This window comes from Macaca nemestrina, chromosome 14 (genome assembly GCF_043159975.1).
Source record: "Macaca nemestrina isolate mMacNem1 chromosome 14, mMacNem.hap1, whole genome shotgun sequence".
Taxonomy (NCBI): domain Eukaryota; kingdom Metazoa; phylum Chordata; class Mammalia; order Primates; family Cercopithecidae; genus Macaca; species Macaca nemestrina.
Window position 1 is genome coordinate 111,066,387 of NC_092138.1, and position 141,946 is coordinate 111,208,332.

The following is a 141,946-nucleotide window of genomic DNA, read 5'->3' on the forward strand; positions in this document are numbered from 1 at the left end:
GAGACAATGATTTCATTTTATCTTTAAACCAGAATAAAACAATACATGGTAGCTCTCTCTTTGAATAAATGAAGAAGGGGTAGTGTTAATACTATCTATTACAACTTCCAAAGATATTGTTCGTTCCTATTGTTGTATGATAAATCACTCCCAAAACTTAATGGGAAACAACCACTTTATTATGGGTCAGGAATTTGGACAGGGACAACTTCTCTCTGCGCCATCACTGCTGACGCCTCAGCTGGGAAGACTTAAAGGCTAGGGGGACCCAACTGCTGGGCATTAGAATCATCTGGAAGCCCGTCACTCATATGGCTGGCAGCTGAGTATGACTGTTGGTTGAGACCTCGACTGAGCTGTCAACATGAACCTCTATGATTGGCTTCTCTGTATGTCTCTCTACGTGTGCTGTTTCGGCTTCCTAACAATATGGCAACTGGGTTTTAAGAGTAAATACCCGGCCGGGCGCGGTGGCTCAAGCCTGTAATCCCAGCACTTTGGGAGGCCGAGACGGGCGGATCACGAGGCCAGGAGATCGAGAGACGATCCCGGCTAACACGGTGAAACCCCGTCTCTACTAAAAAATACAAAAAAACTAGCCGGGCGAGGTGGCGGGCGCCTGTAGTCCCAGCTACTCGGGAGGCTGAGGCAGGAGAATGGCGTAAACCCGGGAGGCGGAGCTTGCAGTGAGCTGAGATCCGGCCACTGCACTCCAGCCTGGGTGACAGAGCAAGACTCCGTCTCAAAAAAAAAAAAAAAAAAAAAAAAAGTAAATACCCTAAAAGAGCAAGGAAAAAGTGCATGGTATATTTGTGATTCTGCTTCAGAAATCATTTAAAAAAAAAAAAAAAACTGGATCTTTCTATGTTGCTCAGGGTGGTCTCAAACTCCTGGGTTCAAACAATCATCCACCTCACCCCCACCCGCACCCCCACGTGGGCCTCCTAGAAAACCAGGATTACAGGTATGGGCCACCACGCCTGGGGCCATCACTTTCACCATACTCTGTTGGTCAAGGCTGTCACACAGATCTGCCTAGATTCAAATCCAAGTGGTACCAGTCCCCTGTCACCACTCAATGGGAGGAGTCTTGGGGTCACATTCTAAGATAAGCAATGTGGGATGCGCAATATTGTCGTGGACATCTTTCCAAAATATAATGTCACACGTCAAGTATCTCTAAGAAAGATAAAGAGGAAAATTAAACAATGTCAGGTACAACAGAAATCTCAGTCAACAGGGTATGAACTGAGTAATTCTAAACTTTCTCTTTTCATTTCCACCTCAAAATAAGCACATGGGCAGCTTTCAAAAGAAAAGCCTACACTATTAGTCTGTCTTCAAAAGCCTGTTAGAATCATGTGTGACATTAATTTCTGATTACTACCAAAAACTGAATGTCCATCAGTAGCCATTTATTTATTTTTTCCACTTATGACTTGGTACATCAGTTCTACTTCTAAGTCTATCAGAACTTCCAGCTCCACTTATTATGCTGTTATAACAATTTGCAAACCAATCAACTCTTTTTTTTTTTTTTTTTTTTTTTTTTTTGAGGCGGAGTCTCGCTCTGTCGCCCAGGCTGGAGTGCTGTGGCCGGATCTCAGCTCACTGCAAGCTCCGCCTCCCGGGTTCCCGCCATTCTCCTGCCTCAGCCTCCCGAGTAGCTGGGACTACAGGCGCCCGCCACCTCGCCCGGCTAGTTTTTTGTATTTTTTAGTAGAGACGGGGTTTCACCGTGTTAGCCAGGATGGTCTCGATCTCCTGACCTCGTGATCCGCCCGTCTCGGCCTCCCAAAGTGCTGGGATTACAGGCTTGAGCCACCGCGCCCGGCCCGTAAATAGCCTATTTTTAAGGATAAGTTAAAATAAACTTTTTTTTTTTGAGACAGAGTCTTGCTCAGTTGCCCAGGCTGGAATGCGGTGGTGCAATCTCAGCTCACTGCAAGCTCCGCCTCCCGGGTTCACGTCATTCTCCGGCCTCAGCCTCCTGAGTAGCTGGGACTACAGGCACCCGCCACTACGACCGGCTAATTTTTTTGTATTTTTAGTAGAGACAGGGTTTTACCATGTTAGCCAGGATGGTCTCAATCTCCTGACCTTGTGATCCACCCGTCTCGGCCTCCCAAAGTGCTGGGATTACAGGCGTGAGCCACTGCGCCCGGCCTATAAACTTTTTTTTTTTTCTTCAGACAAGGTCTTGCTCTGTCACCCAGGCTGGAGTGCAGTGGCGCAAACACAGCTCACTGCAGCCTCGAACTCCTGGCCTAAAGTGATCCTCCCATCTCAGCTTCCCAAGTAGCTGGGACTACAGGCATGCACCACTATACCCTGGTAATTTTTTAATTTTTAGTAGAGATGGGATCTCAATATGTTACCCAGGCTGCTCTTGAACTCCTGAGCTCAAGCTATCCTCCCACCTTGGCCTCCCAAAATGCTGGGATTATAGGTATGCGCCATCGTGCCTGGCCGATAAGTAAAATGTAAATTTAAAAAGTCAGTCATGGTGAAGAATATATTTTACATACACATATACACTTAGGAAATCTAAATGTCCTTGCCCAAACACTTCCAGAAATTTCCATATATGTTCCAATGCAAATACTTCTAAACCTCTTCATTATCTCTGCCAAGAAGAAATCAATCCCAAACTAAGCTGATAGGCAGAATAATTCATTAGATGTTTCAAGCAGCAAATATCCAGCTTTTTAGGTGGGGAAATAATGTGACTTCAGTGGAACTTTTTTAAAAAAGTGGTAATAATAGCCAAAGAAAACTATTTCCCCCTAGGAAAAAACTTAAATCTTAAGGAAGCCGAAGTATACTGCTAAAAATTAGTATGATTAGTGTTTTGGAGTGGATTTTATTTTTCTTCAAGGAGGAAAAAAACATGTGATTGATATGACCTCTTGAAATCCAGATTTCCTGTCCAAAGCAATGCTTTCTAGGCATTTTCCAAATATTAGGTTTATTTTGTTGTTAACATGTATACCAAATTTCAAATCAGAGGGCTAGGACCGAAAATAGCTCATTTTTCATGAATCCTGCTTACAGCAAGAGTTCTACAATTTGTTCCCAAGGACCAGAGTTTTTTTCATTAACCCTCCCCATGATTATAATAATTTCTATTTACCTATCACCTTTCATCCAACAACCTCAAAGTACTTTATGAACAATTTCTCATCTTTATGCCTTCTTGTCAAGAGAAAGGCAAGCATCATACCATGCTTTATAGATTGGGAAAGCGAAGAACAGAGATGCAAGGACTTGCCGGATACTGATAAATATTAGATTAGGCAAGCAATGCAACCCAGGCTGAGTCCTCCAGCACTTCCTCACTCAACTGGGAGCACCCACACCGTTTGTCTCCAGAGCCTGTCTGGTCTTTAAATGGATTTCAGGAACCCATTCTCAATTTTGGCTGTGCAAATAGAAGTACAAGGGGAATAGATTCCTTTACAGGTCCCAAGTTTTCTTCTGCTATAGATAATAGAGAAAGTATTTCGTTTCTTGTTTCTGAAGACTCAAAACTTTGAAACCCTGAATGTGGGCCAGGCATGTAGTCCCAGCACTTTGGGAGGCTGAGGCGGGCGATCACTTGAGGTCAAGAGTTCAAGTCCAGCCTGGGCAAAACAGGAAGACCCCCGCCTCTACAAAAAAACTTTTTAAAAAAAGTTACCCAGGCTGGGCCAGGCATGGTGGCTCACGCCTGTAATCCCAGCACTTTGGGAGGCCGAGGTGGGCGGATCACAAGGTCAGGAGATCGAGACCAGCCTGGCTAACACAGTGAAACCCCATCTCTACTAAAAAAAAAAAAAAAAAAATTAGCTGGGCATGGTGGCGGGCACCTGTAGTCTCAGCTACTCGGGAGACTGAGGCAGAAGAATGGCATAAACCTGGGAGGTGGAGCTTGCAGTGAGCAGAGATTGTGCCACTGCACTCCAGCCTGGGTGACAGAGTAAGATTCTGTCTCAAAAAAAAAAAAAAAAAAAAAAAAGGCTGGCTGTGGTGGCTCACGCCTATAATTCCAGCACTTTGGGAGGCCAAGGCAGGTGGATCAAGAGGTCAGGAGATCGAGACCATCCTGGCTAACACTGTGAAACCCCGTCTCTACTAAAAATACAAAAAATTAGCCGGGCAAATGCCTGTAGTCCCAGCTACTTAAGAGGTTGAAACAAGAATCGCTTGAACCCAGGAAGTGGAGATTGCAGTAAGCCGAGATCACACCACTGCACTCCAGCCTGGGTGACAGAGCGAGACTCCATCTCAAAAAAAAAAAATGTTAGCCAGGCGTGGTAGCGTACACCTGCGGTCCCAGCTAATTAGGAGGCTGAGGCGAAAGGCTCATTTGGGCCCGGGAGGTTGAGGTTGCAGTGAGCCATGTTTGTGCCACTGCACTCCAGCCTGGTCAACAGAGTGAGACTCTGTATTCCTCCTTGTTCTTTCTCAATTTCATTAAAAATAGTTTTCACCAAGACATATTTCTGTTAGGCAAATTCAGAAACTTGATACTATTCCCACTAATTAATATCCACACAAATTAATTTCTTTAAATTAGAAAAGAGAAACAATAACTGGCTTTGAAAGAATGAGGAGATTACTAGACATCCATGAAGCATCTGCTTGAATACAAGCTTCATTCATGACTGTTTCTGCTGGCTCTGCAGCATTTAGTGCTGTGAGTCATTGATTCTCAGTGATTCTCAATATGAATAACATCAAATGTTTTATAAAGCAAAATCTACAGCAGTGATGGGGAAATACGAGTGAATGATGGGGATAAAGGGAACCGTGCACTACTAACACAGAAGATCCAGTTCTTGGCCAAGTGCGGTGGCTCATGCCTGTAATCCCAGCTCTTCGAGAGGCCAAGGTGGGAGGATCACTTGAGCCCGGGAGTTCAAGGCCAGCCTGGACAACATAGACCCCGTCTCTACAAAAAAATGCAAAAATTAGCAGTGTGGTGATGTGCGCCTATAATCCCAGGTACTTGGGAGGCTGAGGCAGGAGCATCACTTGAACCCGAGAGGCAGAGGTTGCAGTGAGCCGAGATCATGCCACTGCACTCCAGCCTGGACAACATGGAGAAGTGCCGAAAAATGACACGCTGCAAGGACTGTGGCTAGCATGCAGCCTCCTTTAGGGTCCACCTCATCTTTTGAGTTGTGGGCATCTCTTCTTATAGCACCCCAGCCAATGACTGAGCAAGCTGGCAGCCAAGACCACCCTCTTCTTGGGACGACCTCTGGCCAATGATAAAGGAAGGCAGAGGTACAGAGGCCTAGCCATTTCTGCCAGAGGATCCTTGTGTCTGCTCTGGAGCTCCCCATTGGCCTGGTGGGGACTCTGGCAGGTCTGCACCGTGATCTGACGGCTTCCACTCTTTTCCCTTCACGGATGTTACTCCCCAATAAAACTGCACTCCTGACTCCATCTAAGCATCTTCTTCCAGATATTGGCACAAATGGTACTTACCTTAGTGGATTCTTGTAGCAAATAAACAAGATGATGGATGTAAACACTTTGCCCAGCACCTGGGACATGGCAGGCACTCAATAAATGGCAGTGATGATAACAATCATTCAAGAGTTTAAGATAATAGGGAGGCCAGGCACGGTGGCTCATACTTGTAATCCCAGCACTTTGGGAGGCCACCGTGGGCTCTGTAGCATTTAGTGGTGTGAGTTGTTAATCACCTGAGGTCAGGAGTTCAAGACCACCCTGACCAACATGGAGAAACCCTGTTTCTACTAAAAATACAAAATTAGCCGGGCATGGTGGCGCATGCCTGTAATCCCAGCTACTTGGGAGGCTAAGGCAGGAGAATCGCTTGAACCCGGGAGGCAGAGGTTGCGGTGAGCCGAGATCATGCCATTGCACTTCACCCTGGGCAACAAGAGTGAAACTCCATCTCAAAAAAAAAAAAAGACAATAGGGGATGGCACACGTGAAAATATTACAATAACTACAGAGTTCATAATAAGTTATTCCCATTTTGGCACCACAGAGAAAGTAGACAAGTACAAATGGAAACTGTGGCTGCTATTAGGTGTTGATGTAGGAATTAATTCTTACTAAAAACCTAATTCCAATCACTAGAACTGTATGCTCTAATTTAAAAAATCATATTGTTTATATGATGTTATAGTTTACATGTGAAAGTTATTATGGCTTTTGCAACAAGAAAATGGAAGTTCCGGCCGGGCGCGGTGGCTCAAGCCTGTAATCCCAGCACTTTGGGAGGCCGAGACGGGCGGATCACGAGGTCAGGAGATCGAGACCATCCTGGCTAACATGGTGAAACCCCGTCTCTACTAAAAAATACAAAAAACTAGCCAGGCAAGGTGGCGGGCGCCTGTAGTCCCAGCTACTCAGGAGGCTGAGGCAGGAGAATGGCGTGAACCCGGGAGGCGGAGCTTGCAGTGAGCCGAGATCGCGCCACTGCACTCCAGCCTGGGTGACAGAGCCAGACTCCGTCTCAAAAAAAAAAAAAAAAAAAAAGAAAATGGAAGTTCCATCTACCTTTCTTTGTTGGTGGGGGTGGTGGTTTGAATCTATTTCTAGTATTAAACAATTGAGGTTGTTAAGCTTTCCATAAGTTTAACATGGAATTTTACAAATAGGGTGAGGTTTGAGTTAAAAGTTGGTCTGAAGTGGAAGATCACGATAAACTGGTATTAAAAACTTACAGCCGGGAGCGGTGGCTCACGCCTGTAATTCCAACACTTTGGGAGGCCGAGACGGGTGGATCATCCAAGGTCAGGAGTTGGAGAACCAGCCTGGCCAACATGGCGAAACCCCATCTCTACTAAAAACAAAAAATTTGCTGGGCGTGGTGGCACACGCCTGTAATCCCAGCTACTCGGGAGTCTGAGGCAGGAGAATCGCTTGAACCTGGGAGGTGGAGGTTGCAGTGAGCTGAGATGGTGCCATTGCACTCCCGTCTGGGCGACAAGAGCAAAACTCCATCTCAAAAAACAAACAAAGAAACAAAAAAACTTACATACCCCCAAATTACTCTCTAATATAAATACACACATTTGGCCTCTTATCATTTAAAAAAAAAGTTTTTTAACTAAACACATTACTAGGCTCAAGCTAGTATGAGTGTACAAGTAAAACAGGAAACAAATATTCCTTTATAAACACCAATTCCAGAAGACTTCACACCCACATTCTAAAATCAATTAGATTAATTTCCCAGGGCATTCATGTATTCTTAGTAGCTTTCAATTTTTAAGTGTCAAAATAAAGCCTTATTTTTAAATGTGGGTGGTGTTGATGAAACAAGTATGAGTAATACTTGCAGGAAACATAATATTAGCTTTAGGTGGTTAGTGGGTGATACTTGAATGGTCCTTCAAAGAAGTACTTTCCATGTCTCACCAATGTAAAGCATGAATTGTAATGTGTTCACATAGTAAGTACAGACACTTATAAAACTCTTTTACATGCTTAAAGTACAGTTTTGCCTACCAAAATGGCAACTTACACAAATTTTCAGGATTCTGTCTAATGTACAAAGTGAAGGCAACAAACTGATGTCTCAATATCAACTGCAAATTCTCTCCAGGCCTCCCACGGTTTGTTTTCTTTTAATATCTACTAAACAGAAAAGACATGTGCAAAGTTTGTTCTCATGGAGAAGTAAGGATGGCAAAACTAAGTTGATTTTGTTTCTTTTCTGAAGCAGTTCTGCCCTACCCACCATGGTTCGGGGAGTATTATCGCCCCTGTTGGTCTTGCCACGTTTATCCCAAACAGAAATCTCTGAAGGGTTAAGAAAAAGGAGCAGTAGAGGCCAGGCATGGTGGCTCCACCTGTAATCCCAGCACTTTGGAAGGCAGAGGCAGGCAGATCACGTGAGGTTAGGAGTTTGAGACCAGCCTGGTCAACATGGTGAAACCCCATCTCTACTACGAAAAATACACAAACTGGCAGGGCATGGTGGTGGGGGCCTGCAGCTACTCGGGAGGCTGAGGCATGAGAATCACTTGAACCTGGGAGGCAGAGGTTGCAGTGAGCCAAGATGGCACCACTGCATGCCAGCCTGGGAGACAGAGCAAAACTCCATCTCAAAAAAGAAAAAAGAGCAGTAGAAGAGCTAGGGACTATTGTTAATACGGTTCTCCAATGTAGCATTCAAGGGCAGTAAGAAGAGGTAATACTTCTCCAATACCTGGAACTGTTAATAATTAGTTACTTTAACTACTTTTCTAAGATTAAAAAAAAACTAGTTTAAAATTTCGACACACTAGGAAAAAAAAATTCAACACACCATAAAGTGTTCTTACATAAACATACGTACACATATCATGCCTAAGTAGAATGAACAACAGAGAAGGGATAATTTTTCAAACCCTACTTTAAAGGCAAAACGGTCCCTAGACTGTGTGTATTTGCGGGGAGAAAGGATATGGAAAATCTCTGTACCTTCTCAATTGTGCTATGGACCGTAACTGCTCTAAAAAATAGAATCTAGGCCGGGCGCGGTGGCTCAAGCCTGTAATCCCAGCACTTTGGGAGGCCGAGACGGGTGGATCACGAGGTCAGGAGATCGAGACCATCCCGGCTAACACGGTGAAACCCCGTCTCTACTAAAAAACACAAAAAACTAGCCGGGCGAGGTGGCGGGCGCCTGTAGTCCCAGCTACTCGGGAGGCTGAGGCAGGAGAATGGCGTAAACCTGGGAGGCGGAGCTTGCAGTGAGCTGAGATCCGGCCACTGCACTCCAGCCCGGGCGGCAGAGACTCCGTCTCAAAAAAAAAAAAAAAAAAAATAGAGTCTATTTTCCAAAAAGATACCTAAAATTATATATATTTTTTAAACTGCCAAAGTGCAGAAAGGTGTTATAATTATCTTCCCATTATCTTTAAAAAGCAAATGTTAAAACAAAAGGAAAAAAAGGGATTTATTCATTTATCCAATAAATATTTATTGAACTTCTACACGGAGTCAAGCATTGTTCCCACTACAGTCGGTAGACAATCCTCACACGGCTGCCTCTTGAAAGTGCAAATCCATGATCAGGGTCAACATATCCAACAGTCGAATGTACATTATATGCCTGGCATGGTTCTAAAAATCACAGGTAAAAAAAAAATTACATACAATCAACACAGGTGTTTTTTTTTTTTTTTTTTTTTTTTTTGAGACAGTCTTGCTCTGTTGCCCAGGAGGTAGTGCAATGGCGCCATCTTGGCTCACTGCAACCTCCACCTCCCAGGTTCAAAGGATTCTCTGCCTCAGCCTCCCGAGTAGCTGAGATTACCGGCGTGGACCACCATGCCCGGCTAATTTTTGTATTTTTAGTAGAGATGGGGTTTCCCCATCTTGGTCAGGCTGGTCTCAAACTCCTGACCTCGTGATCTGCCCGCCTCAGCCTCCCAAAATGCTGGGATTACAGGCGTGAGCCACCACGCCCAGCCCACAGGTGGCTTCTTACTATGCTAACCAATATGCATTATTCAGGTTTCTCTGTTCTCTTTCTTGTACATACTTCATTTCTCATTAGCACCAGAGCAAATAAATAAAGATGACAGAGAGGACACTAGAAGGCAGCAAAACCAGGTTCTGTCACTGAATAATTTGTTAGCTGCAAACAGAATAATTACGAGGAAGGCTTAACTTTCCAATGGATTTATTCATACTTCACACTAATGAGCAAGCTAATAAAAAGCTGAACTAACACTTCAGTAACCTGTCACTTCCCTCAGTAAGCAGGCAAGGAAAAAAAAACAACATTCAAATGTAAGCAACTCTTGCTTTGCCATTTCTCCAACAACCAGCCACAACTTCCACAAGTCAGTGAACATATTTACCTTACTAACACTGCCTTTTTAACAAGTCTTGAGTAAATGTATTTTGGTTGATTTTACATAAAAACATACTTTTTCTTTTGACTCTGATGTTACAGGCTAGAGGTAAAACCTACTTTCTATGCTTCCACGTAGATATCTTTCAATATATATAACGTGACTCACAACAGATTCAGGCTGGTGTCTTGCGCACACCGTAGTTGTTAAATAAAAATTTTGAAAATTGATTAAAAGGCAACGTTATGAAGAGCTGTACACTATTTTATTATAACCTAATCACTTCAAAATGGCCATTTAAGCCTGGGTGAGGTAGCTCATGCCTATAATCTGAGCACTTTGGGAGGCTGACGTGGGTGGATCACTTGAGGTCAGGAGTTCGAGGCCAGCCTGGCCAAAATGGTGAAACCCCATCTCTACAAAAAAACCAAAAACTTAGCCAGGTGTGGTAACGCACACCTGTAGTCCTAGCTACGCGGGAAGCTAAGGCAAGGGAATTGCTAGAACCTGGGAGATGGAAGCTGCAGTGAGCCGAGATCATGACATTGCACTCCAGCCTGGGCAACAAGACCAAAGCTTTATCTCAAAAAAAAAAAAAAAAAAAAAAAGAAAGTTTATTTCTATGAAGGAGTTGAAGAAAAAGTAAAAAAGAAAGAGGAAGAGAAAGGTTTTACTCCCTCTACAAAGCAGGATGTGGCTTAGAGTAGGCCTTCAGTGTAAAATGCACATTAGAAACCTGTAGTTTCTAAAAGCCTATATTGACTTTAACCTGAAGTCCTAAAATGTATGTAAAATCTGATAGTATTTGTGAAGGTCCCTGAGAGCTGCAACCACCTGTTACAAATAACTCATGGCCACCCAAACCATAGCTCTTTCTCCATCTAGAAGAATAATTCTGCCAAGTTCGGCTTGAGCGCACCATCATTATCTCATTATACATGTGCATGATTCCAAAGCCACCATTCAAGGAAAACCCTTAATCACTGCCCTCCGCTCGGCTACCCAGTGTACCACACATCACCAAGTCTCTGACCGCCGGAGAAACGGGGTTTACTTTTCGTAATCCTTCATTATTCTAGTTTTTTTAAATCTCAAAAGCTACTAAGCCTTATACATCTTTGCATTTCACCTGAAAACTTAGATTTTGCATTTCTCTTAGTAGCACAATCATGTGTTCATTCCTTTCCCTATATTAAACTGTAAGCTACTCAAAGGCAAATGCTAGTACTCATAAGAATGTCTTTTTTAAGGTCAGGTGTGGTGGCTCATGCCCGTAATCCCAGCACTTTGGGAGGCTGAGGCAGACGGATTACCTGAGGTCAGGAATTTGAGACCAGCCTGGCCAACATGGCGAAACCCTGTCTCTACTAAACACACAAAAAATTAGCTGGGCATGGAGGCAGGTGCCTATAATCCCAGCTACTCGGGAGGCTGAGGCAGGAGAATCATATGAACCTGGGAGGCAGAGGCTGCAGTGAGCCGAGATCACGCCACTGCATGCCAGCCTGGGCAGGCAACAGAGCAAGACTCCGTCTCAGGTAAAAAAAAAAAAAAGAAGTTTTTAAAAACGTCTTTTTAAAAACTCCTCATTGCCATACACTTGCATATATAGAACTGTTAACTCATTCATTCTACCTCATAAAATTATCAAGTGAAAAAATTACAGATAGTTCATATCCTTCTCCTTTAAAAATATTTTCCAATTATTTTTATTGTAGAAAATGTCAAACATATATACTAGAAAGAATAATGTAATGAACACTTCTGTACTCAGCATCTGGCTTCAATAATGGCCAATTCTGTCTCACTATCTCTGATCCACTAACACCACAAATTATTGTGAAGCAAATCTAACATTTCATATCATTTATTTGTATATATTCCAGTTCCCATTTATTTTCTTTTTTATTTTTTTTTTAAGAGAAGACATCTCCAGATATTCCCCAAGCTGTTCTTGAACTCCTGGGCCCAAAAGATCCTCCCAACTCGGCCTCCCAAGGTGCTGGGATTACAAGCCTGAGCCACTGTGCCCGGCCTCTCTCATTTATTTTCAACCACTCCTAACCCTGCCTTCCTTCCCACTCCTCCACCCTCAAAAATAAATGTACGGAATAATGCAGGCAATTGCTGCTGTTTTAGCAGTTTTGCTCATAGCCACTCCCTCTCTTTGGAATTATATTCTATCCCATTTACCAACATCACTGAACTGTCCACCAAGGTATTGTGTTCGGTCCTTATTTCACTCAGAAATATATTGTACCTTTTCCCTCCATAATTCCATCTGCTGTTTGAACAAGTGAAAAAAAAATTGTGCCACAATTTCTACTGTCTTGATAAAGATTTCTTCTGATTTGCTTCCCCACCCCAGATAAGCTAAAGAGAGTGGAAGGATTAGAAGAGGAAAGAAACTTCAATACAGCACTCAAAGTGGTAAATTTTGCCTAAACTGGTGTGTGCAAATATTTTAAACGATTTTATTTTCAAAATGGATACTTGTAAACATCAGTGGAAATTTTGTCATAAATCCCTTTTAGGCAGAAGATGTTTATAAAATGAATTATCTTAATGTAAGGGAGCTATTGCCCTCAGGATTTTGGTAATAACAACCGTAGCTGCTTCTGTACCTAACAGATGGTTATGTAAAAACAATTAAAGCAAAACAAAACAAAACAAAAAACAAGGGAGGATGCGCTCTGTTTCTGCAATTGCTCTAATCTTGTTTTATTTTGACAAGAGATTTCTCGGCCTCATCTCAGATAGCAACACCACCCTACACTTTCTCCTCCACACCCTTTGCAAATAGAATTCCAAAAGGTAGTTGCAGGCACTTCAGAGTTCATCCTGGGAAATGGCTCATCTTGAGGGCATTTCAGTGCAGTAACTGAGATTTCGTCTACTCCTTCCCCGGCCGCCGCGCTGCCCATCCCCTGCCCAGTGATTTCCCCAGGAATCCGCGGACGGCAGGGAAAGAGCTCCATCCACAGCCGGCCACTCGCCTTCCTGGGGACGGCCCTCAGCCCCGAGGGCTGCCCGTTTACCGTGCGCACCCCCCGGCCAAGCATCCCCGCCAGGCGTCCCTCACCGTCAACTTTCCCCACTGGAAACTCTTCTCCGAGCAACCGTTAAAGATTGACCCCGCGAAAGCCTCTTCCTGAGGGAGATCACGTAAGATGTCTCCCCAACTCCCACTTTCTCCTCCAGACCAGACGTCGCAGTGCCCACATCCACTCAGGATTGAGCTACCCCGAAAGAACAAGCGCGCCTGGTGCCGCCACGGGCCAGAAGTCCTCGCCTCCAGAGCGAAGACCGCACTGTAGCCCCGGCACCCCAAAACCCGACCCCCGGCGCTCGCCCCGGCCGCCCCGCCCCCGGGGAAGCGCCGGATCCGCCAGCGCCTCCACCGAGCCAGGACAAAACTCGCAGCCGGGGCGCCCAGAGACCCAACGCAGCGCCGCGCAGCCGGGGCCTCCACGCCCCCACGCCCGGTCCCGGCCCCCCCACCGGGCATCCGCGGCTCGCCCCGGGGGATTAGGGCTTGGCCCGACACACACCGCCCGCCCCGGGGCGCAGGGGACAGGGAGGCCCGCCTGTGCCGTTCCTCAGGCCGCTGGGAACCCGCACTAACTCCCCTCGCCTCCGAAGGACTAGCCGGTCCGCACCTCCTGCTCGGGCCAAGGCCGACGAGGGGCACGGGGACCCCGCCTCCTCCCCAGGCCGCGGCGACCCCGAAGAGCGCGCCCTCGCCTCCGCCCGGCAGCGCGGCCCGCGCCCCCTCCCCAGGCCGCGGGGAAACGCAGCGCACGCCCCGCATCTGCCCGCGGGCCCAGACCCTCACTCACCCAGAGCTCGGTACCCCAGCTCATGGTGCTGGGGGCGCGAAGGGGCGCTCCGCGCGGCGGGCGCGGCTCTCTGGTTCCCCACCCCGGCGATCCCTTTGCCCCCCGAGATCCCCGCGACCGCGGAAAGCCCGGAGTTCGCGCGGCCTCCTCCGGCTCGCAGCTCCTTGCCCCGGGTCTCCTCGGCGGCTCCTCCTCCCCGCCGCTCCACAGCAAAATGGCCCGAGGAAGCAGCAGCCGCGGCCGCCGCAGCGCCCGCCCGCCCTACACCAGGAGAGCGGGGGAGGGGCGGCAGGGGCGGGGCGGGGCGCGGGGGCGGGGCCGGCCTGACAGCTCGCGCACGCGCGCCCGCCCCGCCCCGGCTCGACCCCCTCCCCCGGGCTCCCCCGGCCGGGTCCGCGTCGCCCCGGGGTCCGGAAGGACGTGGAGGGAGGTGTGAGGGACGGCGGGAACCGCATCCCGAGGACTCCCCCTGCCAATCTCCTAATGACTTCTTAGTGACCACTCTCTGCTCGCAGTACTAGCGCTTGCCTTGGAACGCGGCCGGCCCTGGGATCACCGATGCTCCGCGGAGGTCTGAGATCGCTCCCCTGCGGTCTGAGATCGCTCCCCTGCGCGCAGCGCCGCTCTGGATTTAAGGACAATACTTTCCCCTGGCAGCCATGCGCGCCGAGTCTAGTGAGCCCGGGAGGCTCTTTTCCCACCGCCTGAGGGAGGCCCGAGAGCCCCGCAGGCTGGCGCGGTGAGAGTGGGGCGGTAGTATCTGCGTGCTGTGCGAATAGAAACGTCGAAGCAAGCGCGACGGCCTCGAGTGGTTGGGGAAAAAATCCAGGGGCGTGCACCCAGTGATTTCCAATCTTTGAAACCAATGATTTCCAACTTGTTCAGCCAAGAAACTCTCAGGCGTGAAATCACGTTACCGCCTAGTGGGTAAAAGCAAAGGCGTGGGGTACACAGATAACTTGTTTGGTTCAAATCCAGCACGTGCTGACCCGGTGGAGGCGGACAATTCCTCCACCGCTGGAAGCGCAGAGCGCAGTCCACCAGATGGAGGCAATAACGCGACCATCTCACCGCCCGGCGGTGAGGATCAGGGTGAGCCAAAGCCTAGGGTTGGTAAACCCAGCGCTCATTTTATCAATAGACGGACTCCCTCTTTATATATCCAAAGATCCGCACAAATGTCGTTACTGACAAGCTATGGAAAATGTTTGGAATTCCAGCTCCTCTGACTCACTAGGCCTTTCCTCACAGCTTATCTTTCTCCCTCGGTTAATGCTACTACTGGATCCTTTTCTGAGTAACCGTGTGACTCCCAACATGGGCCCCCAGTTAAAAAATACTTTACGATGATGCATTTCTCCAATCCCACCCCACCATTTTCAACCTGCTTATCATTCTCCTCCATTAAAAGGTGCAGCTAACCCGGGTCTAGTGGCTCACGCCTGTAATCCCAGCACATCAGGAGGCCCAGGCAGGAGGATGGCTGGAGGCCAGGAATTTGAGTCCAGCCTGGGCAACATCACAAGACCCTGTCTCTACAAAAAAAAAAAAAAAAGTTAGCTGGGCATGGTGGCATGCACCTATGGTCCCAGCTACTTGGGAAGCTGAGACAGGAGGATAGCTTGAACCTAGAAGGCTGAAGTTGCAGTGAGCCATGATCATGCCATTGCCATCCAGCTTGAGCAAGAGAGCAAGACCCTGTCTCAAAAATATTAACAATAATGAATTAAAGCCGGACATTGTGGCTCACGCCTGAAATCCCAACACTTTGGGAGGCAGAAGAGTAGATCATCTCACGAGGTCAGGAGATCGAGACCATCCTGGCTAACACGGTGAAACCCCGTCTCTACTAAAAAATACAAAAAACTAGCCGGGCGCGGTGGCGGGCGCCTGTAGTCCCAGCTACTCGGGAGGCTGAGGCAGGAGAATGGTCTAAACCCGGGAGGCGGAGCTTGCAGTGAGCTGAGATCCGGCCACTGCACCCCAGCCTGGGCGACAGAGCAAGACTCTGTCTAAAAAAAAAAAAAAAAAAAAAAGTAGATCATCTGAGGTCAGGAGTTTGAGACTAGCATGGCCAACATGGAGAAACCCCCTCTCTACTAAAAACACAAAAGTTAGCCGGGCGTGGTGACAGGGCACCTGTAATCCCAGCTACTCAGGAGGTTGAGGCAGGAGAATCGCTTGAACCTGGGAGGCAGAGGTTGGAGTGAGCCAAGATTGGGCCACTGCACTCCAGCCTGGGTGACAGAGCGAGACTCTGTCTCAAAAAATAAAATAAAATGAATAATAATAATAAATTAACAGGTGGAGCTACAAAAAACAAAACAAAACAAAACAAAAAACCTCTTGGAGATAAACCTCCAACTCTACTTCCTTTGTTGGGCAGTTACAATAAATTTAAGTTGTCAAAACTGTTTTGGTCTGCGTTTTTTCAGTTACAACCCTCCCTTCCTGCCCACCCCCATTCTTGTGTCTGTATAAATATTTTGCTCTCAGTTACTAGGTCTGAGTTCTCTTTCGTCCAGAGACTGCTAGATATATAACAATGAGAACAGCCAGCTACCTATCTCCTAAGGCAGATTAATAGCCAGAGTGAGTTGCAGGGGGAAATTGAAACAATGCTGCAGTGTTTAGTCTGCTAAAATTTGGAAATGGTACATGCAATGCAGGTTTATCTAACAAGACTTTGCCTCAGTAATCACCTTCCTGCCAGGGCTTGACTTAGTCAAATACAGTGATCTAATCTTGACCAAGTTCTTGGAGACTTCTCAAAAACAGTGACCACTTGTGAAAATACTCTAATCAAGAAGTAAAACAACCTGCTGCTTTAAAGAGGAGAAAGAGGAAGAGGAAGGGACAGCAGAAGAAAAAGAGACCACATGAAGATGAAACTTTTTAAGACGAGTAAGCAGGAAATTGTTAGTTATAGGAAGGAACCCAATAAAAGTGCCGCAGAACTCTATGGAAATGAGTTAATTATACCACACTGCAAATATCTTTAATTTTATTAAGCTTTGGCAGTAACTGGAAAATGCTTGAAAGTGTCAAATCTTTCAAAAAATAAAGGAGAAAGACATCAATGATCATGAAGCAATGAGAACAGGGTTTGGGATAAAATGAAATAAGCCAGAAGAAAAAAAGGCTAAAATACAGCACAGCATGTTTTTAGGAAGAACTAAGTCCATTTCAGTTTCCCTTCAGAGCAGGAGGAAGTGATTCTAAGACAAGGAAGTATCCCCATTAACGAACTACTGTGACCTGACCTACTTAGGAGCCAGTTTTCACCAGGGGTACTCTAAACTCGATGTAAACGCTGATATTATCTAGGGGGTTAGTCTGGGTTGCATACACTGGTTTGACCTCTCAGTAAAATCTAGAGAACACTGATTTACAAAATTATGATCTTGGTGTGATATTACAAAATATATATTTGGTCTTCAACCTTGTTTCCTGAAGTACAGCTCCTAAAATCCTTAAAGACCCCAAAATGATGTATTTTTATATACTGAGATGACTGATGGCTGACAGTCCTTAAGTATTAGTAGCTTCAAGACGGGACTGGTCATCATAAAGACCAAGACAAGATTAGAGGCATGGGACTTTTATCTGCACCCACACTGTCACTCCAACCTCTGGGGACTGGGGAGAGGTGCTGAAAGTTAAGTTGCTCAGCAATGGTCAATAGTTTAATCAATCATGACTACATAAAATAAAGCCTCTATTAAAACTCCAAAAAACAAAGTTCTGAGAACTTCCAGATAGCTAAACACATAAAAGTCCCTACAGAGTTGGCTGGATGTAGTGGCTCACGCCTGTAATCCCAGGACTTTGGGAGGCAGAGGCAGGCAGATCACCTGAGGTCAGGAGTTTGAGACCAGCCTAGCCAACATAGTGAAACCCCATCTCTACTAAAAATACAAAAAATAAAATAAAATAGCCCAGTGTGGTGGTGACTGCCTGAATCCCAGCTGCTTGGGAGGCTGAGGCAAGAGATCGCTTGAACCCAGGAGGCGGAGGTTGCAGTGAGCTGAGATCGTGCCACTGCACTCCATCCACTGTACTCTGGCAACAGAGTAAGACTCCACCTCAAAAAAAAAAAAAAAAAAAAAGTTCCTAGAGGGTGGCATGCCCAGAGAGGGCACAGAAGTTCCACTCTCCGGCCGGGCATGGTGGCTCAGGCTTGTAATCCCAGCACTTTCGGAGGCCGAGGCAGGCGGATCACGAGGTCAGGAGATCAAGACCACGGTGAAACCCCATCTCTGCTAAAAATACAAAAAATTAACCAAGCATCATGGCGGGCGCCTGTAGTCCCAGCTACTCAGACAGGCTGAGGCAGGAGAATGGCGTGAACCCACGAGGCAGAGCTTTCAGTGAGCCGAGATCGCCCCACTGTGCTCCAGCCTGGGCGACAGAGCAAGACTCCATCTCCAAAAAAAAAAAAAAAAATAGTTCCACTCTCCTTCCCCAGTACTCCATATATCTCTTCATCTATATCCTTCATAATAAACATGTTTCCCTAGGTTCTGAGAGGCACTGTAACAAATTAAACCCAAAAAGGATGACTTGAGATTTCTGATTTATAAACAGTTGGTCAAAAAGATCACATAACCTAAAACTTAAGATTGACACCTACTTGGGGTGGGGGGCAGTCTTGAGGACCAAGCCCTCAACCTGTGATATCTGACACTATCTCCAGGTAGATAGTGGCTGAGGCACGTGAAGTTCGAGGCTGCAGTGGGCCATGATCGCACCATTACACTATGGCCAGGGTGACAGCAAGACCCTGTCTCTAAAAAAATAAAAATAAAAACAAAAAAAACACTAAATTAAAGGACACTCAGCTGATGTCCACTAAAAAATTACTTAGTTGGCTGTAGGAAGAAATACCAACACATTTTGTCACAAAAGTCCCCTATGTTAATTATTAAGTGAAAAACAAAACAGCTGGGCGCAGTGGTTCACGCCTGTAATCCCAGCACTTTGGGAGGCCGAGGCGGATGGATCACGAGGTCAGGAGTTCTAGACCAGCCTGGCCGACATAGTACAACTCTGTCTCTACTAAAAATACAAAAATTAGCTGGGCATGGTGGCGCACGTCTGTAGTCCCAGCTACTCAGGAGGCTGAGGCAGGAGAATCGCTTGAACCTGGGAGGTGGAGGTTGTGGTGATCCAAGATTGCGCCACTGTACTCCAGCCTGGGCAACAGAGTGAGACTCCGTCTCAAAAACAACAACAAAACAAAACAAAACTCTGTAAATTTATGGTTTTTTTTTTTTTCTACTCTCAGTGGTGGACTCAAACATGTTCCACTGAATAATCTGATCACATGGTCAGTATTAGCAATGAAATAAGGTATCCGGTCAAACAGAACAGAGACCCTGTGTAGTTAGAGGCAAACAATTGTATTAGGGCTTTTTGGCAATTCTAACCCTGCTTGCAACTAATAAACATCTAATTCAGGGGCTTAGATGGACAGATATTTATACAGCTGTAGATAGATATGAGATTTTAAAGCAGATAGGGTTTCAAAATTGTTAAATTGGGATCTGGTGTTCTACTACTTACTCGTTGTATGGCCTTCTGCAAGTTACTTACATTCTCTGAGCTTCAGTTTACTCATTCAGAAGACAGGGATCTTGGCCAGGTGCAGTGGCTCACGCCTGTAATCCTAGCATATTAGGAGGCTGAGGCAGGTGGATCGCTTGAGCCCAGGAGTTCAAGACCAGCCTGGGCAACATGGCAAAAACCCGTGTCTACTAAAAATACAAAAAAAATAGGCATGGTGGTGTGCCTGTAACCCCAGTTACTCGGGAGGCTGAGGCAGGAGAATTGCTTGAACCCAGGAGGCGGAGGTTGCAGTGAGCTGAGATCGCGCCACTTCACTCCAGCCTCGTGACAGAGAGAGACTCCGTCTCAAAAAAAAAAAAAAAAAAAAAAAAACAAAAAAACCAGGTATCTCATAGGTTGTCATTAGTCTGAAATTAAGGAATTGGGGTTGAGTACAGTCTTTGGTGTTAGCCAGATTTGGATAGCTCTGTCCAGACAGCTATAGAGACCTTTGGCTGAATTACTTTCCTTCTCTAAGCCTCAGTTTCCTTTTTGAGATGGAGTCTTGCTCTGTTGCCCAGGCTGTAGTGCAGTGGTGCAGTCTCGGCTCCCTGCAAGCTCCACCTCTTGGGTTCACGCCATTCTCCTGCCTCAGCCTCCCGAGTAGCTGGGACTACAGGTGCCCGCGACCATGCCTGGCTAATTTTTTGTATTTTTAGTAGAGACGGGTTTTCACCGTGTTAGCCAGGATGGTCTCAATCTCCTGAACTCGTGATCGGCTCGCCTTGGCCTCCCAAAGTGCTGGGATTACAGGCGTGAGTCACCACTCCCGATCAGTTTCCTCTTCTTTCAAATGGAAATATGGCCAGGCACAGTGGCTCACGCCTGTAATCCCAACACTTTGGGAGGCCAAGGCAGGCAGATCGCTTGAGACCAGGCATTCAAGGCCAGTTTGTGCAACATGGAAAAACCTTGTGTACACAAAAAATAAAAAAATTTGCCAAGCATGGTTGTACACAACTGTAATCCCAGCTACCCGGGAGGCTGAGGTGGGATAATTGCTTGAGCCTGGTAAATTGAGGCTGCAGTGAGTGCCACTGCACTCCTGATAGTGAGACCCTGTCTCAAAAATCAAACAAATAAAATGGAAATAATGCTACTTCAAAGGTTATTGTAAAAGTGGAAAGGAATGTGGTTTATGCCTATAATCCCAGCACTTTGGGAGGTGAAGGTGGGAGAATCGTTTGAGCCCAGGAGATTTAGACCAGCGTGGGCAACATGGCAAAACCGTCTCCACAAAAAAAAAATACAAAAATTAGCCCGGCATGGTTGTGCTTGGCTACTTGGGTGCTTGAGGTAGTAGGATCGCTTGAGCCTGGGAGTTGGAAGCTGTAGTGAGCTGTGATCGTACCACTGCACTCCAGCCTGGGAAACAAAGTAAGACTCTGTCTCAAAAAAAAAAAAAAAAAAAAAAAAAAAAAATTAAAATTAAAAGAAAGAATATGTACAAAATGTTTACCACATAATATACACACAAGTATCGGTTACCTTTCCTTTCCTCCGATTTTCTGGAGGATTTTTACTTATTGTAGAAAACAAAGCAATCCTTTCAGCACTTTTTTTTTTTTTGAAACGGAGTCTCGCTCTGTGGCCCAGGCTGGAGTGCAGTGGCCGGATCTCAGCTCACTGCAAGCTCCGCCTCCCGGGTTTACACCATTCTCCTGCCTCAGCCTCCCGAGTAGCTGGGACTACAGGCGCCCGCCACCTCGCCTGGCTAGTTTTTTGTATTTTTTAGTAGAGACAGGGTTTCACCGTGTTAGCCAGGATGGTCTCGATCTCCTGACCTCGTGATCTGCCCGTCTCGGCCTCCCAAAGTGCTGGGATTACAGGCTTGAGCCACCGCGCCCGGCCTCAACACTTTCTTTTTGTCTTTGTTCTTAGAGAGGTCTTGCTCTGTTGCCCAGACTGGAGTGCAGTGGCATTATCATAGCTCACTGAAGCCTTGAATTCCTGGGTTCAAATGATCCTCTGCAGTAGCTGGGAATACAGGCCTTTAAACATTTCTGATGCAGCAGGACCGCTTGCTTGAACTTACAGCTGATTGGTTGTCTACTGGTGAAGAACTACTTCTAATGAAATTCTCAGGATTTTTTCTTCTTCAAAATAACTTGTTTTTAGCTTAAAATTTCCAATTTCTTTTGCATTCAAACTACTTACATGGGACCCAAGAAAGCGATCAACTGGCAAAAATGGAGTAGGATAAAACGAGGAACTCTATGGTGAATGAAATGCTAAAACTGCAATGAATTTTCACAACGAATAATCCAATTCCCCTGAAGGTCTGTAAAGATGTACATAAAATTAAGAAAAACTGCCTGTCCTGTGGCTGCGCAAGTTATGACTAGGGTCGACAGGTTGAGGAATAATTTTGAAGTTCCTCTCCAATCCACAGGACTCAAAGTGTGTCAGAGCCTGGCTTTTCCATGATCACTTTCTGCAGAAAGATGCACTTGGAGGCATTCCCGACACCCCAAGAAATGCATGAAAACTTTAGCTGCAATTGTGGAAGAAATGGTGTTTCAAGTCAAAGAACGAAAGTAGCATTTGACTTCTGAATGTATTGCTAGGCCCCAATTTGACCACCAGTTTCCTATACTGTCTTAACAGAGGTTTTTGATTTGCAATATCAACCAACTCTTTTTTTTTTTTTTTTTTCTTTTTTTTGACAGGGTCTTGCTCTGTCACTTTATCCAAGCTGGATAAAAGTGTCAAGGCTGGCCGGGCGCAGTGGCTCAAGCCTGTAATCCCAGCACTTTGGCAGGCCGAGACGGGCGGATCACAAGATCAGGAGATTGAGACCATCCTGGCTAACACAGTGAAACCCCGTCTCTACTAAAAAATACAAAAAACTAGCCGGGCGAGTTGGCGGGCGCCTGTAGTCCCAGCAACTCGGGAGGCTGAGGCAGGAGAATGGCGTGAACCCGGGAGGCGGAGCTTGCAGTGAGCTGAGATCGCGCGGCTGCACTCCAGCCCGGGCGACAGAGGGAGACTCTGTCTCAAAAAAAAAAAAAAAAAAAAAAAAAAAAAAAAGTGTCAAGGCTTACTCCAGTGTTGACTCCTGGGCTCAAGCGATCTTACCACCTCTGCCTCCTGAGTAGCTGGGACTACAGGTGCGTGTCACCACGCCCGCTAATTTTTGTATTTTTTTTTTTTTTTTTTTTGAGACAGAGTCTCCCTCTGTGGCACAGGCTGGAGTAAATTGATGCAATCATGCCCACTAATTTTTTTTTTTTTTTTTTGAGATAGAATCTCGCTCTGTCACACAGGCTGGAGTGCAATGGTGCGATCTTGGCTCACTGTAACCTCTGCTTCCCAGGTTCAAGCGATTCTACTGTCTCAGCCTCCTGAGTAGCTGGGATTACAGGCATGCGCCACCATGCCTGGCTAATTTTTGTATTTTTAGTTAGAGACGGGTTTTGCCACGTTAGCCAGGCTGGTCTCAAACTCCTGGCCTCAGGTGATCCACTGACCTCAGCCTCCCAAAGTGTTGGGATTACAGGCATGAGCCACCGCACCTGGCCTAATTTTTGTATTTCTTGTAGAGAAAGTGTTTCACTATGTTGCCCAGGCTGGTCACAAACTCCTGGGCTCAAGTTATCCACCAGCTTTGGCCTCCCAAAGTGCTGGGATTACAGGCATGAGACACCAGCCAGGCCTATCAAGTCTTTAATAGGAAAAACAAATGGCAATTGTACTTTATTAAACTGGAGAATATTAACCCCTTAATTACTTAAAAGAGTTCTGGAAATGTCTAAACCGATACCAAATAATTATTTAATAACAATAGCACTAGATTCAACACTATACATTCTAGTAGTAACCTTAAGCTGATCCTGAAAAGTTAGAGAAAATAGGTCGGATAGGGTGGCTTACGCCTGTAATCCAGCACTTTGGGAAGCCGAGGTGAGCAGATCACTTGAGGCCAGGAGTTCAAGACCAGCCTGGCCAACATGGTGAAACCCTGTCTCTAGCAAAAATACAAAAATTAGGTGAGCATACTGGTGCACATCTGTGGTCTCAGCTAGGGAGGCTGAGGCATGAGAATCCCTTAAACCTGGGAGGTGGAGACTGCAGTGAACAGACAGCACACCGCTGTACTCAGTCCTGGGCAACACAGTGTCTCTGTCTCAAAAATAAAAAAGAGAAAATAGAAAAATAAAATGTACTTGACCAAGAGAGTAAGGCTAAAAGCCACGCTTAGGAGATCAGTCTTTCCAGCCCCTGCAGGCTTTTTCACTCAATACCTTAAAGCGTAACGCCCCTTTGAAAATGTTGCCAGGAGAAGCAGGCATAACTTGTTCTGTCACTCAACCTGTCTGTTTCCAGTTACAGCATCATGATTATGCAAATAATCTTTTCTTGAAACTATGAAATCACATGGCTAAATGTAATTGTCAAGGTAGCAGTTTTCTCAGAATTTAAGAAGTAACTGTAGAGAAAATGCTCCACAATGTCTTTGTAGTCAGGTTTCCCTCATTCTTATTTCTCTCAATTCCAAAATAATGACTGGCACAATACAGCTTTCAAATATGTGAGAGAAGATATTACCCTTAAACCTCTGGACAGACAGCATTGGTATGACGCCATGTAGTTCACATCATAATACCCAAGTATAAAGAAGCAAGGAATCCTAAGAACCCAGTTTTAAGCCCTTATAAAACTGCTGTCCAGAAACTAAGACAAAAGTCTCCTATTTAAAACTATTTTAATGTTTCATCACTATTATATTATTAAATGGGATTAAGATTCTTACCTGATTTTTTTTTTTTTTTTTTTTTTTTTTTTTTTTTTTTAATTGAGACTGGAGTGCAGTGGCAGGATCTTGGCTTACTGAAACCTCTGCCTTCCAGGTTCAAGTGATTCTCCTGCCTCAGCCTCCAGAGTAGCTGGGACTACAGGCGCATGCCTTGATGCCCGCTAATTTTTGTATTTTTAGTAGAGACCAGGTTTCACCATGTTGCTCAGGCTGGTTCCAAAGAACTGATTTTCAAGTGATCCACCCACCTCAGCCTTCCAAAGTGCTGGGATTCAGGCGTGAATCACCCCACCAGGACTCATTTTGTTTTTAGTACAGTATTATATTCAAATTTAAAACCAGAGATTATCAAAGATGACACTTAACTTTAAAAGATAAAAAATACTCCAAAGCAGGCTGGGTGCGGTGGCTTTATGCCTGTAATACCAGCACTTTGGGAGGCCAAGGCCGGAGGATCACTTGAGGTCGGGAGTTCGAGACCAGCCTGGCCAACATAGTGAAACCCTGTCTCTACTAAAAATACAAAAATTAGCCAAGCGTGGTGGTGCAGGTCTGTAATTCTAGTTACTCTGGAGGCTGAGGCAGGAGAATCACTTGAACCCGGAAGGTGGAGATTGCAGTGAGCTGAGATCGTGGCGTTGCACTCCAGCCTGGGTGAGAAGAGCTAGACTCCGTCTCAAAAAAAAGAAGTTCCCATAAGTTCTAAAAGCAAAGAAAGTTTCCATATAGAATTAAGAGAAAAATGTTAAGACCCAGACTCAGGGTTGGATGAAATAGCATGAGGCAACAGAACACAGGAGTTAAGAGCTTCCGCGTGATTCCCAGCTCAACCTGGAGCAAATGACTTATTTCTCAGAGCCTCAGTTTGCTTACCTGTAAAGCAGGAATAATAATACCTACCTCCTAGCTCATCAGATTGTTCCAAAAATTAAATACAACAAAAGGCCTAACGAATTTCCTCATAAGGGCTCAATAACTCGTATTATTGCAACCATTTCACCTGATACTTGAGTATGAAGCGCTTATTAAAAAAAACCACAGGACCCCTACGGCGAGCCAGGAATTTTTAAATATTTCGCTCCAAGTTAACGCTCAGTGAAATCAGTTCAGTCAGTGAAATCAGTTCAATCAGTGGCCAGACACCGTGCGGCTGACACACCCTATCCTCCGACCCTGAGGTCAGGGGTCCCGAGCCCAAGGTCGCTTCCAAGGCTCTGCGAGGCGGAGGTGAGGCCCGGGCTGGTCTGGTTCGGCCACCGTTGTTATGGCAACCGCCAAGCGGTTGGCTTCATCTCTTTGGGCTAAACTGAAAGTCTGCACGGGGGAGCCAATCGAAGGGCCCCGAGGTGGTCAGCATAGGCCCCTCGGCGACTTCCCAGGTTGCAATCTCCAGGAAAACCACCACAGGCTCAGCCGAGCTAGCCGCCGAGCTGCGCTCCCCGGGCCCTTCCGGCGGTTGCGCCCTTTAATCCCGGAAGTGGGCAGGAGAGGAAGCGGCTGGTGATGCTGGAACAAACATGGCCGCTCTGGCGCCCGTCGGCTCCTCCGCCTCCCGCAGTCCTAGGCTGGCCGCCGGCCTCCGGCTGCTCCCGATGCTGGCTTTGCTGCAGTTGCTGGCCGCGCCTGGCCTGGGCCGCGTCCATCACCTGGCACTCAAGGTAAAGCCTGGCAAGGCCGGGCCGGGGGGCGGAGGCCGAGGCCACTCCCCCGGGTTTTAGGGCAACTTTGGCCCATTGGGGACCTCTGAGCCACTGGACCATCTCTTTGTCCCTGGCCGCGGCCTTTCAAACTGACAGGTGGCAGGGTCTGTGGGGAAGGCGGGTCTGGGCGGCGCTGGGGTCCTGAGGCTGACCGGCAGGGGCGGGAAGACTCGAACTGAGGGAGGGGAAGGGGCTGAACTGTGGCGTAGCCCCCACGGACTCGGCAGGCTGCTCTAAAATCCCTGCTGGGTTGCCTGAATTCCTCACTCATGGAAGCCCGCTCGCCCTTCTCCTTTCTCCCCTCCAGCTTTTATGCTGGCTTTCCTTGTCCGCAGTCTCCGCTCTTCCGTGCCCTTGTACTGTACCGGCGGTTTGAAGGTATTTGGAACCTTAGCCTCAGTTTCCTATTTTGATTTAGGGCGCTCTCTGGAGCAAGACTCTTCGGAAGGAATTTCAAATCTTGCTTAAAACACGTGACTGAGAATTTAAAGCCAGCATTAAAATGTGTCTCTAATCAAAGGGCCTGCTTTTTCTTCCTCTATCCCGTCATTGTCTAGGGAAGAGAGATTTTTGATAAACCTAGAATGATCCCCTGGATCTTGCTTTATAACTAGCAGAGAAGAGACCTCTAAGGCTGAAACGCACCCTAAGGTGGTTCAGCAGGTTACTATATCTGGGAAATTGTCCAGGCGCCCTGGCTCATGCCTGTAATCCCAACATTGAGAGGCCTATGCAGGAGGATTATTTGAGCCCAGGAATTCGAGACCAGCCTGGTCAACATGGTAAGGACCCCCTCCCCAAACCTGTCTCTACAAAAAATTAAAAATTAACCAGATGTGGTGGCACACGCCTGCAGCTTCTGGGGAGGCTGAGGCAGGAGGATCACTTGAGCCTAGGAGGTTCAGACTGCAGTGAGCCGTGATTACTCATTGCACTCCAGCCTGAGCCACAGAGCAAGACCCTCTCTCAAAAGATATAGAGAAACAGAAAATTAGAGACATAGAAAAGTAAATTGTTACGACCCAAACTCTTGTACATTATTTTTATACCATACAGTCTTCTAAGAAGTGGAACTGTAGGCCGGACGCCATGGCTCACGCCGGTAATCCCAGCACTTTGGGAGGCTGAGGCGGGCAAATCACGAGGTCAGGAGATCGAGACCATCCTGGCTAACACGGTGAAACCCTGTCTTTACTAAAAAAAAAAAAAAAAAATTAGCCGGGCTTGGTGGTGGGCGCCTGTAGTCCCAGCTACTTGGGAGGCTGAGGCAGGAGAATGGCGTGAACCTGGGAGGCGGAGCTTGCAGTGAGCTGAGATCCGGCCACTGCACTCCAGCCTGGGCGACGGAGCGAGACTCCGTCTCAAAAAAAAAAAATAAATAAAATAAAAAATAAATAAATAAAATAAAATAGACATCCTAAGTCAGGGGTGTCCAATCTTTTGGCTTCCCAGGGCCACATTGGAAGATGAAAAATTGTTTTGGGTCACATATAAAATAGACTAACAGTAACCATAGCTGATAAGCTTAAAAAAATTATGAAATAATCTCATAATGTTTTAAGAAAGTTCACAGGCCGGGCGCGGTGGCTCAAGCCTGTAATCCCAGCACTTTGGGAGGCCGAGGCGGGTGGATCACGAGGTCAGGAGATCGAGACTATTCTGGCTAACACGGTGAAACCCGGTCTCTACTAAAAATACAAAAAATTAGCCGGGCGTGGTAGCGGGCGCCTGTAGTCCCAGCTACTTGGGAGGCTGAGGCGGGAGAATGGCGTGAACCAAGGGGGCGGAGCTTGCAGTGAGCCGAGATCGCGCCACTGCACTCCAGCCTGGGAGACACAGCGAGACTCCGTCTCAAAAAAAAAAAAAAAAAAAAAAGTTCACAAATTTGTGTTGGGCCGCATTCAAAGCTGTCCTGGGCCGCAGGCATCCTGGGCAAGCTTGTTCTGAGTTCTTGCCCAAGGAAATGGAAATCATTTGAAGAGAGCCTGTCAGAGCAGCAACTTTAGATTGTCTGTTTTGCTTGAGACTGAGTGAAATAGGATACTTGATCAGATTAGAGACCCATAATGGCAAGGATAACATGAAGAGGTCACTGAGCACCAGGTATATGCATTGATCTCTTAAAACCTGGCTGGTGCTGGTGGCTCACGTCTATAATCCCAGCACTTAGGGAGGCTCATTTGAGGCCAAGATTTGGAGGCTGCAGTGAGCTATTATGGCGACACTACACTGCCGCCTGGGTGACAGGAAAGACTCCCATCTCAACAACAGCAACAAAATTAGCCAGACGTGGTGGTGCATACCTATAGTCCCAGCTACTAGAGAGGCTGAGGTGGCAGGATCCCTTGAGCCCAGGAGTCAGAAGCTGTAGTGAGCTATAATGGCATCACTGTATTCCAGCCTGGGGGACAGAGTGAAACCCTAGTTCTTAAAAAAAAAAGAAAAAAAAGACAAAGCAAAACAAACTTTTTATTGTGGAGAATTTCCAATGTGCTAAAGTAGATAGAATAGTATGATGAACTCCCATTTGCCTGTCACCCTCAATAACCATCAACATATGGCTAATTCTGCCTCATCCCCACATACATCAATTTCTTGTTCTTATTTTTTATTATTTTTAAAATTAGAAATGAGTCCTCTTATATATATATATATATATATATATATATTTTTTTTTTTTTTTTTTTTTTTTTTTTTTTTTTTTTTGAGACGGAGTCGCACGCTGTTGCCCAGGCTGGAGTGCAGTGGCGCGATCTCGGCTCACTGCAAGCTCCGCCTCCTGGGTTCACACCATTCTCCTGCCTCAGCCTCCTGAGTAGCTAGGACTACAGGCGCCCGCCACCGCGCCCGGCTAATTTTTTGTATTTTTAGTAGAGACGGGGTTTCACTGTGGTCTCGATCTCCTGACCTTGTGATCCGCCCGCCTCGGCCTCCCAAAGTGCTGGGATTACAGGCTTGAGCCACCGCGCCCGGCCGAGTCCTCTTATATTTTTATTCTTACTCCATGCCACATTTTCCACCATTCTTCTGGCTTTCTCAATCTTCTTACATTCCGTCTCTTTTGACCTTTCCCTATATTCCTTGCCTTTTTATTTATTATTATTATTATTGTTATTATTATTATTATTTTTTGAGATGAGTTTTGCTCTTGTCACCCAGGCTGGAGTGCAATGGCGCGATCTCTGCTCACAGCAACCTCCACCTCCCGGGTTCAAGCAATTCTCCTGCCTCAACCTCCCAAGTAGCTGGGATTATAGGCATGCGCCATCACGTCTGGCTAATTTTTGTATTTTTAGTAGAGACAGGGTTTTGCCATGTTGATCAGGCTAGTCTCGATCTCCTAACCTCAGGTGATCCACCTGCCTTAACCTCCCAAAGTGCCGGGATTACAGGCGTGGGCCACCGCTCCTGGCTGTTTATTATTTTTGTTTATTTTTTTTAAAGACCTGTCAGCAGGAAATACTCCTTGCCTTTTAAGAGCAACTTTATTGAGGTATAATTTACATACCATAAGATCACCCATTTTAACTGTATAATGCAATGATTGTCAGAAAGTTTACTGAGTTGTACAGCTATGACCACATTCTAGCCACAGAACGTTTCTGTCACCCCATAAGATCCCTTATGTTGGTTTAGAATCAATTCCCATTCCCACCACTAGTCCCAGGAAGCCACTAATCTACTTTCTGTCTCTATAAACCTGCCCTTTCTAGATGTTTCATGTAAGTGGAATCACAGGATAGGTAGGCTTTTTTTTTGAGACGGAGTCTCAGACTGTTGCCCAGGCTGGAGTGCAATGGCGTTACCTTGGCTCCCTGCAACCTCTACCTTACAGGTTCAAGCTGTTCTCCTGCCTCAGCCTCCCGAGTAGCTGGGATTACAGGCACCCGCCACCACGCTCAGCTAATTTGTGTATTTTTAGTAGAGACAGGATTTTGCCGTGTCGGCCAGGCTGGTCTCGAATTCCTGGCCTCAAGCAGTCTGCCCGCCTCAGCCTCCCAAAGTTCAGGGATTACAGGTGTGAGCCACTGCGCCCAGCCGATAGGTAGGCTTTTGTGCCTATCTTTCTTTCTTTCTTTTTTGAGCTTCATTCGTTTTGTGCTGTGTGTCAGTAATTCATTCCTTTTTACTGTTGAATGGCCTTCCAGCGCGTGGATGTATCTTCTTTTGCTTAGCTGTTCACCAGTCGATGGATGTTTGGGGTGTTTCCACTGTTTGGCCTTTATGAATGATGGTGCCATAAACGTTCACATGCAAGGCTTTGTGGGGCCATATGTTTTCATTTCTCTTGGGTGATATCCAGGAGTGGAGTAGAATTGCTGGGTCATGTGGTTTATTTATGTTTAACTTTTTAAGAAACTGCCCAACTGTTTTCCAAAGTGGCTCTACCATTTTACATCCCACCAGCAATTTATGAGAGCTCCCTTTCTTCTCATTGCTATCAGCATTTGTCATTGTCTTCCTATATTATTTTAAAGAAAATTGGCTGGGTGTGGTGGCTTATGCCTGTAATCCCAACACTGGGAGGCAAAGGCAAGTGGATCACCTGAGGTCAGGAGTTCGAGACCAGCCTGGCCAACATGGTGAAACCCTGTCTCTACTAAAAATACAAAAATTAGTCAGTGCGGTGGTGGGCACCTGCAATCCCAGCTACTGTGGAGGCTAAGGCAGGAGAATCACTTTAACGCAGGAGGTAGAGGTTGCAGTGAGCTGAGATTGTGCCACTGCACTCAAGCCTGTGCGATAGAGTGAGACCCCCCTCTCAAAATAAATAAATAAATAAACAAATAAATAAATAAGTAAATAAAGCAAATCAAAGGCATTGCATCATTTCATTCATACATATTTTGGTATTACCTATAAAAAATAAGAGCTCTTATAAAAACATGACTACAATGCCATTATAACAAAAATATCCTTAATATCATATAATGTCAAATCAGATTCAGATTTTCATTGGTCATAAATGGATTGAGAAAGTTTTGAAAAGTCAGTATCTAAATCACATCCTTGTACTGTGATCAGTTAATGCATTTTTTTTTTTTTTTTGAGATGGAGTTTGCTCTTGTTGCCCAGGCTGGAATGCCATGGCACAATCTTGGCTCACTGCAACCTCTGCCTCCCGGGTTCAAGTGATTCTCCTGCCTCGACCTCCCGAGTAGTTGGGATTACAGGCACCTGCCACCACACCCTGCTAATTTTTTGTATTTTTAGTAGAGGTAGAGTTTCACCATGTTGGTCAGTCTGGTCTCGAACTCCTGACCTCAGTTGATTTACCTGCCTTGGCCTCCCAAAGTGATAGGATTATAGGCGTGAGCCACCATGCCTAGCATGATCAGTTAATATGTTTTTTGTTTTTTTTTTTTTTTTTTGCGAGGGGGTCATGGAGTCTCACCCTGTCCCCCAGGCTGGAGTGCAATGGCGCGATCTCAGCAAACTGCAACCTTCGCTTCCTGAGTTCAAGCAATTCTCCTGCCTCAGCCTCCTGAGTAGCTGGGACTACAGGCACCTGCCACCACGCCTGGCTAATTTTTTGTATTTTTAGTAGAGACAGGGTTTCACTGTATTAGCCAGGATGGTCTCGATCTCCTGACCTTGTGATCTGCCTGTCTTGGCCTCCCAAAGTGCTGGGGTTACAGGCATGAGCCTCCACACCCAGCTATAAAATGCTTTTTTAATTATTTAAAAAATTTTTGAGTTTTTAATTACTTTTTCCTATTACTTGTTTTTCTTCTTTTTTTAAGTTTCCACACTTTACATCGAACATACCTTTTTTAGTGACTGCTGTTTGGTGGCATGTATGCCAGTGTGCTTCCTTCTGAAAATACCAGTGTAGTATAATAAAATATTTGATAAAACAGCCCTGGAAAATTCCAGTGATTGCTTTGTCTTTTTTTTTTTTTCTTTCTCCTTTTTATTGCCTCCCTTTACTACTGCTGTATAGATTTTTTTCTTCCTGGAATTTATTCTTTCTTTTTTGGAGAGTCTTGCTCTGTCACCCAGGCTGGAATGCAGTGGCACGATCTCGGCTCACTGCAACCTCTGTCTCCCAGATTCAAAAGAATCTCTTGCCTCAGCCTCCCAACTATCTGGGACTACAGGCGTGCGCCACCATGCCCAGCTAATTTTTTTATTTTTGGTAGAGATAGGGTTTCACCATGTTGGCCATACTGGTCTCGAACCCCTGACCTCAGGTTATCCATCCACCTTGGCCTCCCAGAGTGTTGGGATTACAGACGTGAGCCACTGTGCCCAGCCAGGGTTTATTCTTTTTGTAACTAATAGGAAAAAAGTAGGTGTCAGTAAATTATATCTGAACTATAAAATAACTTTTCTTTATCCCTTTTTGCATCTGTTTAGTTGCAGAGTAACAAAAATATGGGTCACGTAATTAAGCACTAGAACATTTCAGTGTGGCCGGGCGCGGTGGCTCAAGCCTGTAATCCCAGCACTTTGGGAGGCCGAGACGGGCGGATCAGGAGGTCAGGAGATCGAGACCATCCTGGCTAACACGGTGAAACCCCGTCTCTACTAAAAAATACAAAAAACTAGCTGGGCGAGGTGGCGGGCGCCTGTAGTCCCAGCTACTCGGGAGGCTGAGGCAGGAGAATGGCGGGAACCCGGGAGGCGGAGCTTGCAGTGAGCTGAGATCCGGCCACAGCACTCCAGCCTGGGCGACAGAGCGAGACTCTGTCTCAAAAAAAAAAAAAAAAAAAAAAAAAAAAGAACATTTCAGTGTAAATGAGCAAGAGGATGGATTTGTTTGTGTTGGGTTGACTAGTGTCCCCCCAAGTTCAAGTCTGCTTGGAACCTCAGAATGTAACCTTATTTGGAATAGGGTCTTTGCAGTTAACATTAGGTCATATGGGGTTAGGGTGGGCCCTATTTTCAGTGTGCCAGGTGCCATTATAAAAAGAGGAGAGGGCGCAGAGACATACGCAGAGGGAAGAAGGCCATGTGATGGTGGAGGCAGAGCCTGGAGTGAGGTGGCTACAAACCAAGAATGTTAAGAATCCTGGTAGTCACCAGCAGCTTGAAAGAGGCAAGGAAGTATTCTTCCCCAGAGCCTTTAAAGGGACCGTGGCCCTGCTGATGCCTTGATTTTGGACTTGTAGCCTCCAGAACTGTGAGAGAACAAACTTCTGTGGTTGATTACAGCAGCCTTAGGAAGTGAATGCAATATATACCAATAATCTCACCCCAAAGCTCTACCTTCATAGGAATGTGTTATTACTTTATTTTTGAGTAATAACTTTCAGAGAACATGTTTAGCCATTAAGTGATGTTTGCAACCAGGCATGGTGGCTCACATCTATAATCCCAGCACTTTGGGAGGCTGAGGTGGGCAACCACTTGAGGTCTGGAGTTTGAGACCAGCCTGGCCAACATGGTGAAACCCCGTCTCTACTAAAAATACACATAATTAGCCAGGCATGGATCCCAGCTTCTCAGGAGGCTGAGGCAGGAGATTCGCTTGAACCTAGGAGGCAGAGGTTACAGTGAGCTGAGATTGCGCCATTGCACTCCAGCCTGGACAACAAGAGTGAAACTCCATCTCAAAATAATAATAAAATAATAATAATAATAATAAATAAACCATTAAGTGATATCTGTAGGCCTGGCACGGTGGCTTGTGCTGGTAATCCTAGCACTTAGGGAGGCCACGACGGGCAGATCACTTGACGTCAAAAGTTAAAGACCAACCTGGCCAGTGTGGTGAAACCCCATCTCTACCAGAAAATACAAGTATTAGCCCGAGGTGGTGTCAAATGCCCGTAGTCCCAGCTACTTGGGAGGCTGAGGCAGGAGAATCACTTGAACTCGAGAGGTGGAGGTTTCAGTGAGCCAAGATGGTGCCCCTGCCCTCCAGCCTTGGCGACAGAGACCCTGTCTCAAAAAAAAAAAATAAAATAAAATAAACAAAAAAAACCCAGTGATGTGGCCGGGCGTGGTGTAATCACGCCTGTAATTACGCCTGTAATCCCAGCACTTTGGGAGGCTGAGGCAGGCGGATCACGAGGTCAGGAGATCGAGACCATCCTGGCAAACACGGTGAAACCCCATCTCTATTAAAAATACAAAAAATTAGCCGGGCGTGGTGGCGGGCGCCTGTAGTCCCAGCTACTCGGGAGGCTGAGGCAGGAGAATGGTGTGAACCCAAGAGGTGGAGCTTCCAGTGAGCCGAGATCGCGCCACTGCACTCCAGCCTGGGCAACAGAGTGAGACTCCGTCTCCAAAAAAAAAAAAAAAACAAACGGTGATGTTTGTAAGTGAGTAAGTAAAATCTTTCTTTGCGCAAATACTCTAGAACCCGTGCCAGTCGACCAGGACCCACCTGATTATACCAGCTTTATGCAGTGGATCTTTCCTAATTCATTGGCTGCAGCCTCACTTTATATACTGCTTTCTGAATTCTGAGTAGGGAGGGATGCATTTATTCACTCCCATCCAAAAGTATCTGGAAAGTTTTGGGAAATTAAAAGAGGATTTTCCTGGCTGGGCGTGGTGGCTCACGCCTGTAATCCCAGCACTTTGGGAGACCAAGGTGGGTGAATCACCTGAAGTTCAAGACCAGCCTGGCTAACATGGTGAAACCCCATCTCTACTAAAAATACAAAATTATCCAGGTGTGGTGGCGCATGTCTGTAATCCCAGCTACTTGGGAGGCTGAGGCAGGAGAATCGCTTGAACCTGGGAGGCGGAGGTTGCAGTGAGCTGAAATTGCGCCACTGCACTCCAGCCTGGGCAACAAGAGTGAAACTCTGTCTCAAGAAAAATAAAAATAAATTTAAAAAGAATAAAAGGATTTTCCTCATCTCATGCCCATTGATTATTATGATTGCCCATTGCGATGATGATGATGATGATGATGATGATGATGATGATTAGGATGATGATGATGGTGATAATTGTGCCTCATCTGGGGCCCATTGATTATTAGCTGCTCTGTTCTGGTAAATTTCAAACCTTTCGTAGGCATGCCTCCAAAACTGATCAGTATGAAAAGTTAATGTTTGCCACAACTGGGCATGTGTCCATTCATAGGTTAGCCATGTCTGTCCAGAATTTTTAGTTGGCCATGTGGACCCAGTGGTGTAGAAAAGGAGACAGTGTACTGTCACAGCAGTGTGTGGTCAAGCCCAGCACCTTTGTCTCGGGAGTGAAGGAAAGAGCTTGGTTATGGCAGCTAGCAGCTTACTCAAGCTGACTTGGATGGAAGGACAGGAGGAGAACTGGGAGAGTGTGACACTGAGGGGGATGGTGTTGACATATTTAGTGTCCTTTTAAATCTTTCTTCCCTCTTAAGTATGCAGAGAGAGTTCTAGTATAATGAGACCGTGCTGTGTACGCAGAAAGGTTGAGACTACTGAGCTAATGATAACTGTTTTGAGCTCATTTGGGGAAAATGAAGTGTCCTATAGAATCGAAAATTTAAGTGATAGAAATAGCTGCTTGTTATTAAAGCATCTGTGATAAGTCAGAGACTGTGCTAAATATTTGATGCTTTTTATTCATCGACTCCTCATAGCAGCCCCTTGAGATAAATGTTATTATCCCTGCTTCATAAATTAAGAAAATGGAGCTCTGGTTAAATAAGTGGAGGAGTCAGAATTTGAACCCAGGTTAGCGCACCTTCCATTTTACCTGCACTGGGTAAGCTTCCGGTGGGTGCCTCAAGCCCTCAGTGACTGTCTGAGAGGACAGCCCATTTGCCAGCACCTCAGTCTTCTGTGTAGTTCTTCTCTCACTTCATGTGCTTAGCTGGTGGATTTTGGTTATATGAGTGAATTTGACCCCATTCCATTTGTGAATTGCTATGTATGTGCAATGAGCCAAGAATTATAGTATTAAACTTCTTAGGTTAATTTCTTCTACCACTAATAGAAGGCAGCTAATGACTGGTAGCTCCCCCGCCCCCCACCTTTTTTTTTTTTTTTTTTTTTTTTTGTTTGAGACAGTCACACTCTGTCATCCAGACTGGAGTGCGGTGGTCTGATCTTGGCTCACTGCAACCTTTATCTCCCAAGTTCAAGTGATCTTCCTGCTCCAGCCTCCCAAGTATTTGGGATTACAACGGGCGCCACCACGCCTGGCTAATTCTTGTATTTTCAGTAGAGATAGGGTTTTACCATATTGGCCAGGCTGAAACTCCTGACTTCAAGTGATCCTCCCGCCTCAGCCCCCCAAAGTGCTGGGAATACAGATGTGAGCCATCGAGCCCAGCCATGATTGGTAGTCTTATTCTTGTTTTCTTTTTTCTGTATTAGTAGAGAAATTGCTTCTGGTGCCTGAAGGTACTTTTTGCTTACCTTTTGGATGTGATTTTTGTTTTGATCAGCGGTCACAAACTCAAGGTGCGGTGAGAAGCCAGCTTGGTTTTTTATGTCAGCTGGCTCAGTGAGACTACGGCGGGAGGGGTAGCGGAAGAGCACAGGCTCCTGCCACAGCGGCCCGTGCTCCTTGCTCCAATGGGTTCTTATTGCACTGGAACGTGGCCTACAAGCGCTGAATCTTGTGGCTTTTTGGTTTTTTTTCCTCTTTTTTTAAATAAGAAAAGCTGGAAATTCATGTTTTTATGTGGAATCCGTTAGCAACTAATTCAAATTTAAAACAAAAGTAAAACATAACACTGTGTTGGCCATATATAACATGGTGTGGGTTAGTACAGTCTGTAGACCACCAGTTGGCGAGCCGAAGCTAGCTAAGTGTTACTGTATTTCTTACTTTCTAAAATTCAGTTTATAAGAAAAACTAAATTGAGGTATCATTGCTGTATTTTTTTTTATGACTGAAAGTTTAATATGAAGTCATTGCAGAAGTTCTGACATTTAGTTAAAATAACAGAATTGTCAGTAAAAAACAACTGGTTTTTAAGTGAGGAAGAAAAGAGCAAATACATCAAAATAGTATATCCTTTTTTTTTTTTTTGAGATGGGGTTTTGCTTTGTCACCCAGACTGGAGTGCTGTGGCGCAATCTCGGCTCACTGCAGCCTCTGCCTCCTGGGTAGGTTCAAGTGATCCTCAGCCTTCTGAGTAGCTGGGACCACAAGTGCACACTGCCACACCCAGCTAAGTTTTTGTATTTTTGGCAGAGATGGGGTTTCACCATGTTGCCCAGGCTGTTCTCAAACTCCTCAGCTCAAGTGATCTGCCTGCCTCAGCCTCCCGAAGTGCTGGGATTACCACGCCCAGCCCTTTGATACACTTTTTATTTGGTTGTAAAAAGTATGTGGTAGTTAAAAGAATAGATTTGGGACTTAATTCTGAGTTAGGTTACTGGCCGTGCCATCTACTAGCCTTATGATTTTATGCAAGTTTTAACTCTGAGCCTCTGTTTCCTCGTCTACCAAATGGACATGTTTGAGGCTACCTGCCTCAGAGTTGTAAGAAGAGCTTGAGGTGATATATGAAGCTCTTAGTGTAGTACTGGAGACAAGGTCAAGTGCTTGCAGTCTCTGAAATCCTTGGTGAAACAGGCAACCTTTACTGTGGTGTCAGTGCTAATAGAAATGGTAGGGTGGAGATTGAGAATATAGCTGAACCTCCATTGCCTGTGTCAGTGCTAATAGAAATGGTAGGGTGGAGGTGGAGACGGTAGCTGAATCTCCATTGCTTGCCTCTGGTATTATTGTGCTTATGCTGCTTTGTCACATCCTCGTCGCTTGTACTTTCTTCCAGTCTCAAGATATCTATGTGTCTATGATTTTTATAGTGAGGTATAGTTTGCAAAGTCACTTCCATACATACCTTATTTGACATGACACGATAGGTTAAAATGGAAGTGGGGAACAGGTTAGGTGAAGGTCTTGCAGATATTATTGGCAACAGTGCTTGCTTGCTTTTTATTTTATTTATTTTTTGAGATGGGGTCTCACTCTGTCACCCAGGCTGGAGTGCAGTGGCACAATCTCGACTCACTGCCACCTCTACCTCCCGGGTTCAAGCGATTCTCCTGCCTCAGCCTCTCTAGTAGCTGGGACTACAGGCATACACCACCACATCCGGCAAATTTTTGTATTTTTAGTAGAGATGGGGTTTCATGTTGGCCAGGCTGGTCTTGAACTGACCTTAGGGGATCTGCCCACCTTGGCCTCACATAGTGCTGGGATTACAGGCATGAGCCACTATGCCTTATTTATTTATTTATTTATTTATTTATTTATTTATTTATTGAGACAGAGTCTCGCTCTGTCTCCCAGGCTGGAGTGCAGTGGCACGATCTTGGCTCACTGCAACCTTGGCCTTGTGGGCCCAAACTATCCTCCCACCTCAGCCTCTTGTGTAGCTGGGACCACAGGCTTGCGCCACCACAGGCCGCTAAATTTTTTTTTTTTTTTTGGTAGAGATGGGTTTTCACCATGTTGCCCAGGCCGGTCTCAAACTACGGGGCTCAAGTGATCCTTCTGTGTTAGCCTCCTGAGTAGCTAGCATCACAGGCACCTGCTATTACTCCTGGCTATTTATTTATTTCCTCTGTTGCCCAGGCTAGAGTGCAGTGGCGTGATCTCAGCTCACTATAAGCTCCGCCTCCCAGGTTCAAGTGATTCTCCTGCGTCAGCCTCCCAAGTTTCTGGGATTACAGGCATGTGTCACCACGCTTGACTACTTTTTGTATTTTTAGTAGAGATGAGATTTCGCCCTGTTGGCCAGGCTGGCCTCAAACTCCAGACCTCAGGTGATCTGCCCACCTTGACACCCAAAGTGCTGGGATTACAGGCGTGAGCCACCACGCCCAGCCAAAAGAAAAAAAAAACAAAACACAAGTTGAAAGGGTATGTATTTGCCCTTACTTATGAAAGACTTGAAAGAAATTCACCAAAGTATTAAAAAGTTAGTGCCAGTGGGATTGTAGGTAAGTTTTGTTTTGTTTTGTTTTTCTTTTTTTTTGGAGATAATCTTGCTTTGTCTGCCAGGCTGGAGTGCAGTGGTGTAATCATAGCTCACAGTAGCCTCAAACATCTGGGCTCAAGGGATCCTCCCATCTCAGCGTCCCAAATAGCTGTGACTACAGTTGCATGCCACCACTCCTGGGCAAATTTTAAAATGTTTTATAGAGGTGGGGGGGGGTTCTCTCTATGTTGCCCAGGCTGGTCTTGAACTCCTGGCCTCAAGTGACCCTCCCACCTTGGCCTCCCAAAGTGTTGGGATTATAAGTGAGAGCCACCGGGCCCAGTCTTTTCTTTTTTTTTTTTTGAGACAGGGTCACACTCTGTGGCCCAGGCTGGAGTGCAGTGATGCAGTCCTAACCCGCTGCAGCCTCAACCTCCCGGACTCAAGCAATCCTCCCATCTCAGCCTCCTTAATAGCTAGGAGTATAGGCACCTGCCACCATGCCTGGCTAATTTTTTTTTTGTTTTTGTAGAGATGGGGTTTCTCTGTTGCCTAGGGTGGTTTAAAACTCCTGGGCTCAAGCAATCTGCCAGCCTCGGTCTCCCAAAATGTTGGGATTATAGGCAAGAGCCACCTCGGCCAGCCCTTCACCCCCTTTTTTTTTTTCTATCAAATGTTACTGAATATAGCTCTTTACATTTAATGTTGTATCATGATTACTTTTCCTTGTTAGGAGACGATAATGTGAAAATGGCTCTCATGTCAGATCTAGGTTGAAGTCTCAGCTTTACTAGCTGTAGTCTGCTTGGCCTCAGGTAGTCATTTCTCCTCTGAACTGGTGTCTTTGTCGCTACCATGGGACTGCTTCTCTTAACCACACTAAACTGAACGAGGGTTAGAAATCATAGGTAAAGGCCGGGCGCGGTGGCTCACGCCTGTAATCCCAGCTCTCAGGGAGGCAGAGGCGGGAGGATAGCTTGAGCCCAGGAGTTCGAGACCTGCCTGGGTAATATAGCGAGACCCCGTTCTCCACAAAAAGGAAAAAAAAAAAAAAAAAAAAAGACAAAAAAGAAATCATAGGTAAAGCCCTTGGCACATAACCTAGTTCTTGGAAGGCTCTGAAAACTGGGAGTTGTGATGCTGTTATTATCATTATTATTATTACTATTTTTGTTTTGTTTTGCTTTTTGAGACAAAGTATTGCTCTTGTCCCCTAGGCTGGAGTGCAATGGCGAGATCTCGGCTCACTGCAACCTCCGCCTCCTGGGTTCAAGCGATTCTCCTGCCTCAGCCTCCCGAGTAGCTAGGATTACAGGCGTCCACCACCACGCCCGGCTAATTTTTGTATTTTTAGTAGAGATGGGGTTTCACCATTTTGGCCAGGCTGGTCTCGAACTCCTGACCTCAGGTGATCCGTCTGCCTCAGCCTCCCAAAATGCTGGGATTACAGGCGTGAGCCACCACACCCAGCCTTATTATTATTATTTTTGAGACAGAGTCTCACTTTGTTGCCCAGGCTGGAGTGCAGTGATACAACCTGGCTCCCTGCAACCTCCGCCTCCTGGGTTCAAGCAGTTCTGACTCAGCCTCCCAAGTAACTGGGATTACAGGCACGCGCCACCACACCCGGCTAATTTTTGTATTTATTAAAGGTGGCATTTCACCTCTATTTATTTAGTAGAGGTGGCGTTTCAGTGGCCAGGCTGATCTCGAACTCTTGATCTCAGGTTATCAGCCTGCCTTGGCTTCCCAAAGTGCTGGGATTACTGCCATGAGCCACCATGTCTGGCCAATGCTGTTATTGTTGTTTAAAATAGTCTTCAAAAACCTGTTTTTCATGGCATTGTATCATCAAATGAAATGATGATGCAAAGGTTAAAAAAAAAAATAGTAAAGGAATGTACTATTTATGTGGGGGGAAAACTGTTATCAGGTTGCAATTGAAACATTTTCTGAAAAATAAAAAACAGCTAGAAAACCTGTGTTGTGGTGAACTAAGTATAAGCGAAACGCTTAGCAGGTTTCCATTCTACTACAAAGCAGCTTCATACTGGATCAGTTAGGAAAAACATACTTTTAAAATTTAAACTTCATTGAAGTGTAATATACATGGCTAAAAATTACTCATTATAAGCAGACAACTCAGTGCATTTCCAGAATGTAGACACACTCATGCAGCCTGCAGGAAATGAGGCAGAACCATTACCAAGCCCCTCCAGAAGCACCGTCCCTAAGCCTCACCTTCCCTCAAGTCCCAGGAAAGCCCCTTTCTCCTGAGAGTAGTCACTGTCTTCACCTCCGTCACCACAGATGATTTCCCCTGCATTCCAGTTTGTTTTACATGAATATGGCTGCGATTCACATACGTCGTTTTATGTGGCAGGAATTGTGTGTTCATTTTCCCTCATCCTCTCCCTCTGCAGTCCTGCTCCACTGAGGATTCTGCCAGAGAAAGAAACCCTAATGTGCTAAGGCATCCATTTATGTAGTTGAGTTAATTTCTTATGTGCCTCTAGGATGGTGGTCATCATATACTGTCCTTGAGAGAATTGAGAAAATAGATAGTGAAGATATTTTCAGTGGATTTAATTCTCTCCCAGAATTCCAAGAAAGGCTGGGAGCCTTAGCTTTTCTGGCTTTTACCATTGACCCACTCTTGTAGGTTCCAGGAGATGACCTCTGTTATCTTATCTGGCTTTTCTGATTGTTCTCTGTGAGAATGTTGGTTTGCTGCAAGCCACTCCAGCCCACCAGGAAGTGGAAATCCAGCAAACATGTTTTCACCACATAGCCAAGCTCCTAAGAAAATAAGGGAAATTCCCAGGGGCCCCAAAAAGGGAAGGAGCTGAAACTCCATTGGGCAAAGAACAGGGAAGCCAGGGCTGCCCTGTGGTGTTGCAGAAACTTGAAGCCCAGAGTCCTGGGCTTTTGTTCGTTTTTGTTATTTATTTATTTATTTATTTATTTATTTATTTATTTATTTATTTTTGAGACAGAGTCTCACTCTGTCACCCAGGCTGGAGTGCCATGGCGCGATCTTGGCTCACTGCAACCTCTGCTTCCTGGGTTCAAGCGATTCTCCTGCCTCAGCCTCCTGAGTAGCTGGGATTACAGGCATATGCCACCACGCCCAGCTAGTTTTTTTTGTATTTTTAGTAGAAACGGGGTTTCACCGTTTTGGCCAGGCTGGTCTTGAACCCCTGACCTCAAGTGATCCACCTGCCTCGGCCTCCCAGAGTGCTGGGATTACAGGTGTGAGCCACCACTCCCGGCCAAGTCCTGGGATTTTAACAGATGTTGAGGGGAAACAGGGACCGTAGCCTTAGGCCTGAGCAGGGAGGTGAGTTGGAACTGTGTCCCTCTGCTTCTCAGCCCATAATCTAGGACTGTGACAAAGCTGTGTTCCTTGAATGCAAGAGTGGGCAGGAAACGACATCCTGCTGGTGATAGTACAGTGTGGTGTAGTTCTGTCGGGGAGGGTTTGGTTTATGCCGTTTCTGCCGAAGACCTGCTGCACAGCCCGTCCTCGCAGGCCTTTGGTGTTTGCCATTAGACTACCCGTGATGTCCAGGAAACCCCAAATCTGGAAATAAAAAGTTACCCTTCACTCAAAGAATCAAACTGCAAACTTATGGAAGGTGTTGCAATTTAGCCAAATCTCAATATAAAGCTCAGTTGTTGCATAGCGTAAAGTGTGTTTGTGGAAGCCCTGTTTTAGAAGTGTTCACTGACACCACTGTTCTGTTGGCCCTGCAGTGTACTGACTTAGTTGAGATTGGAGTCACGATGTTGAGACAGCATCAAGCAGGTGGGGTAGGCGTCTGCCCATGTGATTCAGTCTCACCAAACCTTAGGATTATCCTGTATCCAAAAGCCTCTGTCTCCATGTCACTAATTTCCTATTCCTGGGATTCCTCTTGCATAAGGCTTTGTTCCCTAAAACCCATCATCTACTGTATCATTTTTAGGTGAAAATTCACCTTTTTAAATAATGGAATTATAGCTTAGCTTCATTATTTATCCTGCCAGTGGGAGGAGCCAGGTATACACAAATTAATAAGAGGATTTATATAAATGAGTGTATTCTTGGAACAACTTCAGCCACTCCTTTTCTTCCTTCCCACCCCCCAGCATGTTTTGAGTGCCTGCTAGATGCCAGGCATTGTACTATCAGGAAGGATATGGGGATGACGAAAACATGGTTCCTCCTGCCCTGGAATTCACATTTCAGCCAACTGAGTTTGCTCCCAGAACCCATCCCAATGCATTGGAGTGAATTTGAATCCATTGAATACTTCCTTCTGCAGAAACTGTTGATGTCTTTTGGATTTCCGATGAGTTGTCTTCAGCTTTTGGAGAAAGACATGTTACCACAGCTGTGTATGTTACTGAGCATATGGAAACATTGGCTGGCTAGCAGGAAATGAGATATCATAGTTTTTCTTTTCTTTCTTTCTTTTTTTTTTTTTTTTTTTCTGAGACAGAGTCTTGCTCTGTTGCTTAAGCTGGAGTGCAGTGGCATGATCTCGGCTCACTGCAACCTCCTCCTCCCAGGTTCAAGCAATTCTCCTGGCTCAGCCTCCCAAGTAGCTGGGATTACAGGTGCCTGCCACCACGCCCGGCTAACTTTTTGTATTTTTAGTAGAGACAGGGTTTCACCATGTTGGCCAGTGTGGTCTCAAACTCCTGACCTCAGGTGATCCACCCACCTCAGTCTCCCAAAGTGCGGGGATTATAGGCTTGAGCCACTGCACCCAGCCTGATATCACAGTTTTTAAAGCAAATGAATAGGTTAAATAATCAAAAGCACTTTTCCATATAACTAATTCCACCACTACAAATTTCTTTAGGATGATGTGAGGCATAAAGTTCATCTGAACACCTTTGGCTTCTTCAAGGATGGGTACATGGTGGTGAATGTCAGTAGCCTCTCATTGAATGAGCCTGAAGACAAGGATGTGACTGTAAGTACCTGTTAATGAGATCCAGGGGTTTACTCTTTTTTTTTTCTTTTTTTTTTTTTTGAGACTGAGCCTTGCTCTGTCACCCAGGCTGGAGTGCAGTGGTGCAATCTCAGCTCACTGCAACCTCTGCCTCCCGAGTTCAAGCAGTTCTGTGCCTCAGCCTCCCAAGTAGCTGGGATTACAGGTGCCCACCACCATGACCGACTAATTTTTGTATTTTTAGTAGAGACAGGGTTTTACCATCTTGGCCACACTGGTCTTGAACTCCTGACCTCGTGATCCACCCGCACTCGGCCTCACAAAGTGCTGGTGTTACAGATGTGAGCCACCACGCCCAGCCCAGGGGTTTACTCTTTTAGCTTAGGTGAGAGTCACCTTCCAACCTCAATGCTTAAATATAAAATACAAGAATATGGAGATAATTAAGCTTGTGAGTAGCAAATTATATATCAGGCATCAAATAATTTCTTTTAACACTTAAAATGTAATTCTGTAATAATTCTAGTAATTAGTGACTTTACTTGAGTGATTTTACTTTGCCTCTTTACAAAATGAATGCTAAGAAAACTGAGAGGAATCCACGTTAGAAGTACCACTTTTTCTGCTTTTTGAGTACGAAAAGTATGGACAATTGTGTAGATATTTACTTCTACTCTTTTTACTCCCCATTAGATTGGATTTAGCCTAGACCGTACAAAGAATGATGGCTTTTCTTCTTACCTGGTGAGTATTAAATGTGTGACCTGATTCATCTCTTCACTTGAGCCCAGGCCATTGAACGGGAATACCCTACTTCTTGGAGTACCATTTTCATTTTTTTTTTTTGGAGTACAGTGACACAATCATAGCTCACTGCAACCTTGACCTCCCAGGCTTAAGTGATCCTCCTGCCTCAGTCCCCTGAGTAGCTGGGACTACCAGCATGTGCCACCACGCCTGCCTAATTTTTGTATTTTTAATAGAGACAGGGTTTCACATTTTGTTGGCCGTGTCTTGAACTCCTGGACTCAAGTGATCCATCCACCACGGCCTCCCAAAGTGCTAGGATTGCAGGCGTGAACCACCACACCTGGCCACGGCATCATTTTCTTGAGGCGGTGGCTTTTTGACTTCCAAGCATTTTTGAGAACCCACAATTGGTTTACTTTTTTTTTTAGACAGAGTCTCACTCTTGTTGCCGAGGCTGGAGTGCAATGGTGCGATCTCGGCTCACTGCAACCTCCGCTTTCCTGGTTCAGGTGATTTTCCTGCCTCATGCTCCTAAGTAGCTGGGATTACAGGCACCTGCCACCATACCTGGCTAATTTTTGTATTTTTAGCAGAGATGGGGTTTCACCATGTTGGCCAGGATGGTCTTGATCTCCTGACCTCATGATCCACCCGCCTCGGCCTCCCAAAGTGCTGGGATTACAGGCGTGAGCCACTGCGCCCACTGGTTTACTACTTTGAATGGAGTTTGAGCCACTCATTTGCTATGTTCCTGAACACTTTCTGTTCTTGTTCTAGTGTGAATGAATAAGATGTACAATTGGCTCTTCCTTTCTCAGGATGAAGATGTGAATTACTGTATTTTAAAGAAACAGTCTGTCTCTGTCACCCTTCTAATCCTAGACATCTCCAGAAGTGAGTAAGTAATTCTAAAGTTCCTTCAGTTCAGTCCTAGAGTAGAATCGGGAAGAATTTAGTAGTATGCTGACATTCCTTGGGTGTCTGCCATGTGCCAAAGACTGTGCTGAGTGCCAGAGATTCAAGACAAGGCTAGGGAGACAGAGGGCCTGTCCTTGATGGGAGAGGCAGAACGGCAGTACACGTGATCACAGCCAAACAGAAGTGGAAGGGAAGAACTCATGAATTGTAGAAAGGAAGGAGAGGCTTCAGAAAAGTGTTGGCCCAAGCAGCTTTCTAGTGAGTAGCCTTTTACCAGATGAATAAGAAAAGCATTCTAGGCAGAGGGCATAGTCTATGCAAAGGCAGAGTGGAAACAAGACTGGGTCCAAATAATGGCTTCTGCCACTCATCAGCCCTGTGACTCCGGGCCTCAGTGTCCTTACCTACTTCATGATGATGGTATCTGCCTCATGAGATCGTTGGTGAGGATTTCTGGCAATTCAGCCTCTTTAAAAATGTTGAATTTTGATGAATTATCAGACTTTGTGTTTTGGTGTTTGTTTTTTTTTTTTTTGAGACAGAGTCTCGCTCTGTCACCCAGGCTGGAGTGCAGTGGCCGGATCCCAGCTCACTGCAAGCTCCGCCTTCCGGGTTCACGCCATTCTCCTGCCTCAGCCTCCAGAGTAGCTGGGACTACAGGCGCCCGCCACCGCGCCCGGCTAATTTTTTTTTGTATTTTTAGTAGAGACGGGTTTTCACCATGTTTGCCAGGATGATCTCGATCTCCTGACCTCGTGATCCGACCGCCTCGGCCTCCCAAAGTGCTGGGATTACAGGCGTGAGCCACCGCGCCCGGCCAAACTGTGTATTTTCAAGTTCAGCATACTTCCACCTGCCTACTTTGTAATTGCTGAGGGAGCCTTTAAGGTAGGAATCGTGCTCAGACTTGCCTGTAAAGTAGACTCCTGGCAGCCCAGAAGAGGATGGATTTGAGATGAACAAGATTGGAGGTAAGACGACGAATGAATAAGCTTCTAAAAAAAAAAATTGCATCGTAGACCCTAACTTTTAAAATATTCTCCGTGATAACCTCTGTTTTCATTTAATAAAATTGATCTGACAGTCTCCTGTATTAGTTAGGCTACTTTTGGCAGCAAGCAACAAAAGATTTGACTTAGACTCTGGCATGAATAGTGAAGACATTGATTGCCTCACCTCTGTGCAGTGGGGCAGGCGAGAGACAGGCCTGCAGTGGCTTACGGATGTTAGGGACTCTGGTGCATTTCATCTCTCTGCTCTGCCATCCTGGGTGTTAGCTTCTTCCTCAGGCAGATTTCCCAGCCATCACAAGGTGGCTCTGCTCTGTCATTCATATCCAGCCAAGGGACAGAGAGCAGACTCCTCCCCCAGTTAGAATGAGAAGTGCTTAAATGTGCCAGCTTAGGTTGGGCATCCACTCAGGCATGGGAACTGTCACTGGCCCCTCCTGGGTGGGATGGGGTAAACAAAAGTGGGTCTCATGAGAAGGCGGGAGGGTGGAAATGGATATTAGACAGGCAGCTAACATTGCCACTGCCCTCTTTTGCTTCCCTGGATTTCACTTTATTTATTTTTTGAGACGGGGTCTCGCTCTGTGGCCCAGGCTGAAGTGCAGTGGCACGATCTTGGCTCATTGCATCCTCCACCTCCCAGGTTCAAGCGATTCTCCTGCCTTAGCCTCCAAGTAGCTGGGATTACAGGCGCGTGCCAATAGGCCCGGCCAATTTTTTTTTTGTAATTTTAGTAGAGACAGGGTTTTGCCATGTTGGCCAGGCTGGTTCTTGAACTCCTGACCTCAAGTGACCCGCCTCAGCCTCCCAAAGTGCTGAGATTATAGATGTGAGCCACCACGCCCGGCCTGGATTTCACTCCAAAGTCTTACTGATGCTTTACGTTTTGTCTGTTTCCCTTGTGCACCAATTTGCTGAGCATTTTCACGATACTTAAGGAAAAAGATGTACCTCAGAATTGTGTGGTTGCTAAGATCTTAGGTTTAAGAGAGACTGCCTGGATCCTCGTCCAGCTACTTCCTAGCTTGGTGCCCTTGGGCAAGTTATTTGACTTTTCTGAGCCTCGGTTTCAGTATCTGTAGAATGTGGGTAATAGAATCTACATTGTAGAACATCATAAGGACTGCATGAGCTTGGCACAGGGCCTGCATGCAGCATGCTCAGTGGCCAGGAGCACTGCTTTGACCTTTTTTCCTTCTGTCTTATTTGAATGTAGGGTAAGAATAAAGTCTCCACCAGAAGCTGGTACCCAGTTACCAAAGATCGTCTTCAGCAGGGATGAGAAAGTCCTTGGTCAGAGCCAGGAGCCTAATGTTAACCCTGTTTCAGCAGGCAGCCAGACTCAGAAGACACAAGGTAAACCGTAAGATGGAAACTGGCTTTCAGTTTTCACTACCTGCTTTGTAGAAGCTTTTTTGTTCCTAAGTAAAAGTGAAAGTAAAACATGATCTGTTGTCGTCTTAGCATTATATTTTGGAAGTTACACAAAAATGCATAAACGTTCAAGAAAAATGTGGAAAATCTGAAGCAGATGGAAAAACGACAGTCATTTCTCCTTATTCCCAGTGTTAGAATTTTAGTAATTTATGTTTTCTTTTAAGCTTGTTTCATAATTCTAGAACGTTTGATTTGTAAAATTCAGTCATGCTTATAATTGTATATGCATGCCTGATTACTTTTTAGCCCGTGTCATACCTATCATATATCCGTTAAGCGGATACTGTAATTTCCTCAACCTTTCCCCTTAAGGAGACACATTTCCATTTTTGTGTGCTTATGAATATTGTTGCAGTGGACTTCTTTACTCATAGACCTCTCTTCATATAGTCCTGTTCTTTATGATGGTTTTCAGAATTGCAGTTTCTGGTTCAAAGGATATGAATGCTTTTGAGAATATTGGTAGATATTTTTAAATTCCTTTCTAGGTGAGTTGTGTGGATTTATATTCTTATCAGAAATATGCAGGAATAGTGGGCACGTTATCATGTCCTAGCCTAGCCACTATGGGATATTTTCTTTTCTTTTTTTTTTTTTTTTTTTTTTTTGAGATGGAGTCTTGCTCTGTCGCCCAGGCTGCAGTGCAGTGGCCGGATCTCAGCTCACTGCAAGCTCCACCTCCCGGGTTCAGGCCATTCTCCTGCCTCAGCCTCCCGAGTAGCTGGGACTACAGGCGCCCGCCACCTCGCCCGGCTAATTTTTTTGTATTTTTTTAGTAGAGACGGGGTTTCACCTTGTTAGCCAGGATGGTCTCGATCTCCTGACCTCGTGATCCGCCCGTCTCGGCCTCCCAAAGTGCTGGGATTACAGGCTTGAGCCACCGCGCCCGGCCGGATATTTTCTTTTCAAAAAAAAAAAAAAATCGTAAAGTGAAAGGCAAAAAAGGTATTCCTGTTTATTTATATTTACTCTTATTACAACTGTACTTTTCCTCCATGTGTTGATTAACCAATTTATATTCACCTTTTTTTATTAACTGTCAGGTTCATCTGATGATTCATGTGCGCTCTTTAAAGATAATTTATGGACAGGTGCAGTGGCTCACGCCTGTAATCCCAGCACTTTGGGAGGCCTAAGTGGGAGGATCACTTGAGGCTAGGAGTTTGGTACCAGCCTGAGCAACATAGCGAGGCTCTGTCTCTGCAAAAATAAAAATAAAAAAATTAGCCATGTGTGGTGGCATGTCCTGTAGTCACAACTCCTCAGGAGACTGAGACAGGAGGATTGCTTGAACGTGACTGGTCTAGGAGACATTGAACCGTGATGCACTGCAGCCTGGATGACAGAACAAGACCCTGTCTCTGAAATAAATACATACATACTTACTGCTTATACAATGTTTTTCTCAAAAGAGGCTGGGCTTGGTGGCTCATGCCTGTAATCCCAGCACTTTGGGAGGCCAAGGCAGGCAGATTACTTGAGGTCAGGAGTTCAAGACCAGCCTGGCCAACATGGTGAAACCCCATCTCTACTAAAAATACAAAAATTAGGCTGGGCGTGGTGGCTCACGCCTGTAATCCCAGCACTTTGGGAGGCCGAAGTGGGCAGATCACAAGGTCAGGAAATCGAGACCATCCTGGCCAACATGATGAAACCCTGTCTCTACTAAAAATACAAAAAAAAATTAGCTGGGCGTGGTGGCACGTGCCTGTTATCCCAGCTACTTGGGAGGCTGAGGCAGGAGAATCGCTTGGACCAGGGAGACGGAGGTTGCAGTGAGCCGAGATTGCGCCACTGCACTCCAGCCTGGCGACAGAGTAAGATTCTGTCTCAAAAAAAGAAAAGAAAAAAAAAAATTAGCCAGACGTGGTGGCATGCGCCTGTAGTCCCAACTATTGAGGAGGCTGAGGCAAGAGAATTTCTTGAACCCAGGAGACGGAGGCTGCAGTGAGCCAAGATTGTGCCACTGCACTCCAGCCTGGGTGACAGAATGAGAACCTGTCTCAAAAACAACCACCACCACCGAAAACAACAACAACAACAAAAGAAGAGGTTGAATTGTCTAATTGGCTCACAGTTCTGCAGGCTATACAAAGCATGGCGCCGGAATCTATTCCTGGTGAGGGCCTCAGGAAACTTCCAATAATGGCAGAAGGCAAGAGGGGGCAGGCAGGTCACATGGTGAGAACAGGAGCAAGAGGGAGTGGGGAGGTACCACACTTTTTTAAAACAACCAGATCATGCCTGAACTTGGAGCAAGAACTCACACATTACCACAAGGAGGGCACCAAGCCATTCATGAGGGATATGCCCTCGTGACTCAGTATCTCACACTAGGCCTCACATTCAACACTGGGGATTACCTTTCCACATGAGATTTGGAGGGGACAGACATCCAAACTATGTTACTCAGTCTGTCCAGCTTGGCTGCAGTTACAAACAGAAAGACTGCATTTGTGCGACGGTGTAGGTTAGTGCCTGTGCACCATCTCCTTCTTGTCTAGGTTCTTTGTGCTCATATCACCATTCTCTGGGAAGAAAATATTCTTTTCTTTCTTTTTATTCTCTTTCTTCCTGTGGGGAGCTTGAAGTCCAGTCTTTCCCACAAAGAATATCTTTTTTTGTTTTGTTTTGAGACGGAGTCTCACTCTGTCGCCCAGGCTGGAGTGCGGTGGCGCGATCTTGGCTCACCACAAGCTCCACCTCCTGGGTTCACGCGATTCTCCTGCCTCAGCCTCCTGAGTAACTGGGACTACAGGCGCCCACCACCATGCAGATCTCCTGACCTCATGATCCACCCACCTCAGCCTCCCAAAGTGCTGGGATTACAGGCATGAGCCACTGCGCCCGGCCCAAGAATATCTTAAGTGAAAACAAGATAGATGCCCACTCTGTTCCATGAAAGAAGCCATTAGCAATCTTCTTGCTGTAGGGAAGAAAGTATCGTTATGCTAATATTACTTGCTATTAACTTTTTCAAGTGTGTAAATGTATCTCATGTTTTTCTTTTTGAGATGGAGTCTCGCTCTGTCACCCAGGCTGGAGTGCAGTGGTATGATCTCAGCTCACTGCAACCTACACCTTCTGGGTTCAAGGGATTCTCCTGTGTCAGCCTCCCGAGTAGCTGGGATTACAGGCATGCACCACCACATCTGGCTAATTTTTGTATTTTTAGTAGAGATGGGGGTTCACCATGTTGGCCAGGCTGGTCTCAAACTCCTGACCTCAGGTGATCCAACTGCCTCGGCCTCCCAAAGTGCTGGGATTACAGGCGTGAGCCACCGCTCCTGGCCTTTTTCTTAAAAATTATGTTTTCAAATGTGATTACTTAGAAAATTAGGAAGGGCATTCCATGTGGCCTCTCTGGCAATAACATATGCTAGAATATCCAGAAATGAATTCTGTTGTTACTATTATCAGTTAGTAGATACCATTTATAATGTAACAAGGTCTGATTTGCTGCTTCAGCAGTACAAGAATTATGTTTTGGGACCTGAGGAAATGGCAGTCCCCAAGATTATTTTGTTTAATTATTTGATATTAGACAAGCTGGAGTCTCATAAAATGATACTGTAATATATATATGTATCCGTAAGTTGAGTCATGCAGTGTTCTCTTTTGAATGTTTCTGCTTCTAGATGGTGGAAAGTCTAAAAGAAGTACAGTGGATTCAAAGGTAAGAACTAACCACCCTTTTGTGCTCAGCTTTCCTGGATATGTGTGTACATGTGTGTGTTGTATGCATGTGTGTGTGTGTATTGATATATATACATGCATGCATGCACAAACACATACATAAACAGTCGTCCCTTGGTGTCCACAGGGGATTGGTTACAGGAACCCTAGTGAATATCAAAATCAGTGGATGTTCATGTCTCTTATATGAAATGGTATAGTATGGGCCGGGCGCGGTGGCTCAAGCCTGTAATCCCAGCACTTTGGGAGGCCGAGACAGGCGGATCACGAGGTCAGGAGATCGAGACCATCCTGGCTAACCCGGTGAAACCCCGTCTCTACTAAAAACTACAAAAAACTAGCCGGGCGTGGTGGCGGGCGCCTGTAGTCCCAGCTACTCGGGAGGCTGAGGCAGGAGAGTGGCGGGAACCTGGGAGGTGGAGCTTGCAGTGAGCCAAGACAGTGCCACTGCACTCCAGCCTGGGCAACAGCGAGACTCCATCTCAAAAAAAAAAAAAAAAAAAAAAGAAATGGTATAGTATGTACGCATAACCTACACACATCCTCCTGTGTACTTTAAGTCATCTCTGGAGTACTCATGATACCTAACACAATGTAAACGCTGTATAAATAGTTGTGACACTGTGTTGGTTTTTTATTTGTGTTATTTATTACTATTACTTTTTAATCTTACTGTAAAAAATACTTTTGGTTGGCAGTTGGTTCAATCTGCAGATGTAGAACCTGCAATACAGAGATCTTACATATATATATGTGTGTGTGTGTATATATGTGTATATGTATGTATATATGTGTATATATGTGTGTATGTGTGTGTATATGTGTATATGTGTATATATGTATATGTACACACACATACACACACACGCACGTCTCATCTACAGGGGCCAGATGCGGTGGTTCATGCCGTAATCCCAGCACATTGGGAGGCTGAGGTCAGGGGATCACAGCACTTTGGGAGGCTGAGGTCAGGAGTTCAAGACCAGACTGGCCAACATGGTGAAACCCTGTCTCTACTAAAAATACAAAAATTAGCTGGGCTTGGTGGTGCATTCTTGTAATCCCAGCTACTTGGGAGACTGAGGAAGGAGAATCACTTGAACCTGGGAGGCAGAGGCTGCAGTGAGCCAAGATCACGCTACTGCACTTCAGCCTGGGTGACAGAGTGAGACTGTCTCAAAAAAAGTTTAAAAAAATAAAAACAAAAAAAAATCTACAGGGAATTGTCTCCCATTTTGGGGGAGAGCATTGACATACTGAAACAATTTCAAAGGAAAATTGATTCCTGGCTAGGCATGGTGGCTTGTGCCTGTAATCCCAGCACTTTGGGAGGCTGAGGTGGGTGGATTGATTGAGCCCGGGAGTTCACGACCACCCTGGGTTACATGACGAAACCTTGTCTCTACAAAAAAATAGAGAATTAGTGGGTGTGGTGGTATGCGCCTGTGGTCCCAGCTGCTCTGGAGGCTGAGGTGGAAGGATCACCTGAACCTGGGAGGCTGAGGCTACAGTGAGCTATGATTGTGTGACTTCACCCTACTAGCCTGGGTGACAGAGTGAGACCCTGTCTCAAAAAAAAAAAAAAAAAAGAAAAGGAGGAAGGAAGGAGAAAATTGATTTCTAAGTTGCATATCTCTTACATGATACAGGATGAGGTAGTTAGGGAAGGAAGATACCAAACCATCAGAAAAGCCCTCTGGTAGGAACTGTCACCGGGGCTGAGTTTGGAGTTTGTTCAGGGAAGAGGAAGACAAGCAAGGGGAGGAAGAATGCCATACACAAAGACTGGATGATGACACATGCTGAACACTGGCTCGTTTGAAGTGAAACACACAGATTTGGGAGCAGAGAGAGATCTTAGATAATATAGGGCCAGGCAATAGAGGGAATTGATGGGCAGGCAATGGGAAGTCATCCTGAGTTCCTGATTGGGAAAGACTGTGTTTATTAAAGATCGTAATTCTGGAAGTGGTGTGAAGGGTAGCCTTGGGGAAGGAGAAAGGGTTGTGCGAAGGAACAGGAAGGACACGGTTGTGAGAATACCGTGTTTCTGTTGTTTCGGGTGATGAGGATGTGGACTAGAGCAGAGCCTTGGACAGTAAATGACTGGGAAGCCAGTTAGGGTGATGGGAGGGAAAGAGAGGAGCAGAGGAGTGGGTGGTAGAAATAGCAGAAGTGGAAAAACTGGGAAAGTTTTGGTTTGTGGTATCTTGATTTCTCCTTGAGGGGGACATCTAAATGGTGATGTTTTGTCTTAACAGCTTTGTTGAAGTATAATTGACCTAAAATAAACTGTACATATGTAAAGCAGCAATCTGATAACTCTGACTTATCAATCAAGATAGTAAAATATCCATCACCCCAAAAATTTCTTCTGCCTTTTTGTAAGCCCCCTGTCCCCAAGCAATCACTGATCTGTCACTATAGTATAGATTAGATTTATAGAACTTTATATAACTGAATTATGCAGCACTCTTTTCTGTCTTATATTCAGCATAGTTACTTTGAGTTCATCCACATTGTTGCATGTATCATTTCTTTTCATTGCTCAGTTTTACTGTATATATGGCAATATTTTGATTTCTTTTCTTTTCTTTTTCCTTTTTTTTGCTTTGGGGAATGGAGTCTCGCTCTACCACCCAGGCTGGAGTGCAGTGGCACAGTCTCATCCTCTGCCTCCCCGGTTCAAGCAATTCTCCTGCTTCAGCCTCCTGAGTAGCTGGGATTATAGACACGTGTCACCATGCCCGGCTGATTTTTGTATTTTTAGTAGAGATGGGATTTCACCTTGTTGGCCAGGCTAGTCTTGAACTCCTGACCTCAAGTGATCTGCCCATCTCGGCCTCCCAGCGTGTTGGGATTACAGGCTTGAGCCACTGTGCCTGGCCAATATTTTGATCATTTGATGTCAGGAGTGGAATTCAGGGAATGTGACAGGGCATGGCCTGGGTCAGCACCCTTAGTCTGGCTGAAGCTTCAAGGGTAGACACGCTGTCTAGCCGAAAGATTCAAGGCAGGGGGCAGAGGTAGGGGTTAGTGCAGAGGCAGAAGAAACAGGTGAAGAACTACTGCCATTCTCTGTGAAAGCAGATTTCAGACATCTTGAAAGGATAGTCATTTTTATTTTCAGAGAGCTTTTGAAGGTCGGCAAATTTAGAGTTTAAGAAACATGTTTTGTTTTGTTTAATAAATTACTTTTAATTAGCACACTTTCTATGCCAGTGCCATCCTAAAACATACTATTATGTCTTTTTAGGCCATGGGAGAGAAATCCTTTTCTGTTCATAATAATGGTGGGGCAGTGTCATTTCAGGTATGTATGCTCTTTGTGTAAAGCCTCCTAGAATTTCTCTCTACCATGTAAAAGGGTGATTTTTTTTTTTTAGAGGAATTTTGAATTTAGGAATAACAACTTAGGTATGCCCTGTATCAGTCACTTAAATGTAATAGCTGTCTCTTTAACAAACCCACAAGGTGGATATTGTTACCCATCTACTTATCAAATCGTGAGTCTCTGAGAGTGAATAACTTTGTGACTATCTATTGTAGGTGATGAGGTACAGTTTCCAACCCAGTCCTACTTGGCTGTTCCCGTGACCCCTTTGCCCTGACCCCATGCTACCTCCCATTCAAAGTGTGCCAGAAGCATAGTACTGCATGCCTGAAAGGACCATTGGTGACGATTTACGGTGATGTTGTAATTTTAGAGATGATTTCACCCAGACTCAGAGGCTTTGAGTGACCTGCTCAACTGTCAGTTATTAATTGCCCATGAGTGTTTAGGGGCAGCAGAATAGCCTACGTATGGGAACAAGATATTGGACTGGGCCTCAAAACCCACTTACTAGTTGGGTGATATTGGACAACTCACTTCATTTCTTTTTGTTTTGTTTTTGAGACAAGGTCTCACTCTGTTGCCCAGGCTGGAGTGCAATGGTATAATCACAGCTCACTGCAGCCTCAACCATCCAGGCTCAAGTGATCCTCCTGCCTCAGCCTCCCAAGTAGCTGAGACTACAGCTGGAGTGCAATGGTATAATCACAGCTCACTGCAGCCTCAACCATCCAGGCTCAAGTGATCCTCCTGCCTCAGCCTCCCAAGTAGCTGAGACTACAGGCATAGACCACCATGCCTGGCTAATTTTTAAATTTTTTGTAGAGATGAGGTCTTGCTCTGTTGCCCAGGCTGGTCTCAAACTCCTGGGATCAAGCAGTCCTCTTGCCTGGGCCTCCCACAGTGCCGAGATTACAGATGTGAGCCACCTTGCCTGGTCTCACTTTCTGAACCTCACTGTTAATCATCTAAAAATGAAAAATGGCAGGGCGTGGTGGCTCACGCCTGTTATCCCAGAACTTTGGGAGACTAAGGTAGGTGGATTGCTTGAGCCCAGGAGTTTTGAGACCAGCCTGGGCAACATGGTGAAACCTCATCTCTACAAAAAATGCAAAAATTAGCCAGGCATGGTGGTAGATGCTTATAGTCCCAGCTACTAGGGAGGCTGAGATGGGAGGATCACTTGAGCCCAGGAGTTAAAGACTCCTTGGAAATATGGTGAAACTTCATCTCTTAAAAAAAAATACAAAAATTAGCCAGGTATGGTGGCATGTGCCTGTAGTCCCAGCTACTAGGGAGGCTGAGGGAGGAGGATTACTTGAGCCTGGGAGGTCTAGGTCACACAGTGAACCTCGAGCATGCCACTGCACTGTAGCCTGGGTGACAGCGTGAGACCCAGTCTCAAAAAAAAACCAAAAAAAAAAAAAACAAAAAAAAATGCGTACAGTGAAATGCACAGGTCTTGTCTTAAGTGTATAGTTTGTTCAGTTCTGACAAATGCGTATATACCTATGGAATTCACTGTCTCAAGATTTCTGTGTTTCCATCTTCTGAGAAAGCCCCTTTGTCCCAAGTACTGTTCTGGTTTCTTTTTCCATACATCATTTTGCCTGTTCAACAATTTTTGTATGTTCTTTAAGCTTAGTAACCATCGTTTTCGTCGCTATCCATATTAATAGCTAACAGTTATTGAGAACTTGCAGGATACTCGTTTGCTCAGAACCCTCCAACAGCTTTCCATCTGTCTTGGAGTAAAGCCCAAGTCTTCCCACTGGTCTGCAAGGCCCGTGTGGTCTAGCCCCTGTTGTCTCTCTGACCTCAGCTCCTGTTACTCACACTGTTCTCTCACACAAGCCGCCTTGCTCTTTCTCAGACAGACCGGGCTTCAGGCTCTGCTCTCGCTGTTCCCACAGGCAGGAATGCTGTCTCTCAGAATTCCCAAGTCTTTGCTGAAATGTCACCTTCTCAACAAAGCTTCTCTTGATTGCAGCTCACTCCTATTTCCCTCATTGTGCTCTGTCTTTCCTTAGCATTATCCCTTCCAACATGCTATATACTGTACTTAGTTATGTTTATTGCCTGTCTCCCCCTCTACAGAAGGTACCTTAAGGGCAGGGGTTTTCTCTCTCTTATTATTGATGTATATGAAACTCCTAATCTTGGCCTTGGCCTTGGCCTATATTTATAGAGACTAATAAACCAATGTCAGGCATTGTGCTAAGTGCTTCTATGTCATTATCTTAGTTAATCCTCTCAACAACTCTGTGAAGTCAATATTAATTTTTTCTCTTGTACTAATGAGGAACTGAGGCTCAGAGAGGTGATGTAACTTGCCCCAAGCAGGGGATTCAGGTCCACGTTTGTTTGAATCCAAGGCCCATGTGTTTAACCACTTTGCCTTTTACTGCCTCCTTGAGAAAATACAAAAGTTACTTTTCTCTCTTCCTTCTCTCACTTTAAAATGCTTATTAATAAAATGAGTTTTTAAAACGTTTTTCAGGCCAGGCATGGTGGCTCATGCCTGTAATCCCAGCACTTTGGGATCATGAGATCAGTAGTTTGAGACCAGCCTGGCCAACATAGTGAAACCCCGTCTCTACTAAAAATAAATAAATAAATACATACATACATACATACATACATACAAAAAATTAGCTGGGTGGTGGTGGTGGGCGCCCGTAATCCCAGCTACTTGGGAGGCTGAGGCAGGAGAATCGCTTGAACCTGGGAGGTGGAGGTTGCAGTGAGCCGAGATCGTGCCACTGTATTCCAGCCCAGGTGACAGTCCGAGACTCCATCTCAAGACAAAACAACAAAAAAAAGTTTTTCAAATGCTCCCCCCTTTTTTAATCACAAAGGAAAGTGTTACGGGATGCACACGGATGTCCGGCACCAGTGCTTTGTGTCGGGCGAGCATCCAAGCACAGCAGTCTGCATGGTGATTAGCAGCTCGTGCTGAAACAGCCTGTCTGCAGGGTTCTTGGGATGCATGGAGCAGGCAGTGCATGGGTACTTTGCTTTTCTCCGGCTTTCCCTACCTTGGAAAGAAGTCATCATGATTTCTCACTGTCCTACCCAGTGTCTCCTGGTCTTGGATGGTGCAGTCCGCTCTGAGCTCTTCTGCTTCATTCATAGCATGGGGAGAGTGGTTTATCTACCTAAATACGGGAAGGGGACTCTCAGGGCTTATTCCAACCCTACAGTTGACATTTTTGTTTTGTTTTTGTCTCTAAGGGTCAGGTGCCTACTCTGATCAACCATGGTGATTCTATTGATTTTTTTAAATTATATCTTTTAAACTTTTATATCTTTTTTAGGCTTCCCCTGAATCTAAAAATAGAGGTTGTCCATGTGTTTAGAAAGGTTTTCTTATTGTGGCTGTAGCTCAGGGGATTAAAATACGCATTCACAATTGAGTTTGGCACATGGTTTAACAGATTAATAATTCCAGCTCATGTGTTCTTGGTCTTTTATTTTTATTTTTGCCAGATGTCTTTTTTTCCCCATTTTTTAAAGTTGTGAGGTACAGTATACATGCAGAAGAGTGTAAAGTACTTATATTGAGTTTAACATGTAACTATGAACTGTCACCTTTATGATCCAGCACCCAGGACAAGAAATAGAGCAGTTCCAGCCCCTGAGAAACCTTATGTCTCCCTTGCAGTCCTTCCCAACTCTAGAGTAGCCCCTGTCATGAAAAATGCTACCATAGTCACTTCCTAGCTTTTCTTTGTAGTTTAATGGTTATATATATATGTAGCCCTAAAAATGTATTTCAGGGGTATTTCTTTTTATTGGTAGAACTCATGGCTGAAGTAAACTTTTCTTAGGCTTGACCAAGAAGTCATATTCTCTAAGTCTGTCTGTCTGTCTTTTGGTTTACATTAAACTTCATTTAAACTCATGAAATGTATGAAAAACAGAAAACTGTCTAAATCTACAAAATGTAGCCTTCATTATTGTTCTCTAAAACCATAGTTGTAAATTTTGATGAGGAAATATTGATTGGTTTTCAAGTATAAGATGAGCCTCCTTTTTAAAGAGTATTTTATACCTATAAAGAGCAAAATAATACATTAGCTTGAAGACGAGATAACTACATCTTAGGTTATCTTTGAAGACTTCTGCAAAGACCATCACAAATGGCTAGATCTGTGATAGAACAGGCATAGTAAAATGTTCATTGTAGAAGCGAGATTGTGGCTATGTAGCTTTCACTATACAATTGTCAGCTGTTCTGTGTGCTTGAAAACTGTTGTAACAAAATATTGGAAGGGAATCATAGAATAAGAAAATATCTCTTTAAACTCTGCCATGGGAGAGTTGATAATTTAAGCAGTCTGTCTTTATTTCCTTCCATCTATTAATATTCATAATTTATTTCTAAGGTTTAAAAATATAGCTGAGTAGAATTTGAAGAAAAAAGTAAACAACACTTTAAAAGAAAAAATAAAATAAAATAAATATATATATATACACACAGCTGAGGATTTGGGTACCTTTAAATGTTTTCTTCTTCACTTTCAGTTTTTCTTTAACATCAGCACTGATGACCAAGAAGGCCTTTACAGTCTTTATTTTCACAAATGCCTTGGAAAAGAATTGCCAAGTGACAAGTTTTCATTCAGCCTTGATGTGAGTACTGTTTGGAGACTGTTCTACATGGATTTTGTCAGCCTAAAATGCAAGATTTATTTCTGTATAAGGTTAGATTTTAAGAACACTTAAGAATGTGGACAGACACACATCTTTGCCACTGTGCGGGATACTTCAGTAGAGGATTCATAGGAAAATACACAGCAATTAGGATGTGTCTGCACTTCAAGCTGTGCATTAAGAATGTGGTTGTTTTGGCCGGGCATGGTGGCTCATGCCTGTAATCCCAGCACTTTGGGAGGCTGAAGTGGGCAGATCACCTGAGTCCAAGAGTTTGAGACCAGCGTGGGCAACATGGCAAAACCCTCTCTCTACAAAAAATGTGAAAAATTAGCCAGGCGTGGTGGTGCACACCTCTAGTCCCAGCTACTCAGGAGGATGAGGTGGGAGGATCTCTTGAGCCCAGGAGGCAGAGGTTACAGTAAACCGAGATTGCATCACTGCACTCCAGCCTGGGCAAAAGGGTGCGATCCTGTCTCAAATTAAAAAAAAAAAAAAAGGGGTGGTTGTTTGCTGGTACTCACTTTTTTTTTTTTTTTTTTGAGATGGAGTTTCATTCTTGTTGCCCAGGCTGGAGTGCAATGGCATGATCTTGCCTCACCGCAACCTCCACCTCCTGGGTTCAAGCGATTCTCCTTCCTCAGCTTCCCGAGTAGCCAGGATTACAGGCGCCTGTCACAATGCCTGGCTAATTTTTTTTCTTTTCGAGACAGAGTTTTGCTCTGTCACCCAGGTTAGAGTGCAGTGGTACAATCTTGGCTCACTGCAACCTCCGCCTCCTGGATTCAAGCGATTGTCCTTTCTCAGCCTCCCAAGTAGCTGGCGTGCCACCACACCCAGCTAATTTTTGTATTTTTAGTAGAGGCGGGGTTTCACCATGTTGGCCAGGCTGGTCTTGAACTCCTAACCTTGTGATCCGCCTGCCTTGGCCTCCCAAAGTGCTGGGATTACAGGCGTGAGCCACTATGCCCAGCCCTAATTTTTTTTGTATTTTTAATAGAGACGGGGTTTCACCATGTTGGCCAGGCTGGTGTTGAACTCCTGATCTCAGGTGATCCTGATCCACCTGCCTCAGCCTCCCAAAGTGCTGAGATTACGGGCGTAAGCCACCATGCCCAGCCGCTGGTACTTACTTTCTTAGGCTTAAGTGAAAGAGCTGAGATTCCAAATTGCTGAATAAGGGATGATATGTACCTGAAAAGTAAAAATTAATTTCATGCTGGTTTCAGATTGAGATCACAGAGAAGAATCCTGACAGCTACCTCTCAGCAGGAGAAATTCCTCTCCCCAAATTATACATCTCAATGGCCTTTTTCTTCTTTCTTTCTGGGACCATCTGGATTCATATCCTTCGAAAACGACGGTAAACTATTACTTCCTTGAGCGCTTCAACTTAAGAGTGTGTTGAGATTTGAATAATTTCACTGTTTGCTGGTTTCTGAACCTGGAGGCAGTTGGTGCTAAGCAGTGTTGTTCCTTTCAAAGGGCATCTACCCGGAAACAGTATGAAGATTGTGCGGTGGCATTGTGGTGTGGGAGCCCTTTGCATGCCTGCCTTGGTGTCTGTTCACTTCCTGTTGTTCTGTTTAAAAAGTAAATCTAAATTTTTTTTTTTTTTTGGAAACATAGTCTCGCTCTGTCTCCCAGGCTGGAGTGCAATGGCATGATCTCAGCTCACTCTACCTCCCGGGTTCATGCCATTCTCCCACCTAAGCATCCCGAGTAGCTGGGACTACAGGCGCCTGCCACCATGCCCGGCTAATTTTGTTTTTGTCTTTTTAGTAGAGGTGGGGTTTCACCGTGTTAGCCAGGATGGTCTCAATCTCCTGATCTCATGATCTGCCCACCTGGGCCTCCCAAAGTCTTGGGATTACAAGCATGAACCACCACGCACGGCCCTAAATATTTTTGATAGTATGCAAGCATAATAGACTGTATGAGTTAAGTGTTTCCATGGTGGAGATCCCACAGTCCAGGACTGAGAGTAAACACATGGGTCTCATTCAGGTACTTTTGCTTCTGGAGAGGAAGTTAGTGACGATGAGCACTCCCTGGCGAGAGCATGGAGTTACTGCTTAGAACTGAAGGTCTTGGCTAAAAGCTGCGCCGGGATAGATTCTCTGCATTGACTTCCAGATGCTTGTCACTGGACAAAACCTCTTCAAAGCCCATCTGCCTGGGTTTTAGCCTTTTTTTCTGAAACCCCTGAGGCTTTAACTTCCTGTACTTGGTTCTTGAGGGGAGCAGCTGCATGTGCGTGAATTCTTTCTCCCTCCAAGACAATTGAAAACAAAATATTCACTTAGGGAATTGTGTAAAGTGTTTATTATAATGCTCATAAACTGAGTAAATGATGGTATCTGAATATGCTATTATAATATGGATTGATTTAAATTCGTAGAATAATTAAACACCCTGAAATACCTCTTTCTCTGGAGCACTGGGGTGGAAATTGAGACTTCTTTAGTCCCTGGTAGCTTGATTGTCTTCTAATGAACATGCTCAGAGTCTGGTATATTAGACTCTGGCTGAGTTCACTTGCTGATACCCATTTGTTATGATATCCTGTACACCCACCAGATAGAAAGAGTTTCTTGTTTACTTGGGAAGGACATATATAATCATGTTTGGACTAGATTTTCAAGGAACAGTTACTAAGAAAGAATCCTATGGGCTGGGCGTGGTGGCTCACACCTATAATCCCAGTGCTTTGGGAAGCCAAGGCAGGAGGATCACTTGAGTCTGTGAGTTTGAGACCAGCTTGGGCAACATAGCAAGACCGCCCCCTTTGGTTTTTTTTTTTTCCGAGATGGAGTCTCACTCTCTCCTCTAGCCCCCAGGCTGGAGTGCAGTGCCTAATCTCAACTCACTGCAATCTCCACCTCTGGGTTCAAGTAATTATTGCGCTTCAGCCTCCAAAGTAGGTGGGATTACAGGCATGTGCCAACACACTCAGCCAATTGTTATATTTTTAGTAGAGATGGGGTTTCACCATGTTGACCAGGCTGGTCTTGAACTGCTGACCTCGGGTAATTCACCTGGCTCGGTCTCCCAAAGTGCTAGGATTATAGGCATGAGCCACCACACCTGGCCCAGCAAGACCCCATTTCTACAAACAAATTTTAAAATTATCCAGTCGTGGACTGGGAGCGGTGGCTAATGCCTGTAATCCCAGCACTTTGGGAGGCCGAGGCGGGCGGATCATGAGGTCAGGAGATGGAGACCATACTGGCTAACACAGTGAAACCCCATCTCTATTAAAAATACAAAAAATTAGCTGGGCATGGTGGTGGGTGCCTATAGTCCCAGCTACTCAGGAAGCTGAGGCAGGAGAATGGTGTGAACCCAGGAGGCGGAGCTTGCAGTGAGCTGAGACTGTGCCACTGCATAAAATAAAAAAATAATAAAAAGTTATCCAGTTGGCTGGGCGCTGTGGCTCACATCTGTAATCCCAGCACTTTGGGAGGCCGAGGCGGGTGGATCCCGAGGTCAGGAGATCGAGACCATCCTGGCTAATACAGTGAAACCCCGTCTCTACTAAAAATGCCAAAAATTAGCCGGGCGTGGCAGTGGGTGCCTGTAGTCCCAGCTACTTGGGAGGCTGAGGCAGGAGAATGGCGTGAACTCGGGAGGCGGAGCTTGCAGTGATTTGAGATCATGCCACTGCACTGCAGCCTGGGCGACTGAGTGAGACTCTGTCTCAAAAAAAAAAAAAAAAAAAGTTATCCAGTTATGGTGGTGCACACCTGTAGTGCTCACTACTTGGGAGGCTGAGGTGGGAGGATTGCTTGAGCCCAAGGGTTGGAGGCTGCAGTGAGCTATGTTTGTGCCACTGCATTCCAGCTTGGGACACAGAGTAAGACTCTGTCTCTAAGAAAGAAAGAGAGAGACGCAGATGGAAGGAGGGAAGGTTATAAAACTTTAGGCCATAAAAGTTTTTGGGTGTGTTTTGTTTTGTTTTGTTTTTGAGACACAGTCTTTTTTTTTTTTTTTTTTTTTTTTTTTTTTTTTTTTTTTTGAGACAGAGTCTCGCTCTGCCGCTGGGGCTGGAGTGCAGTGGCCGGATCTCAGCTCACTGCAAGCTCCGCCTCCCGGGTTTACGCCATTCTCCTGCCTCAGCCTCCCGAGTAGCTGGGACTACAGGCGCCCGCCACCTCGCCCGGCTAGTTTTTTGTATTTTTAGTAGAGACGGGGTTTCACTGTGTTAGCCAGGATGGTCTCGATCTCTTGACCTCGTGATCCGCCCGTCTCGGCCTCCCAAAGTGCTGGGATTACAGGCTTGAGCCACCGCGCCCGGCCTGAGACACAGTCTTGACTGTCGCCCAGGCTGGAGTACAGTGGCGAGATCTCAGCTCACCGCAACCTCTGTCCCCCAGGTTCAAGCAATTCTCTTGCCTCAACCTCCCAAGTAGCTGGGATTACAGGTGCCCGCCACCATGCATGGCTAATTTTTGCATTTTTAGTAGAGATGGGGTTTTGCCATGTTGACCAGGCTGGTCTTGAACTCCTGACCTCAGGTGATCCACCTGCCTTGGCCTCCAAAAGTGCTGGGATTATAGGCGTGAGCCACTGTGCCCGACCTCAGTTTTTGTTTTTTGTTTTTTTTTAAAGAAAGTTCTACTTTTTTGCCTTTACTGGAAAAGTAAGAACTAGGAGTCAGACCTGATTTCAGGTGTGAACTTGGACAGTGACTGCCTGTGTGCCTTGCTTCACTCTATATCTCTTTTTTCTTGGCTATGAAACTGGGACAGTAATAGTTAATTACTCTGCCTTCCTGTAAGAGTCTTGGATTCTTAGACTTATTCCGTGATTCCCCCTAAGATAATGTATATGAGAGGGCTTTCCAAATCAGGGTGCCATCCAAATATGAGGAATTTTTTTTTTTTTTGAGACGGAGTCTTGCCCTGTTGCCCAGGCTGGAGTGCAGTGGCCGGATCTCAGCTCACTGTAAGTTCTGCCTCCCGGGTTTATGCCATTCTCCTGCCTCAGCCTCCTGAGTAGCTGGGACTACAGGCGCCCGCCACCTCACCCGGCTAGTTTTTTGTATTTTTTAGTAGAGACGGGGTTTCACCGTGTTAGCCAGGATGGTCTCGATCTCCTGACCTCATGATCCGCCCATCTCAGCCTCCCCAAATATGAGGTATTTATAAAATAGTTTAGTAGCCAGGGATTCAGTGGTGTTTTAATTTCCTTTAGTTATTGGTGGCAAAAGTCATTGTCACTGGTTCACTTATACCAAATTGTGGTAACAGTTTTATTTTTTATTTTATTTTTTTTCGAAACAGAGTCTCGCTCTGTCACCAGGCTGGAGTGCAGTGGCGCAATCTTGGCTCACTGCAACCTCTGCCTTCCAGGTTCAGGTGATTCTTCTGCCTCAGCCTCCCAAATAACTGGGACTACAGGCGTCTGCCATCATGCCCAGCTAATTTTTGTGTTTTTAGTAGAGACAGGGTTTCACCATGTTGACCAGGATGGTCTTGATCTCCTTGCCTCGTGATCCACCTGCCTCAACCTCCCAATATGTTGGGATTACCGGCATGAGCCTCCGCGCCCAGGCCATAGTAACAGTTTTCAATCTGTGGTTAAATGAGGCTGACCTGTTGTGTACAAGTCTCACCTATAATTTTTGTTGGAGTATAGTGTGGTCTCATTTAAGTCCTGCCCACGTTTTCCCGGGAGTCTTAGAGTCAGTTCTGGTAGGCTGGAAACCCACCTGACATAAAGGCATATGACCAAGGCCGCCAGGCACATTTCACTGGCCCCTGAAAGCTGGAAGCAACTGAGAGATCTTTGCCTAATTTATTGAGGGGAATAAACTGAGAGGGGAAACGAGAGCCAGCGTCACCCAACAGAGCTGGGACTGGAACCCGGGTCTGCCTGCTAGTATATATCAGGCCCCTCCCAACTTCGAGTGTAGGGAGAACTAGTATTTGAGCCGAGGTCAGTGAGGCTTGCTCTTTCCATCACATCTCTGCCCCGTCGTAGATGTTCTAACCATGGACTGCAAGTCAAGGTTGCCAGAGTGTGTGAATGAGCACAGCTCTTTGTGGTGGGTGGTTTTACACTCTGGGTAAATCTCATTGGCACTCAGTAGTTCCAGACTATTCTGGCCTTGACTTCCCTTTTGACCTTCAAATAGGTGGGCACTGGAACAGGAAAGTACCAAGGAGGAAACGAGCCCAGAAACTGACATCCCTTCGTGGCACACTCTCATTCTCACTCGGTGCCAGGCCCCTCTCCTGCTGTATTGTTCCCCTTCATTTCCTGTTCCCTCTCCCACTCCTTCCTAGCCGTGAAGAACTGCTCAAATGTGTTACATATACATTTTTGGACCTTTTTTCTTTTTTTTTTTTTGAAACCTAGTCTCACTCTATGCCCCCAGCTAGAGTGCAGTGGCGCAGTCTCGGCTCACTGCAACCTCCGCCTCCTGGGTTCAAGCAATTCTCCTGCCTCAGCCTCCCGAGTAGCTGGGATTACAGGTGCATGCCACCACGTCTGGCTAATTTTTGTATTTTTAGTAGAGACGGGGTTTCGCCATCTTGGCCTGGCTGGTCTAGAACTCCTGACCTCAGGTGACCCGCCTCCCAAAGTGCTGGGATTACAGGCGTGAGCCACTGCGCCTGGCCTCATTTTTGGATAGTTCTATATTCTTATATTATTGGTGTTGCATTTATTTTACATAAATGTAAAATACATTTATATTTACATGAATGTAAAATACGTTTATATTTACATAAATACATTTGTGTATATGTAATGTATTTATGTAAATGTATTGTAAATACATAAAATACATTTATATTTACATAAAATATCTCTAGACATTGTTGTACATTTTTTATTCAGTAGTATCCTTTCTACGATCTAGCCATGTGACTGAGTGTGCGTCTCATTCATTGATTTTTACCTACTCCACGGCATCCCATGCTCTGTGTCCTCACGTTTGACTGCTTTGGTCCTTTAGTGATGGACACGTGGCTGGACTGCTACCCCAGCCAGTGCTGGCATGAACCTCCGAAGATCCCCTGTGGATCTCTGCAGCCTCCGAGCTACAGTCCCAGAAGGAAGCACACTGTGCCATGGGTAGTTAATTTCTTTTATTTTCTTTCTTTTTTTTTTTTTTTTTGAGAGACAGAGTCTTACTCTGTCACCCAAGCTGGAGTGCAGTGGCACCATCTTGGCTCACTGCAACCTCTGCCTCCTGAGTGCAAGTGATTCTCCTGCCTCACCCTCCTGAGTAGCTGGGACTACAGGCATGCACCACCATGCCGGGCTAATTTTTGTATTTTTAGTAGAGGCAGGTTGTCACCATGTTGGCCAAGCTGGTCTTGAACTCCTGGCCTCAAGAGATCCTCCTGCCTCCGCCTCCCGAAGTGCTGGGACTACAGGCGTGAGCCACTGCACCCAGCCATCAGTTAATTTCATTAAGGGCCAGATTGCCTTCCAGTGTGGCATATAGGTTTATACATCTACTAGTGGTGCATACATAATAAGGTTTGCTGTTTCTCCACATTCTCACCAATACGGACATCTTAATTTTTGCCAATCTGATAGGTGTAAGCTGGTGTTTTATTTTGCATTTCTCAGAATATTGGCGATGTGGATTATCATTTTAGGGACTCATTAGCCATTTCAGTTTCCCCTCTTGTGGCTGCCTGTATTCTTTGCTTTTTTTTTTTTTTTTTTTTTTCTTTTTTTTTTTTTTTTTTGAGACAGGGTCTCACTATGTTGTCCAGGCTGGAGCAGTGGCGTAATCAAGGATTACTGCAGCCTCAAACTCCTGAGCTCAAGTGATCCTTCCACCTCAGCCTCCCGAATAGCTGAAACTATAGGGACACACCACCACTCCTGGCTTAGTTTTTGTTTGTTTTGAGACTGTTTGTTTTGAGACAGGGGCTCACTCTATCACCCAGTCTGCAGAGCACTGGCACAGTCATGGCTCACTGCAGCCTTTGCCTCCTGGGTTCAAGTGATCCTCCCACCTTAGCCTCCCAAGTAGCTGGGACTACAGGTGTGCACTGCCACACCCAGCTAACTTTTTGTATTTTTGGTAGAGACAGAGTTTCATCATTTTGCCCAGGCTAATCCCAAACTCCTGGGCTCAAGTGATATTCCCACTTCAGCTTCCCTAAGTGCCGGGATTACAGGGATGAGCCACTGAACCTGGCCTCATAATAGTCTGAATGTGTTCTATGAGGTTAGTTCCTAAGGGGAAGTGGGAAGGAGTAGAGGAATTTAATGCCCGGCAGCCCAAAGGTGGACTCTAGTATCTATGACAGGGTGGGCCTGGGAATGCGTGCTTTGTCTCATTGGCCTGGGGTATTTGCAGACACCAGCCATGAAGGAGAGAGAAATGGGCACAACCCTGGCACTTTCCCCTCACACATCCCTGCTGCTGGCTCCCAGCCCCCCTACTCTGGGCTGCAGACTTCTCCTACAGCTGTTTTGTAGTCGCTTTCTGCTTTCCTGGGAGCTCTGTGCTGTTTTCTCAGGTCCATCTACCTCATTCTTGCCTCTGGCTTTCCCAGGGTGGTTTCCGGGAACAAGCTGGCAGCCTGTGTTAGATTTCCATTTACTCAAGAGTTGGAATCCATCATGTCTGGCTTTAGTGCATAACTTTCAGGTTCATTCACAACATTAAATTGTGTATTAGAGATTACTTTAGGACTCCAATCAAGGCCTTTTTTACCAGTAAAAAGTACCTTATAAAAAAAAGTGGCCGGGCGCGGTGGCTCACCCCTGTAATCCCAGCACTTTGGGAGGCTGAGGTGGGTAGATTACTTGAGGTCAGAGTTCAAGATCAGCCTGGCCAATGTGGTGAAACCCTGTCTCTACTAAAAATATAAAAATTAGCTGGACATCGTGGTGCATGCCTGTAATCCCGGCTACTCAGGAGGTTGAGGCAGTCGGGGGCATCACTTGATCCCGGGAGTTGGAGTTTGTGGTGAGTGAAGTTCGTGCCACTACACTCCAGCCTGGGTGACAGAGCAATACTCTGTCTCAAAAAAAAAAAGTTTTTGCTGGGTACAGTGGCTCATGCCTGTAATATCGACACTTTGAGAGGCCAAGGTGGGTGGATTGTTTGGCCAGGGGTTCAAGACCAGCCTGGAAAACTTAGCAAAACCCTTTCTGTATAAAAAATACAAAACCAATTAGTTGGGCATGGTGGCATACACCTAAAGCCATCCTCCCACCTCAGCTTCCTGAGAGCTGCTTGATCGCTTGAGCCCGAGTTCAAGGCTGTAGTGAGCCGTGATGACACCACTGTCCTCTAGCCTGGGCAACAGAATAAGACCCTGTCTCAAAAAAAAAAAAAAAAAAAGTTTCATGTTTGTGGTTTGCACATATTTCCTATCTCCTTGTAAATATAGCTGATGTCTGGAGCTTTGACTGTCCTTTGGGAGAATGGAATCGTCCTTTAATTCTTTTTTTCTCTGTTTTTATAGGAATGATGTATTTAAAATCCACTGGCTAATGGCGGCCCTTCCTTTCACTAAGTCTCTTTCCTTGGTGTTCCACGCAGTATGTATTAGCATTTTGGGGATCATTCATGAAATTACGTATAATGCCTGTGTGAGCAGGCAAAAGACATTTGAAGAAAGGGGATAGATGGGTGGGAAACAGAGAATATGTTTCACATAAAGCCTCCTCTTGTCTGGGAGGGCCTGGCCATGCGGGTAAATGATTACCACCTCCCCTCATATTAGACTTCAGACATCTTCTGATGCTGCTTACAGACCTACGATTTGTCTAGAACACTTATTATTGTTTTCATTTCTTTGTTTTTTGTTTTGTTTTGTTTTTACCATTTCTAGAGATGAGAGTGCCACCTGCTGACTTGTTTCCATGACTTTTTTTTTTTTTTTTTTTTTTTTTGAGATGGGTCTCGCTCTGTCGCCCAGGCTGGAGTGCAGTGGCGCGATCTATGCTCACTCAAGCTCCACCCGCCGGGTTCATGCCATTCTCCTGCCTCAGCCTCCCGAGTAGCTGGGACTACAGGTGCCCGCCAGCACACCCGGCTAATTTTTTTGTATTTTTAGTAGAGACGGGGTTTCACCGTGTTCGCCAGGATGGTCTCGATCTCCTGACCCCGTGATCTGCCCGCCTTGGTCTCCCAAAGTGCTGGGATTACAGGCATGAGGCACCGCGCCCGGCCTCCACGACTTTTTTATGTTTCCAAGTATTCCCTCATGTTCCTATGTGATTTGAAGTTCAATTCAGTATTAGCATATTTATCTGAGAGAAAATTGATGCTATAAAGCTGGAGGCATGAGAATTGAGCTTCAGCTTTGAGTATTTGGAACTTATACAAATTAAAATGAACTTGCCCAAGGGGGTAAGATCACAACTTCTCCTGTCTGTGGGCCTCCAAGTGCCCATGGAGCACACTTGCAAGGGTGACAGTCTCTAGACATGTTCTCTTTGCTATACTTGAAAGTGCAAAAAGGCAATAATATATCATTTTGTGACAGCATCACAAAATGATAATGATTTGGATAATTTCCCATCTGGGTCCAAGTTAAAAGATTCTTTGTGGAGCCATGTAGATAATGAGTGATTCTGAAATGCATTTGTTTGATTTCAGATTGACTACCACTACATCTCCTCCCAGGGCTTCCCTATCGAAGGCTGGGCTGTTGTGTACTACATAACTCACCTGTAAGTATGCAGGTCCATGTGAAATACACCGTGAAATGACATACAAGACAAGTGGGGGTGGGCAACAACCTGCCCCGAGTTAACCAGCCCTGCCCTCTCGTGGCAGCCTATCTGCTCTAGCTACACTAGAGGAGTGTAGCTGATGGGTGGCTGTCCAGACTTGGGAACTCGGGCTTAGCGGCATGCTCCTGCCTCCCTGTGGCCATTGGCTGTTCAGGCTGTGGGGTGCAGAGCTAACTTTGTGTGCCCTGAAGGAAGTGGTGCTCATGTATGATGTATTTCCTAAATTTGGCTGCCCGTCTTTTGTAATAAGCTTGTGAACTCATAGAATGAGCTATGCAATCTAACTGGCAGTGAGAGTCTAAAGAGACCTGCTGGTGTCTGTTCCTTGTTTTCTCTTCCAGTTTGAAAGGGGCGCTACTCTTCATCACCATTGCACTCATTGGCACTGGCTGGGCTTTCATTAAGCACATCCTTTCTGATAAAGACAAAAAGATCTTCATGATTGTCATCCCACTCCAGGTAATTTCTCTCTTGGCACTTAGCAGGGCTCAGCTCCAAGCCTGTATGGCAAGAGGGAGTCAGCTCACCCTGAAACCCCAGCTTCTGCTAGTGGAGGTTGAAGACTGGGATTCTCTTTCTGAATTCTGAATAGACTTCAGATCATTGCACTGGGAGATGCTTGGCCATCAGTCAGCCACTGGCCTTTGGGTGCCTAGATTTTGAGTAGAGAGCTGCTGACAGTGTAGGGAGACACACAGTTACCCACAGGACTGTTTTCTCTTCTGCATCATTTGCTTCATAACTAAATGGTGCTGTTGGCGAGGAAGCTCAGAGATGTAGTGATTTTATTAATAAAGTATTTTAAAACCGTGAACTACACCAGTGAGTTTCCACAGGTAGAATATGGTAGTAGACTTGAGGGGCAAACATTTCCTAAATCCTTACCATGTTTGGGGCTGAGGGCTGAGGGCTGAGGCCAGCCTTACAAGGCTGTGAGTCTATTGGGGGAGGAGCCTTGTCTTACTGGAAGCAGAACTTGGATGTAAAGAACTTACAGTGAACAGAGGTTTTAGCAGGAATGCACAACTACCCTGCTGTGCTTGACCAGACAGCATTTGCTTGACAGAGTTGTCCCCGTCAGCTGTTCTCACATTTTGGAGCGCAAAGTAAATGTGGAAGGTTGGGGGTAGAAGGGGACAACTCCTGAGGCTCCCAGCTCTGGCAGAGTTTGCAGCAAAGCTCCTCTCCGAGTTCTGACAGACCTCATCCACCCTCACGTTCAATAATGAGGAACGTGTGTTGACATCTAATGAATAGGACAGGCCAGTTGCTCTGGGTTTCCAAGGAGAGAGTAAGCACTCAAGTTGGAAGGATCAAGGAGGGCTTTCTTTGTGACAGAGATGGGGCTGGCCTGAGTGTTGAAAGAAAAGGATGTGACAGGGGCAGTGGCATAGCAGTAGATACACATGACCCTGCTGCCTGCTGAGCAAAACATGCTGCGGGACTGTGCCGGTCTTTCAGCTGTCGAGCCACCAGGGCCACTTCTTTAGCCAGACTGAGTCCTACAGCCTGGTGAGGTCTTGGAGTTGTGAATGACAGAGCCTGGGTTGTCACCTGGCTGCGTGCTCCCCTTCCCTTTAGTAGATTCCCTCATCCCTCTAGAGTCTCCCCCCACCAGCCTCAACTGTGCTGTTGTGGGGCACAGCCTTCCAGGAAGCCGATCCTAGGCTTCCCTGAAAGACAGACACACACAGTTCCATGGAATACCACTCTGAGAAAATAAGGACATTTAACAAATTAAGAAAGTTATGAGCATTTAGACAATGGAACTAGTCTGGGAGGGGCCTTGAATGTCAGCCTGAAAAGTTAAAACTGCTTCCTTTTGGCCATGGGCAGTGACAGAATGTTTCTAAGTAAGGAGTAGATGATGTCCATGCAAAATGGTGTTTGAAGAACACTCTTGGCACGTTGTTCAACATTGGGAACATTCTGTCTCTCATGTAGTGTGTACTGTCTCTCATTCATCTACATTTTGAATTTAAGATGTAAAAGCCTTTGTTTTCTACTTTGTCTTTTTATTTTTAGACAGTGTCTCACTCTGTCGCCCGGGCTGGAGTGCAGTGGTGATCATGGCTCACTGCAGCCTTGAACTCCTGGGCTCAGGCAATCCTCCTGCTCCTGCCTCAGTCTCCCGAGTAGCTGGGACCACAGGCGCGCACCATCACGCCTGACTAATTTTTGAATTTTTTTTTTTTTTTTTAGTAGAGGCATGGTCTCACTGTTTTGCCCAGGCTGGTGTCAAACTCCTGGGCTCAAGCAATCCTTCTGCCTTGGCTCCCCAAAGTTCTGGGATTATGGGTGTGAGCCACCACACCCAGCCCTACTTTGTCTTTTTAGATAGAGCCACAGATGCTAATGTTTTGGATAGACAGGGAAGAACCCAGAAGCTGGGTATCAGTGGAGAGGCTGAAATTTCAGATATTTTTTGCGTTAGTATTAAATGAAGTTTTAGGTAATTTGATTTCTAAGTCCTGTGTAGAAAGAGAAATTACACTGAGAGACTTGCTGAATAATAGCACTACAGATTTTACATGCAAAGTGTGGAGGATTCCCTTTACAGCAAGTCAGGCAGAGTATTTGGGACCAGGGACTTCTCATGGGGTGTTCAGGTGGAATGATCATCTCTGCATCCATTCCCAGTGGTAATCTTCAAAAGGATGTATTATAAGTGGTAAATTTCCCTCATGCTCTGAGGCATCTCAGTTTAGCCAGCGGAAGGACTTTTTATAAAGACTTATGCTAAGAGCCTAATAATGGGCCTGAGTACATGAGGCAGAGCCTTACCTTTGGAGGGAGAAGCAGTGCGCAGACACTGGTGAATCTCAGTGGACGCACTCGCCATGTCCTGTGTGGGGAGGACCTGGACTTGAATGATCCCATGAGCAGCAGTGTGGCCACTCAGCTGTGGGGCTGGAATCAGCCATTCTCACCGCTCTAGTCTCTGAAAACACAGTTCCATTGTCTGGCACTTAGATGAGTTATTGTCACTGAGCACCAGGGCCTGAAAAGTGTGGGCATTGTGGCTAAATAGGGCGTTAAGTGCCACCTGTCCAGCAGTCCAGCACCTGAGTGACTCCACTGGGTTAGGGGTACCTGAAAAGCAAAGTGTCCCTGTTATCTACTGCTGCATAACAAATCACCCCGAAACCCAGCGACTTAAAACAACAGTAACCCTTCATTCTCTCTCTCAGTTTCTGTGGGTTAGGAATTCAAGAGTGGCTAGCTGGGTGGGTCTGACTTGGGTCTTGTGGTCATAGTCACACCGTGACTGGGAGCATCTTGAAGTCTCCACTCACATCTGTCTTCTGGGCTGAGAAGCTTGCTCAGGTGGGGACTGGGACAGCTGGGGCTCCTGGGGGGGTCTTTCCGTCTCTGCATGGTCTGTACAGCAGGGTAGTTTCAGGGTAGCCAAACTTCTTACAAGAAGGCTTAGGGCTCCAAAGGTCCCAAGAGAGCTGGGTGGAAGCTTTACCTACCTTGGAAATCACACAGCAGCCTTCCATCTTACTGTATTAGAGCAATTACAGGCCTGTCCAGATACAGGGGGATGGCATGGAGACTCTCCTTGATAGCAGAGCGGCAGAGTTCTGAAAAAGCATGTGGAACTGGAAAGAATGCTGTGGTCGCACATTGCGGGTCTAGAGGCCAAGGTGTACACCCCTCATTGGGGCTGCTAGCGTCGTAACAGTGCACCCATGCTTTGGGGCCTCAACAAATTCTCATGTCTGTAGGTCCTGGCAAATGTAGCCTACATCATCATAGAGTCCACCGAGGAGGGCACGACTGAATATGGCTTGTGGAAGGACTCTCTCTTTCTGGTCGACCTGTTGTGTTGTGGTGCCATCCTCTTCCCAGTGGTGTGGTGAGTAGCTCACAGGGAGGGAGGCCACATGAAAGCTTGGCTGTCAAGCCCGACAGCCGAACTGGCCATTCCCAAATTGATCTCAGTCACATGTGATGTGAGTTTAAAAGTACAGCTTTCTGAGTCCCAGACTGACCTGAATCAGCCTCCAGGGGCAGAACCCTGTGTCTTTTCCCAGTTACTCAGGGGATTCTGGTAGAGCTAATCCATCACCATGAGCGGGCTTTTAACAGAGCTCTAGGATGATAGAGAGGAACTGGGAAATGAGAACTTGGTAGTAACTTAAAGTAGCAGCCTGAATTTGTGGTGGTGATAGGGAGTTGGCGAAATCCCATAGTCAGTCAGTTCTTGCCAACTTAGGTGGAAAATGAGGAAGTTCATTAACATAAAACTAGTGATAGTTCTCAGCACACAACCATTTTTGATATTTTCAGAATGGATTGCTCCATTCCTGGAAATGGCAGTGTTTAGATGCATAGATTGTGCTTTGGGTCTGTGTAAAGAAGTGTTAGTGTCAAGTCAGTGGTTGATGAGAAAATATCCTTATTAAATCACATGCAAAGTGGTAGAAATTCAGAAGGCTAGCAGCAATAAAACACTTCACCCTTGGTGATGTAATTCCATGGCTATTGGAATGCAATTCTTTTGAAACAAATTTTAAAGAAAATAGATTTACCCCTGCCTTCAATTAGAAGTGAAGTGCTTCTTTTTTTTTTTTTTAAACCCGAGATGGAGTCTCGCTCTTGTTGCCCAGGCTGGAGTGCAATGGCTCAATCTCGGTTCACTGCAACCTCTGCCTCCCAGGTTCAAATGATTCTCCTGCCTCAGCCTCCTGAGTAGCTGGGATTACAGGTGCGTGCCACATGCCTCGCTAATTTTTTTTTTTGTATTTTTAGTAGAGACAGGGTTTCGCCATTTTGGCCAGGCTGGTCTCAAACTCCTGACCTCAGGTGATCTGCCCGCCTTGTCCTCCCAAAGTGCTGGGACTACAGGCGTGAGCCACCACACCTGGCTGAGGTACTTCTTATTGCAGTGCTCCATCCAATAAATTAATATTTTTGAGGATCCAGGGGTTTGTCAGTTACTCTCATTATTTATAACATGGTGCCAGTGGAGAGTACTTCTCATTCCAGCCAGTTAGATTCACTCTTCACCCTAATTCCATCATACATTACACATGATCTAGTATCAGTTCACCAGACAGCTACCAGCATAGAAGAGAGTATGAATGATGCTCCTACCTCAGCCTCCTGGGTAACTGGGACCACAGGCACACACTACCATACCCAGCCAATTTTTTGGAGACAGGGTTTTGCCATGTTGCCCAGGCTGGTCTCAAACTCCTGAGTTCAAGTGATCTTCCCACCCCAGCCTCCCAAAGTGCTGGGATTAGAGGCATGAGCCACCGCATCCGGTGGAGTATGAATGACTCTTCCTCCTCACTGCAGCCTCCTGCCGTCCTGCACAGGAATTAGGCACTCGGGTATCTATAACATAGGATGTCCAGCATTGTTTCCAGATCGAAAAGAGCGCCTCATTAGGGAACAGAGGTTCACGCCCTACTTTTTTTTTTTTTTTTTTTTTTTTTTAAACAGAGTCTTGCTCTGTTGCCCAGGCTGGAGCGCAGTGGCGCGATTTTGGCTCACTGAAAGCTCCACCTCCCGGGTTCACGCCATTCTTCTGCCTCAGCCTCCTGAGTAGCTGGGACTGCAGGAGCCCGCCACCACGCCCGGCTAATTTTTGGTATTTTTTTTAGTAGAGACGGGGTTTCACTGTGTTAACCAGGATGGTCTTGATCGCCTGACCTTGTGATCCACCTGCCTACGCCTCCCAAAGTGCTGGGATTATAGGCATGAGCCACTGCGCCCGGCCCACGCCCTACTTTTTACACATGCCACTATCAGAACGGTCAAATGTAAGGGATACCAACAAGCTGTCGAGGTGTAAGCAGCCATTTCCTGCCCCTTGTTAATTACGACGCTAATGAGCAGATTCCAAATGGCAAAATTCCTTAAGGTAAATATCCTAAAAATTACTGTAAAATGAAAAAAAGTAAGTACTGGAGAGGTGATTCAAGATTAGTAATATTTTTTAGGCCGGGCAGATCATGAGGTCAAGAGATCAAGACCATCCTGGCCAACGTGGTGAAACTCCGTCTCAACTAAAAATACAAAAATTAGCTGGGGATGGTGGCGTGCGCCTGTAGTCCCAACTGCTCCGGAGACTGAGGCAGGAGAATCGCTTGAACCCAGGAGGCGGAGGTTGCAGTGAGCCAAGATCATGCCACTGCACCTCAGCCTGGCAGCAGAGCAAGACTGTGTCTCAAAAATAAATAAATAAAATAATAACAATAATAATAATACTTGTAAATATCCCGATTCAGCCAGCATTGCTTCAGGGCCAGCAGTGTACTGGTTAGCTTTCGTGTGGTGGTCCATTCAGTTCTCAAGCAGATAGCCCCTCTCACAGGTGCGCAAATTACGGAGGATTTAAAGATTTGCTGACAAGAGTGAGTGACAGTGTCAGACCCCAGCTGCCTTCCCTCACACAGCCTGTCTGCCTGTGCCCTGCTTAGCCCTCAGGGTAGTCTCTCCGTTGGTGGCTTTTCATGGTGCCTCCACCTCTCACCTGCGGCTTCTGTAATGATGTTAATGTTCCTCTGCCTGAACCGTAATGATGGTCGTTAATTACCAGCACATCACAGCCCGAAACAGTGTCCCTGGAGGCTGGCATTTTCCAGCAATGTTAAAAATCTCCACTCAATGAGTTTGTATGGAGCTGTACGTTCACAGCTCTTAGACCTAGACTCTAGAAGTCAGCTGGTGACTTTCTTCTTTGGTTTATTCTCTCCTGGTGGCAGGTGAGTTCAGTGATGCTCCGTTGTCATGGGAGTGTTGGGTGGGGGGTGGTTGTGGGAGTGAGAGATTAACAGGAGCATTAAATGATGGAGTTTTGTTTTTTCCTCACACTCTGGTCCCTGCTAGACTTACTGCCACAGATTTGGCCAGCAGAGGGCGACTTTACCTCAGGCGTGTTGATTATCAACCATCCCCTATTTTAGGGAGAGTGCTCTAAAATGATCTAGTCCAGCCTTTCAGCATATAATTGAGGAATTCAGTCTCAAGTTACTAGAGCTGCAAATAGAGAGGAGTGCAGATTTGCCAGCTAACTTTTTGTTCTCTAAATGTTTATTTTTAGGTCAATCAGACATTTACAAGAAGCATCAGCAACAGATGGAAAAGGCAAGTTCCCTCGTGCTCATTTTGTGTTGCTCAGCTTGCTCTGAACCCACGTGCTGGGGCACTGCAGAGGAGTGGAGGCAGCCTGTGGCCTCAAGATGCTGTCTTCCTGGGAGGCGAGCTAGGGGAGGCCTGGGGCCCACTTCGTGAGAGCAGCCGGGGTGGTTTGGAGAAGGAGGTGTTGAGTCAGTTGTATAAGGAGGAGGTTGGGGGTGACTGCTGCTTATTAAGATGATTCATTTCATTTCCACTTGTGATTGTGATTTTCACCTTCTCAAAACTGAGTCAGGAAGAGAAAATCTTGTCTTGGAAGGTCCAGATAACACTTCACTGTGAGAACAGGAGGGATAATGGATTGGAGATGGCTATGTGTAAAGCAGCCCTGCCTGCTGATTTCACACACTTTCAAAATAGATGTGTCGGTATTCATTTAAAGCGAGACTCTGATGGCAGAAGGAACCTTGAAAACTACCTGATATTGAAATGGTTGTGCCCTTTATAGCCCTTTTACATCTCCTTGATTTTCCAGTTATGCCTCCTAAATCAGAAGAGAAGCTGCAAAGAAAATGTTTTGTGTGGTTCTGGGCTGATTTGAATAATGTTCATGACCACAGGCTGCCATGGCACAAGTGGGAATTTCAGACCCACTGAAATAGGCTGACCCTATTTCTGATTATAAAGCCAATGTAGCTTCATTTTAGAAAATTTGGAAAATGCATAGTAGCTGTAAATCTTATTTCATCAACCTGGTATACAGCTAATAACACATTATTTATTTAAGTTGAATTAAACATGACTTTGAGGCTTCAAGCCAGGGTCAGCCCTAGGTTGTTATTTAGGGCACAGTATTCTGGAGGATCTCGCCAGTTTGGGCCTGGAACAGATAGTGCGGCATTCCTGCTGTCCAGGCTCAAGTAACTTTTGCTCCTGGGAAGCCTGTGTGCAAGTCTCACCCAGGCTAGGAGCCTTGGTCAGTGCTCAGAGGCCAGCAAGGCGCACTCAGCTTCTACGACCTGCACCAGCCTTTGTTTTCTTTCTAGCCCTGGGAATAGCCCTTCTCTCATTTTTCTCATTTTTTTCCCTCAAAGATACCAGGTTCCCTTCTTTTACCTCTGGAGTGTCCTCTTGTGATAGGTTCTTTTCAGTGGCTTTAAGCAGGAGTCACAGAGCTTTTACTTTAGCCTGGCTACATAGCCTTTCTTGGAGCCCAGTAAAGCACCCTGCCATCAGTAGAAGAACCCAAGGTAGGAAGTACAAATCCACCTCTGGGAATAACTGGGGATTTTTTTTTTTTTTTTTTTTTTTTTTTTTGAGATGGAATTTTGCTCTTGTTGCCCAGGCTGGAGTGCAATGGTGCGATCTCTGCTCACTGGAGCCTCTGCCTTCTGGGTTCAAGCGATTCTCCCTCCTCAACCTCCCAAGTAGCTGGGATTACAGGTGCCTGCTACCACACTCGGCTAATTTTTGTGTTTTTAGGACAGATGGGGTTTCACCACATTGGCCAGGCTGGTCTCGAACTCCTGACCTCAAGAGATCCACCTGCCTCGGCCTCCCAAAGTGCTGGGATTACAAGTGTGAACCACCACGCCCAGCCTGTTTGGAGATATTCTTGTCCTTATTTTTCTTTTATCCATGTTATATAAGAAGATAGTTTTACTGTATTTGTAACTTGGTGAACAGGTAGGCTTTTTCTTATTTTAATATATCGCGATGAGACCATTTAACTTTATTATCTTGTAAACTTCTGTATTTCTCATTGGTTCTTCCGGCTGTTTGGCTAAAAATGTGTAAAAATCCCAAGGGCAATGTTTTTTGTTGGCGAGGCTTACCTGTGTGTTTCTCCTTGCTCGATCCTGCCCCTTGATGAATTCCTCCCTTCTTCGCATCCTCCCGGGCCCCTGCTTTGTCCTCCTGACTCACCTGCCTCTTCAATCCTCCATCTCGCTTTAGCAAGTGTGGGGTGGCTGTAGTGACTGCCGCTGGGACAATTTATTCCACCTGAGGTTGGTTGGTAGCTGAGGATCTTAGTAAGGTGCTCTGTCTGGAGTAGATGGCACAGCAGGTGAGGCAGCGCAGGGTCAGCGTTGTCCCCCAGCATCTGTAGTAAAGGGTAACTTCCTTTAACAGGAATGCTTTTGTCATGGCCTGAGCACACAAGGCAGTTTCTCATTTTTTCCACCAGGTGACAGCATGGGACCTCTTCAGCAGAGAGCGAAATCTAAGAGCAGAAGTCGCATAGGTAAACCAGGGTTCACATTCCCCATTCTTAGGAAGATATCTGCTAAGGAAGCACCCATTTCTCATCAGCAAATATTACAAATCCTCTGAAAGAGGGACAGAGCAGATTAGAATGAGATTGTCATTTTGGTTCATGGTCTTTTCCCTGAATTGATTGAGGCTGTGAAATGCTTTTGGGCATCACTCTGTACCCTGAAAAATGGTTATGCTTGTGACACTGCCAGAGCCAGAGCAGCCATGTTCCCAGCTGAAGCCTCCCCTGCAGAGAGGTCTCAGGAATGGCCTTCTGTGCTGGAGCCGACCTCGGGTGTGACTGCAGGGTGGCTATGTGCTATGGAGCTTGCGGGAAAGTGGGAGTGAGCATGCTGCTAGTCGCTGGTTCTGAGATCTGTGGCCCCATTGGCCTCTGTGCCCCCACGGTTCACTTCTCCTGAGATCTGGAGGCGACTGGGAGCACAAAGGCCATGGGCAGTAATGTCTCCTATTAGATTTGGAAGCTTTGCTGGGTAGAGCCTGACATTCTGTTTCCTGTTCTCAGGCTCATTATTCCAGTGACTCATTTCATGGCCTTGACAGTAACTTGAGCTTTTATTTTTTTTAATTTAAAGTTTAGTAGAGATGAGGTCTCACTGTGTTGCCCACGCTGGTCTTGAACTCCTAACCTCAAGCCATCCTCCTACCTCATGGGGCCTCCCAAAATGCTGTCATTACAGGTGTGAGCCACTTCATCTGGCCACTTTGGGCTTAAGAATCTCATTTTTAGACCAGGCATGGTGGCTCATGCCTATAATCCTAGCACTTTGGGAGGCCGAGGCAGGAGGATTGCTTGAGGCCAGGAGTTTGAGACCAGCATGGGTGACATAGCAACATCCCATCTCTACCAAAAACCATACAAAAAACTATGGCAGACCAGCCTGGGCAACATGGCAAAACCCCACGTCTACAAAAAAATACAAAAATTAGCCGGACTTGATGGCACACACCTGTAGTCCCAGCTACTTGGGAGAGTGAGGTGAGAAGATCACTTGAGCCCAGGAGATCAAGGCTACAGTGAGCTGAGATTGTACCACTGCACTCCAGCTTGGGCAACAGAGCCAGACCCTATCTCAAAGCAACAACAACAAAAGCCACTATGGCAAAGAATCTCATTTTTAGTTTAGATGCAGTCCAGGCCCAGTAATTGCAAGTGAGAGAAATGCTATTTGTAGTTTTTCTTCCTGCATTTGGGGTGAATATAGCTTTCAGAGAGTGTTTTTTTTTTTGGCTTTTATTTCTTTGTCTCTGGATTCCTTTTGACCAAACCTGAGGGAAATCTAAAGGAAAGCATTGAGGCCGAAGCTGCCCATTGGCCTTTAGCCATGCCTTTGTCTCTCCTGTCACATGCTGTTGCTTCTCTCAGGTCCTCGATCACTGAGACTCACAGCTGCACTGCATCCTCCGAGGGGGAGCTTAATTGAGTCTCGCACAGACACACCTAGCGCTGGCTCCACTCTGTCTTGCCTGCCAAGATTTACTGGCTCTGACTGCCCTTGAGCTCGCATCCCCATTGCCTTCTCTTTCTCCAGTGTCATTACCTTATAGGACTGGTGTCGAGATACACACTGTAAATTTAATTAACAGTCTCTGCTGCTGACCATCCTTTTTTTGGCCTTGTGTTTCGGAGGAAAAGTCAGAAGATATATTCTTAAGAGCCTGAGCTTTCATGTGAGCTTCAGAAGTATTTACATCATCCCGGTTGGCTGGCTGCAGAGTTGAGGGAGGAATGGCTTCGTTCCGAGGTGCCGCTGTGCTCTGAAAGGAGCCGCGGCCATGCGAGGCATTTGTTAGGGCAGCGGTTCTCGAGGGGCTCCTCAGGATCTAAACTATTTTCATAATCATACAGTATGAGTCTCTTGTACTGTTGACATTGCCTGATGGTGAAAAGCAATGATGGGTAAAATTGCCGGCACCCTCACGTGATTCCAGGCTGTGGCACCAGACTCTACTAGTAGCCACTGCATTCTTGACTGTCACCTACTCACAGGGGGCGAAAAAGGCTCATATCACTTAAGAATGGTCTTGAAATAATAAAACTGTTCACGTGATTAAATCTCAACCCTTGCCTTTTAATGTTCTGTGAGACAGCATGGGAGGGGTGCACACAGCACTGCTGCTGGGCCTGAAGTGTGATGGGTGTGGCCTTGAGGGATAGTACATGTGCACTTGTTTGAATTGCAAGCTGAACTAGCTGCTTTTATTTTTTGTTGTTGTTGTTTTTTATTTATTTATTTGAGACAGGGTCTTGCACTGTTGCCCAGGCTGGAGTCCAGTGGTATAATCTTGGCTCACTGCAGCCGCAGTCTCAGCCTCCTGGGCTCAGCTGATCTTCTCACCTTACCCCTCACAGTAGCTGGGACTACAGGCGTGTGCTGCCATGCCCGGCTAATTTTTGTATTTTTTGTAGAGATAGGATTTTGTCATATTGCCCAGGCTGGTCTCAAACTCCTGAGCTCAAGTGATCCATCCACCTAGGCCTCCCAGAGTACTTGGATTACAGGCATGAGCCACTGTGCCTGGCCAAGCTGCTTTTATCTGGAAGAATGACTGTTATGGTGACACAGACTTGGGTTTTTGGTGGACATTCTCTTGAAAATGAACAAAGTGAACATATTACTTCAACAAAAATAACTAACAGTATTTGTTGCTAGTGATAAAGGAAAACTTGTATTTATCCCTATAAGCCTGACAGTTTCCTAACTGACAGTTTCCCAGTTTTTTTTTTTTTCCTTGAGTCAGGCTGGAGTGCAGTGGCACAATCTCAGCTCACTGCAGCCTTGACCTCCTGGGCTCAAGTGAGCCTCCCACTGCAGCCTCCTGAGTAGGTGGGACTTCAGGTCTTTGCCACCATGCCCGGCTAATTCTTGTATTTTTTGTAGAGATAGGGTCTCACTTTGTTGCCCAAGCTGGTCTCAAACTCTGACCTCAAGTGATCCGCTCACCTTGGCCTCCCAAAATGCTGGGATTATAGATGTGAGCCACCACGCCCAACCAGTTTCCCAGTTCTTATAAGACTTCTGATGTAAGCAGAGGTGATATTAACAATGTGATTTTTTAGGAATTCTGTAATAAAATGTTTCTGTATCTGGGAGATCTACATAACACACTGAAATGGTGTCTTCCACCTGGCCAGTGCAGGATGTTCCAGTTATGCACTGGGGTAAAAGCTCTCCTGAAACTGCAAGATGGACCAGGGGAGTTTTTTGGTTTTTGTTTTTTTTTTTTTTTTTTTTTGAGACGGAGTCTCGCTCTGTCACCCAGGCTGGAGTGCAGTGGCTGGATCTCAGCTCACTGCAAGGTCCGCCTCCCGGGTTCACGCCATTCTCCTGCCTCAGCCTCCCGCGTAGCTGGGACTACAGGCGCCCGCCACCTCGCCCGGCTAGTTTTTTGTATTTTTAGTAGAGACGGGGTTTCACTGTGTTAGCCAGGATGGTCTCGATCTCTTGACCTCGTGATCCGCCCGTCTCAGCCTCCCAAATTGCTGGGATTACAGGCTTGAGCCACCGCGCCTGGCCCAGAGGAGTTTATTAATGTGAGAGTGTGGAACGTTCATTGATACATTTCAGATTCCCCACCTCCCTCATCTTTAGAAGCAACCTCTTGTCAGGCTTTAATGTAGAATCACAGACTATTCACAGTAATCTGAAAAGGCCTATATCTATCTGTATAGGGCCAGATTTTCTTCATATATTTTAACCGAATACTCCCTCACAGCAAGTTGAATGCTGATTGAATCAAATATGAGGACCCAGCTGCATCTTATTAAGCTAGACATTAAAGAGAATTACAAAAATAATTCCACTCTTCTCATTCTTCTTCTTCTTTTTTTTTTAGAAAAGAGGTTTTTTATTTTGGGGCCAGGCAAAGTAGCTTATGCCTGTAATCCCAGCACTTTGGGAGGAGGAGGCAAACGGATCAGTTGAGGTCAGGAGTTCGAGACCAGCCTGGCCAACATGGTAAAACCCTGTCTCTACTAAAAATACAAAAATTAGCTGGGCATGGTAGCACACACCTGTAGTCCCACCTACCCAGGAAGCTGAGGCAGAAGGATTGCTTGAACCTGGGAGGTGGAGGTTGCAGTGAATGGATATCATGCCACTGCACTCCAGCCTGGGCCACAGAATAGGACTCTGTCTCAAATATATATATATATATTAATTTTAGAGACAGGGTCCTGTGTCATGCAGGCTGGAGTGCAGTGGTGTGATCATAGTTCATTGTAACCTCGAACTTCTAGGCTCATGTGGTCTTCTCATCTTAGCCTCCCACGTAGCTGGAATTACAGGCATGCACTACCATGCCTCACTAATTAAAAACATTTTTTTCGCGGAGATGGAGTCTCACCATATTGCCCAGGCTGATCTTGAACTTCTGGCCTCTAGCTGTCCTCCTGCCTCAGTCTCCCAAAGGGCTGGGAATACAGGTATGAGCCACTGGACCCATCCTGTTTTACTTTCTGATCCATATTTGTAGATGTAATCATATTAACAAAAATCTTGGGGTCTTAGGGAATTTTTAAAAGTGTGAAAAGGTCTTCAGACCAAAAGATGGAGAACTGTTGTGTTAGAGATGAGGCTTGTTGAGTCTCTCATGGACATGGGGATGTGAAGTTGAGTGAAGGTCTGTCTGGTTCTTCTCTTCCTTTGCCTATTGAGCTTATTCCAGACTTAGTTGGCCAGATGCTTGTGGTTATTTAAGATGTCTGTTAGCCCAGGGCAGCTTATGCCAAAGAACTCTGTTGTATTTGGGTATGTTCATATAAACAGACCTAACAAGAAACCTACTAGGGAAGACAAGAAGAGAAATAATCACTGCGTGTATCATGGCTGCAACTCATCTTTATATATTTAATTCTTATTTTTCATCCTTGCTTTCCTTTTCCTATTGTTGGTTTTTATCCCTTTGGGGAATAATAGACCTATTTGAGAATCTAGTGAGAGATACAGACTTTCCCATGTCTATATAAAATTTTCCATGTAATATCATAAGATTCATGGACCCCAGATTTAATAACCTCTTCTTTAGATTAATTTAAATCATCTTATTACCCTTCTGCAGTGATTTGGATAGGAACACACCAGCCTCATTATGATGTGAGACTTACCCGGAAGGACTCATTCCCAGGAGAGACCCTCTCCCCTTTTTCTGCTTTTTTTTTTTCTTGCTTTCTCTTTTCTATCACTTCCACTGGAATGAACCTCAAAGAGCAGTTCTGCTCTGTTCTTTTTTGTTTTCTTTTAAAAAAGAAAAATAGGCCAGGCATGGTGGCTCTCACCTGTAATCCCAGCATTTCAGGAAGGCGAGGTGGGTGGATTGCTTGAGGCCAGGAGATTGAGACTATCCTGGCTAACAGGGTGAAACCCCGTCTCTACTAAAAATACAAAAAATTAGCCGGGCGTGGTGGCGGGCGCCTGTAGTTCCAGCTACTCGGGAGGCTGAGGCAGGAGAATGGCGTGAACCTGGGAGGCGGAGCTTGCAGTGAGCTGAGATCGTGCCACTGGACTCCAGACTGGGCAACAGTGAGACTCCGTCTCAAAAAAAAAAAAAAATTAGCCAGGCGTACGTAGTGGTGCACACCTGTAACCCCAGCTATTTGGGAGGCTCAGGTGATCTGCCTGCCTCGGCCTCTCAAAGTGCTGGGATTACAGGCATGAGCCACTGTGCCTGGCCAATGTGTGTTTTTTATTAAGCTGGTTTAATACAGTGATTTTAAATTTCTTTAATCACCAAAACCCTCTTGTCATTACTTTTCGTTAGCAGATTGCACTCTATTCCTGTAATGCCATCAACCGAGTCACAGCTTCTGATCAACATTATGAAATAATCCATTAACCAGTGGTACCACTCTCAGTTCATTTAAGCTATACCCAAGAGCAGAGGCCTCTCATATCATCCTGCTGAGAGGCAGTCTTGTCTTGGACACATTGTCAGGCTTTTTTTAGGCCTTTAAAGTGTTGGGAATATAGTACTTCAGGGGGCCCACAGCCTGCCAGAGGACCTGGTTAATGGTCTGTGGTGGCAGACCCTCCCTGGACCTGCCTGGGCCTGGTTCTTCTGCCTACTGGTGTTAACATGCATGTGCTTTCCGTGTGTCTTGAGACATTGTTGAGAACCACCAGCTCTTCTCAATTGATGACTGCAGTATTTAGGGAAGGTCAGAGTCTCTTGCTGAGAAGGTTCTGCCTGCTGTTAACCAGCCTTTGTCATCAAGCATTGGGAAGTCTGACCTTCATTCTTGCCTAGCTCGCTGCTTGATTGTGTGCAGTGGACAGGAGGGGTGGGCGGTAGTGTGCGCCTCAGCCCAGCTGCAGCATTGTGTCCCAAGTCTCACTGGCATAGCTCACAGCATTGCGGCTGCAGGTTGCGACTGGCAGAGAAACAGGAGAGACTGACGGGAACTGAGTCTGAAATCAGCATGGCCCTTTGCACACCATCCTCTCGCAGGGCCTTTGGTGCACTGTGGTTCTAGAATGGAAGGTAAATAGGAGCTGGAAACCTAACAGGCTTGGCAGCAGAGGTCTTTGTCAGAGCTAACTCTCCTCATGTTGTGTGTGGTCTTTAGTGCTCTCAGGAGCTGTTTCTGCTGCTTTCATTGATGCTTTTTATCATTTAAGATATAATTTTGTTTACAATAATATGCACAGTCCTTAACTATTCAGTTTGATGACTTTTCATATCTCCTGGGTCATTGCTTCAAATGTATATTGCAAATGCTTTTTGTTTGTTTGTTTGTTTTTTGAGACAGACTTCTGCTCTTGTTGCCTAGGCTGGAGTGCAATGGTGCGATCTCAGCTCACTGCAACCTCTGCCTCCTGGTTTCAAGCAATTCTGCCTCAGTCTCCCGAGTAGCTGGGATTACAGGCATGTGCCACCGTGCCTGGCTAATTTTTGTATTTTTAGTAGAGACGGGGTTTCACCATGTTGGCCAGGCTGATCTTGAATTCCTGACCTCAGGTGATCCGCCCACAGTGCTGAGATTACAGGTGTGAGCCACCATGCCCGGCCAGAAATGTATTTTTGATTCATTTTCACATGACTCAACATTTTGAAGATCAAAGAATTTCATTATCTGTGTAGTTGTTCTTGGCCACTCGCAGCCTTTCCCATACTTGCTCCTGATATGGTCTTTGAGTGGGATTAGTGGGATCTTTTCCTAGTGGAGGCCAGAGGACAGCTCGTGAACTAAACCCTCCCCAGAAGGGACATTTCAAGCCAGTGTGGTCCCAGGTCAGCACGTGGCCTGCGTCCTTTGGTGATTGAGAGAAGCTGTTCAGCCAGACTTTCAGGCCTGTGCCTGACCACAAACGGGGGATGCTCCTCTGTCCCCCATGCTGAGCGAGCTGAATGGAGCCCAGGACGTAAGCAGATTGTGGAAATGCTGAGAATCAGAGTAAATCTGAGGTACTCTTAACGCCAGCCGGGCTGTCCGTCATCTTTATGTCTTTAATTTTTGTGTTTGACTCAAAATTCCCTCTGAAGCACAGCAGAGAGGAAGCAGACAATGAGGATGAAGAGTAGGTGGGGGTGTTTCTAGGCTCTGAGGCTGTCTTGCACTCAGGGAAGGATTGTTTTAGAAATTTTTCACCCTTTAAGTGGCTGTTGTGGGCCTTTGCTTCTGTGTGTCCCATAAATCATGTGGTATAAACTCCGTAGAAAGGATTACTGCCTGCTCTTGGGCATTGCCCAGCCTTTTGAGTCATGACTGCCTCGTCCTGAAGTAATCGTCCTGAACTGTGTCGTCCTAAAGTCGCTAGTGGACTTTAAGGTTATGAACTGCCTGTCACTTAGCATGAAGCGTAGGTGTTAAGAGCTTGGTCCTTGGAGGGAGGTGGACTTGAGTTTGCGTATTGGCTTCTCCACTTACAAGCTGGGTGACTTTGATCATTTACTAAACTTCTCCAGGCCTGAATGTGTCAGGCCTGCTTCCCCCACAGAGGCCATTGTGAGATGAAGCATGAGAGGTGCCCACCCCAGCCCCTGGCACATGGTGATGACTCAGTTGATGGCAATGACCAGTGCTGTTGTTTTTGTCCTTGTCACAGTTCCAGGATCCTCCTGGGAAGTCAGCTGGGAAGGAGGGGATAATCTGTCTCCTTGCTGGCCTTCTTAGTTCCTCTTTCACTTAGAGGGGAGAGGGGACCACCTAGGGCAGGGGCAGCGCCTCCTGTGCACTGTGGGGGGCGTTGCTTTTCTGTTGCTGAGTCAGGGAGAGTACTGACTTGTTGGGCATTTGCAGGGGCTGTGGTATTTCCTGCCTCAGTGGGCACTTGTCCTGTTCTCATCAGTAAGAAGGACTTACCAGAATGGAGTGTCATGGTCATTTTCCTGAGAGTGAGTTGGAGGTAGAGGAACCCACAGGACAGGAGGCCAGCCTTACAGGACCCCCAGGACCAGGTGGACATGACACCCTCCCCCACCCCTGTCTCCTCCTTCCCTCTCCCCTGCAGAGGTTTCAGAATGTTCATAGCTGGGCCTGATTCCATAAGATGAACGGGGGTGGCCTGGGCATCTATACTTAAAGCTCTTTGGGTGATTCTGTTGTTCACCCCCATTAAGAACCATTGCTACAAAGGAATTCTCCTACATATGAGGAGTTCGATGCCTGGAGACGGAGGCGGCAGGCCAAGGGCAGGCACACCAAGCTGGGATGGGGCAGGGCTGGAAGGCAGGCCTCCTACCTGGGGCCTTGTTTCTCTTCCTACACTCATTCTTCACCATATTTGCTGCTCCTAATGGTGAGGTCAGAAATAGCCCGCCCAGCCTTGGTGAGCCTTCACTCCCACAGAAGCCCAACACCCAGCCTGCCACAGTCCGGTGAGCAGCAGGCTGTCAGTGTTCCTAAGTCAGGGAAATCTTTGGAAGAACAGTGGAGGGAGGCGTGGGACCCCAGGCTGCAACCTGCCGCCTGGCTGCTCACTGCATCATGCTGGTTTCACCCTGCTCGGAGCGGGCTCAGCCCCTGCTCGGCATCCTGACTCATCCTGTGCATATGGCAGCGCTGCTTGCAGGAGAGCCCAGGTGCCCTGGCAGCCCCCAGGTCCCCATTTGTTCCAGTTTTACTTACTGGATTCTTGCCAGAGGTGGCAGCCGCTGTGACTGTATATGCTACATTTGGTATTGGGCTAATCCTATATGATACAAACACTGTCATGGCAAGTAGCCAACTGCTCACTGCGAGCCAGTTGCTTTCTGTGTACTACCCCATTAATTCCCCCAGCAACCCCAAGGGTGGGTATCATTACTCCTGCCTTAACAGGTGAAGAAACCGAGGCCCAGAGAGGGTTAGCTGACTTATCGGAGGCCACACAGGCAGTGAGCAGCAGAGTTGGAATTTGAACCCAGGATGTTCAATTGTACAGGGCCCAGACTCTTAACCCCCCTGCTCTCCTTTTTCTTACTCCACGAGTAAGCTCAGTCCCTGCCTCTGCTGCTTCAGCTGTGACTGGAGCTCCAGTGCAAGGCTTGGGAGCCTCACCCCTGCCAACTGCTATCTGATAAAGGAATGTCTTACGCGTGACTGGAAATGATGGCATCACAACTGGTGGGTTTTTATTTTTAATCTGTTTGTTTGTTTTACTGAGACAGGGTCTCACTCGGTCACCCAAGCTGGAGTGCAGTGGCACAGTCAGGGCTCACTTTGGCCTCAGCTTCCCCTCCTACCTCAGCCTCTCAAGTAGCTGGGACTACAGGCATGTGTCACCATGTCCAGCTGATTTATGTTTATTTTTAGTAGAGACAAGGTCTCCCTATGTTGCCCAAGCTGGTCTCTCCCTCCTGGGCTCAAGTGATCCTCTCGCCTCAGCCTCCCAAAGTACTGGGATTATAGGCGTGAGCCAGCCTGCTGGGTTTTGGAAACAACGGTGAGCTCCGCTTATTCTAACTGCATTTCTCAAAGATAGCCCTTGTCCCCAAGGTCCATTTGTCAGTCTTAGCACCTACATGGCCTGGCATCTGCACCGTGGTGATGTTTCTTCATCAGTCCCCATGTGGGGTGCACAGGCTCATTTATGGAGTAGCTCATAGCCTACCTCCCTTCAGAGGGTGTCTTGCCTGAGCCTGGAGGATGTGACGTGGTGACGCGTGATGCCAGGGAGGTGCCAGGCGGAGCACCTTCCTCTCCTTTGCTCTCACCCCACCCTGGGCCTTACTTGGTTAAGACCTGCAGTGCCTTAACCTCTTTGCTTTCTCTCGGTCCCCTCCCCATCCTCATTTCCTTCCCTGTGAAAGGACAGACCCATCAGACTTTACCTTAAAGATTCTCTCTGCTGTCTTCAACTTCATTACCTTGTTGCTCTTCCTTCTTTCCTAGCAACCACTGAGGTGGGATCAGCCTGCTGTTCACTGCCCCATCCACTCTTTGATTGCTCTACATCGATGGACATCTCACTGCCTCTTAGAGGGGCCTCTGCAGACTCAAGGTCTTTGACCTCATTTGGGCTCTTCCTCTTTTTTCTCTCCATCCTTCCTCCACGGAGGGATTGGTCTCAACATCTGATCATGGTGTTGTCTAAAGCCTTTGGGGGGCTGGTTCGAAGGTGGTTGTGGCTCCTCTCCATTGGTTTTTCATAGTTACAGATCGAACTCCTTGTTCTGCTCTTTCCCTTCTTCTCACTGCTGCAGTTGACTAGTTTAAAAAACAAAAATGGGCTGGCAGGGTGCCTCATGCCCGCAGTCCTAGCAGTTTGGAAAACAGATGGGAGGATTGCTTGAGCTCCAGAATTCGAGACCAGCCTGGGCAACGTAGTGAGACCCTGTCTCCATAAATAGTTAGCTGGACGCGATGGTGTGCGCCTATAGTCCCAGCTGTTTGAGATCATGTAAGCCCAGCAGGTTGAGCCTTCAGTGAACCATGATCACGCCACTGCACTCCAGCCTGGGAGATAGAGTGAGCCCCTATCGCAAAACAAAACAAAACAAAACCCTTCAGAGCAGGAGTGTCCAATCTTTTGGCTTCCCTGGGCCACATTGGAAGAATTGTCTTGGGCCACACTTAAAACACACTAACACTAACCATAGCTGATGAGCTAAAAAAGAAAAATAAATAATTGCAAAAAAAATCTCATAATGTTTTAAGAAAGTTTACGAATTTGTGTTGGACCGCATTCAAAGCTGTCCTGGGGTGCAGGTTGGACAATCTTGCTTTAGAGGTTCCCTGGGACCCCCAAAACCAACGAGGAGAACAAGTTCAGTCTTCTGTGTGTTACTGAATTTTTGGCTTTACTCTTAGCCCTGCCCTGTTTCCTAGGCTGTGCACAGGCCAGCCGCTTTGAGCTACTTTTCCTTCCCCGATATGTGCAGCTCTCTCACCTGTGAGCCTCCACACCTGCTGTTCTCCAGCACTCTCCGCATTGCCTTCTCCCACTCTGGCTCATGGCTGAGCTGTGTTCAGCCCCTTTGAGAAACCCTCTCTTTCACCCCTTTTCCCTGGTCTGGCTTGGGAGCCCGTGCTTACGCCTGCCAGGGCACCTTGAAACCCAGGAATGAAAACATGACACCTCTGTCTGTCTGATTTTCTTCGTGAAGCAAGGTAGGAGTTTCCTTTGTCAGGACCTCAGCAAGCAAAATTCAGGAGAGACTTTTAAAGCATTTTTTAATCATTTAAACCGTCTAATTGTTGGTGCTGTGAAGAATCAAGTGTTCCTGTTGAAGAGGTGTTTGGCTGGTTTGGGAGGGCCACAGTTCCGGTCGTGTCGCTGGTTCTGTTAGGCAGAGTACAGTATGAACTGGTCATTTCATTGTCCCCTGCCGATGGGAGCAGCAGGTTTGCGTCCAGAGAGGAACACAAAAAGTTCATCCCAGAGGGTGAAGGTTAAAATCCCTGGGAGCACTTCATTATCCATATCTGATGCTTCTCAGTTCTCATGTCTTGTCCTCTGTGAAGGCCTTTCCATCCCCCAGGGGAGGAGGAGTACCTGATCGCACGCCCATCGGCAGTGGCTGTGTGTACATGTCACTCAGTGAGTGCATAATTTGTGCTTCAGTGCCCTTCTCTCCTCACAGGATGGCAGCTGCCCCAGGGGTAAAGGCTGCAGCTGTCGTGTATACTGCTGTATCCCAGGGCCTGGCTCAGAGTCAGGGCTTGGTGAGTTTGTATTGACTGAATAAAAAAGAGATGAGGCCAGACGCGGTGTCTCACACCTGAATCCCAGCACTTTGGGAGACTGAGGCAGGCTGTTGCCTGCCTGAGCAACATAGTGAAACCACGTCTCTACTAAAAATACAAAAATTAGTCGGGCGTGGTGGCGCACACCTGTGGTCCCAGCTACTCAGGATTCTGAGGATCACTTGAGTCTAGGAGGTCGAGGCTGCAGCGAGCTGTGATTGTGCCACTGTGCTACAGCCTGGGTGACAGCAAGACCTCTCAAAAAAAAAAAGAAAAAAAGAAATGATGAGAACCAGAGAGATTTAATTTTTAAATGTACTTTTTGTGTTGTTTTTTGAACTGGGTTCCTTATATTCACCCAGCCTGGAGTGCAGTAGCATGATCTTGGCTCACTGCAACTGCCACCTCCCAGATTCAAGCAATTCTCCATCTCAGCCTCCCGAATAGCTGGGATTACAGGCATCTGCCACCATGTCTGGCTAAGTTTTGTATTTTTAGTTGAGATGGGGTTTCACCATCTTTGCCAGGCTGGTCTTGAACTCCTGGCCTCATGATCCACCTGCCTTGGCCTCCCAAAGTGCTGGGATTACAGGCGTGAGCCGCCACCATACCTGGTCTTTTTTTTTTTTTTTTTTTTTTTTTTTTTTGGAGACAGAGTCTTGCTCTGTCACCCACGCTGGAGAGTGCAGTGGCGTGATCTTGGCTCAGTGCAACCTCTGCCTCCTGGGTTCAAGCAGTTCCCCTGCCTCAGCCTCCCAAGTAGCTGGGATTACAGGCACCCACCCGGCTAATTTTTGTATTTTTAGTAGAGACGAGATTTTGCCAAGTTGGCCAGGCTAGTCTTGAACTCCCGACCTCAGATGATCTGCCCTCCTCAGCCTCCCAAAGTGCTGGGATTACAGGCGTGCGCCCGGCCTATTTCTCTTTTCTTTTCTTCCTTCCTTTTTTTTTTTTTTTTGAAACGGGGTTCTACTGTGTTGCCCAGGTTGGTCTCAAACTCCTGGACTCAAGCAGTCCACCTGCGTCAGCCCCCAAGTAGGCAGCATACCTGGCTAATTTTTAATTTTTTTTTTTAAAGAGACAGGGGTCTCACCCTCTGTATCCAGGCTGGTCTCAAACTCCTGGGCTCAAGGGATCCTCCCATCTTGGCTTCCCAAAGTGTTGGATTCCAAACAGATATGAGCCACTGCACCTGGCTGAGATTTAATTTTTTCAAAATAACAAGACTGCCAGAGAGGTTGCCAGATAACAGATAAGAAAGCTGCTGTGATTTTGCGTCTTCGGGTGTTGTGTGCGTGCCTGCGTGAATCCACTGCAGCCCCAGAGGCAGGTGTTCTATCTTCTCAACTGTGAGACTTTCTGAGTGTCCCTCATTAATGCACTGGGTTTCTCAGAGGAGGTTCTTGTAGATTCTGTTAGTTGATACTCATCTTGAAGATAATTTAGGATTACAGGAATTTCTTTTGGAATCCTAAGCCTGATTGCTCCTCCCTGCCCGTCAACTCATCATGAGCCCAAAGGAGGAAGAAGAGGAAATTTGAACCTTCACCACCCACGGTCCCATTCTTAAACTGAATCAGTAATTGAATGCTATTAAGCAAAATTAATTTGCCTCCTGCAGGAAGGTTTATGATGAATGAAAGGATTGCTGATCTGGGAGGGAGCCAGGCTTCCCTCTACTCATCAATATTTCAGAGCCATAGGCAGTGTCAGGAAGGTAGCTGTCCTGGCTCAGCTGACCTTGAGCATGCATGAAGGTAGGATCCAGCCAGGAAGGTACTGAAAGGGCTTATTACAAGTAGCTTAATGATAACTTCAGTGAAATTTGCAAAATGCACCTGTGGGTTAATTGAATTTACACCCTCAACTAGTGGGAAGCTCCCCCAGATGGTTCTCTGGGACCAACCTGAGACTAGTCCCAGTGGAGGTCACAGCTCTGTGCAGAGCTAGAATGTTTAATGCTGGCTCTCTGGGGGGAAAAAATTCCTGATTTGTAGCATCTTCCAATTCCTGTGATGTCAGTATACTCCCACCATAGCCAGGTTACAGCTGCTGACCCTTGGGCGGGAATCGCTGGTGCAAGCCAACTCCAGCCCACGCCTGTGGCTGTGCTGCTCCCACATTTTTTTCCTGGTGACTGGAGGAGAGCCTGCCCAGCAGACTTGATTCCAGATAGATGGATGTGCCTCTGAGTGGTCCTCATCTGCATTAGAGGTGGCCTCTTGACTGAGAGGGTGTCTGAATGAGGCTTGCTTTTTAAAATGAGAAGTTAACGAGCTCTTCATTTTGTTCTTTCTTCTCTCTAGCTGCTATTAACTTAGCAAAGCTGAAACTTTTCAGACATTATTACGTCTTGGTAAGTAAAAAAAAAAAAAAAAAAAATCCTTAATCTATAAATAAAATCAATTCAAGGAGTAGAGCAAATGAACTTCCAAAGAATTGGTGGAAGCACAAGATGTGCCACCTAGAGCTGAGCAGTGTGGCTTGCTTTTTTTTTTTTCTTATCTTTTTATTTTTTTCTTTCTTGAGATGAAGTCTAGCTCTGTCACCCAGGCTGGAGTGCAGTGGCGCAGAGATCTCGGCTCACTGCAATCTCCACTTCCCGGGTTCAAGCAATTCTCCCTGCCTCAGCTTTCCCGAGTAGCTGGGATTATGGGCACCTGCCATTACACCCAGCTTATTTTTGTATTTTTAGTAGAGACGGGGTTTCACCAAGTTGGCCAGGCTAGTCTCGAACTCCTGACCTCAGGTGATCCACCTGCCTCGGTCTCCCAGAGTGCGAGGATTACAGCGTGAGTCACTGCACCTGGCCAGTGTGACTTGCTTTTTTGATTTTTTTTTTTTTTTTAAAGACTGGGTCTCTCTATGCTGCCTTAAGATGGACTCCAACTCCTGGGCTCAAAAAGATCCTCCCACCTTAGTCACCTGAGTAGCTGGGACTGCAGGTGCACGCCACCACGCCTGGCTTTCATTTTATAAAATCTAGTTGTGTCTTTTAAAATAGGAAATTAAATATCTGAGTTACATTTTTTAAATTTTTTTTTATATTTTATTTTTAAGATGGAGTCTCACTGTGTCGCCCAGGCTGGAGTGCAGTGGTGCAATCCCGACCACTATTTTTACTCATTTAGAAAACTGGGATCGCACTATCATGTTCTTCTGCAGCCATTTTTGTTTTATTCATTTAAAAAATTATTGGAGTATCAGCCGGGTGCGATGGCTCACGCCTATAATCCCAGCACTTTGGGAGACCGACGTGGGCGGATCACAAGGTCAGGAGATCGAGACCATCCTGGCAACATGGTGAAACCCCGTCTCTACTAAAAATAAAAAATAAAAACAAAATTAGCTGGGCGGGGTGGCTCATGCCTGTCCAACATGGTGAAACTCCATCTCTACTAAAAATACAAAAAAAAAAAAAAAAAAATTAGCTGGACATGCTGGTGCATGCCTGTAGTCCCAGCTACTTGGGAGGCTGAGGCAGGAGAATTGCTTGAACCTGGGAGGCAGAGATTGCAGTGAGATGAGATAGAGTGCCACTGCACTCCAGCCTGGGCAACAGAGCGAGACTTCGTCTCAAAAAAAAAATTATTGGAGTATCTACCTCTCTCTTCTTTCAGATTTCCCTGCAGAAAACTAGTTACATGTTGTGGTAATAAATTTTCCTTAAGAAGAAAAAAATAAGACAGTTTTTTTAAAACCTAAAAACAGGACTCTGATGGACATGAAAAGTTCTATCAGCTAGCACCAAAAGAGCTTGCTAGGAATTGTTAGGATCATAATTTCTTAGACTGTATAAGATGCATGCCTCCCAGAGTTAGTTTGCTTCCTGAGTCTTGAAAGAACATTGCTAAGTCTTTCATCTGTGAGTTTGGCATTGTCACTTCGGACAGTTCCTTTGCTCAAGCAAACATCAGACTTCAGTGGTAGAGAGAGATGCAAGAGCAGACACTCCACTTAGGGTGGATTTTTTTTTCTTTCTTTCTTTTATTTTTTCTTTCCCATGGATTTTATATCATCCACCAAACAGGCACATGTCATCACAGAACCTCTCTTGTTGCGTGCAGTGATAATGAGTGGTCCTTGGCCAGCTGAGCTTAGTCCCCGTGCACAGGCCATGCTCTGGTGGCCAGCACATTGAGTCCTTGTCACCGCAGGGAGAAATTAAGGCATCCTGTCTTGCTAGAGAACTTGGTAGTATTTGTACTTCTGTGAGTGTGGACCTTGAATGCTTGCAGCATCTGCCAGAGAAGAGGACAGAAGCCAGTAATTTCCCTATGTGGTTTTATTTTTCTCTCACTACTGGTAAATATTCCTCAAAGCCTGAGAATAAGCAATACAGCCTGTGGAGATTGAAATCAAGGGCTTCTGTCTGTGGATAGGGTGAGGAAGGGTTAAGAACAGCCCTACTGAAGTGTCCTGTGCTCCCCGTGGGTGTGGCTGTTAGCAATATCTTGGTCACCTGGAGAGTGAAGACATTCAAGTGTAACTGGCAGAGTAGCCGTGTCTCTCCACTGCATGTATTAATTCACACTGTAAGTGTCACATACTTTTCTTTGAGTGATTCTGTTTTCTGTTTCCTAGTTCATTTGTGAAAGCAAATTGTTAAAGTGGTGTCCTGATTTTCCTGTTGATTTGATTTCCTGTTTCTTTCCTCCTCATACAGATTGTGTGTTACATATACTTCACTAGGATCATTGCATTTCTCCTCAAACTCGCTGTTCCATTCCAGTGGAAGTGGCTCTACCAGGTATGCTGCTCACAGGGTGGAATGCCAGAGAATTTATGCCTGAGGATAAAGTCTTGAAGTGTAACTTAACAGTTGTTACTAATTTGTCTGGGAATGACCACGAAGACCTTCCATCTCTTCTTTTTGTTAATTAAAAAATTGTTTTTTTTAGTTTTTGAGACAGGGTCTCTGTTGCCCAGGCTGGAGTGCAGTGGTGTGATCTCAGCTCACTGCAACCTCCACCTCCCGGGTTCAAGCGATTCTCCTGCCTCAGCCTCCCGAGTAGCTGGGATTATAGGGATGAACCACCATGCCCGGTTAATTTTTGTTTTTTTAGTAGAGATGGGGCTTCACCATGTTGGCCAGGCTGGTCTCAAACTCCTGATCTCAAGTGATCCGCCCACCTCGGCCTCCCAGTGTTCTGGGATTACAGGTGGGAGCCACCATGCCCAGCCTCCTTCCATCTCTTCTGGCCTATAATTGAGATGATCTGTTTGTCCAGAAATGCTGCTGGATTCCATGAGGAATCTGAAAATAATTGCAATCTTGATTTTAGTTTTCAGTCTTAAAAGTCTGAAGAGAAAAGCCTAAGGCAGAGAAAGATTTGCCCTGAATAATTACAACTTAGATGAGATGTGGTCTTTTCCTTTAGTTACAGGGCTTAGAGTAGTTAGAAATCAAGACTGCCCTTCTTCTTTGCCCATTTTATTATTTCGGTAATAAAGTATCTTTGCAATAAACTAGAACCAGTTTACTAGAGTAGCCACCAAATGACTTTTTTCTTGAATAACTCACTTTGTGCTGTAGGCGCTGTAGGAGGAAGTGGGTGTGTAAGGAGCTCTTAAAAGCTCCCCACGAAGACTGGTTAAAGCAGAGCAGAGCGTGGCCTCTGAAAGGTCATCCCTGGGTAGGACGCTCCTCGTTTAGGCCTCGGCAAGTCTAAGGAAAATGCCCTTTAGCAGGAAGTGGCATTTGAGTGAAGAACCAGCAAGTGGTGGGTTGTGGGGGATATGTCAGTTCGTTGAGTTGCGCTGCTTTCTGAAGAACAGTTTTGCTAATCTCTTTATTTTGGGGTGGTTTTTAAACTTGCAGCTCCTGGACGAAACGGCCACACTGGTCTTCTTTGTTCTAACGGGGTATAAATTCCGTCCAGCTTCGGATAACCCCTACCTACAACTCTCTCAGGAAGAAGATGACTTGGAAATGGAGTCTGTGTAAGAAATCTTTCTTCCCTCTTCCTTAGCCCTGACCCCTTTGCCTAACTCAAAGCAGCACAGTGTGAATCGGGCCAGCTGCTCTCAGCATTTCGTGGCTCCAGGGGTGGTTCCTCTATTTTTAGCAGAAGGAATGGACACTGGAAACGGACAGGCTGTCTGATTTGGTTTGAAGTACAGTATCTGCCAAGCCTTGCTGGGTCTTGTCAGGGAAGATGGAACTTGCCATTCCACTAAGCATCATTGGAGCCTGCTTTCAAGAACTCAGTGGCAAGAACTTAGGAATATCCATGGCCAGTTCACGAGGGAGAATAAGGAGCCCACTTTCTGTCAGGCCCGCCATCAGGCGCTTATGTCTGAAAATGGGATCTTCTGAGTCATCTCTTAAGTCTGCTAATGATCCTCAGACATCCTCTATCGTCAGATAACTACGCGGCTTTGCACAGCACAATGATTTGACCTATATCTGAGCACTAATAGGGGCTTTTCTGAGTCACAGAGTGAGTGACTCTAGGGTCCTATTTTCTGGGAAAGGGCGATCATTGTCTAGAAAAATGAATAGTGATTAAGCATATTTGCTTGTTAGCTCTGAAATTTGATAAGCCAGGTCAATTGCTGTGTTTGATGATTAGCCTAAGGCAGAGTTTTCCCTTCTTGGTTCACTGGTATTAAGTGTTCTGCCCCCAGCCCTGGCAGTCTTTGAATTCTTCCCGGTTCAGAGGCTGAGACTCGGCCCATGCTAGGCTCTGCTTGGCTGTCAGCGGGTCAGGCAGCATGAGACAGCTCTCTGTGCTCAGCTCCACGGCAACAGTAAAGGAAGGCAGGTCCTGCCAGTGGGCTCCAAACAGCATCTCCCATGCAGAGGAAGAAACTCCTCCTTCTAAACAGTGGAGTGGAGTGCAGGAGGACCATCAGCTGTGCCTTTCCTAGAAGTAGCAGGGTCTGAGCAAGCGTCTGTTGGTTGAAGAGGCACACATGTGTCAGGCTGGTAACCAGCAGCATCAGGAAATAACCTAAAACATGGTGTGTTTATCATTCCCCTGCTGGGAGGCTTTAGCTTCGTCCAGCCCCATAACACGGGGTCTTTGGGTGAGAGTGGCTGGGTCACGGCATCGTCTCCTTTACTGCATTGTACTCTACAGTGGTAATGGGGGCTTCCCGCTTCCCACATCCTTTCCCTCAGCCATTACATCTTGGAGTCTGGATGCATTATGAAGGTATTTTTGTTTCATAGCAACAGTTTTTTGAAAATTTTGTTTTGGTGCTTGTTTTCTCTCTGACAGTGCGGCCCACGCGGCTGCTCTCTGTGCAGCCATTACCCCACCAGGCCTGACACAGCTTCTCTCTCTGGGCCTGGGAATGAGGGCACTGTCCAAAGTAACACTGACTTTCTCTCTGTTTCCCCGTCTGTTTCTTTGACCGTCTCTCTTTAGGCCTACCAATTTTGGCACAAGAAGTTATCGGTAAATAATCAGCAAGTTAAAAAGTATTGGGTGCAGTTTCAATTATCAGACTTGGTAGCTGCCTCCTAGGCTGTGGGTCTCCTTAATAATCTGAACTACTTCTGTCATCTTGAGGAGTGAGAGTGGAAAGAAGTGTTTGGTGTGGGTTTCTGGGCCAGGAGGTTTTCTCCCTGGGGTTCCCATTCCAGAGCGCTGTCCTCATTCATGGCTGCTGTTCACCTTTTACCACTCCCTGCATTCTTTCATGTGGGCAGAAAACGAACGTGGAAATGGGAACTGGAGACTAATAGAATTGTCTCTTCACCAGGTCTCCCCGCATTTCCAGCCCAGAAAACACTTTTTATAGAAATAGATGTATCAGCTGGGTGTGGTGACTCAGCCTGTAATCCCAGCACTTTAGGAGGCTGAGGCAGGCAGATCACGAGGTCAGGAGTGCACCCTGGCCAACATGGTGAAACCCCATCTGCACTAAAAATACAAAAATTAACTGGGCTTGGTGGTAGGCGCCTGTAATCCCAGCTACTTGGGAGGCTGAGGCAGGAGAATCTCTTGAAATCAGAAGGCAGAAGTTGCAGTGAGCTGAGATCTCGCCACTGCACTAGAGCCTGGGCGATGAGAGTGAAACTCCATCTCAAAAAAGAAAAAAAAAGAAAGAAAGAAATGGATGTATCCATGGACCACTTAGACCCAAGCCACATTCGATTGCAGTCTTGTGTGGCAGAAGGAACCTGTGTCTCATTCGGCACTTTGGTGGCAACTACAGAGACTTGGGGCTTTGTGAGGAAAGGGGGTTACTGTTTAAATGTCAAGGAAAGAACGCTTATCTGCGGTGTAGATTGCTGCTCGGATGTTGGCCCTTCAGCTGTTCGGCCCTTTAAGTGTTGGCACCAAAATTAGGACACCTAGCGAGGTGCCTGTGATGCCGCTGAAGCCCCACCGCGGCGTGTTCCTGCCAGCGAGGCTTTTGGGTGTTCACCGGACCCAGCTCTCTCTTCTCACTGCTGCAGAGCCTGAGCTGCCAGGAGCGTTGCGGGCGCCCTGTCTGCGGGGGGCTAGCCAGGTTTCCTCACGCCGTGGGGGCCCCAGGTGTCCCTTCAGCCTCCCGGAGGTTTGCTGGGAGAACAGGATGTAGCGCCCACCCCACCCTGGGCATCTGCCATCAGGTTTCTTCCTCCCCTTGAGTTCACTTCTGCCACTCCCAGTCCTGGCCACACACTGAAGCTCCCTGTCACCCGCCCTGCCTGTGACAACCTCCCGCACTCCCACACGGCCTTGCTCCCATTTTCCCTCTTCTCCCAGGACTCCCCCAAGCCCAGGGTTGCCTCTGCTACCCCCCACTGCCCCCGGCCCCTCCTGAATGCCAGGTCCCCGTCCTCCTGCTCCGCGTCGCCTCGGACTTGAAGCCACACTCTTACTGCGTCACACCAAGCTGGCCCCTCCCAAGCGTTCCCTACAGGCCTTGGTGACACGGACATCTGCCCAGTCTCCCATAGCCATGGCTGAAACACCTCCCTCCTGCTCAGCCCGTGCGGAGCGTCCTGTAGGCCTCACTTTGTGCCTCTCACCCATAGCCCCACCCTGCCTCTTTCTCTGTGCCTGGGCTTTGTGGTGGCTGACCTCTTCACTCCCGATCCTCTCCCCTTCCTGTCCATTCTTTTATTCCCCTGGAGACAGGGTCTCACTCTGTCACCCAGGCTGGAGTGCAGTGGCACTATCACGGCTCACTGCAGCCTAGACCTCCCTGGGCTTAGGCAGTCCTTTCACCTCAGCCTCCTTAGCTGGGACCACAGATGAACGCCACCATGCCCAGCTAATGTTTTTGTATTTTTTTGTAGAGATAGGGTTTTGCCATGTTGCCCAGGCTGGTCTCAAATTCCTGGGCTTAAGCGATCCTCCTGTCTCCACTGCCCAACGTGCTGGGAATGCAGGCATGAGCTGCCCTGGGAATACATGTGTGCCCGGCCCTTCCTGTCTGTTCTCCCAGGCTCTAGAATCACCTGTAGAGTGTTTTTGCAGTGCCAGTTTCCTGGCTACACCCCTGGAGACACTGATTCTCACATCCTTGTGCTCAGGATTTGTGCTTTTCTCACTCCCTAGGGCAGCCTGAGCAGGAGGCAGAACTGAGAACCGCTGGAGTAAGAATCAGGGCCATCCTTGGGTGACCAGGCAGACTGGCCCTGGACAGCCCTGCCATCCTGTGTCCGCCCCTGGCTCTCTCCCTGCCTCTCTCCTTCGCAGACTGACTGGAGGTATTAAATATATATACTGTAGGCTGGGTGCAGTGGCTCAAGCCTGTAATCCCAGCACTTTGGGAGACCGAGGCAGGTGGATCACCTGAGGTCAGGAGTTTGAGACCAGCCTGGCCAACATGGTGAAACCTCATCTCTACCAAAAATAGAAAAATTAGCTGGGCATAGTGGCATGTACCTGTAATCCCAGCTACTTGGGAGGTTGAGGCACAAGAATCACTTGAACCCAGGAGACGGAGGTTGCAGTGAGTCGAGATGGTGCCACTGCACTCCAGCCTGGGTGACAGAGCGAGACTTCATCTCAAAAACTAAAATCAATATATATATACCCTGTGAGTACTTAGCACTCTCTGACTGCCCCAGGAAATGTCCTGGGTTTTTCCTTCATGCTTTTTGCCTATTTCTTCTTCTTGGAAACTCCTCTGACTTCCTCCCACCCAGCTCCTCCACGTCTCATGACAGGCTTCCTGGCTTCCCCGGTTCCCCAGCAGAGGGGATTCTTCTCAGCCGGAGCCATCACCGAACCCGGTTCCCAGCACTCCCGTCTCTGCTGGAAGTGGCTTTGCAGTGTTGCTGTGGAAGACCATCTCTTCTCCTGGGCTGTGGGCCCGCTGAGAGCAATAAGTCCATTTCTTTTTCCTCTGTGACCTAGCATGAGGCCTGTCTTGAAGAGTAAAAGTTGTTTTCTCTCTTGGCCCACCATGTGGAAAGGAGTATTTTCTTAGAGAAAGAGACGGAGAAAATGTTTTTCCCAAGTCTGCTGTCAGGCCCATACCCAGGTCACAGTGAATGCGCTTTGCCTCTTAGAGTCAACGTGCATTGAACTCCTTGTCGTTTTTTAACAAGATGCAGTAACCATAGGACAGCTGTGTGATTACTGGAATGTTTCTGGAAGACATGGGGTCGCATTTCTTTGTAGCCTCAGTCGCTGTGGAGAGGCACAGGGGCTGCTGTGTGGCTCGGGACAGGGGCTTCTCTGGCTCATGCAGAGGCCCTACCTCCTGTGTCCCTGTCTAAAGAAGGTCCCTTCAGGAGCAGCCCTGTGCACATGGATCCCCCCTGGGGCAGGTGTCTTCCTAAAGAGGCCAGGCCTGAGACGCAAGCCAGCTGGCAGGAAGTGACGCTGGGCGGCTTCAGCTGAGGCATTTTCGTCTTAGGGGATGCTTTTAGACTCACTTATATCATCTATGGGATCTGGCCATATACCTTGTCCCAACTTTGCCATAAGTACAAATAACCTGTGAGTCTAAAGGACTTGTTGGAGAAAGGTCCGGGCTGGGAGTGAGCCTGGGCATGGTAGCACCATGATGGCAAAGAATGAAGAGACAAAGAAGAGGGGAAGTTTTCTCCCCTTACCCCATACAAACATTTATTTACCATGAGGTCCAGCTGCATGCACTCTAGATGGGTCACATACACAGCCACTGTGTCACCACTGTGTCACCATTTGTAGGGGAAGGGGTGAGGTAGTTGGCAGAGGGATGGGATGGGTCCTTGGAAAGATTGTCTGTTGAGTTGATTGATTGAATTTATTTTACTGATGAGGAAATTTCTTTTGGTCCACAATGGGGCAGCATAAATCTTCACTGTTTCCTAGTGTGCAGGGAAGATGCTGGACCAAGTGGCTTTTGACACCCAGTATCTCTGCCTAGTTCTCCCGCTACTCACAGAGCCGCCCACTTCCCTCATAGACCAGCTGACCTTCTGTGAGGCAAGAGATTATCCTCTTGAGATGGTGGGGCCTGTGCATGCGATTCCTTCTAATGGAAAGGACTGCCTTGCTCAGCTCCTCATGCCCCATGAGACCAGCGATCTTCCATTTTTAATTCTCGAATTCAACGAATGGCTCCATGGGGCCTCCTCAGAACCAGGCCTCCAATAGACAGAGCCCCGGGAGCTCACAGAGTGGAGGCAGAGGCCACGCACTGAGGCACAGCCACATGGCCCAGCCCCCGCCTGCAGAAAGCAGCCAGTTCTCTGTCCGTAGCGGCCAAAGAATCTTTGATCCTGGAAGGTTCCTCTAAACCTGTGTTCTGTCCCCTGGCTCAGAAATGATCCATTATGACTGGTTATTAAAAATGTCTGGTTGGCTAATTAGCTTTCTTTTCTGAATGTCCATTACGATTCAGATTTCAGTCTCATAACCATCACTGTCACCTATCTATGCACTACAAAAATTCCGCAGGCTGTGACAAAAAGATTCATGACGATTGTAATAATGATAGCTGGTGTTTATTGATTAGGCACTCTGGAGAATCTCATTTTTCCTCATGACAGTTCTGAAAAGTGAGAATTAAGCACAGAGAGGTCAAGTGACTTGGCCAAGGTTACACAGCTAGTAAGGAATGGGCCAGGAATCAAACTTAGATTCGCCTGTTTCGAAAACCAACGCCCATCATCAGTCCTAACCACCGTGCTGTGGCAGACATGGCCTTTTACTAAGAGACTCTGAGATGTTCCTAATTGTTTCTTCTTTCCTTGTTCAGTGTGACAACATCTGGGGTGATGGAAAGTATGAAGAAAGTCAAGAAGGTGACCAACGGCTCCGTGGAGCCCCAGGGCGAGTGGGAAGGTGCCGTGTGACAGAGCCGACCCTGAGGATGGCACTGTCCAAGGAAACTGTTAACTTATTCATAGTCCTATTGGAGAGCAGGAGCAGCTCCTCCAGTGAACTATTGGCACCTCCGACAGTGACACCAGGGCACATGGCTGGAGCACAGTGCTGCGGAAACCTGACTTTGTACTCTCTTTTATGGAAACGATCTGTGGCTGGTTCAAGGCAGCTGGATCCTCCTTCAGGCGGGAATGGGAGGGCGGGCACAGAGAGGAGGAGAGGAAGAGGAAAGGAAGAATTCATTTTTTATTTAGGTTTATTTTTTTCTTCTTCATTTGGGAGCTCTAAGGGGTATGCAGTTGTGACCCCACGTGTGGGGCAGTGTAGCAAGGACGGCTGGTGGAGGGGGAAGGAGGGTGCGAGGTATCTGTCTGAGGCTTTAGGAAATGTCTACTGAGGACCCCGGACTAACGAAGAGGGGCGGGGAGAGTGCCGTTGCCTGTTCAGGAGACAAAAATGAATGAAAACAGGTGACTTTGGAAAGCAAAGTCAAAACCCAGTTGAGGATGTAGCATCTGCCCCAGGATTCCTGCCCTCAGCATTGCCCCAGACCCTTATTCCGGATGCTTAGAGTGACCAGGACAGCAGCTCCTGCGGCCCAGTGGTCTTCTTTCCAACAGGAAAAGAAGGCTGTGATGTCACTGTCAGGGTCATGCCCTGTGGCACAGCCCAGGTGGTGGGAGGTGGTTTTCTGATTGAGATGTTGCCTGATGGATGGAAAGAAATGTATTTTTAAGTTCAAAAAGCATTAGCCTGTGGCATTCCCTGGACATCCACTCCCTGACAGCCCAGAGCAGCACCGTCTTGGCTTCCCTTCATGTTCGTGGCTTTGTGGTGTGTGATCAGAATTTTGGGGGAAATGGAAAGGAGTTTTCTTTAAGGAGCAGCTGGGGGCAGAATAGGTAGTCTTTAAGCAAATACTTAAGTCCAAGCAAATCATCCCCATTAAAAAGCTTTTCCTGTAGGCTAGTAGGATTTCTAAATAGATGAATTCAACAGACTTGGTCCCCATAGTCCAAGAGTATGTATGTGAAGAAAGTGAGCACGATTCAACAGTTTCACTCTCAGGGATTTTAGGATGGCGAAATCTTTCACAGAAACTCAGTGATTAAGTTCCCTTCCACACTTGCAGAGCTTGGCAGTGAACACAGGTAGCCACCTAAAGTGAGCAGTATTGCAACTCAGAAAATCATCTGAATAGTGGGACAAGCTCAGAAAGTCCATTGTGACTGAGGACTTAAAAGGAGACCAAACCATGGCCCCATCAGGAAAGCTTCTTAATGCTTGGGGGCCAGCTAGGTGGGGCTGCTTCCAAAAGCTGGAGCCCACCCCTGCCTGGGGCTTGTCAGAGAGCCACCCCTGCAGGGGATCAGGGACCTCCCGGGGGTGATAGTCGTGGTCTCTGGGGGTTGTTTTCTCACCTCTGGCTTAGAAGGGTCAGGCAGAAACCACAGGATGTGGGATCACACTCACTAGCCCAGGTTTGGGAACCCGAAAAAGTCTCCATTCAGAACATGGTTGTTTTCCCTGTCCCGTGCCATTTTATCTTCCTAAATGACTAACGAGGAAGCGGGTGTTCTTTTTCTGCACTTTGATTCGCCATCTGGGTTCTGTACGGTGCTCTGAAAGTGCGACCTGCCTTCTGGCTCATGTGGAGGAAGAGCAAGCGCCTTCCCAGGCCACAGCTGCTCACCTCTCGGCAGATATTTTAGGCGAGCATCCGTGTGTCTCCCATCTTCAGGAGAAGGGTGAATGCGCCCTAAGAATTCACTCCTGGACCTTTGTAAAATTCACTCGGGACTGTGTGACAGAAGGGAGTTGGGGGGAGGATGGGAATATTTTTAACACTTTGTTTTCCTGTGCAGAAACACAATACCAGTTTTTGCAGAAATGTGTCTCAATCTGTGACTACCAAAGCCCTCCTTAGTCCTTCCCTCAGGGGGACACATTTGCTGTTTCTCCCGCAAGCAGATGTTGTGGATGAGGCGACAGACTCCTTGGCAAGAACGAAAGGTGTGATGAAACCTCCCTGCTCGGAAGGGTCTCCGTGGAGGTGTCCTCATTTCACATGCTGGGTTTTGCAAGCAAGGAAGCCAGGGAGGGAAGGAGCTAGAGAGAGGCAGGCATGTGTGTGGACAATCGCTGGAGCCGCAGCTGTCAGACTGGCACGGGAACGCCAGTGTTGAGTGTTCAGATTCCACGCGTACGTCTGGGCTCACTCACGGCATGGCCAAGTGTCTGCAGTGCTGGTCCTGACCCTTCCAGAGCAGCCGTGGACAGATGAGATAAGACTGTTCAGAAACAAAGATGGCCACAGCCTTCCTAACAAGGCGGTCATCTGGCCATGTCTGTATTGTAACTGGTAAAAGGCTTCAAGTCAGATCAAGAAAAGTCAAAACCCCAGCCCGAGATTGAGAAAGCAGGTGGTGGTTCCAAGCTTTTAAGAAATTATTGAAGCTCTCCATCCTGTTCTGTGAGCGTGTCTTCTCTTTCTCCTTCACGTCATAGCTATAACCCACCGTTCATCTCTGCTCTTGCGTAAAGATGACCGATGGCATCCAAAGCCAAGTGGCTTCACCAGCTGACAAGCCACCCTCCTGCAGCCTGAGTTTCACACTCCACTAGGTTCGTTGTCACGTGGTGTTTGAACGGTTAAGCCCTTGCAGTATTTCAGGGATCGGGCAGAAAATATCGGATGCACATAGCAGAGCCATTGGTGGTATTTACAGCGTCGCTTGGTACTCCTCACTGTTTCTGCCTATACAAAAGATCCATGTTTCCTTTGAGAAATCTGTGGTGGACTGAAAGTGCTGCTGGCTGTGAAATTTAATAAAATGTGTATGTTTTGCTAGAAAATTATTTCTTGGACAATAGGAATAGTCATTGATCTCTAAATCCTGGCTCCTAACAGTGGCTGAGGACTTAGCAGCCCATTTCTCGGCCCCTCAGTGCTTTAAAGTGTAAGGAGCACCGCATTTGATGATGTTGAATATGACTCTGGTGAATCGTAGGAAGCACTTGTGAGGAGATGCTTGCTTCAGTGTAAAAGATGCTCATGGCCTGAGTCAGTTGAGTTTTCTTTAAAGAAACCACTTTAGAGTGAAATATCCAGGGTTTCCCCGCCCCTGACATGTCCAGCCTACCAAGGCAGCACACGGCCCCGTAAGTCCACTTCGTGTGGGTGAGATTTCCTCCTGCATGATGACCTCGTCACCGTCTCTGCTGTCTCTGGTCCCACAGCCTCCCTCCCTCTTCCCTCCTCCTCTGCCCTCGCCCTTCCCCCTCCCCCTTGCCCTCTTCCTCCCCCTCCTCCTCCCTCCTCCACTTCCTCCTTCTCTTCCATCCCTCCTCCTCCCTCTTCTTCCCTTCTCTGCCCTCTTTCTCCCCGTGCCTATTGATCCCACGTAGGCTCATTCTGGGCACGGGCTAAAGGCTTTGGTGCATTGCAGCATTTTCTCCCAGCAGCTGTGTGAAAGATGCATTTTTCTAAGCGAAGGAGAATTTTCTCAAGAGCGTGCCTACTCGTGCCATATATCACTGCTTTGGGTCATACAGGATGGTCTTCCTCCACACTAAAATGGGTGTCTTGTTTTGGTACTTACAACAGTCTACTCCAGGCACCCAGTCCTCACAGACCAAGGAAGAGCATAGCGATGCCTGTTGGAGTTGCAGTTGCATTCTGGCCTCCTCCCCCGTCCTGAAGCATTTTCTTCAAGGAAGGCTCTTAGAACATTAGGTAGTCTGCTGAGGTTGTTGGCCCAGCTCCATACACCCAGTAGAACAGCGGAACAACTCATGCTTCATGCTGCCAAGCTGCTGTACTTCAAAGGAAACAGATCCTAGCCCATTCCCGCACCCCTGCTTCCACACTCCACGCTTCACCCCTCTGCTTTTCTCTGACCCGCCCCTGGCCTTGCAAGACTCACCGTAAGCTAAGTCCAGGGTGCCTCTGGCCTGCGGCTTGATTCTTCCCTTTAGGATTCAGCAAGTTAATGACTTCCCCGCTACAGAAGTTAGACTTGGACTTGATACCTCTTGGTATATCAAAAAGGTATTCATCCAGAACGTACCAAATGTTCTGAAAGACCCGCTCTTCACTCCAGTTTTCCCTAGGGTGTTTCTGGCAGGGCGTCTTTAAAAGGCATCTACCTGAGTGGACGCTAATACTTGTCACCACCTGGAAGGTAGTTATTGGTCGGCAGGCTGAACATACTCCACATTCCCCAGAGGCCACTTCTGTAGCCCAGCGATGCATCTGAGCCTCTCTGCGTGGTTTATGCTTGAAAAATAGATAATGCTTTTAGATGGCTCACTGCCAGGCCATGGGCCCCGCACATCTCAGGCCCCGTGTGAGGGAGCACACTGAGATGGTGCGGGAGTGAGTGGGCATGGCTTGGCCTCGCTGCCTCAGGGACCTGTTGGGGTTCTGGCAGCAGGGCGTCTGCAGGTGGGACGGCGTTCTGGGCAGAGTCAGAATGGTCAGAATGAAACAGAACAGCGAACTCACCCAGAGGGCAGCTTATTTTGAGGCAGGGTTTTGGATTTTGGAGGGGGCAGCCAGATGAGGCAGTGAGCCTCCAGAAGGTCAGCCTTTGGAGCACATAAGATTAACTGTTAACAGGGTCCAGAAGTTGTGTCCACACGGGGGCTTTGACTCTTCAAACAGCTTTTGCAGATCGTAAATTGCATTTGCCTAGTCATGTGACCTCAAAAGAAGTCAGACATATTTAATCCAGAAATAGTTTCGTTTGAGGGAGGGCTTGCAGGTCTGTAAATAGCATTTGCTTTCCTGGTTAGAGATTGGGATGCAGAAGGAGTTTTCAGTATTTTTTTTTTTTAAAACACTAATCATTGAAGAGTATTTATGTAAACATATAATGTATAATGGGTGGGGGATCCAATCAGGGTGACGTACGGGGTGAATTCTCTTGCCGTGTTGCAAAATGTGTAAAATAAAGATTATCTGGCAGAACCGTGTGTGTATGAGATCCAGGGAGTCGCCAGCTCCTGGTGCTTTCTCTCCTCCACCTTCCTCTCATAATTTTTTTTTTTTTTTTTTTTTTTTTTGTGATTTTTGTTCATTAAATTAGTTAACTGCCTCCCACCAGTTCCTACTGACAATAGTGACACCTACTAGAGAAGTTCCAGGCATCTTAGCAGATCTGTGGCAGCACAATGAAGACCCAGATGCCTGAAAACCGGTTGTGGGTTACTGATGTCCTGCTTATGCTGGAGGCAGGTGATGCCTTGTGAACCAGTGTCAGGGCACTGCTGCCATTTGAGGGGAGATGACGGGCCTGGCGCAGAGCCCGCACCGTGACAGGCGCAAGCGCACCTCCTCCTGCATCAGCAATAACTCTGGGTTACCCCATTTGGAAGCAGAGAAATCCAGGATTTTAGACTCAAAGCATTTTTAGAAGTCATTCAGTTCCAAAGCCCATATTTTACTAAGAATGTTTTAAATTGAGGCCTATTTTACCTGCAGTAGAATCCTTTTTTTTTTTTTTTTAGACGGAGTTTTGCTCTTGTTGCCCAGGCTGGAGTGCAATGGCGTGATCTCAGCTCACCGCAACCTCCGCCTCCCAGGTTCAAGCAATTCTCCTGCCTCAGCCTCCTGAGTAGCTGGGATTACAGGCATGCACCACCATGTCTGGTTCATTTTGTATTTTTAGTAGAGACGGGGTTTCTCCATGTTGAGGCTGGTCTCAAACTCCTGACCTTAGGTGATCTGCCTGCCTTGGCCTCCCAAAGTGCTGGGATTACAGGCGTGAGCCACTGCACCTGGCCAGAATCCATCCTTTTTAAATGTAGAGTTTGTTGCATTTTGACAGATGCATGTACAGTCCTGTGGCCTCCACCACAATCAAGATGGAGCATGCCCGTCACCCCATGCAGCCCCTTTTGCCCCTTCCCGGTCCCAACTGCCCCCTTTCTGAAACTACCACAGCCCCGGCTCTGATCCCACCATAGTCTCATTTGCCTCGTCTAGAACTTCATGTGAATGAAACTACGCCGGGTGCCCTCTTTCGTGTCTGGCTGCTTTCACGCAGCATACTGATTTGTGATTCATCCCTCCAAAGCCCTGCCTTCAAAACTTCAAAAATGGGCCTAAAGAAGGTTCTGCCGCTGCCCACCCACATCCTTCCCCTTTTTCCCCCAGCTATTAAGTGTCGGAGCTGAGACAAGAACCCAGGCCTGCTGACTCCAACCTTGTTGGGATAATAAGGATTAAGTCAAGGACTTGGCCCAGTGCCTGGCACAGGAAGGCCTCAGAGAAGTGACTGTGTTGGTTACTGCCATTGTGCTTATAAAAATGTGAGCGTGGGCCAGGTGCAGTGGCTCACGCCTGGAATCCCAACACTTTGGGAGGCCGAGGCAGGCGATCACCTGAGGTCAAGAGTTCAAGATCAGCCTGAGCAATATGGCAAAACCCTGTCTGTACTAAAAACTACAAAAATTAGCCAGGCGTGGTGGCGCGCGCCTGTAGTCCCAGCTACTCGGGAGGCTGAGGCAGGAGAATTGCTTGAACCCTGGAGGTGGAGGTTGCAGTGAACCAAGATCCTACCACTGCACTCCAGCCCGGGCGACAGTGAGACTCCATCTCAAAAAAAAAAAAAAAAAAATTTGAGCATGAACCTCAGTTCACCAGATGATAGAACTTCAGAATGAAGAGGAGAGAGAATCCCTGTCCGTGGCCAAGGTTTCCCAGTTAGTGGCCATGCCCCACCCACAGCTGTTTCCGCCAAGCACCAGCAGGAGGCATGGGGTATCCTGAGAGTGGAGAGCCCAGGATTCAGAACCCAGGATGAGAGATGCCAAGGCAACTCGGGAAGGGGACAGCTGAGAAAGACTCGGGAAGGACCTTGCTGATCATCTAATCTAGTGGTCCTCAAACTTAGCGAGCACCTGAATCCCTGATAGGGTTCCTGGGGCGCCTGAGACTCAGCATTGCTAACACACTCCCGGCTGGTGCCAACATGGCAGATCGGGACCACACTGAGAACAGATCCAACCCGGTTTTGTTCCCGAGTCTTGGGTCAGTCTCCAGCTGGCGACACAGACAAGGGCCCACCTTGCACACAGCTCTTGTGGGACAGAAGTCAGCGGCTCTGTCCTGCCAGGGGGCACTGCAGTGGGGACCAGGTAAGAGACGGCAGGCAGGTGCTAGCAGGGGCCTAGCTGTCCTGCTGCTCCCCTGAACCATCCAACGTGGAGCCCCCTTGCTGTTCAGGTCTCTCTGGCTCCTTCTTCCCCTACCGCTCGCGTGGAGCTTTGCCAGTTAGAAATTCAGGGGCTGACTGAGGAGGGGCTTGAGAAGCCTCGGCGCCCGTGGGTTTGGCGTTAGGAAAGCCCATGCCCGCGAATCTGACCCCGGCTTCAGTAGTTGTGCCTTGCACCCTCCTTTGATCAGTGTCAGCAGAGGAAGAGCCACCTGGCACAAAGCAAGGGCTTAGCAAATGAGAGCCCTTCAGTGCCTGTGGCGGGCTGGACTTCATCCAGCAAGACCACCTCAAGAGGGCGATAGGTCGTTTCAAGGTCATTTCAGAACATCCCCTCTGCTTCCTCTGTTTGCTGAGCTTCCCATCACTAGGACCCTGACTGCACAGACACCAGCTAGCCAGGAGCTCCAGTGTGAGGCCGAGGAGACCAACCTGCTCTGCTGGCCCCAAAGATGCAGGTCGTGCCAAGCTGGTGTATTGACTTACTCTGAATATAAGCACCCACAAGCACTTACTGTCTGCAGCACTGGAACAGGCCTGGGCATCGCAGTTGCTTGGTAAATACTGACTGGACTTGAACCTACACCAGCGTCCTGGGAGGAACAGTTCTGTCCCAGGAAGTCTGGAAGCCAGCTTGGTGGTAGGCGGGTATTGTCAGGGGAGCCAGATGCCTCCCAGGTTGGCCGCCCTTGTCGGCTGCAGCATCTCATTTCTTCCCATTGTGCAGGAGTCTTGTCATGTCATTGGTCATCTCCGGCTGGTCCATTCTGATTGGCAGCTGCCACTGCTGGAAAAACATAACAGTCAACAACTCTAGTCTGATAAGCAAACTGTTTTGAAGTCAGAGAAATAACTGGGTCCTGATCATCGCGAGGCCGGGGGCTTTCTGGTTGTTCTGATAAAACAGGCAGTGCAGGCTAAGTCTGGAGCAGATATTGGCCCCAACATGTGTTTCTGAGAACAGCCTACCGCTCCCGGGCCCCAGGACCCTGGGTAGACCCTCCCTGCCCCTACGCGGGCTCCTCATCACAGCTGCCCTTGGGTGGCCTGCCCTTCACCAGGAATCTGTCAGGTGGGCAGATCGGTAGCTATAGACTCCCTCAGGCTAAGTTACAAGGAGGCTGGGTAAGTACTCACCCTGAGGAAAGAAAGCGCAGACTTCCTTCCTGGCTGGCATCAGCTTTGCCCTCCTGTAAGCCACCCACATGGTGGGGCGTTTCTGAGAATCCGTCCTGAGCCCCTTGGCACTGGCCTGCCCACCCCCACGAAGAGAAGCACGCTCAGCAGTTGGGAACTGGATGTTGGGGGGTCGGTGTGACCCACTTGGGAGCTGCACCTTAAACTGCTCCTTCCCAGTTTGCCAAAGGAACGCTGACCTCTGCAGAAATGAGGAAGCTGCTCATTAACACACGTCCGCAGGAATCGAGCTTGCGCCCTGCATCAGCCATTCTAGTGTATGTCCTTAGACATAACTGCGTCTCCGTCACTCAGAGCCCTGGTTCCAGTTGGCCCCCGCCGCCTGAGGCTGAACATCATTCAGCACATGCTGGTAGGGGCAGGGCCGCAGATGAAATGAGGAGTAAGTCTGGCTGTTCCATACGGGAGAACAGTCCTGGGGAGGGAAGCAAGCCACGGGGCGAAGCCATGGGGCACGGCTGAGCGGCGGCACCGCGTCTCCTCCCTTCCCGCTCCCTGCTTCCTTCTACCTTTGCAGCCATCTCGCTGTCCATCAGTCCCCTCACTCTGCATCTTCCCCCTTTCCATGTCACCTGGCCCCTTCTATCAAGCAATCAAGCTTGTTCAAGTTTTTCCTTTAACAAAAAGCAGCTAACAACAACAACAACAACAAAAAAACAGCTGCAGGCCCCCGTCCCCCTTCAGAGCTGTCTGGGGTCCACTGCTTCACCTTCCAGACACCCTGGCGCACTGCGGGCTGGTTTCAACCCTGCCACAGTCTGGCTAGAGTGACTCACAACCTCTGGGGGCTTGACTATTGTCTTCCTTGACTTTAGCAGCTTTTAACACAGTGGGACAGTCTTCCCCTGTTGAGATGCCTGCCACCACCCCTCATACGCTCCATCGACCAAATTCAACTTCCTGTGGTTTTCCAGGCTCTCCAGCTGCGTGGCCATGGTCAGCTCGTGTCCACCCTTTAGTGCCGGGTCCTGGGCTCTGTCCCAGCTCTGGCCCTGCCCAGTCTCTCCCACTCTGGCTTCCTGACACCCAGGAGTTTATTTCAGCCTAACCCTGTCCTGAGATCCTCATGGCTCATTCTGCTGCCTCCTGGGCTGGTCCCTTTTTTTTTTTTTTTTTTTTTTTTTTTTTTGAGACAGAGTCTCGCTTTGTCACCCAGGCTGGAGTGCAGTGGCACAATCTCAGCTCACTGCAACCCCCGCGTCCCATGTTCACGCCATTCTCCTGCCTCAGCCTCCCAGGTAGCTGGGATTGCAGGCACCTGCCACCATGCCCAGCTATTTTTTTGTATTTTTAGTAGAGATGGGGTTTCACCGTGTTGGCCAGGGTGGTCTCAAACTCTCACCTCAAGCGATCCACCTGCCTCAGGGCGCTGGGATTACAGGTGTGAACCACCGCGCCCTCCTGGGCTGTTTTAAAGGGACATCAAAAGCCATACTTTCTCTTTTTTCCCTTCTTTTTTTTTTTTTTTTTTTTTTGAGATGGAGTCTCGCTCTGTCGTCCAGGCTGGAGTGCAGTGGCCGGATCTCAGCTCACTGCAAGCTCCGCCTCCCAGATTTACGCCATTCTCCTGCCTCAGCCTCCCACGTAGCTGGGACTACAGGCGCCCGCCACCTCGCCCGGTTAGTGTTTTGTATTTTTTAGTAGAGACGGGGGTTTCACCGTGTTAGCCAGGATGGTCTCGATCTTCTGACCTCGTGATCCGCCCATCTCGGCCTCCCAAAGTGCTGGGATTACAGGCTTAAGCCACCGCACCCGGCCTGTTTTTTTTTTTTTTTTTTAACCAGGATCAGGGAGAGGCGTGGTCATTCCATTTTGAAAGTATAGGCCAGGTGCGGTGGCTCACGCCTGTAATCCCAGCACTTTGGGAGGCCGAGATGGGCGGATCACGAGGTCAGAAGATCGAGACCATCCTGGCTAACACGGTGAAACCCCCGTCTCTACTAAAAAATACAAAACACTAACCGGGCGAGGTGGCGGGCGCCTGTAGTCCCAGCTACGCGGGAGGCTGAGGCAGGAGAATGGCATAAACCTGGGAGGCGGAGCTTGCAGTGAGCTGAGATCCGGCCACTGCACTCCAGCCTGGGCGACAGAGCGAGACTCCGCCTCAAAAAAAAAACCAAAAAAAACAGACACCCACCTGGCCCTTATCCTGGATGCTTCCCTCTCCCCACCGCCGCCTCGTCCTGTGGTTAAAGTCCACCCGCTTCTGTCCCCACTGCTACTGCCCAGGCAGCCACCCTCATCTAGATGACAGCACCAGCCACCTGCCAGCTGGCAGCCAGGCCTCTAATCTTGCCCTGCTTCCAGCCTGTTTGCCATGCGTTAGCCAGGGTGACTCTTCAAAAGTGCTTGCCCTCTGTGTTAAACATAGAGATTACAGAAGTGAGCCAGGAGGGTACAAGATCAAGATTAAAAAATATATATTTCTATACACAATAAACAGTTCAAAAATAAAATTAAGGAAAGAACTTCATTTACAATAGCATCGACACAATGAAATACTTAGTAATAAATGTAACAGCTACAAAACTTGTACTCTGAAAACTATAAAATGTTGAAAGAAATTAAAACCTAAATAAATGGAAAGACATCCCATATTTGTGGATTAAAAGACAATATTGTTGCCGGGTGCGGTGGCTCAAGCCTGTAATCCCAGCACTTTGGGAGGCCGAGATGGGCGGATCACGAGGTCAGGAGATCGAGACCATCCTGGCTAACACGGTGAAACCCTGTCTCTACTAAAAAATACAAAAAACTAGCTGGGCAAGGTGGCGGGCATCTGTAGTCCCAGCTACTTGGGAGGCTGAGGCAGGAGAATGGCGTGAACCCGGGAGGCGGAGGTTGCAATGAGCTGAGATCCGGCCACTGCACTCCAGCCTGGGCGACAGAGCGAGACTCTGTCTCAAAAAAAAAAAAAAAAAAAAAAAGACAATATTGTTAAGATGATAATAATCCCCAAATTGATGTACAAATTCAATGTCATTTCTATCAAAATCTCAGATGGCTTCTTTGCACAAATTCACAAGCTGAAGCTCATATGCAAATACAAGGAATCAAGAATAGCAAAAACAATGTTGGGGAAAAAAAGGATAGAGTTAATGAACTCATTTCTCAGTGAGTTTTTTTGTTTGTTTGTTTTGAGACAGAGTCTTGCTCTGTTGCTCAGGCTGGAGTGCAGTGGCGCAATCTTGGCTCACTGCAACCTCTGCCTCCTAGGTTCAAGTGATTCTCCTGCCTCAGCCTCCCAAGTAGCTGGGATTACAGGCATGTGCCACCATGCCTGGCTAATTTTTGTATTTTTAGTAGAGACGGGGTTTCACCATGTTGGCTAGGCTGGTCTCGAACTCCTGACCTCAGGTTATCTGCCCTCCCAAAGTGCTGGGATTACTGGTATGAGCCGCCACGCCTGGCCACTTCTCAGTGTTAAAATTTACTGCAAAGCTACAGTAATCAAGAGAGTGTAGTACTGGCAGAAGTATAGCTATGTAGATCAATAAAACATAACTGAGAGTATGAAAGAGTTGCCCAGGCTGGAGTGCAGTGGCTATTTACAGGCATGAGCATAGCTCATTGCGGCCTCAAACTTCTGGGCTCAAGCCATCCTCCTGTTTCCTGAGTAGCCAGGACTACAGGCTCGTGCCACCACACACAGCTTGTTTTTTTGTTTGTTTTGTTTTTTGTTGTTGTTGTTTTTGTTGAGACTACCCTGGACTGGTCTCAAACTCCTGGCCTCAAATGTTTTTGTTTCTTTGAGATGGAGTCTCGCTCTGTCGCCAGGCTGGAGTGCAGTGGCACAGTCTTGGCTCACTGCAACCTCTGACTCCCTGGTTCAAGTGATTCTCCTGCCTCAGCCTCCCAAGTAGCTGGGACTACAGGCATGTGCCACCATGCCTGGCTAATTTTTGTATTTTTAGTAAAGGTTGGCCAGGCTGGTCTCGAACTCCTGACCTCAGGTGATCCACCCGCCTCAGCCTCCCAGAGTGCTGACATTTACAGGTATGAGCCACTGCGCCTGGCCAAAATTTACCGTCTTTCACATGTATAGTCCAGTCATGTTAAGTACATTCACCGATCTCCAGAATTCTTCATCTTGCAAAAATGGATACTCTATACCTATTCCACAACTCGCTATTTCTTCCAGCTCCTTACCTCCACCCCTTGCCAACCACAGTTCTGCTGTCTTTGTGAATCTGACTACTCTAGAGATTTCTATATCTGGAATCATATAGTATTTACCTTTTTGTGACTGACTTATTTCTCTTAGCATAATGTCCTCAAGGTTGCTCTTTGCTTATTTCTGTTTTTTGTTTTTTTTGAGACAAGGTCTCCCCCTGTCACCCAGGTTGGAGTCAGTGGCATAGTCAAGGCTCACAGCAGCCTCGACCTCCTGGGCTCAAGCAATCCTCCCACCTCAGCCTCCCTAGTAGCTGGGACTACAGGCATGCACCACCATGCCTGGCTAATCATTTTATTTTGTGCAGAGATAGGGTCTCACTATATTGACCAGGCTGGTCTGGAACTCCTGGACTTAAATGATCCTCTCACCTCAGCCTCCGAGAAATTCTTTATATCTTCTATTAATCCATTTTCAAATATATGGTTTACAAATAATTTCTTTCATTCTGTGGGTGTCTTGTCACATTTTTTATAGCGTCCTTTGATGCACAAACATTTTTAATTTTGATGAAGTCCAGTTTATTTGTTGCCTATGCTTTCAGCATCCAACGATATCCAAGAAATAACTGGCAAATCCAATATCACGAAGATTTCCTCTATGTTTTCTTCTAAGAGTTTTATATTTTTAGCTTTTCTATTAGAGCTTTGATCTATTTTATTTTTGTGTATAGTGTAAGACAAAGGTCCAACGTCATTCTTGTGCATGCAGATACCCAGTTTTCCCAGAAACCACTGTTTGAAAAAACTGTCCTTTTTCCATTTCTCCAAAGAAGGTACACAGCCAGCCAGCATGCGAACAGATGCTCAGCATCATTAGCCATCCAGGGAGTGTAAATGAAAATCACAGTGAGATTCACTTCACACCTACCAGGGTGACTGTAATCAGAAAGACAGATGATGACAAGTGTTGGTGAGGACATGGAGAAACTGGCACCCACATACACCGCTGGTGGGAATGGAAAAGGGGGCACCTGCCCTGGAAAAGTTTGACAGTTCCTCAAAAGAGTAAGTGTAGAGCTACCATATGACCGAATAATTCTACCCCGAGAGACAAAGGGTAAAATGTTTTTCTTTTTTTCTTTTTTTTTTTTTGAGACGGAGTCTCGCTCTGTTGCCCAGGCTGGAGTGCAGTGGCCGGATCTCAGCTCACTGCAAGCTCCGCCTCCCGGGTTCATGCCATTCTCCTGCCTCAGCCTCCCGAGTAGCTGGGACTACAGGCGCCCACCACCTGGCCCGGCTAGTTTTTTTTTTTTTTTTTGTATTTTTTAGTAGAGACGGGGTTTCACCCTGTTAGCCAGGATGGTCTCGATCTCCTGACCTCGATCCGCCCATCTCGGCCTCCCAAAGTGCTGGGATTACAGGCTTGAGCCACCACGCCCGGCCCATGTTTTTCTTTTTTTTATTTTTGAGACAAAAGAAATAAAAACCAGGCTGGGCGCAGTGGCTCACACACATAATCCCAGCACTTTGGGAGCCCAAGGTGGGTGGATCACGTGAGGTCAGGAGTTCGAGATCAGCCTGGCCAATATGGTGAAACCCCGTCTCTACTAATCATACAAAAATTAGTCAGGCGTGGTGGTGTGCACCTGTAATCCCAGCTACTCAGGAGGCTGAGGCAGGGGAATCACTTGAACTGTGATGTGGAGGTTGGAGTGAACCAAGATTGCGCCACTGTACTCCAGCCTGGGTGAGAGAGAGACAGAGACTCTGTCGAAGGAAGGAAGGAAGGAAGGAAGGAAGGAAGGAAGGAAGGAAGGAAGGAAGGAAGGAAGGAAGGAAGGAAGGAAGGAAGGAAGGAAGGAAGGAAGGAAGGAAGGAAGGAAGGAAGGAAGGAAGGAAGGAAGGAAGGGAGGAAGGGAGGGAGGGAGGGAGGGAGGGAGGGAGGGAGGGAGGGAGGGAGGGAGGGAGGGAGGGAGGGAGGGAGGGAGGGAGGGAGGGAGGGAGGGAGGGAGGGAGGGAGGGAGGGAGGGAGGGAGGGAGGGAGGGAGGGAGGGAGGGAGGGAGGGAGGGAGGGAGGGAGGGGGGGGGCCGGGCACGGTGGCTCAAGCCTGTAATCCCAGCACTTTGGGAGGCCGAGACGGGCGGATCACGAGGTTAGGAGATCGAGACCATCCTGGCTAACCCGGTGAAACCCCGTTTCTACTAAAAAATACAAAAAAACTAGCCAGGCGAGGTGGCGGGCACCTGTAGTCCCAGCTACTCGGGAGGCTGAGGCAGGAGAATGGCGTAAACCTGGGAGGCGGAGCTTGCAGTGAGCTGAGATCCGGCCACTGCACTCCAGCCTGGGCGACAGAGCGAGACTCCATCTCAAGGAAAAAAAAAAAAAAAAAAAAAAAGGAAGGAAGGAAGGGAAAAAAAAGAAACAAAAACCAATCTCCATACGAAAACTTGTCTACAAATGTCCATAGCAGCATTACTCATAATAGTCAAAAAGTGGAAACACCTCAGCTGTCCGTCAACTGATAAATGGATCAATGAAATGCGGTACAGCCACCCCATGGGATATTATTCATCAGTGAAAAGGAAAAAAGTCCTTATCCATGCTGCAGCATGGAGGAAACTTGAGAACGCAATGCTCAGAGAAAGACACAAAGGCCACAGGTTGTGTGACTGTTTCCATACAGGGTCCAATTTCCACTTTCCATACAAAATCCAATTTTAGATGTGTCCAGAATAGGCAAGTCTATAGCAAGTGGATTCGTGGTTGCTTAGGGGTAGGGGAAGGAAGATTGTGGGGAGTGAATGCTACTGGGCAGGAGGTTCTTTTGGGGGGGTGATGAAATGTGGTGTGTGGTGCTGGTTGCGCAGCTCTGCGAATAGACTAAAAGTCACTACAATGTACACTTTTTTTCTTTTGAGAGAGAGGGTCTTGCTCTGTCACCCAGGTTGGAGTGCAGTGGTACCATCAAGGCTCACTGCAGCCTCCATCTCCTGGGCTCAAGCAATCTTCCCCTCTCAGCTCCCCAAGCAGCTAGGACAACAGGTGCAAGCCACCATGACCAGCTAATGTTTGTATTGTTTATAGGCAGGAGGTCTCCCTATGTTGCCCAAGCTGGTGTCAAACTCCTGGGGTCAAGTGATCCTCCCTTGGCCTCCCAAAGTGCTGGGATTACAGACATGAGCCACCATGCTCTGCCAGAACCGTACAGTTTCAATAGGCAAATTATATGGTATGTGAATTATATCTCTTTAAAGCTGTTTAAAAAATAAACAAGATAGGGCCTGGAGTGGTGGCTCACGCCGAGTATCACTCTGTTGCCCAGGCTGGAGTGCAATGGCACGATCTTGGCTCACTGCAACCTCCACCTCCCAGGTTTAAGCAATTCTCCTGCCTCAGCCTCCCGAGTACCTGGGATTATAAGCACCCACCACCACCTCTGGCTAATTTTTGTAATCCCAGCACTTTGGGAGGCCGAGGCAGGCAGATCACCTGAGGTCGGGAGTTCAAGACCAGCCTGACCAACATGGAGAAACCCTGTCTCTACTAAAAATACAAAATTAGCCATGCCTGGTGGCTTATGCCTGTAATCTCAGCTACTCTGGAGGCTGAGGCAGGAGAATCGCTTGAGCCTGGGAGGCGGAGTTTGCGGTGAGCCAACATTGCATCACTGCACCCAGTCTGGGCAACAAAAGTGAAACTCTATCTCAAAAAAAAAAAAAAAAAAAAAAAAAAAAAAGACAAGATATACCATTATTTGAGTTGAGAGGGGGGCACAGCGTCATGTACTCAGCCCTGGCTAGGTGTGTTCAAGGAGGGCTGCCTGGAGGAGGTACTAGCCAAACTCTCCCGTGTAGGATGAATTAGCTTGATAAAGTGGATGGTGGTGGGGAGGTGTTCACACAGGGGGAACAGCATGTGCTAGGGCTGGTCGTGAGAGAGTGCTGTGGGGGACCTTTCCTGGCTGCCTCTCTGGCCTTTATCCCTTATTATTTATTTATTTATTTTTTGAGACAGAGTCTCACTCTATCACCCAGGCTAGAGTGCAATGGTGTGATCTCGGGTCACTGCAACCTCTGCCTCCTAGGTTCAAGTGATTCTTGTGCCTCAGCCTCCTGAGTAGCTGGGATTACAGGTGTGCATCACCATGCCTGGCTTTTTTTTTTTTTTTTTTTTTAATTTTTGTAGAGGTGGGGTTTCACCATGTTGCCCAGACTGGTCTTGAACTCCTAACCTCAAGTGATCCACAGCCTCGGCCTCCCAACGTGCTGGGATTACAGGTGTAAGCCACTGCGCCCAGCCCTTTCTTCCCTGTTCTAGACTGGACCTCAGATTCTTCAGGCTTGTGGTTTAGGTGGGACTGACCCCTACTCCTAGCCCTAAGCTTGGGCCTTGATTAGCTGACGCTTAACACACCCCTTTTCTCTCCTCCCTGCCCCTTGTGTTAATTGGTTCAAGAATAGACAAACGACCCCCTTCAGGCCAATCTGGGCCAGTGAGACCCAGTTCCTAAGACTTGATTGGCAGGGTCGGGGTGGGGAAGAAGTGGGTTTTTTTCAGCAAGATAGGAACACTGAGTAGAAGCCCTAAGCTGCTGCCTTCAGCCAAGCAGAGTGCCTTCCTGGGAATGGCTCCACTACCAAGGAAGCAGAGCCAGACACGCAGAGAGGAAAACCAGATTCTCTTTACAGCCTGTGAGCCCTGGATCAAGCCTTACCTGAAGGCATTGTTGCTGGACTCAAGTTTCACGAGTCAAAAAGTTCCCTTTTTGCTTTAGCCAGTTTGGGTCAGGTTTTCTGTCGCTGTAAAGTACTTTTGCAGGTGACTGTTACTGGAAAGGGGTCCAGATCCAGACCCCTAGAGGGGGTTCTTGGATCTTGCACAAGAAAGAATTCGGGGTGAGTCCAAAAAGTGAAAGCAGGTTTATTAAGTAGGTAAAGGAATAAAGAAAGGCTACTCCATAGACAGAACAGCCCCAAGGGGGCACCTGGTTGCTTTTTTTTTTTTTTTTTTTTTTTTGAGACGGAGTCTTGCTCTGTTGCTCAGGCTGAAGTGCAATGGCGTGATCTTGGCTCACTGCAACCTCCACCTCCCAGGTTCAAGCGATTCTCCTGCCTCAGCAGTAGTGGGGGACTACAGGCATGTGCCACCACGCCCAGCTAATTTTTGTAGTTTTAGTAGAGGCAGGGTTTCACCATGTTGGCCAGGCTGGTCTCGATCTCCTGACCTCAGTTGATCTGCGCACCTTGACCTCCCAAAGCGCTGGGATTACAGGAGTGAACCATGGCGCCCAGTCTGGTTGCCCATTTTTATGGTTATTCCTTGATGATATGTCAAACAAACGGTGGATTATTCATGCCTTCCCCTTTTAAACCCTACAGGATAACTTCCTGACGTTGCCATGGCATTTGTAAACTGCCATGGTGCTGGTAGGAGTGTAGCAGTGAGGATGGCCAGAGGTCACTCTCGTCGCCATCTTGGTTTTGGTGGGTTTTGGCTGCCTTCTTTACTGCAACCTGTTTTATCAGCAAGGTCTTTATGACCTGTATCTTGTGCTGACCTCCTATGTCATCCTGTGACTCAGAATGCCTTCACCGTCTGGGAATGCAGCCCAGTAGGTCTCAGCCTTACTTTACCCAGCCCCTATTCAAAATGGAGTTGCTCTGGTTCAAACGCCCTGACAGAAGGAACACACGAGGCATTGGGGAGCCTGAGGTTCTTTACAGTCTCTCTGGAGCATCTGGGAGGGCTCCCCAGATAATGTTGGGGCAGAATTCTGAAAGAGGAGTAGGGAGTAATCAGGGAAGGAAGGGCAGCGCTGTCACAGGGAGGATTGAGACAAAGTGTCCCTCCTGCGAATCTGCAGAGGAATTCATTCATCAGCAGCGGCCTAAGAGAGCCCTGCAGGCAGGCAGGCAGCCAGGTGGGACGCATTAGCGAGGGCCCCAACCCCAAGCCAACACCGAGGACGTAAGAGGGGGCTGAGTTGGCTCTGCCCCCAGATTAGCTCATCCTCCCATCTTGCTCTTTTTTATTCTGAGATGGAGTCTCGCTCTGTTATTGCTGGAGTGCAGTGGCACGATCTCGGCTCACTGCAGTCTCTGCCTCCTGCGTTCAAGCGATTCTCCTGCCTCACCCTCCTGAGTAGCTGGGATTACAGGCACACGCCACCATGCCTGGCTAATTTTTGTATTTTTAGTAGAGACCGGGTTTCACCATGTTGGCCAGGCTGCTCTCGAACTCCTAACCTCAGGTGATCTGCCTGCCTTGGCCTCCCAAAGTGCCGGGATTACAAGCGTGAGCCACCGTACCCAGCACTTCTTGTCTTATTCTAAGGTGAGGTCCGAGGGGATCACCCAGGAACCCTGGCTGGGGAGTCTGGGTGTGCTGTTTCCTGGGCCAAGTCCTTTCCAGCTACCACTCTGGGTTTTGGCCGGAAGCAAACCTTCCAGGCCTGAGCCCGGGATAAGGCTGATTTTGTTGTTTTTGGGGAAAAGCTCCTTTGCCTCATCTACAGTTCCCATTCTAGAGGGCTCCTTTGCCCTCCCTGTTTTTCGGTGAGTTTGCCTCTTTTTCCTGCCTTTTTACTGTCCAGGCCTCATAAAATCCATCAGTGGGTGGCTGCATTGATTTTTAATCATGTTTTACCTCTGTAGAATGAGTCTCTCTGGACCCTTTGGAACTGCTTTGAGCATCAGGCATCCAGAGCGTCTTGCACTGGGCGATTCAGACAGAATTATGAACAACGCTGCATTACTCCCCTGGAGGGGCCTGCTGGGAGCCCTGTCCATGCGGCAAAGCAGGCAAGTGTCTAGGGCCACTCAGGAGGCAAAGGGCCCAATTGATGCAGGACCTTCCAGGCTAAGGGCTGAACCTCACCCTATAGATGATCAGAGACAGTTGGTAACGACTGGCGCTTAAGTCACCCCCAAGTCACGAGCCATGTGGAAGATGCTTAAATCTACATATTCCCTTCTCTCTAGTCTATTTTCATTCTGTCCACCCAGTGGCCAGCAAGACCCTGTCACCAGCTTGGTGTTGACAGGTATCTTAGTCTGTGTGGTCTGCTATGGTAAAATACCATAGACTGAGTGGCTTATAAACAACAGAAACTTATTACTCACGGTTCTGGAGGCTGGGAAGTCCAAGACCAACGTGTCTGCAGATTCCATGTCTGGTGAGGACCTCTTCCTCATTGCCATCTTCTCACTGTAATCTCACATGGCAAGATTTCCTTGGGACCTCTTATTTGTTTTTTGGGACAGAGTCTCACTCTGTTACCCAGGCTACAGTACAGTGGCATGATCTCAGCTCACTGCAACCTCTGCCTCCTGGGTTCAAGTAATTTTCCTGTCTCAGCCTCCTGAGTAGCTAGGACTACAGGCACATGCCACCACGTCTATTTTTTGTATTTTTAGTAGAGACAGGGTTTTACCATATTGATCAGGCTGGTCTCGAACTCCTGACCTCAGATGATCCACCCACCTCAGCCTTCCAAAGTGCTGGGATTACAGGTATGAGCACCCGGCTGGGACCTCTTTTTAAGGGCACAAATCCCATTCATGACAGCTCCATCCTCATGACCTGATCACTTCCCAAAGGCCCCAACTCCTCACAGCATCATCTTGGGAGTCAGTATTTCAACAAAGGAATTTAGGGGAGGCCAGTGTGGTGGCTCATGCCTGTAATCCCAACACTTTGGGAGGAAGAGGCGGGATGATAGCTTGAGCCCAGGAGTTCAAGACCAGCATGGACAACATAATGAGACCCTGTCTCTATATGTTTAAAAAAAAAAAGAGTCTGGGCACGGTGGCTCACGCCTACCCAGCCCTTTGGGAGGCCGAGGCGGGCAGATCACAAGGTAAAGAGATTGAAACCAGGCTGGCCAACATGGTGAAACCCCTTCTCTACTAAAAATACAAAAAATTAGCTGGGCGTGGTGGCACACGCCTGTAGTCCCAGCTACTCAGGAGGCTGAGGCAGAAGAATCGCTTGAACCTGGGAGGTGGAGGTTGCAGCGAGCCAAGATTGTGCCACTGTACTCCAGCCTGGGTGACAGAGAGTGAGACTCAGTCTCAAATGAAAAAAAAAAGAAAAGGAATTTTAGGGGAACACAAATATTCAGTCCATCACAGCATATTTCCTTCCAGTGGAGCAGGGCTGAGGACCACGAGGAGTGGGAGAAGCTGGGTGGTCAGGAGGTAGAGAAAGGTCAACCTCCATGGACTGCCCCGCATTTTTACCTCTTCTTCCACTTCCTGCCCCTGACCTGGAACCCAGCTCTGGGCAAAGGCAATTGGGTATTGCTGTTGTTGCTGGACAGGAATGAGGGCTGAGGAGCTGCTCCACTCCCCTGTCTCCATATTTCACCTGTTGGGAGAACAGGAGGAGCGGCTAGGTCACTAAGTTAGGTGCATTTCAGAGCCCAGGGAGCAGATACCATTGTTTTGCAAATGAAGCCCAGGGAGGTAGGGGGCTGTCCCAGACCTCCTGCCTTGCTGCAAGTCCTAGAGAGTGTTCCAGAACTTCACCTAGGCCTCTCAACTCTCAGCCCTGTGCCCTCACCTGAGGGGCTTTTCCTACATCCTTTTTTTTTTTTGAGACAGAGTCTCGCTCTGTTGCCCAGGCTGGAGTGCAGTGGCATGATCTCGGCTCACTGCAACCCCACCTCCCAGGTTCAAGTGATTCTCCTGCCTCAGTCTCCTGAGTAGCTGGGATTATAGGCACCACTATGCCTTATTTTATTTTATTTTATTTTTTGAGACGGAGTCTCGCTGTGTCACCAAGTTGGAGTGCGGTGGTGTGATCTCGGCTCACCGCAACCTCTGCCTCCTGGATTCAAGCGATTCCCCTGCCTCAGCCTCCCGAGTAGCTGGGACTACAGACACATGCCAACATGCCTGACTAATTTTTTTTTGTATTTTAGTAGAGACGGGGTTTTACCATGTTGGCCAGGATGATCTTGATCTCCTGACCTCGTGATCACCCGCCTTGGCCGCCCAAAGTACGGGGATTACAGGCATGAGCCACCGGCTAATTTTTGTATTTTTAGTAGAGACAGGGTTTCACCATGGTGGCCAGGCTGCTCTTGAACTCCTGACCTCAGATGATCTGCCCACCTCAGCCTCCCAAAGTGCTGGGATTACAGGTGTAAGCCAACGTGCTCGGCCTTTTTTTTTTTTTTTTTGGAGACAGGGTCTCACTCTGGTTGCTCAGGCTGGAGTGCAGTGGCGTGATCTCAGCTCACTACAGCCTTGACCTCCTGGACTTGGGTGATTCCCCCACCTCAGCCTCCTGAGTAGCTGAGACTACAGGCATGTGCCACCATGCCTGGCTAATTTTTTTGTATTTTTAGTAGAGACGGGTTTTGCTATGTTGCCCAGGCTGGTCTTGAACTCCTGGACTCAAGCAATCTACCTGCCTTGGCCTGAGTGCTGGGATTACAGGCATGAGGCCTAATTTGAAACATTCTTCCTCTCTGTTCCTCGAAATCCACACAAAGTCCTGTCTGACCACCTGCAGAGGGTCAGTCTTCAAAGGCCAGTCAGGAATCCTGGGCTGAACGTGGAGTCTCAGGCAGGGCGGGCGGGAGCCAGGCACCACCATCGGCACAGCAGCCAATGAATGAGGTCTCGAGGCAATTGAGGATGAAGGGCACCTGCAAATGACAGGTGTTCGCCGGTGTCTGGACCCCAGGAAGGGGATGTCAAGCTCCATCTGTGGAACCTCAGGAGCCTTGCTGGTGGGGTCCCCCCAGGCCCTCCTACAGCTGCTTGAAGGAAGAGGCTATGGGGGTGGAGGGCTGGTAAAGGGAGGCTGACTTACCCACACAGCAAGCGCTTGGTAGCCCTAAACACTGGGACCCCTCTGCCTTCTGCCAACCCCAGCAAGGTGCTCACAAAACTGGGCAGAGTAACATGGTGGGTCACAGCAGAACACACTTCTCTTTGTAGCTAGATTTTGTTTGTTTGTTTGTTTTTTGAGACTGAGTCTCACTCTGTTGCCCAGGCTAGAGTACCATGGTACGATCTCGGCTTACTGCAACCTCCACCTCCCAGGTTCAAGCAATTCTCCTGCCTCAGCCTCCTGAGTAGCTGGGATTATAGGTGCCCACGACCACCTCTGGCTAATTTTTGTATTTTTAGTGGAGACGGGATTTTGCCATGTTGGCCAGGCTGGTCTCGAACTCCTGACCTCAGGTGATCCATGCACCTTGGCCTCCCAGAGTGCTGGGATTACAGGCGTGAGTCACTGTGCTCAGCAATTACAGGCTTTTTGTACCACATAGTGAGCCCAGCATGCACAGAGAGGGGCTCAGATATAAGCCTGACCTGAATCCTTTATGGCTGGTTACCAGCTGTGTGACCTGGTCGCCAGCTCCTCAACCTCTCTGGGCCTCGCTGCCTAACCCACAGGATCCTGCAAAGGCTCAGCGAGCTGATGCACAGAAGGACCTGGTGCCCTGTCTGGCACACAACCAGGCGCAGTAAGCAGTAGCTGCCATTTTTGCCACTGGACTTACTAATTACCAAGGCTACGCCAAGTTCAAGTCTAAAAGCAAGAGCCACTAAAGGACTCCAGAGAAGGCAGCATGTCCTGCTTTCTCCCCTGGTCAATTCTGATGCCTCAAGACTGGCCCCCAACTTAGAACTGTTTTGTTTGTTTTGAGATGGAGTCTCACCCTGTTGCCCAGGCTGGAGTGCAGTGGTGTAATCTCGGTTTACTGCAACCTCCGCCTCCTGGGTTCAAGCGGTTCTCCTGCCTCTGTCTCCTGCATAGCTGGGATTACAGGTGCCCGCCACCACGCCCAGTTAATTTTTGTATTTGTAGTAGAGATGGGATTTCCCCATGTTGGTCAGGCTGGAACTTAGAACTGTTAAATAGCACACAGCGTCTCATCTGGAAAGAACCTTAAAGCCCCTCATTGTACAGACAGGGAAACCGAGGCCCAGAGAGTGACAGCGATGGTCTCAGTGTGCACCAGAGGTTCGTGGGCTTGGAGCCCAGACAGTCGCCTGGGCATTATTGGATTCCATGTGTGGCTGACCTTGAGGATGGACTTCATGTCATTGCCAAAGGGCAGCTAGGGGTAGGGGACCTAAGAGGCCACGTGCACCCATTCAGCAGTGTTGTTGTGGCTTCACTCTCAGTTGGGCATGGGGCAGGCAGCAGTGACAAGACACACACAGCCCTGCCCTCATGGGGTGGGGCTCCTGGATTGGCCCACATACAACTCATGTATGGGGGCTGAGACCCTGGGAGGGCTGGGCCAGGACCTGTCCCTTGGATCTGTCTCAGGGAGTCCATGTCTCAGGCCTGGCTTGGGAAACCAGCAGGTGTCACCCTAATGAGCGGTGCTGGGATAGGCCAGATGGTGGGGAACTCCCTGGCACCAGAGTGCAGAGGGGCTGCGGTGCCTGGCTTCTCCTCCCAGCTCATGGTCTAAGCGTCTCTGAGCTTGGCCCTGGGAGAGCCCGCTGCTTGGAGGCTCAACTATGAACCTGGTCAAATCATCCACCCCACACCAGGAGAAGCAAAGCCCCGGGTCACCTTCTCCCATCTGAAACATGAGCACATTGGACCTGGTGGTCTTTGAAGTGTCCCTCACAGCTTTGAAGGTTCTCAAATCCTGTAATAGATGGTATTTGGGGTGTCTGCCCAGCACCCCCTTTCCTGAGGGTAGACCTCTGGAGCCATAGTGACATGATCCCACCCTCATTGGCCACAGCTGATTAGACTGTGCCAAACACCTGGCTCATGTGGGCCATTCAGATCCTCCCTCCCAGATTCGGGTGCTGTGACTCAGCCATCAGTCTGTTGGGCAGGTGAGCTGGGGGGAAGGTGAGATCCAGGCGGGGGCAGAGGCTCAGGGAAAGCTGTCTACAGAGACAGAAACTGCCCTGATAGCTGGGCTCCTGGAACTTTTCCTTTAGCCTCTCCCCAACATTCATTCCCCATACTTGCAGACAAAGCACCTAAGTTACTTTGAGGCACCTCTCCAGCCACACCCCTGCCTACTGGGAGCAGCCTTGGTGAAACTGTCCAGCAAGCTACCCTGCTTACCTCCTGTCCGGTGTGGTCCTGTGACCCCTGCATAGCTTCTCCTGGGACTTATTTATTTATTTATTTTGAGATGGAGTCTCGCTTTGTCGCCCAGGCTGGAGTGCAGTGGTGGGATCTTGGCTCACTGCAACCTCTGCCTCCTGGGTTCAAGCGATTCTCGTGCCTCAGCCTCCCGAGTAGCTGGGATTACAGGTGTGCACCACCATGCCCGGCTAATTTTTGTGTTTTTAGTAGAGATGGGATTTCACCACGTTGGCCAGGCTGGTCTCAAACTCCCAACCTCAAGTGATCCACCCGCCTCGGCCTCCTAAAATGTTGGGATTACAGGTGTGAGCCACTGTGCCTGGCCTCCTAGGATTGAATTTTGAGCAAACGGCTCCACAGAGGGAGGAGAACGGCCAGGGCTGATGGCTGCGTCCAGGGCTGATGGCTGCGTCCAGGGCTGATGGCTGTGTCCTGGGCTGATGGCTGTGTCCTGAACTGGCAGCCTGGAGATCCCGTGCTGCCCATTCCTGCTGTGTCCACCTCAGATCCTGCAGATTCCCAGGCCCTGCCCCTCCTCCTCCCCTGAGCACTTCCACACGCATGTTGCCAATTCTGCTGCCACCTTTGGTCTCTGTTGCAGGCCACCCTAGAGCCCGGGTGGTTGGAGAGAGGAACCAGCTCCCTCCCAGTGGCTGTCGTCACTGTGGGTGCCCTGGCTGGCTCTCCTGCCTTTCTGTAAGGTCCCCTTTTTGCTTTACTGGCTTGGGAGCTTCTAGCCTTGCAAACAAAGATTCCCTGACCTTCCTTCAGACACAGATGAAAGCCGTGAGTGAGAAAATGGCAGGCACTGGGGAACGCAGCCAGCTCCCCTGGCCCCCAGGAGAGGCTGTACAGTTCAGCCCACCATTGCCCCATGCTGGGATACCAGGAGGCCATGGCCAGCTGCCCAGAGTGAGAAAAGCGTCACTTGGATCCTCACCAAAGCCTCGATACTCACTGGGGAAGGTGAAGTTCAGAGAGGGCACGTCTTCCCCAGGCAGCAAGAGGCTTCGAGGACCGGAACACACTGCCTGATGGCCTGATGGCTCCCTGGAAAGAGAGTGAAGAGGTCCCTTCTCACATGCAAGGCACCTAAGAAAACAGAGGAGGGGCTGGGCACGGTGGCTCACGCCTGTAATCCCAACACGTTGGGAGGCTGAAGTGGGCAAATCACCTGAGGTCAGGAGTTCAAGTCCAGCCTGGCCAACATGGCAAAACCCTGTCTCTACTAAAAATACAAAAATTAGCCAGGCATGGTGGTGCACCTCTGTAATCCCAGCTACTCCAGAGGGGCCATGCCGGGCGCAGAGGGCCGAGGGCTGTGGTCAGCCTGCTGCAGCAGGAGGACACGAGCCAGGCTTGTCCAGGGGCCTTCTGCATCCTCTTCTGGAATAAGGACCCGGGAGGTACCTGTTTCATGCCCAGGAGGTCATGATAGCGCCTATCAGCGTTAAATGCCATCTGGTCCTCACCTGGCAAGGAGCCCCATCCCCTGGTTCACTGGCTTAGGGGTGCCCCCAGGTCAGGGTTTCCCCAGCGTGGGGTGGGCACCCCTGGTGACCTAGGAGACAGTGACATCAGGGATCACATAGCCTCATACCACACAAGTTTGCACCACTGTACTCCAGCCTGGTGACAGAACAAGACACTGTCTAAAAAAAGAAAGAAAAAAGAAAGAAAGAAGGAAGGAAGGAAGGAAGGAAGGAAGGAAGGAAGGAAGGAAGGAAGGAAGGAAGGAAGGAAAAGAAAGAAAGAGAGGGAGGGAGGGAGGGAGAGACAGAGAGAGAGAGACAGAGAAAGAAAAAGAAAGAAAGAAAGAAAGAAAGAAAGAAAGAAAGAAAGAAAGAAAGAAGGAAAGAAGGAAAGGAAAGAAGGAAAGGAAAGAAGGAAAGAAAGAAAGAAAGAAGAAAGAAAGAAAAAGAAAGAAAGAAAGAAAGAAAGAAAGAAAGAAAGAAAGAAAGAAAGAAAGAAAGAAAGAAAGAAAGAAAGAAAGAAAAAGAAAACTGAGGAGGGAGGCCTTTGTCCCCACCCAGGTGGGCTTTGCATCTGTCTCTCAACAAGCAGGCTGCGTGTTCATTCACAAATGCACTCGGCTCAGTGGCTCCATGTAATGACTGCTTCTCCCATGCAGGAGAGGCCAGCTTCAAGGTCCACAAACAGCCTGTGAGGCAGCCGGCACCCGGGACACCTCCATCCCCACTTCCCACGGAGGAAACTGAGGCTCAGAGGCCACATGCCCGGCCCCAGCCCCCACAGCCGGGACTATAGCACTCAGACTGCTGGTGTGGGGACCTTTCCACAGGAAGTTTAGTGACATGATTTCTTTCTTTTTTTCTTTGTCAATAATAAGTATTATAATAATATTGCTAAAACAAATATATTATTGTCAGTAATAATAATAGCCAGGTTTTACTGAACAGTGCTAAGCATTCTACACACATCAGTTAATTCTCATAACAACCCTGAGGGGAGGTGGTATTTTTTATTATCCCCACTTTCCAGATGAGAAAACTGAGGCTTAAGGAGTTTAAGCGACTTACCTAAGACCACACAACCTGTAAGTGCAGTCCGGCTCCAGGGCCTGCGCTAACTAACCAGTGTTCCACCCTGTTTTTCTCTTGCACAGCAAAAAAAAAAAAAAAAAAAAAAAAAAAACAAGGACTGGCCAGGGGGCCCAGTAAGAGTGTGACCACCGTGGTAGACAGCTCTGATGTGCAGGGATGCCCACCTCCTGGTCCTGTCTGAATACAGCCTTGCAAATTGCCATTTGGCCTGAGTGGGGAGTGATGTACTCCAGGTGAAGTCAGCCTGCCACTGGGCAGGGGAGGTGGGAGAGACTGTAGAATTCTTCCTAAGGGAGCACAGAGATACCTGTGCCCCAGCTGACTCCTCCTCCCCAGTGACTATGATTGACAGCATAAGGGATCAAGCCTCTCCCTCCAGCTGAGTCTGTCCTGCCTCCCATTCCTCCCGACATAATGGTCCAGCAGCCGCTATCCATGGGCTGGAGTTGGCAAGCCTGCTGAAGAGGATGGTGGGGTCAAGTGAGAACCAGCTCAGCTGGAGCCAGTGCGTGGTAACTGAGCTCCTGCTATGGGCTGGCCACCTGCTGATGTGACGTCAGATGCTGAAGGAGCTGGCGGCTGGGTGGGCTGTCTCCAGCACTGTCCATCCTGTGAATTTCAGCACTGTATTAGTCTGTTCTTGTGCTGCTGATAAAGACATACCCGAGACTGGGTAATTTATAAAGGAAAGAGGTATAATGGATTCACAGTTTCACGTGGCTGGGGAGGCCTCACAATCATGGTAGACAGCGAAAGGCACGTTTTACACGGTGTCAGGGAAGAGAGAATGAGCTAAGCGAAAAGGGAAACCCCTTATAAAAACATCAGATCTCGTGAGACTTACTACCACAGGAACAGTATGGGGGGAACCACCTCCATGATTAAATTATCTCCCACCGGGTCCCTCCCACAACACATGGGAATTGTGGGAACTACAATTCAAGGTGAGATTTGGGTGGGGACACAGCCAAACCATATCAGGTACATTCCATAGCACCTACTCGGGAGGCTGAGTGTTTGACTCCCTTCACCTGAGCCTCCCGCCAGGGTTTAATGTCGCTCCACTCACCTGCAGGAAATACGCTCCTCACTCCACAATGTCTTCTCCCAGGGGAGCAGGGACTCATACAACAACGGGCTCCTCATGGTTCTTCTTATTTTTTTAGAGTTGGGATCTCTGTCACCCAGGCTGGAGTGCAGCGGTGTGATCGCGGCTCACAGCAGCCTCTTTGAACTCCCAAGGTCAAGCAACCCTCCTGCCTCAGCCTCCTGAATAGCTGGGACTACAGGCACACCACCAAACCCGGCTAATTGTTTTTTTTTGAGACAGAGTCTCTCTCTGTCACCCAGGCTGGAGTGCAGTGGCACGATCTCAGCTCACTGCCAGCTCTGCCTCCCGGGTTCACACCATTCTCCTGCCTCAGCCTCCCAAGTAGCTGGAACTACAGGTGCCCACCACTACGCCCAGCTAATTTTTTTTTTGTATTTTTAGTAGAGATGGGGTTTCACTGTGTTAGCCAGGATGGTCTCGATCTCCTGACCTTGTGATCTGCCTGTCTCGGCCTCCCAAAGTGCTGGGATTACAGGCGTGAGCCACCATGCCCAGCCAAAACCTGGCTAATTTTTAAAAACTATTGAGAGATAAGGTCTTGTGCTGTGACCCAGGCTGGAGGCCAGTGGAGCAATCATGGCTTATGATTCTTTGGCCTTAAACTTCTGGCCTCAGTGATCCTCCTGACTCAGCCTCCTGAGTCACTGGGATGATAGGTGTGAGCCACTGAGCCTGGCTCTCCTCATGGTTATTTATTCCATAGGATGTTGGGGTTCTTCGGTATGCTAAAAGGAGTTTTAAAAGAATGTCCTACCCAAGTAAGTGTGGAAAATACTTCATTAAATAACACAGATTTCTTTCCTGCAGGACTTCTCAGAGCATTTACTATGCTAATGTGCATTGTGACTGGTCAAGAGGGTGCTTATAGTATGGGATGGTCCCTACTGTGGAATGTATACCACAGAAACTGGTTTTTCTTCGGAAGATACTGGATTATATACTTTTGACAATCTTTCTTTTAAATTTGGAGAACAAAATATGATCTAAAACAACTTAATTATTAATAAAATACAGTGTTGGCCAGGTGCAGTGGCTCATGCCTGTCATCCCAGCACTTTGGGAGGCTGAGTTGGGTGGATTGCTTGAGTTTAGGTCAAGACGAGCCTGGGCAACATAGTGAGACCCTGACTCTTAAAAAACAAAATAAAGGCCAGGCATGGTGGCTCACACCTGTAATCCCAGCACTTTGGGAGGCCAAGGTGGGCAGATCACGAGGTCAGGAGATAGAGACCATTCTGGCTAACACGGTGAAACCCCGTCTCTACTAAAAATACAAAAAAATTATCCAGGCGTGGTGGTGGGAGCCTGTAGTCCCAGCTGCTAGGGAGGCTGAGGCAGGAGAATGGCCAGAACCTGGGAGGCGGAGCTTGCAGTGAGCCGAGATCACGCCACTGCACTCCAGCCTGGGCGACAGAGCCAGACTCCATCTCAAAAAAAAAAAAAAAAAGAAGTATGATGTGACAAACACGGTGGCAGGTGTCTGTAAATCCCATCTACTCGGGAGGCTGAGACAGGAAGATTGCTTGAGCCTAGGAGTTTGAGACCATCCTGGACAACATAGAGAGACCCTGCCTCAATTTTAAAAAAGGACAGAAAGGCTGGACGAGGTGGCTCATGCCTGTAATCCTAACACATTGGGAGGCCAAGGTGGGAGGATTGCTTGAGCCTAGGAGTTTGAGACCAGCCTGGATAAGATGGCGAAACCCGGGCCGGGCGCGGTGGCTCACGCCTGTAATCCCAGCACTTTGGGAGGCCGAGGCGGGCAGATCACAAGGTCAGGAGATCGAGACCACGGTGAAACCCCGTCTCTACTAAAAATACAAAAAATTAGCCGGGCGCGGTGGCGGGCGCCTGTAGTCCCAGCTACTCAGGAGGCTGAGGCAGGAGAATGGCGTAAACCCAGGAGGCAGAGCTTGCAGTGAGCCGAGATCGCGCCACTGCACTCCAGCCTGGGCGACAGAGCGAGACTCCGTCTCAAAAAAAAAAAAAAAAAAAAAAAAAAAGATGGCGAAACCCCATCTCTACTAAAAATACAAAAAATTAGCCGGGCATGGTGGCATGTGTCTGTAGTCCCAGTTACTCAGGAGGCTGAGGCGGGAGAATCACTTGAGCCTGGGAAGTCAAGGCTGCAGTGAACTGTGATTGTACTGCACCATAGCCTGGGCAACAAGAGTGAGATCATATCTCAAAAAAAAGAAAAAAGAAAAAAAAAAAGAAAGAGGAAAGAAACATAATCTAAGCACATCTGAAGTTTTTCAACTCGGTCACCCGGGCAGGAGTGTAGTGGTGCGTTCTGGCTCACTGCAGCCTCCATCTCCCAGGTTCAAGTGATTTTCATGACTCAGCCTCCCAAGTAGCTGGGATTGTAGGCGTGAGCCACTGAGCCTGGCCGTTTTTTATTTGTTTGTTTGTTTGTTTTTGTTTTCTGAGATGGAGCTTCGCTCTTTTGGCCCAGGCTGGAGTGAATGGCGCGATCTCGGCTCACTGCAACCTCCGCCTCCTGGGTTCAAGCGATTCTCCTGCCTTAGCCTCCTGAGTAGCTGGGATTACAGGCTCGCGCCACCACACCTGGCTAATTTTGTATTTTTTTGTAGAGAAGGGATTTCACCATGTTGGCCAGGCTGGTCTCAAACTCCTGACCTCAGGTGATCTACCTGCCTTGGCCTCCCAAAGTGTTAGGATTACAGGCATAAGCCACTGTGCCTGGTATTTTTTTTTTTTAATTCTTTTTTTTTTGAGACAGGGTTTCACTCTGTCACCCAGACTGGAGTGCAGTGGTGAGATCTTGGCTCACTGCAACCTCTGCCTCCCAGGCTCAAGCCATTCTTCTGCCTCAGCCTCCTGAGTACCTGGGATTACAGGCATGTGCCACTACCACCTGGCTAATATTTTGTATTTTTAGTAGGGATGGGGTTTCTCCATGTTGGCCAGGCTGGTCTTGAACTCCTGACCTCAGGTTGATCCACCCGCCTCAGCCTCCCAAAGTGCACATCTGAAACTTTAAACTTCCTAGTTGGCACATTAACAAAACATTTTAAAAGGTGAAATTAATTTTAATACTATATATTTTGCCCATTACATCTGAAACATTTATCAATTCAATATATAATGAAAATAAAAATATGTTAATTAGGTGGTTTATATTCTTTTCCTTGTACGTGAACCTTTGGAATCGGTGTGTATTCTGTGCTCACGGAGCATCTCAATTTGGACTGCCCACATTTCAGGTACCCAGTGGCCACATGTAGCTGGGGGGCCTCCCTGTTGGACATCACAGGTCTTCTAGGCGTTTGCTGTGATAGGGGAGTAGACATCTGTGAGGGTTTGGATGCCATGGTTTGGTTTGTTAGAGGAACAGAGATGAGGCAGGCAGGGCCTCGTAAGCCTTGTAGAGGCTTTCCCCTGAGAGCAAAGAGAAACTTCGCTGGGGGGATGGATGTGGAAGACTCATACTAGGAAGTCTCACTCTGGCTGTGATATGGGGATTTGAGAAGGAGCAAGAAAGATGCTGTGGAAATCGCTTTGATGGCTTGGAGAGAGAGTGGTGGTGGGATACCACTGACTGTGGTGGAGGTGCAGAAAATTGTCCAGCCTTAAGGGCTTTTTTTTTTTTTTGAGGTTGAGTTTCCCTCTTGTTGCCAAGGTTGGAGTGCAATGGCCCGATCTCGGCTCACCGCAACCTCTGCTTCCTGGGTTCAAGTGATTCTCCTGCCTCAGCCTCCTGAGTAGCTGGGATTAGAGGCATGTGCCACCACACCCGGCTAATTTTTGTATTTCTAGTAGAGACGGGGTTTCTCCATGTTGGTCAGGCTGGTCTCAAACTCCTGACCTCAGATGATCTGCCCACCTTGGCCTCCCAAAGTGTTGGGATTACAGGCATGAGCCACTGTGCTCAGCCTCATCTGTGAGCCTCATCTGTGAGCCACCGTGCTCAGCCTCTCAACTTGGGAGGTTGAGGCAAGAGAATCACTTGAACCCTGGAGGCTGAGGTTGCAGTGAGCTGAGATCGCGCCATTGCACTCCAGCCTGGGCAACAGAGTGAGACTCCATCTCAAAGCAAAAACAAATAAATACAATAAAATACAGATGAGATTCTGAAATTAGTGGTGATGGTTACACAACATAGCAAATATACTAAAATGGCTGAATTGTGTGCTAATTTAAAATGATGAAATTTATGTGAATTATATCACAAGAAAAAAGTGCAAGGAAAAAATGCAGATGAGAGAAAAAATAAAAGAGACATGTAATCTACCTATACTAACAACTGATAGAACCCCCTGGCAGTCTGTCCTTCAGACGGCTTCCTACACGGGTGCAGTTATTTTCATTATTCTATACACAGTGGTTTATAACCTGGGTTTTTAAAATTATTTACTTTTATTTATTTATTTATTTTGATACAGAGTCTCACTCTGTTGCCCCAGCTAGAATGCAGGTGCAATCTTGGCTTACTGCAACCTCTGCCTTCTGGGTTCAAGCGATTCTCATGTCTCAGCCTCCCGAGTAGCTGGGACTACAGGCAGTGCACCACCACGCCCGGCTAATTTTTGTATTTCTAGTACAGACGGCGTTTCACCACGTTGACCAGGCTGGTCTCGAACTCCTGACCTCAGGTGATCTGCCCACCTCGGCCTCCCAAAGTGCTGGGATTACAGGCGTGAGTCACCGCACCTGGCCTGGTTTTGTTTTTTTGAACACAGATCTCAACATCCTCCTTGGGTGTTTCACAGACATCTCAGGTCCATCTCTGAGATCATCACCCCCTCTTTGAACCTGGTCCTCCTCTGGTGACCCCATTTTGAGAAATGCATCTGTCCCTCAGGTGCTCCTGGACACCACCAGGGGGCCACCCTGATGCCCCTCTCTCCTGTGGGGCTTCTCTCCCCAACCCAGAGATCCATGGTCATGCCTTCCTCTCTTGTCCCTCCAACCCACATCTAATCAATGGCCACTCAATTTCCCAGGTCCTCAATGGCACGTCTCTGCCTTTACCCTGCCTGCTCCAATCTGCACAGCAGCCAGAAGGATCCCTTAACCTGTGAATTGGCCATGACACCCCAACTGGAAGATGGGCTGCACATTTTTCGTTTGGTTATCATTATTATTATTTTTTGAGATGGAGTTTCACTCTCGTTCTCCAGGCTGGAGTGCAGTGGTGCGATCTTGGCTCACTGCAACCTCCACCTCCCAGGTTAAGCAATTCTCCTGCCTCAGCCTCCCGAGTAGCTGGGATTACAGGCACGTGCCACCGTGCCCAGCTAATTTTTGTATTTTTAGTAAAGACAGGGTTTCACCATGTTGGCCAGGCTGGTCTCAATCTCCCGACCTCAGGTGATCTGCCCGTCTCGGCCTCCAAAAGTGCTGGGATTACAGGCATGAGCCACTGTGCCCAGCCTGGGCTGCATGTTTTTTTCACTTAAACATCAAAGTCCCGTAGCAGAAAGACCTGGAACCTCTGCTTCTTGGATTGCGACCAGGGCATCAGAGAGCCGATCTGAGTCCTTCATCTGGTGGCTCAGGCTCAGCATTTTCAGCTGATGTGGGCAGGGACCTTTTCAGCTGAAAACCAGATCAGGAAGAGGGACGGCTGGTCCCAAGGCCCAGCACTTTCCTACATGCTGTCCCCGCACCACAGGGGTCCGAAACACTCCCCCAACCCTTCCCCAAGCAGTTCCCATGCTTCTCCCTCCTTCCTAAAACACATTCTTCCCCGGCTTCCAGGACTACCTCCTGGTGGTCTTCCTACCTCCCTGCCGACACCCCTGCTGTCTCCCTGACCTGACCTTCTCAGCCTACACTCCCTCCCTCGGTGACCTCATACTGTCTCAAGACTTTAAAGGGCATCTCTGCCAGGATGGCTCCCAATGCCTACCTGCAGCCTGGACCTGTCCCTGAACTCCAGACGCCTGTGCCACCTGCTTTCTCTCGTCACCACTTGGACATCTAGTAAGCATTTCACACTTCACCTGTCTGCAGTAAGATTCCAGCTCTTCCTGTCCAAACCTATCTACTCCCCATCTTAGCAAATAGAAACCCCACTCTTCCATATGCTCAGCTCAGAAACCCCGGCCTTGTCCTTGAGTCTCCTCTGTCTGCCTCACACCTTCCAGCCCCCAAATGTCTCTCCTGCCTTCCAGCCCCAAATCTCTCTCCTGCCTCTAAGCATACTCCATCCACTCCTGCTTTCCCCTGAAGCCCTTGCCCAGGCTGAGCCCCGGGCGCCGGGAAGTCTTCAGATGGGGATGGACTTGCTGGTCTGGAGGAGCCCATTCTGCAGAGGAGGTGGGATGGGCCCCAGCTGAAGGGATCTGGTGTAGACTTGGGGGCAGAATGTCTCCCAACCTTGAGGACCAACTCAGAGTAGACAGCAGTGAGGGAATCCTGCTCTCACTACCCTCGAAATGTCACCAAGTCTAGCCAGTTCTCTCCATGTCCTCCACGGCCACACTACACCTGGCCACCACCACCTCCTGGCTGATGATACAGTGACCTCTGGCAGGCCCTCATTCCTACCCGTCTGTGCCTGGAGCAGCCCAGGGACCGACTAAGCACATCAGGTCCCTTGAGTTGGGATTCTGACCTCACCTCCCCACTCTGCGCCTTGCCCTTTAAAACCCACCTTACTGCACCCCTGCAAGGCCACACCCAAGGCTGCACATGGGCCCGCTGGGCTCCACCTGGGCTCTGCCACAGGGCCCGGGCGATGCTCCTCTCCACTCTCAATGAGGCTCCTTCTCCAACAAAAACCACACACCTCCTGCCCTCAGCCCTTCCCATTTTCCTCCCTGCCTCATTTTTCTTCTTTCACCTGTGAGATACATTCTACTCATGCAGCGTATTTATGGTTTTTCTTTTTCTTTTTTTTTTTTCCTGCATTCAGGCTGGAATACAATGGTGCGATCTCAGGTCACCACAATCCCTGCCTCCCAGGTTCAAGTGATTCTCCTGCCTCAGCCTCCCAAGTAGCTGGGACTACACGGGCCCACCACCACGCCCAGCTAATTTTTGTATTTTCAATAGAGATGGGGTTTCACTACGTTGGCCAGGGTGGTCTTGAACTCCTGACCTCATGATCTGCCCACCTTGGCCTCCCAAAGTGCTGGGATTACAGGCATAAGCCTCTGCACCCCTGTGTTTCTGGTTTCTATGCTGCATTTATGCATATTGTTTATTGATTATACCACTCTCCCCTCACTAAAGTGTAAGGTCCCCGATGACAGGGATCTGGTCTATGTCCCCAGGGCCCTGGCACATAGTAGGTGCTTAGTAAACATGTCCCAAATGATGGCATGAGTCTATGAAGTCCCTGAGTTCCCTGGCAGGTGTTCCCATGTATGTTCCCCCACCCTCTCCATTCCTTGCACGGTGTTTGTTGCCAGCGTGATTTTGTGATCACTGTGCAGCAGGTCGGATCAGATCCGTAAGCTCCCGTGTTGGTCTCAGTGTCCAGCACGGCACCTGACACAGGGGCAGTGAGCAAGAAATACTCACAGGATGAGCACCCAGGTTTCTTTTGTGTGCGTGTGTGAATGCGTGTGTGTGTGTGAGTGTGTGTGTGTGTGTTGAGACAGGGTCTCATCACCTAGGGTGGAGTGCAATGGTGCAAACAGGGCTTCCTTCAGCCTCCACCTCCTAGGCTCAAGCAATCCTCCTGCCTCAGCCTCCCGAGTAGCTGAGACTACAGGCATGTGCCACCATGCACAGTTAATTTTTTTTTTTTTGTATTTTTTGTAGGAACGGGGTTTTGCCATGTTGTCCAGGCTGGTCTTGAACTCCTGAGCTCGAACCATCCACCTGCCTTGTCCTCCCAAAGTGCTGCGATTACAGGTATAAGCCACCATGCCTGGCCCTTCCTTCCTTCCTTTTTTCTGTTCTCTTTTCTCAGGTGTGTGTGTGTGACAGAGAGAGAGTCAGGGTCTCTCTCTGTCACCCAGGCTGGAATGCAGTGGCACAATGATGCTCACTGCAGCCTGGACCTGCTGGGTTCAAGCGATCCTTCCACCTCAGCCACCCGAGTAACAGGGACTTAGGTATGTGTCACCAAGCCCAGCTAACATTTAACATTTTTTGTAGAGATGAGGTCTCCCTATGTTACCCAGGCTGGTCTTGAACTCCTGAGCTCAAGTAATCCTTCCACCTCAGCCTCTCAAAGTGCTGGGATTACCGGCATGAGCCACTGCACCCAGCCTGAGCACCTGGGTTTCTGTAGGGCTTTAACTACTACCGCTGTCATCCAGCCAGGCCCTGGTCCCTGCGCTGGCTCTCCCTCCTCCCAAGCAGGATGCTCAGCACAGTCTGGTCAACTCTGAGCCGCCCACTATGGGCCCCTCACTGCTGTCCACTCTGAATTGGTCCTCAAGGTTGGGACATTCTGCTCCCAAGTCTACACAAGTTCCCTCCAACTGTGCCCACCTCCTCTGCAGAATGAGCTCCCCAAGCCAGCAAGTCCATCCTCATCTGAAGACTTCCTGGGGCCCGGGGCTCAGCCTGGGCAGGGGCTTCAGGAGAAAGCAGGAGTGGATGGAGTATGCTTAGAGGCAAGAGAGAGATTTGGGAGCTGGAAGGCACTCGGCCCTGCTCAGGGTTCCTCTGAGCTTTCTGGGCCCTCCGAGGTTAGAACACTGTGGAAAGAAAGAAGAAAAAGAGACCCCACTCCTGCCTCATCCCTGCTGGCCCCGGGGGGGAGGGCTGCCTCATCCTCCCTGCTCTTTCCTCTACCCCAGGGCCCCAGCACCGCGTGTCATTCCTTCCTCCATCCTTCACTCATTCACAGAGATTTGCTGGGTAACTACCACACCTCAGGCGGTCTTGTAGGTTATGGAGACGCCTCTGCCCTCTGGGAGGGTGTTCTCCCATGGAAGAGACAAACAGGAGGCAGAAAACATAGGTGACGTTTGTGACGGATGCGAAGGAGAGAAACTAAAGCTGGAAAGGAGGATGGGAGAGGTCTCAAGAGGTGGTGATACGTTGGATGAGGTGGCCCGGGAAGGCCGTGCTGGACTTACCCTCTGGACCACCCCCCAACGCTAACCCACGGGCCTCTGTCCATTCAGGTGGAGCCTGTCACTCCAGCCTTGGCTCAGAGAAACAGCTCCGAGCAGCTCTGACCTGTCACTCCAGCAGCTCTGACCCATCACTCTGCTGAAGTCCCTTCATGGGCGCTGGTGGGCAGGGGCCCAGCTCCTCGGCGAGGGGCCTTTCCGGGCCTGCCCCGTGGGCCCTGCCCTTCTCCCAGGTCCCCTGTGCCCGCATTGGTGCGCAAGCCCATAAGCCGGGGAGCTGTCCCTCGGGCGTGCAGGCCTCCCCGCCTCTCCCGTTTGCCTGGGCCAGAACGCTTCTCCATCCCCCCTCCCTTCCTGACCCTGGGCTTGGAGGTCACCTGCCCCAGGCCGAGAGTAGGTGCCCCCACCGCTACCTGCGGCACCCTGCACAGCCCTGCCCGCCCTGCGAGAGCTGAGGCGCTCCTGTCCCGTGGGCCGCCGTGTCCTCGGCACCCCATGAATCCGTGTGGAATGAATGAATGTCTCCGGGCCGGGACTTGGCCTCATCCACATCCAATCTTCCGGGCCCTCCCCGCCGCGGCGGGGGCCGGAGCGCCAGGGCTGGATTCGGGGAGGGGGTGGCTGCCCCTCCCTGGGGCCGCGTTGAGCTGAGGGGACGCCCCTCCGGCGGGCTGGCGGGGCCGGGGTCCCGCTGGCGGAGGCCGCGGCCAGGTGGGTGCGGGGCGGGAGGTGGCGCCGGGCGCTGAGTGGCGGCTCCGGGTCCACCCCTGGCGCGCGGGTGCGGGCGGGAGGCGGGAGGCGGGAGGCGGGGAGCGCAGGGGCGGCGGCTGGCGGGAGGCAGCAGCGAGCATGTGCCGCGGAGCCCAGTAACCAGGGACGACCGCGG

The 141,946-nt window shown here is 47.8% G+C and overlaps 3 protein-coding genes and 1 pseudogene across 27 annotated transcripts in view; 2 read left to right on the forward strand and 2 right to left on the reverse strand.

Moving 5' to 3' along the window:
* Positions 1–14,322, reverse strand: part of LOC105464027 (formin binding protein 1) — a 161,959-nt gene extending 147,637 nt beyond the window's left edge. For 16 of the 22 annotated variants that reach the window (XR_011612885.1, XR_976633.2, XR_976632.2 and 13 more), the window contains exon 1: positions 13,655–13,811. Coding sequence is in view for 18 of the 22 variants with exons in the window: in XM_011711619.2 (XP_011709921.1) it covers positions 13,655–13,678 (24 nt within the window). In the remaining 4 variants the exon portion in view is untranslated. Of the gene's footprint in view, positions 1–13,654; positions 13,894–14,182 lie in introns of those variants that run through there. The other 6 variants (XM_011711626.2, XM_011711641.2, XM_011711635.2 and 3 more) reach the window with 4 other exon arrangements.
* Positions 14,323–25,502: 11,180 nt separating this feature from the next.
* Positions 25,503–108,734, forward strand: LOC105464030 (G protein-coupled receptor 107). Of its 3 annotated transcripts, XM_071078432.1 has the most exons (21): positions 25,503–25,675; positions 43,400–43,513; positions 44,186–44,236; positions 45,061–45,140; positions 47,387–47,526; positions 51,246–51,283; positions 54,560–54,616; positions 59,165–59,272; positions 60,523–60,656; positions 68,740–68,815; positions 69,879–69,952; positions 70,357–70,474; positions 73,747–73,877; positions 77,076–77,119; positions 79,299–79,355; positions 79,622–79,623; positions 83,729–83,813; positions 93,800–93,849; positions 96,160–96,243; positions 97,315–97,436; positions 103,635–108,734. In XM_071078432.1, the coding sequence occupies exons 1-21, from the start codon at positions 25,535–25,537 to the stop codon at positions 103,729–103,731; spliced, it is 1,803 nt and encodes a 600-aa protein (XP_070934533.1). In that variant the 5' UTR covers positions 25,503–25,534; the 3' UTR covers positions 103,732–108,734. The 3 variants fall into 3 exon arrangements, with proteins under 3 accessions (XP_070934533.1, XP_011709947.2, XP_011709948.2); XM_011711645.3 differs by lacking the exons at positions 79,622–79,623; positions 83,729–83,813; XM_011711646.3 differs by lacking the exons at positions 79,299–79,355; positions 79,622–79,623; positions 83,729–83,813.
* Positions 108,072–111,173, reverse strand: LOC105464099 (uncharacterized; annotated as a pseudogene).
* A 30,390-nt stretch (positions 111,174–141,563) lies between these two features.
* The window catches only part of LOC105464031 (neuronal calcium sensor 1), a 64,837-nt gene continuing 64,454 nt past the window's right edge, over positions 141,564–141,946 (forward strand). The window contains exon 1 of one of the 2 annotated variants that reach the window (XM_011711648.2): positions 141,564–141,771. In XM_011711648.2, coding sequence (XP_011709950.1) covers positions 141,579–141,771 — 193 coding nt within the window. In that variant the 5' untranslated portion in view covers positions 141,564–141,578. Of the gene's footprint in view, positions 141,772–141,924 lie in introns of those variants that run through there. The other variant, XM_071078433.1, reaches the window with a different exon arrangement.

What these genes read in the sequence shown, in the direction of transcription:
- LOC105464030 (XM_071078432.1), top strand. Translation starts at nt 25,535, where the DNA reads ATGGCCGCTCTGGCGCCCGTCGGCTCCTCCGCCTCCCGCAGTCCTAGG. An exon ending in AGTTTTCATTCAGCCTTGAT is followed by an intron (nt 59,273 to 60,522) that starts GTGAGTACTGTT and finishes TGCTGGTTTCAG; the next exon opens with ATTGAGATCACAGAGAAGAA. An exon ending in TTTCCTTGGTGTTCCACGCA is followed by an intron (nt 68,816 to 69,878) that starts GTATGTATTAGC and finishes GTTTGATTTCAG; the next exon opens with ATTGACTACCACTACATCTC.